General features: G+C 46.5%; 2 protein-coding genes across 6 annotated transcripts; both read right to left on the reverse strand.

The window, feature by feature from the left end:
• Positions 1-3,557: 3,557 nt before the first annotated feature.
• On the reverse strand, positions 3,558-16,519 carry susd2 (sushi domain containing 2). 2 transcript variants are annotated; one of them, XM_049004687.1, is made up of 15 exons: positions 15,620-16,519; positions 13,982-14,180; positions 13,735-13,886; positions 13,227-13,394; positions 12,809-12,983; positions 12,092-12,293; positions 11,905-11,990; positions 11,331-11,599; positions 10,504-10,647; positions 10,220-10,378; positions 9,384-9,635; positions 7,853-8,131; positions 7,125-7,301; positions 6,453-6,549; positions 3,558-4,394 (listed from the first exon to the last, which is right to left on the reverse strand). In XM_049004687.1, exons 1-15 carry the CDS (start codon positions 15,696-15,698, stop codon positions 4,361-4,363), a joined length of 2,472 nt encoding a protein of 823 aa, XP_048860644.1. In that variant the 5' UTR covers positions 15,699-16,519; the 3' UTR covers positions 3,558-4,360. The 2 variants fall into 2 exon arrangements, with proteins under 2 accessions (XP_048860644.1, XP_048860645.1); XM_049004688.1 differs by lacking the exon at positions 9,384-9,635.
• A 26,287-nt stretch (positions 16,520-42,806) lies between these two features.
• LOC125727763 (polypeptide N-acetylgalactosaminyltransferase 9-like) lies at positions 42,807-83,589 on the reverse strand. 4 transcript variants are annotated; one of them, XM_049004675.1, is made up of 12 exons: positions 82,613-82,732; positions 71,616-71,703; positions 71,054-71,237; positions 68,341-68,507; positions 66,775-66,949; positions 63,751-63,948; positions 62,304-62,421; positions 46,618-46,803; positions 45,560-45,697; positions 44,265-44,360; positions 43,871-44,038; positions 42,807-43,611 (listed from the first exon to the last, which is right to left on the reverse strand). In XM_049004675.1, the coding sequence occupies exons 3-12, from the start codon at positions 71,221-71,223 to the stop codon at positions 43,465-43,467; spliced, it is 1,563 nt and encodes a 520-aa protein (XP_048860632.1). In that variant the 5' UTR covers positions 71,224-71,237; positions 71,616-71,703; positions 82,613-82,732; the 3' UTR covers positions 42,807-43,464. The 4 variants fall into 4 exon arrangements, with proteins under 4 accessions (XP_048860632.1, XP_048860631.1, XP_048860630.1 ...); XM_049004674.1 differs by having other exon boundaries at positions 71,557-71,703; XM_049004673.1 differs by lacking the exon at positions 82,613-82,732 and adding an exon at positions 82,387-82,498.
• Between the last annotated feature and the right edge of the window lie 19,946 nt (positions 83,590-103,535).

Raw genomic sequence — 103,535 nt, forward strand, 5'->3', positions numbered from 1 at the left:
GCCCTCCAGTGGGCTGTTAAGGGAATATTATGTTCTGTCTATTACTCTGTTTTGCTTTATTGTTATATGCGTTTGCTCTGTTCTTAAAATGACATTAGAACGTTTTTACAGCATTCAGACCAGAATCAGTGCAATCGCACTCTGCTATGGTGCGATTTGTATGAAAGGACCCTCAATATCCCCTGAAACTTGTCATTTGGAAAATAGGTATAGTAATATCGTTAAGTAGTCCTAGTGATATTGTTAAACACGCTCCGGCAAATCGACACTTCAGAGCCTGGATAATGTTTGGGGTAATAAGCACTGTAATTTTATCTTTAACAAGGGAAAGATCACTGGCCAGGCTTGCTGGGGGGCAGAGTAACACAGCACCAGAGATGTAGTGCGCCTTTCACACATCAGAGTGCGCCTCCTCCATTAGCAGGTCTTGTTATGAAGCCACAATGACAGAGATACCTAATGATCTCTGCCAGATCTGACCATGGAAAATAAAAACAATTATTAGGCCAAATCTTGCTCATGGACCTCAACCCAAACACATAGTTTGTTTTTTAATGTTGCTTTTCGCTTCCTAGACATTTGGCTCTGACGAGATGAATTATCGAAGCCCTGACGAGATGTTTGGGTGCCCGCATCCTGCCGCTTTCCCGGCCGTTAAATGGCACAATGACTGCCAAGTGACCGGGCTACACAGGAAGCCTAGCAACTAATGGCAACGAGTTCAAAGAAATTATGCCTGATTAGTGATAGTAGGAACAAAGTCCACTAAGATCTGAAGGGTTTACGGTTTGAGGTACACATCTTCGATCTCAGCCATTATTTAGGAGCGTTTAACAGCTTTTAGCCACCCAGGGATTTTCGGAAGGCTGCTGCCCCCCTTGATTGAGGATTTTGAATTATTATTGGATTATGCAAGGATTACAAAGAGGCTCCCCTGGATTATCAAACGACGCAATCAAAGAAAATGATTGGCCCAACTTCTAATAGCACATTTAAGGCAACATGAGTCTTTGCCATAACTTGTAGTGTTGCCTTGTTTATTTTTTTACTTTTATTAAGTTTTTGTACACGTCATACGCCAGTGGTTTTGAGACATAAACCTGAATATTGTTGGCTTAGGTATAGGGGTGGGTCCCCATTTTGGACTGTGATGGTAAAAACATCCAACGGTATAAATGCATTAAACCGTTTTGAATTTTATGTTGGCGAAATAAACTAACGAATTCTTTTCTTACCTTCAGCATCCACAGTGAAGGATAACGTATCCTGATTTTGGAAGTCTGTCAAGAATTTTTCAGGACCAGCTGATAAGGACTACAAGTAAATTTACAAATTTTACAAATTTACAGTCGGTCACTGACGCTTAGTCATAAAGTGTCGATGTCATAGACAACAGGCACACAAAGTGTCAAAAAAAAACACTGAACAAATGAAGTACAGCAGCTGAAGGGTCTGCTAGACTGGATGGCGCCAGTGCCCTCCATCGCCAGTGCCCTCCATCACCAGTGCCCATTGCCAGTGCCTTCCATCGCCAGTGCCCTCCATCGCCAGTGCCCTCCATCGCCAGTGTCCTTCCCAGGAAGGCCCATCATACTGATTGTTAACCCCCCCCCCCCCCCCCCCCCCCACAAAATGGCTCTCACATCCAAAAAAACATGACACTGCATCCACTGGGTCTCAGAACCACCAGGGCAGAGAGCATCCCAGCCAAGATGTTACATGGTTACACGTCATGCGGAATTAGTTTGACATTCCTCCATGTGGTGAGTGGTCCCATTCCGCCAGCCTGTCACCGAAGTAGAACGCTTTTCCCCAGACGCAGAGCTTGGCCTCCTGCCACAGGAAGACGTCAGCTCTTCCAAAAAACTGCATAGTGACTCATGGCTGCAAAACACACCACCATATGTGCCCCTATGCACTCATTGCGCTACCAGAGCAGTGAACAAGCGTTTCCTGGCATTCTCAGAAGGGATATGGGACACAGGCAGGGAAGAGGGGATGTGAGGCATCGGCTGGTGTCCCTGAAATAGCTCGGAATGCACAGTGAAATCACACAGCACACAGGCCCTTTCTGCAGTCACTGGCCGCTCTCTGGGTACAGATGTACGACAAAAAAAAACAAAAAAAAAAGACTGCGTAGATTCGCCACACGAGTCACGTCTGCACTGCACCCCCAACACACGTCAGCCGGGCCCGGTAACCCAGTCTTACCTGTTTGACATCCTCTACCTGAACATGCCTTTCACAGCATTCAGGTGCAGGAGCTAATTTGAAACATCAAACAACCCCGACTAGAGGTTGGAGAAAACCTTGACTACGAGCTGCAAATTTCGGAAACTGTATTCAGGTTTAAAAAAGAACTCTGCGTAAAGCCGTTCCATGAGCCACATTAATCCACTCACTATAAAGAGATAGAAGCGATTCTGATGGAAATTCCCCAAAGAGAATGCAGGCCATTGCCAAACACAGAACACCAACGAGTGTTTGAGAAGAATTACTGTAATTGCAGTTAAAGCGACAAGCGAGGGGAGGGTGGGGGGGGGTGGCTATGAGATAAGCACACGTAAACATTACAGCTACGAACAAGTGTCGGCAACGAGCTGGAAACTGTTCTTTCATCCTGCAGCGATGAAGCAGAAATGCACATGTGTGCCTCCCCATCTCGGATAAAACCTGGGGAGATTACAACTGTTAATATCCCAAGCAGGGAGGCAGCCACAAGAAAGGGCCCAGGAGGCCAGCCAGGGCAGGCTCCTTGGGGGGCCGCCACTGTGATCTCCAGCGTGCGTGGAGCTCAGGGCCCATGGCATGCTCGGGGGGGGGGGGGGGGGGGGGGTGGGGCCTTCACTAAGCTTGGCTTTGAAGACACATTTCAGAAGCTCCAGAGAGAGGCACCCTCTGTCAGGACTGGCAAGGAGATGTTCCTCCAAAGAGCTCATCCAGCATGGAATCTCGCCTACTTAGATGTGGTTTCTAACTCTGAAACCAGATACCAATGCAGCCCCTGCTTGTGTTATATCTGTTCGGAGTCTGGAATGGGGATCCAGGTCCAGCCCAGGTCTTTCACACACATTACATTACTGAGTTAGATTGTCAAACTAGAAACAGAAATCTGAATCCGAAATGGAACCCAGCCTGTATTATATCTGCTTTTTGGTTCCAGTTTAAAATGCCGTGAGCACACTCCCAATCACGCCGTAAATGCAGCCGTATAATTCAGTAACGCCATCGATGCACAACACTTTCGATAAAAGCGTACGCCAAGTCAAACAGCATGAACTGCAGACTTGCTCCACTGCAAAACTTCAAAAGCTCCGTCCCTCTGTGACCCGCAGCTCCAGGGAGGAGGTCTGCTTCCAGCACTAACCCTTAGCAGACCCAGATTACAAGTTTTCCCTCTTACCTCCACAAACGCACAAGCAGCTCCACTCCAAAGTTATCTGATCGGGCCGCATGGCAGCATGCGGCCCTAATCTGACACTTTCTCTCATAGATCGGTGTTCCCAAGAATCAGAGATTATATGCTAACTAACTGTGTCCTAGTCAGACATATAATGTTGCAGTTTTTCAGGGCATCCTTTATGATTTTTCATTTTTTCTTCTAATTTTCACATCATATTACAGCTTCAGGACATATGACAGGATAAGACAGGAACAGGGAGGGGTGGAGGGGGGGGAGAATATTGTCCGTCACACCCAGAATATGTCCCAATAGATTTGGTGCTGTCCATGAGTCAAAGGCAAATCCCCGTTTTTGCATAAACCTTGCATGCAAATCCCTTATTACATAAATGATCGGGGGAGTTCCCCGCAGCCCCATATGCGAGCTTGTGGCAGAAGATGGGTTTACATTAGGAACAGTAACGGACCATGACTTCATTTAGCTACAGGATGAAATTTGAAAAGCAGCCAGCAATCAGGGATGCCGCAGCCCTGTGAAGTAGCTGGTATTACCCCGGTATGTACTGACAGAGCGACAGTCCACTCATGCAGATCCCATGTCCAATCGTCCCGGTACCGCCAAAGGAAATGTGCTGTTGAAGAATCAGCCCGAGCCACCACGGGATTGGTTGAGCGCTGCTGGTGTAGTGGCATCATGCAAGGTTCCTCTTCATACGACCTGTGGTTGATTCCTGGGCCGTGCGCATCTTTTTTTTTGCTCGATCTTGGAGCGGACTGGCTTTTCATTTCACTCTGTTGAACCTGCATGAAAGTGCGTGTGACTAAAAACTCTTGAATCTCTTGAACCTTGAATCTCTTGAGTGTCGTCCTGGTGGAAAGTAGATGGAGTAAACCAGACGTCACGAATTTGTGGATGACCAGAACTAGAAGAAGCAGTCGCTCATGGTGCTCCCGTCACTCAGATGTCGTTACCCTCCATCTCAGGTGGCTTTCTGAAAGGGAATTTGGAATATTGTGATGGCGAGTACAGGTGAGAGCCATAGGCTGAGGAGAGATTGCTAAAAGGTGACATTGGGAATAGTGAGCATTAGGCCCTGTCTTCAACCCCCCCAGCACCCTGCCTCCACAGACATGCTGGCCATGTGCTACGATCTGCGACCTGGCAAGGAAAGGAAAAATAAAGGTCTTGAGGGCCTAAAAGCTTCTTTGGTGAGAAACTGAGGCAGCCACTATTGGTCTGCTGATGGTCAGCCTGAAAAGCGAGTGTGTGTACACTCTGTGGTACAGAGAGCTGGAAAGTTCAGGTCCATTAAAGTACAAATCCAGACCAAGGTTTTGCTTCAACTAACCAGCTGAGTACTCTGTGACTCTGACTCTATACTCAACTGGTTGGTCTGGATTTGTACTTTCTGGATCTGTAGTTTCCACCTCAGGTGTAGCAAACTTAGTATTTGTGTGTGTATCTGTTGAGCCCCCACTGCCCCCAAACATGTGACCCATGTAAGAAGCACGCCGCCGACACCTTCCTTCCCCGGGAAGATTAAAGACGAGCTGTCTGAAGGCCACTGGGCCCCAGGGTCCTGGGCAGTGTGGTTGGCCGCAAGAGAGCGATGGAGAAGCTCATTTGAAGTTTACTGAGCTCTTCAAGCTCTCCGTGCCTTTAAGCGATGATATGCATTCCAGTGATGGGGTGGGGGGGGGCTGCGGCTTGTAGAAGAATGCTCAGGTGGGACAAAGCCCCTGAAGGTTTAAACAGTGTGCTGTTCTTCAGACGGTGGTTTGGCTATGTTCTAGCATGTTCTGTAAGAGATTGGACTAGCGGACCCAATTTTTCAAAGTTTCTGTGTGATGGGTATGGATTTCCACGTCCTACTGCAAGGATACCTTCACAATACTGGGAAATGATGGGAAAGACCAGACACAGACTCTCCCTTACTCCATTATCCTCTCTCTTTCTCTTCACATACATATTTGTCTTCATGTTTGTGGGGACTGTCCCTTCATTTCTATGAAAAAAACTCTAATCCCAAGAATGACACCCTTAACCCCTACCCAGCCCTAACCTTAACCATAAATAACCATACAAAGCACAAGACTTTTGGCATTTGACCTTTTTTTCTGTGATTGCATTCATAGATTTTTTAAATGGAGATTATCCAAATGGGGACCTGAAAAATGTCTCCAAAATTAAGGAAGTTTTAGGTTTTACTTTAGGGACATTTTGGTCCCCAAATGTGATTTATGAACCCCCCCCCTCAAGACAGTGTGCAGCATTCTTAACACAGGATGCAGGCCTACAGTGCTGCCCACTGCACCAGCATGCTCCTCCTGACAGTGTGCAGCATTCTTAACACAGGATGCAGGCCTACAGTGCTGCCCACTGCACCAGCATGCTACTCATGACAGCGTGAAGCATTCTTAACACAGGATGCAGGCCTACAGTGCTGCCCACTGCACCAGCATGCTCCTCCTGACAGTGTGCAGCATTCTTTACACAGGATGCAGGCCTACAGTGCTGCCCACTGCACCAGCATGCTCCTCCTGACAGTGTGCAGCATTCTTTACACAGGATGCAGGCCTACAGTGCTGCCCACTGCACCAGTATGCTCCTCATGACAGTGAACAGCATTCTTAACACAAGGCCACAGTGCTGCCCACTGCACCAGCATGCTCCTCCTGACAGTGTGCAGCATTCTTTACACAGAATGCAGGCCTACAGTGCTGCCCACTGCACCAGCATGCTCCTCCTGACAGTGTGCAGCATTCTTTACACAGAATGCAGGCCTACAGTGCTGCCCACTGCACCAGCATGCTACTCATAACAGTGTGCAGCATTCTTTACACAGCCATGTGCCTTTTGTCTCTCTGGTATGTGTTTTCAGTTTTTTCTAAGTGTGTCCCCCCAACACAGCAAATCCTACATGCACGTAAATGGCGGTCTCTATAAATGGTTCAATACCTTTGTATTCAAGTACCCTTATTTCAAAGGTAAAAATGGATCCTAAAAATCCAAATAAAGGTGAGATCTGTGCAAATCAGAGGCTCTATACCTCTGCTGCTTTTTGCTGTGGCTCACAATTGTTGCAATCAAGGTGACCAGCGCAATGGACCCAATCACACTGCCCAGCACAATTCCCAGGACGTTATCTGAAAAAACAAAGGGAATCTTAGGATGCCAACAGGTATGCAGTTTACCAGCCAAAGAGACATTCCTCATACCTACTGGCTTGGCTGGTGCAATTCTTATTCTGATCACTAGGGGGAACCAAGCCACAAAATGCGACGATATAAATTTATAATGGCATACCCCCATTTCATACCCCCATTTCATCCAAGAAAAATACTGATCCTTTTTTTAAAATTAACTTGACTGATTTATACATCAGGACCCTGCTTACTGATGAACAAAGCTATAGTGTTACAAAAAAATGGATCCATTTCCTTCAAGTATTTACCTACTGAATAAAAACAGCACAGCAACTGTCTGGGAAATTTCTGCAGCTGTTGGAATATTTATGGAAACATTTTTGTAAAATGTCGAGTACATGAAGTTTGATAATACGAAAGTAGCAATATTCGACCAAATGGATGATTTATTTATTTTTTTTGCAGAGATTCTGTGGGTTCACATGCTGTCGGGGAACAGAAGTGGAAGAGTCTGATAGCATACAGTACAGTGCAGAGGTGGAGAGAGAGAAGTGTGATGTCATCGGCCGACGTACCCTGGACACAGTGAGTGGGGTCACCTGACCACTGGCCATCTGCTTGGCAGGTACGTTTCGGTGACCCCGAGAGGATGTAGCCAGTATCACAGGAAAACGTGATCGTCGCCCCCTGGAGGTACCGTGTCCCTGCCTTTATGCCGTTGCTGGGAGGGGCCAGCCACCCACAGGACACCACTGACAAGCAGGACAGAGAGGCTCTCCTTACGGACAAGACTTTAAACTTCACTGAAACTCCCAGGTAAGCCATTCACATCAATGTGCGCTGAATGTCTGTCACAGCATCTCTAGCTTTGAGTCAGGTTGGGTGGGACACGGGGAGAGAAAACCAGCTGAAATCGGAACAGAGCCTGATCCTAAACTGAATTAAACTCCATCATTATAACACCTCAGTGCCATCTTTGCCACAGAAAAGTCCCACGCTATCGTTTTGTTCTTACTGCACATATAATTTCATTTTGCCCTACATGTTTAGTCTGTATTTCATCCACCTTGTTCATCTTTAATTATCTGAATTAAGTTCTTATATTATCCTTCAAGTAGCAGTTGTATTTTTCAATAAACAAAAGACAATTTGCCCAAGATAAACGGTCCTTGTTATCTTAATAAAATGTGCTTAGTTACAACGGCTAGAACACTTCAAGATGGCATCTCCAGGAGTAACCACTCCTGGTCAGAAAGTCAGTCACCCCCGACATGAGCACCAGGCACGGTGCAGAGCCCCCTACCTGGCCTCAAATCTTCCACGACTGACACGTGTGCCAGGAAGGCCTCGCGTGTGGCGTTGCCCATGTCCAGGCTGCGGGCTGCCAGCGTGTCGAAGCGGCACAGCGGGAAACCCTCGCCAGAACACAGCGCGCTCATCTCCGCGTACAACGGGTCGCTGGGATCCTCAGGCACCGAGAAGGCGGGCACAAAGTCCGGATTGTGCTTAGGCGCAAAGTAGTAGGTGTCCAGCAAAAAGGGCGAGTCGTAGGTGAACAGGGACGTCTCATTCTCAATTTGCCCTAGAAGATAAAGGCCCCATCAGACCACTATTCTGACAGCATAAACTGGGAAAGAGACAGAAATGGAGTCATTATAAAGTCACAAACTCTGATGACTCTTCCATGCTTACTCATACAACACTAAAAATTGAAAATTGCCCCTGTTATTCCACTACCATCAACAAACATAGAATTTTACCACATTATATTTCAGCATATGAGACTAAATCCCAAAATCCATGGTACAGCTAACTCCTAATATGCACTGGAACATGGTATCCCAGTTTTGACGGTAATTGGCGTAGAGCCTGGCAGCTTCTCTCGGTAAAGGGCGAATAGCACCCTGAGGTATGTATTTTCTCCACAATGTACTTTGCTCAAGCTGCACCTCGATCACACATGATCACGTGCCCAACGAGTGAGCAAAAACACGAAGGAAACGATGAGCAGTTAGAGCACCACCTTAGCTGGGTGGCGCTGTCGCCCTGGTAATGCCATCAGCTACGGAGGGCAAGCCCTTCGATTCCCGCCCAGCCCTTCTTTGGCACTGCTGAACGCCAGAGTCTTGGCAGGTAAAGTCCAGGTAATTTTACAGGCCTGCAGCCATAAACCCGTCTGCTCTGTGCCCGTGACGGCGATGATCGCTGCTGTTCGCGGGCAAGAAACTTCCACCCTTTGTTATCTCGTCCCTGCCGACCTTCGAGGGCAATTCGCAATGTGATGGAAGCTATTACGATTATTGAGATTATGAGATCTTCCCGACAGAGCTCACGTTTTTGGTCACACACTAAAGGAAAAGTTAATCCCGCGGGCATCCCATCTAAGGCTCAATGTCTCATATGAAACTTTTCTCCCACTAATGAAAATGGATCAATTGATATTCGAAGCCGCAAACTAATCTGAGGGTTTGAGTTACACGAGGCAACAGCTGCACTGTCCTCACGCAAAGTATTCGCCCTAACCGGCTCCAGTGCAATAAAATAAAGTGTAAACAGGAACGCATATAATTGCCATATAAGCAACTAAAACTGTCAAAGTGAAAAATGTGAATTGACCAACCTAAAGGCAGCTGCCACAGTTTTGACACTGACATGAGGGGCTATAACTGGCACGAATTACTCTAAACACCCAGCTCTCCCCCCCCCCCCTCACACATGGATCCCTCAACGTCTGCAGGGTCACATCATAGTAAATGATATCTGGTTCGCATTTACGCCGGTTCAGTACCAGATAAGGGATGGAAATATGGGTCGTAGTAAAAAGTCTCGCTCACAGCCAGCCCCAAAGAAGAAGAGGACCTCCGGACTGTTCTGCTCCGGTGGGAGGACCTGCCCGTCACTGGAGACCAGGTCGTCCGCGGGGTCGCCGTTCATCCGACCCAGCAGGCCGAGCGTGTCGCCGGAGAACTCCTCGGGAAGCAGTACAGTGACGGCCAGGGCCCCCCCACGGCCCCGCGCCTCCACCCCCGCGCCAGACGGGAACATAACGGTAATGTTCTGCGGGATCGGCGAAAACACAAACACACCTGTAGGGGGGAAGGGAGGCAAAGGAAGACAAAATAGTGTCATAATGCCACCACAACGTTAAAGCCTCAAGACACCACAACTCGAATAGTACATCTCCATTTAATAAAAGGCCCCACCCACCTCTTGGTTCTCCTGGACTATGGAGGCTCGGTGTTCCAGGCTGCGTTAATCATCACCACCATCATTACATTATAACCTGCTCTCCATAAAATGAATAACTTTCGCCTATCAGTTGTTCTTGGGAAACAAACTTTCAATGCTTAGATTATACGATATTAACAAAGGCTACCCCGAGATTCTTCAAATGGCTAAGGAGCCATTAATGGGAGATATCGCATCATAATCTCTGGTGTCCGTCAGCAGACTGTAGAATTTATCATAATTTTCCATACGATATTTCCCAGACGGTGATCAAAATACACACCAGCCAGGAGTGTAAAGGATAATTAAAGGAGAACAGAACTTAAGTCCCAGAAACGTCCGGTGCCAGGTCATGTGATGCTGAGTGTTGAGGAAGCCAACTGGGTCCATATGGGAAGCCCATGAGTGATGATGAGTCAAGGACTAGAGGGTGAAGCCCAACCTGACAGGTCCATCCAGCTCTGCTCGGCAAAGGAGAGGACCTGCTGGTTCCTCAGCAGCTGCAGGTGATCCCGCTGGCTGGCCAGACGCACCTCAATGATGTCAGAGGTCTTCTCCTGCATGGACACTGCAGACAACCTGGCCGCCTTTGCTAGGGTGCCTGAAAGATCCATTCAGGTTAGCCATTCATGTGTGGGTATGGCCATGAGGGTCAGCATCTACCCTCTTATGCTCTACGAGAAGGAAAGCAGGAGATAGGGCAGCACTGTTTTTTAGGATTCTCACCATTCTCCATCTTCACCCTCTCCGTCCGCCCTTGAATGGTCAAGCCTTTGCTGGCTGCCTGCACAAGGTAGTACTCCCCCTGCCCGTTGAAGGTATAGCTGATGCCGTCAAATGTTACAAAGTGGGGGTCGCCAAACACCACACCTGAGAAGAGCCAACCCCCACTGAACACACGAAGCAGATGCACGTTGACTATACAGAGCTAACGTCAAAACACTTCGACTGGTGAATGGTGCCACACTCCTGTTGTAAGCAATACATATGTAAGAATTTGTTAGTTATCAAAAATACCCTAAATAGCGCATTAAGTGAGCTACAAACAGAAACTATTTTCTCAGCTGTTTTCTTGATTGCTCTCCTTATTGGTGTACATGGTGCATCTCAGAGGAAACCGTCACAGAAGAAAAATGTCTATCAGGCAGAAAACCGACAGACCGGCTGGGTGATTTACCATGGAATTAAATTAGCAGCCGGCTTCGTACATATTCTCACTTGTTCGTCACTTGTTTTCTTACTGACAAAAACGATTAACTTGTGGCGGGGGGGGGGGGGGTGGGTGAGGGTTTTGGTTTAATCAAGAAAAATGGATAGCTGAACAGCTCTCTCAGCAGCTATGCAAGGAAGCTTTATTGTGAAGACCAGACCGCGCAGACAGACGACACAAAGGGTAACGATTTCACTGCTCTGGGGCTTCCCGGCAGGTCAAGGTATCTGTAACCCATCCTGACAATTAGATGGTTAACCAGGTAACGTGACGATAAGATGCCAAAAGCAGCTCAGAGATGTAATCTGAGATGGGAAGGAGGAAGAGTCTCTGGAAGACCCACCTGCTTTGGGAGCCTGGTAGGTCCTGCAGTCGCTTGATGGCCGGTGTTTAAAGTAGTACTGGCAGTTGTCAGACCACAGGCAGCAGTAGTAGAAGCTGAGCACGTCGTACAGCCAGTGAGATGCCCCGGGCACCCTTGGAGGGCGCCTGTAGGGGGGCGACCCCCAGTCATGCCCCCGGTCAGGGGTGCTGCCCCCGATGGAGTCCGCCGTCAGCACCTGGGAGCCTGTAGCATCGTAGCAGCATTGCTGTCCTGCAGCGTACTTAGGGCTGCCGGTGGGCAGGAACAGACGGTCAGTCTCATGCTGAGTGACATCATTTACGGCATCCCTGATTGGTTTAAGGCTTGCAGCCTAATCTGTCACATGACACAGGCCAAGATCACCGGATGTAGTGGGAGGAGGGAAAACTAGAGAATTATCGAATGATAAAACGCGATCCCAAAAATGACGTATTACAAAAGCAGTTCCATTTAACATATTTCTATGCATATTTACATTTGTAAGTTTAAGCCAATCGTTTCATGGCTATCGTCTCTCCGCTACCGCAGTTATGTTGGCTTGTATGGCTCGCACCTGGCTTGTATGGCTCGCACGCAGTGGACGCTGCCGGGGTGGTACGTGCACACGCTGCCCTTCTCTATGTCACAGCCATAGTCCGTCTGAGGAAACAACGAAGTCGTGTCACTCTGCATGCTCACATCTCCCTTGGCGTCTCGTTAGCGCTTAGCTAAGGAGCGTTAGTGTCGGCAGCCCAACTCACATGGAAGCGGCCGGTGTCTGCGCGCGCCTGGGCCAGAGTGCAGGGGCAGTCGAGCGTCTCATTAAGGAAGCTGGGCAGCCGGCTCTCCAGCATGTCCCAGGCCAGGCACTTTGCCGTGGCCCAGGCGACAGAGTCCCGCCGGAAGGCATCGCCTAGGTGCCAGGCCAGGGCGTGGTCCTCGCTCCAGACGGCATGAACATTCCTATAATGCAATGCCCACCACAGTGAGAGCTTGGGCAGCCATCAGCACATTGCCATGCAAAGGGGTTCCCAAGGACCTCTTGCTGAGATCAGCATGATGACAGTGGGCTAACTCTATATTAACTCCGCCTCCATTGGCTGTGGAAATGAGATTTTCGGGGTAGAAAGCTCAGAGCAAAAAATGGTTCAGAAAGATAACCAATCAGATTGTAGAGGAGGTGGGTCCAAGCAACTATACGATGCAGGACAAACCAATCAGATGTCTTGGTCCTGCCTCCTCTAGTTGCTTGGACCCACCTCCTCTACAATCTAATTGGTTTTCTCTCTGAACCGATTTTTTGTTCTGCCCTCAGAACATTTTTGTGCAAGTAAACCTCCCACGAGCAGATAGAAAATGACAGATCATTCATTAGCATTATTATACTGAAGTATTTCATGGTTATGTTATTCTCCACCCCACATACACTGTTCACGGTGCGGTTATGTGATTGGCAGAGCCTAATGTGTCCCCCTTACCTTGTCCCATCAGAGTATGAGCCAGCGCTGACCCGCACCACTCCAAGCTCCCATTCAGAGAAAGGACTCTCAGCAGGCTCTGGAACAAAGCTGAAGCTACCATTGTTGGGCAGCCCCTTCCCCAGAGAATATAAGTACTTCCATTCGGAGGCCCAGGAATCCGAGTAGGGCTCCCCTGGTGGTGGCGGCAAGACATGACATCATACACCCGGCCAAGTCCCCACTTACAGATACCATTTAACAATTAAGGTCATTGTCTATTTGTTGGATGTTCTTAAAAAGTTCAAATCAACTCGTGATGGTGAAAGTGATCCCACAACCGCTTCCCATTTTCTAGGTTAAGCAGTGACATATGTGCCTATGTGGCCCGAAGATTTGTCTGAGAGGATCCAACCCAACGTCTCTGCAGCGAACCTACCCATCTCCCGGTAGGCCCAGAGTTCTACATTGACCGTGCTTGCTCTGATCTGCGAGGGCTTCCATGACAGGCTGAGGTTGCCCCCGACGCCTACCGTGCCATAATATTGCCACTGTGTAGCATTGCCCAGAGCCACCTTGAACTCCGCCTCCAGTTTCCCAGAATGCACTGCAAGAGGAAAAAAAAATAGCTGAGCTCAAAGCAATGACGACAGCTTAAATGGGTTCGCAAATGACAGAAATTGTCAGTTTAGGGGTTTAACTTTCAGGAATAATAGGGTTCAATAACACCCAGTTATTGAAAAAAGAACACAGATTCAGTTTAATTTTTATCATTTGTGAGTTGTGTGATCAGAAGGTTGCTGGTTTAAATCCCATGGTGAGCAGGGCGATTTCACAGTTGGGCCCTTGAGCAAGGCCCTTAACCCCCAAATGTGTTGCTTTGGAAATTAATGTCTGCTAAATAAACAGATTGTAATGGAAAACCACACTATTACATTCTTTAGTACCTGATAACCACATCCCTATCCTGTTGAACGTCACACCGTTGTCCATGGATATTTCAAAAGGAACAAACCCAGTCTCATATAGTAAGGGGGAGATACAGTGAGCCCTGCCTTCAACGTCCACATAGCCTGCAGTGTAGACATCGCTGTTGAACCTGCCGGCGACACACAATGTTTTCTCACTTTTGGCACCCAAGTTGCAAGCAGACTTTGCAGCCTAGTTTTATTTTGCCATTGCATCTGTCCGTACCTGCATTTAACAGTGGAGTCCAATGGAAACGTCGCATTGAGGACTACAAAGTCCGTCCCACCGAACATTGTCCCTGAGTACGGAGACACCTCCAGGCAGAACTGCCGGTAATCTCTGCAGCAGGTCCCAAGAGACAAGCACGTAGCGTGACAGGAACACGCCTGCAGCTGTTGTCCACACTGTCCTTCACACGTTAACGCTGCAGGAGGGATGAACAGTGTACCATGCCCGTATGGGGAAGAATTAAAAAGTTGAACGAAGTACTAAACAAGATACAACGAATAATACAGAGTCACAGTGTAGCAGGTAAATTACTAGTTATTAGTACATACTAAATTTAAGGTCCAATACGACTACACACCACATTTAAGGTTTGACACTAGTACACACTACATTTAAGGTCTGACACTAGTACACACTACATTTAAGGTTGGTGTTTCACTAAACAGAAAGGAAAACAGCTGATAATTATCCATCTGCAGTCTGATGTTAGACCCTCAACCCGTCATGACTGAGGACAGAGGAAATGGAGCAGCCCAGCTACTACTCAGGCTCATCCAACCAAACTGAGTAGCCAGGCTTGGTGGGGAACCAAAGGGCCCTTGCGGAGTTCGCATTAAGGTATCTGGGTAATTCCAAAGGACAGAAAATCTACATGAAGGCTTTTCCAACAAGACCAGATTCAATTTTTTGTTCTAAACACCAGATGTTATGCTTGGCACGCTCGGAGCACAGTGCATAATCCAGGGATCCGCGGAATGAACCATGAGAACAGCAGAGTCATGGTAGAGCAATGGCAGGAAAAGTGTAAATGTGGCTAACTTCAAAAACGGCTCAAGGTGTGTTCGGCGCTAGAGTGTCAAAGCCACGAGGGATCTGTTAGGACTGAGGAAGGGTTATGGAAAAATCAGGGTCAAGAATCCTGGACAAAAAAAAGACCTTGGTTAGTACATGTTAAGAAGCCTCCCATCACCAATGATGGACTGGTTTTTTAGAAAAAAAACATGAAAAACAAGGCATTAGATACACACCGGATGTATATTGACTTCGACCCAATGAAAAGTGGGCCGTGTCAGAGGAGTCAGATCTAGGCTGCAAAGTTGCTTTTCAGCAGAAAGCCAACCAGAAGAACATGTATGGAGTACTTTAAGTTGGTGGTGCTGAGCCAGCAGAAGCTGACCCCAGGAAGGCTTGTGGCCATAATTATTGACCAATTCAGGCATTCCACAATGGCGCAGGAGGTAGTGCTATTGTTCGGCAACCGGAGGGTTGCAGGTTCGAGCCTTGGTTCCTCCTGACCCCATCAAGGTATCCTTGAGCCAGACACTGAACCCCAAATTGCTCTCGGTGTGCAGGTTGACACCTTGCATGGCAGCCTCTGCCATCGGTGTGTGAATGGGTGAATGTGAGGCATGAAATGTAAAGCGCTTTGAGTACTCGTAAGAGTAGAAATGCGCTATATAAATGCAGTTCATTTACCATACAGTACACACACAGTACAGGATGCCCTAGGACGGATGAGAATGCCTTTGCAAAGCACTGTCACCTACCGTACTGAGAAACGGCATATGGTCCTTAAATAAGCAATGGATGCCAGTTGGTTCTGTAGGCCTTCCCTGATACCTGTTAGCTGCTCACCTGTCACCGTGCAGAGGCACGTCACCAATGAGATCAAGGCTCCCAGAGAGGGACGCTCCATCCAGCCGGCATTCCTCATGGTCTCTCTGCGATTCCGTCTTTATTCCAGGGAATGGTTTTGAAATAAGCAGCTGTATTTCCCCATAAAAGAGATCTGTTTTCTATTGGGCAGCACAGAATGGCAGAACCAAAGCCACAGAGAGCTTATTCACTGTGCTGTTGTGGGTTTTTTATGAGCGCTGTTTACACAACGGTACCAAAGGTCACCATGACAGCACATTCCCGAACACGTGTCCCCTCCTCTAACATGAGCTGATCTGTCCTTTAAACAATAGCAATAAACAGTTAGAAACGTCCAGCAGCTGGCATAGTCCTAATGCAGTGAAATATTATATGTCCAAAAAAAAGAACCATGTGCTCATACTTCTAAGGACCACTAGGTGGCGGCCAAAGAATGTTTAGTAATAACAGAACCCGTCAGCACACAAACTGCTACTTCCCTGGTGCAAATTTGACAAGTTTATTTTAAATGGTTTGAAATGAGCTCTGTGAAAATAAACATCTGGATTTGACTGGAAGCTTTCCCTCTGGTCCAGGTAGCACTGCCACGGGGGGCACCGCAAACCTAACCCTAACCCTAACCCTAAACTAACCCTAACCCTAACTCCCAGCTGTCTACACAGTGACCAAAACAGAACATCACATGGACCCTAACTGACCAGCATTTCTGGTTTCTCAGTGCACAGGCTGTGGGGGCACAGAACTGCCAGTTGGGGGGCTGAGCACATGCAAAATGCCCTAAGGCACCATCATCATTTCACATGCCTTCTGAAGGGCAGTTTTTACATGTACAGCTACTGTCATAGCAGCCAAGCTAACTGAGCTTGATGACACACCCCCCCCCCCCACCCCGTACCTCCTCCAGGTAGACCTCGGCAGAGCACCTCCACTGGGATCATAAGTGGAATGATAGCATAGAGGAATGACACAGGCGCCCAGCTGTTATACTATGTATACAGGAACCTTGGGACCCAGCAATGTCAATTACTTTCTGCCATTTGATTGGGTGTCAACGCCTCCCTGTAAAAGCTACGATATACAGTATATTTCAAAGATGAGGCTCTGATAAGCCTGAGGTGCATTCCAGCATTGGTAAAAAGAGAAGATGAAACATCAGTTTAAGCACACACACACACACACACACACACACATATTCTATAAGCACTTTTACTGGCAAAGGAGAGAGGTTGTATTTTCGATGCATAGCCCTGCTGGTATCACAGTAGCTATAAGACAGATCCAATCTGCTCAGAGCTTTTAGCCGGAGTGATATTTTTAAAAAAATCAATAGAATATAAAGGACTGTGCAATAAAGCTCCTTAATTCACTGTATACGTCGAAAAGGGCTCTAAGAGGAACACGACCGAGGCTGACTGATTGACGACGCTCCTGAGAGCGATGCGGGTAATTGAGCTTCCAACTTTTAGCGCTCCTTAACATTCCATGCATGGTTAAGCTTTCCCTTTTTTTTCCCCCGCCACATTTTCACTGTGATAATTGCTGCCTTTTACATAGACGTCAGGATCACCAGCGAGCGAGGGCTAATTTTTGTGGGTAATTTTGCTTATTATGACGCAAGTAAAGCACAGGAGTACTGCGATGGCCGTCTCCACCTTCATGAAGGGAGGCCCAGCTCAGACTGATGCTGACATTACAGTGGCGTCACGGCGACGGTGGGCTTTTGCACTGCAAACACTGCGAAGCACAAGGACGTTAGCAGAATGTCTCAGATTTATTACCTTGCCCTTTAAAGCAGGTTATCGCAGCTGTAGCCGATGTTTAGAGCACTGCAATAACCTGCTGCGATATGTTGTTATAAACAGTTTATGAGATTATGGTTATACCACTTTATACTATCACACTGTCTATAGATACATCATATAATCTACACTTCAAGGATATTGGATCTAGAACACAATTACCCAAACAAGGTGGTTTTTAAAATGCGTGGGCATCTTCTAACCACATTTAACCCGAGGAAAACACCCAAACACATCACCTCTGTTACCTGTACCTCAGTTTACTAATTTAACACGTCTTATTGAAACACACAAGGGACCCAGAGGAAGACAGGTGATAAGCACATGTTCAGCATTCCTGCATTGCAAGAAAAAAAAATCAATAGTAATAAGGCACAATTAATAATGGAAATAATTATTCTAAATTATAGAAGGCAGGGTGCCAACAGGTTCAAACCACAGGATAGTTAGTTATGTTAAAAGTTAACACCGTGCTAGCAACCAGGGCTATATTCATGGTGACCAAATGGACGGTAAAACACAAGGAACAAATAAAAATGTTAAAACATCATAATCATAAAAATCGTTATGAACACGCAAAACAATCTAAAAAAGATGTTTAAGATTAGATTAAGATAAAAAAAAAGTCTAAAAAGGACTGTGTCTTGCTTTTACCACAAACCTCAGTTAAAGAGCCCAGAAAATAATGTCGAAAGCAGGTAATTTACAGACAATACAATAAAACATGCTTAACAGTCAAAGGAACGTTACAAAGCAGGACATACAGATGGATCTTTGCCCAATATGACATCTCGCATAAATGACCTGGTTCCACCGGCTTTCGAAACTGACTGCTGCACCAAGCATAACTGGTGCAATTCCATAGGCTTTGTTATTACTGCAATTACACCACCAGATAATAAGCTTGTACTTTTATTCTGTGGCCAGCTTTTGATTTACCATGGCTGAGGGTCACCTTAAAACCTGCGCAGCGTAATTATCTGAAACCTTGCCCAAACACAAGCTACTTCTGAGAGATTCCACCATGTTACAACCAGTTGTAGATGTGATCTACCCACTGGGACACCGGGCCCTCAGGATCTGTACCTCTGAGAAACCAGTCTAGACCTTCTAAAGCTCACTGGTTTATGGCAGCCAAGCTCTTCACATAGCGCTGAAGTTCAATTGATGATTCATCTCCAAAGGCTCTCTTAAACCACTGGAAATTCCTAAGTATAGTCGTAATTACACCATAAGCAACAGGAGAAATGGGGATTTGAAACCTTCACCTGCACATAACCGGGGATTATCCTGTCCTGTCAATCATCAGTGGGTTACTTCATTGGTCCCCACTGGGCCAAACTATGCAGCGATTAACAAGACACGGTAATCTCATCCCCGGTGGCCCTTTCCATAGTCTGGTTTCTCCATCCATGTTCAGTCAACAGCTGTGTGACTATGGCTGTCATTATCTGTAAGACCTCAATACAAGCACCAAGGTCAAAGAACAGCACGTCCTTCCGGCGTCAACCTCCACAGACAGAACTGGGGCGAGATTCAAACCCACAAAACTAAGCCTCAGTTCACCTAAAAGATTTAAACTTATTCATTCACCAGCTCGTTCAGTGGCACTTCCTATTTGCATAAACCAGATCGGAAACACTTGTGTTCTGACATGTCAAAAAAAGTCCATTATTTATGATAAATCATGCTAAGGAGTAAGCTAAATACCACCAATAAGTCATGTGAGAGAACATTTCTTAATGATAGTCTAAGTGTCTACCTTAACTACTCATTCTTTTTTTAAAAAAGCAAACCAAACAGTTCATTATCTAGTCATCTAAAGAGCAAACTGTAACAAACCTTGTGCAGCTGTGAGTACACGACTATGCCACCTGGGGAATTTCACCCCTGGAAATATTACTCTAAATGAAGAGCACACAGGTTCGTTTACTGAATGGAGCTGGAGACGTGTTTGTGTACAATTAATTTATTGAAGAGATGAAACAAAGAGGCAAAACAAGCCCTGTAGCATCAACAACCCAACAAAAATAAAAACACTAGCATCCAACCTTTGGCCACTGGCTGACAAAACCCAGCAAGAAATAGTTGTCTGGTGAGGTTGATCAAGAGGGGGAATGGAGTCCGTCAAATCAAGGCAGCCATTGGTATACAACAAAATAAAAAGTAAAGACAATACACCAATCTAGCTAAGAATCTGCAAGATACTGCATTGAAATCTCTGAAAAGGAAAAACCATCGATGAGTAACAGAATACACGCCGTTACTCTATAGCAGTCTCAAACAGAAAGAGAGGGCGGCCCAAACAAATGTTAATAAGCCACAAGCCTAAGGAATGAAGCAGCTCCAGAAAGCAGGAAAACAGGCAGTGATCCTTAGCGCGTTCCAGGGCTCCCAGCTCATCGCCAATATGCGCCACCTAGGAATAGGAGCTTCAAGCCACAGTTGTTGGGCGACGTTGAAATCTACCAAAAACAAGCCAAAATAGACGGCAGGCTCAAATTATTTTATGTTGCCTGCAACAAAACAAACAATAAATCACTCAAAAACAAGAAAAAAGCAATTTGGTTTAAAGAGGAGTCTGGCATACTTGCTTGAATAGGCATACACTGAAACAGACGACCAGTTGAAACCATAATCCTGGCAACAACCATAACTAGAATTAAAACACCTTAACAACTACCTATGGCCCAGCTACCGGAGTAACTTACAATCATACCTGAATCTGCAACGCAATCACACACGCAGAGCACACTTGTTCTCACTCCCAAAATACTGCAATATAAAATGTTAGTTAGCCATTAAAACCCAGAGGATTAACAAAACTAACAAAACAGCAAAACCTACCACCAAGGCACACAATAAGTGTGAAACACAACCAGCGTGACACCATACCAAGCCAAGCCAAGCCACCGCAATCCAGAAGGGGCGTTACCAGATCGGGAAACGCCAAAGACGGCACCACACAATCGGTGTTTTGTCCGCTTGCCTTTTTATAACCGCAAAGTGTATAAAATACACGCCCTTACCAGAAATAATCAACAAGTCCTACCCCAAAATTCCACACTGTTACAATCGGTCAAAATAATTTTAAATAATGAAAATGTTGCATTTCTAAAATTCAGTTGCAGCACATATAGGCTATATACTTCACCAGTAGATGGTGTGTTTCAGTCATGACCAAGGTGCGGCTCTCTCGTTCATTGTCTCACTCGCTTACTCGTTCACTCCTTCGGGTCTCTCGTTCAGAACTAAAAATTAAGGGACTCTCAGCCATTCGTTCGCTGTAGGCATATATACGTAGAGTTCCAGGTTTAGTTTCCAGCAAATCATATGCTCGCGTACAGCACTGCCTTACATGTCTCATTTGCCATATTCGAGGAGGGAAGCAGCATCCTGTAAGGGACTCGTTCCCCGTAAACGAATCGTTCGCGAATGTCACACCATTATAGAAGAGCTATGGCTACAAATGGAAGTCCCATCGCCATCGGCTTTTCGAGACAGCGAATATACGAAGCGAAATAGGGCAAGCTCACAAATACCACAAAGCTTGTGTGTAAAAACAACGCCGACCAAGGGAGCAAACACTTTCAACTTAGAATAGCATTTGAAAAAATTAAAGAGCGACAGGTAAGCAAATGTGATACATAACTATCAGAATTTTCCCTTAAATATAAGTCTAAGAGTGTGATTTATTTTGTGACAGAACTTTTTTACAACTGCAATTTCAGAGGAAAAATTAATGGGAATGATAGCGTGCCTGTTTAATCTGGTGTTATATTTTTATGTATTCTTTCATGTAAGGTAAGTGTAACATGCAATACATCTGTGCAAAAATTGTCTATTACTTGAAAATGTGTTCAGTATAGTGCAGACCTCTACCAAGGATGTGTGCTCCTGGTTATTAAGTGATATCTTGCAAATTTGAAGAACTGTAAAAGAAAAAACATAAACTCAAGTATGGGGGACAATATTGGATAGCATGTAAGCTTTAATAACACCCCAACTTTGATCTAATTATTTACAATAATCCAGTTATCAGTGTTATACATGTATTAAAATATGTTAAATGTCTGTATAGCTTAGCAGCTGCAACTGAATAATTTTAGTTTTCTTAAAACATGTTCAGTATAGCTCTGCACCTGAGACAAAATTGACTGATATTGACAAAATCCATCCATCCATCCATCCGTCCATCCATTCATCCATCCATCCATCCATCCATCCATCTGTTTTCCAAACCGCTTATCCTTCTGGGTCGCGGGGGGTCCGGAGCCTATCCTGGAAGCTATGGGCACGAGGCAGGGAACAACCTAGGATGGGGGGGCAGCCCATCACAGGGCACACTCAAACACCATTCACTCAATTGACAAAATATGTTATTTAATTAATTTAAAAATAATAATTTTTAGATTAATGTTGTTTGTACCTTGGGAAACAAAACTGCAGCAGGGCCCCCCCCTTTTCCTCCCCAGTGTCCCTATCGGCCTCTTTATTCATACATCGAGTATAAACAAACAGCATGCAATGTGGCACTACCATACAGCATGTCTCCACAAAACAGACCACGGGTTCTCCTGCAGCCAACGGAAAACCAGTTTGCCAAAAATAAAAAGTAATTTGTGTCCTCTGATGCCAAATCACAAGACTGACCTGCCCCACTCCCCTCATGAAACTGTTGTTATGCAATTAACATAACATCAGCAAAAGCAAATGAGCATCACACAGGCTCCATTTGTCAAGTGTGAGGGTGTCAGTAAGCAATCAGCAAGCATCGTTAAATAAAGTAATTTGAAATCAGCACGGCGTGTTGTTAATGCACGGGGGGGTGAATAAAAGGGCCTCACAACAAAGAGCAGCGTTTCATGAAAAGACGCCCTCGTGCCCCACGTTTTGGGCACGTGTGACTTGTGCATTTTACCTTTAGTGAGAGACGTGAGAAGGCGGAATATAAAAACATTAAGAAGGAAATGTGTGTGTCGTACCTCAAAATGGCACTGAAGTAGCGTTTAGCTAGTTCTGCTTGTGCATTAAGCATAAGCCTGGAACCTGGCTCACTCATTCTTCTCTTGTGCTTATCAGCTGTGCTTATCCCTTTCTATCAAGGGCTTTCAATACTTGTCAAAGCCATTTTTACACAGCTGGGCGTTTTACCGAAGCCGTTTATGTTAAGTAGCTCCCTTTGGCTACAGCAGCAGGACTCGGGCTTTGCGGATACGAATTGACAGAGTTCCCATGTGCATAAGCCTGATCCCTGCCCTTGCAAGCTTCCCAACTGCCTAATCTTACTTCTTTATTTATGCCCTGCTGGCTTTAAGTATATTACTGTGCCTGAATTATATTATATCACCTCGTGTCAGCTTTCAAATTACACTAAGATTTCCTTAAACGAGTCCCATCTGACCCCCACTCCCAAACCACTGACACAGGGCTCTCTGAGTTTGGGAGCCACTTAATTGTAGTCTCCTCTATCAATGCGTTCAGGAGTGTCAGCTTGCTATATCATATAATACAACCCCTTATACATTTCTGAATAATTATGTAGAAAGGCTGAAAAATAGCTTTTGCTTCTGTAGGGAAGAATATACGTCATTTGTGGAATAAAATGTTAAAGGCAGTAAATCTTCCCAGTGGCATTACATGACACGGCTCGCCTAAGCGAGGAAAATTTTATCAGAACATACAAGCCCCTCAACTGACCCTTGATGATCAGCGTTACCTACAGAGGGAATCACACCTGCCCGGGTTGCCGAGAAAGTCACAGTAATTTTCTGCCTGAGTGTGCATGATGCATTATGGGTAACAGGATATTGGGCTTTTATGGAATAGTCTTGCAAACAGAGCTAAAACCCAAGCAGCATTCAGATGGAGGTTTCCTTAAAGGGGCGGCATCCCACAAGAGTAAAGGGCACCCTTTTTGTAGCACTGACTGACACATCTGAGATCAGCAAAGACATTTGTCTGTGACACAAAGCCTTTTGTGTAAGTTGCAGGGCCAGGAAGAGAGCCATCCACAGTGCTTACCACTAATGCCCTACCGCTGAGCAGAAATGTCACCCTGCACTGATTAAGAAGATGGTCTATTGGCACATTGGGCACAAACGCCGTTTACAAAATGAGAGAATGACAATATTAAAATACGCCGCCTCTAAAGGGAGGGACGTAGATGGTAAGATGGCTACAAAATACCCATTTCTAGGAGCACTTCGTGGAAGTCCTCCAATGACAAGGACAAACTGGAGGAACTGGCCAGCAAAAAGCAAACGTCCTTTCAAACGGGGAGTGGCACCCTGGGCTTGTTGCCCTCACTGCTAGTCTGGCTTAGTCCCCTCAATTTACAGCTTTAAGGGAGGAATCATTTTCATGAAACACCCAAACCAGTCGAGCTCAGCTCGAGTTACCATAACAGCTGCAGATTTGATTCTAACATTATTTTACCTGAAGTTTCACTGCTAAGATCGGAACATGGATTGCCAATGGCAGAAGGTTGCGGACCCCTGGCTCGGGTAGAGTAAGACCGGAGACAAAAGACCAAGACACAAGCACCTTCTGCTGCAGTTCTATGCTGACTAGCCAGTAGCTGCCAGGTGTTGTTTTACGAGAGTACCATGTGCGGAGTTTAACGTTCTTTCATTTCCCCCTTCCTCCCTTGCATCTGCTGGAAGCTAACGAGGGAGCAGCTGGACACAGCAGATTAACGACCGGCGCTCTGATGACAAACGGAGATAGACTGTCACGCGGCCTCTTGGGTGAAACCACTAAAGTCACACCGAGGGGATGAGGACTGGCAGTAGAAGGCAGAGGAGGGGTGCCGGTGTGACAGGTTCTCATCAGGGAGCTGTTTAACAGGTGAGACAGGGACAGAGCGCAGAGCTCGGAGCTGTAAGAGAGCTGAATGCCATTCAGGGAGAACAAAAATACCATCATCTAAACCTTTCCTCAGCCACTACGCTGTTGAAATCACAGACTCAGCTGAGAGTCCGCTAGAAAGGCAAGCGCTGCCCCTTACCCAGCAAGACCCTCGCCACTCTAATCATTGATATATACTGGAGATGCTGGCTGCCCGCTAATTGCAGAAGGCGTAAGAGGTCTTCTAGTGTCAGAGATGCTTGTCAGAATGGATTCCCTAGATCTCAAAGATGCTAATTGGTCTCATAGCAGGCTTCCTCTTGTATGGCAAAGAGAGAGAAACTGGAGAGTGTGCATAAGTGCACAAAGCAATGTGTTCACTGTGATTAAAATCACAAAGCCCACATACTACCTGTTTTCCAATGCCCCACAAGAAGCTTGCAGCCTGCCTGAATGAGCCAGAAAGTTCTAAGATAGTGTTTCTCAATTTGGTCCTTAGGAACCCTCGTATGGTTCAGTTTCTCAGCTCCCTGCGAGACAGTCCACATTTTTGCTCCCTCTCAGCTCCCAGCACAGTAAAAACATGGACAGTTTGAGAAACTTTGCACTAAGAAATTAAATAAAGACACAGAGAGGAAGAACCCTGAAAGCTACCCTGCCATCCAGGAGCAAAAATGTGGACCGTCTGACAGGGAGCTGGGAGGGAGCAAAAAAATGTGGCCCGTCTGGCAGGGGGAGGTTGAGAAACACTGCTGTAGATTCCCCTCAGATCAAGGATTCCTATGATGCCCCTAAGGCAGGGATTTCTGTTACACTGGCTTTAGCACACAGAACAGAGTAAAGCCTAAATTCATTTTTGGTGGGGGATCAGCATTCGGTCTGTCTTTTGTTTTCACAAGGGCAGCTACAAAGTGTTGACGTGTGAAGCAAAGTCAGTGGTAGCGGGAAGGAGGTGAGGTGGTCAAAAGGACGGAATGAAAAGTCTTTGAGAGAACCAAAGGAACCTTGGACGTTTTCTACAAATATTCTGAATCAGGAACCAAAGCTGGCAGTCTGATTTTTGATATTTCTATACAATGTAAGTGTTGGATTTTTCTCAATAGTTACTTTAAAAATTTTAAAAGTTCCTACAAGCACTACCAAATGTCAAGCTTCTAAGAGGAGTAGAGGTCCCATTTCCATCAAAAAGAAACTCATGTCCTAGCTACCAGTAAACAAGGTTTCTTTTGGATTCTCCCCATAATCCTTTTCAAACTCATCTTGTACAGAGGGCTGAAGGACACATACAATCAATAATTACACTGAACCTCGGTTGTGCATGACTTTTGTCGTCCATCAGTTGAGGTTTTGTGTAAAGCACTTAGACCTATTTTTCCAACCCTCATGAAGTCCATTAAGTGAGTTTTATGGCTATATATATATATATATATATATATATTTTTTTTGGACAGCCAGTGGTTCAGCACTAACGCTAAAAGCTTCTGTCGGACAGCTGTGGCGATGTGAGTCAGAAGCGGGTGTGCCACTTCCCCGCAAACCCTCTCGAATGGAAGGAAAGCAAAGCGAATATGTGGCCGGCCGCCATTCGCCGCTACTTACCTGCTGAGGCTGCGTCTCATCCTGACATATAAATATTAAACGCTTTTTCAGTTTACCTGCTAGGTTTGGAGATGAGCCATCAGTCAGCTTGAGATGGCTCCTCTGCCGGGTCACATTTTTGCTGCCTCTAATCTCCCTGCCAGACAGTCCATGTTTTTGCTCCTACCGGGAGCTGGGAGGGAGCAAAAAAACATGGATTTTATGTGGGTCCCTGAGGACCAGACTAGGAAACACTTCCATATTGTCTTCCATATGAAGTAAATATATTTACCAGAAATCACACACATTTTTCTGTCCATTTAGGTCTTAAACCTGTCTATGTATGTCAGCTACTGTCTAATGGTTCACCAGGAAAAGGCCAAGTTCATGACGAAGTGGGATCCTGGGAAAGGAGGCGGGGACTGTACTACGATTGAAAGGGGGAGGAGGAAAGCTATTATACAGAAATATGGGCAAACAACAAGGGTAAACAAAGAGATCAATACAACTTGCAATATGGGGTCCTGGCTCACTGTAGGAGGATACACACCCTGGTAATAAGTTAACTTACTCTAATCCATGGAGTGAGCTGATTCACCCCCCGTGGGACAGATGGTGCCCTCCCCTTGCCCACCATTAAGCCCCCTGAACTCCAGGATTCTCTGTGGGTTGGCGCCGCCTACAGAGCTCAATGCAGGTGGCGAGCCTTGATTAGCATCCATCTCACTTAGCACAGAGACAGCTGGCATCCCTGGACAGAAACTTCCCGCATCGCTCTCATATTCCAGCTGTAATCTCCCCTCTGTGGCCGCAGACTGCTAATCTCTCTCCTCTGGCTTAAAAAAGGCAGGGCGTCACGCTTCAGTAAATCATCGTGGAGCAATGCCGTACTTTCAGGCCCCGTCGGGTTAACTTGGGCTCGTGTTTTCTGTCTGGGGCTCCTGGTTTCGTTGTTTTTGCACGCATTGCATCACTCTCCGCTTATTTGAAAAAATTGCAAAAAAGAAATCGAAGCACAAAAGTTATTCCACTTATCAATAATGAATAGAAACATCGAAAGACAAATATTTAAATACTTGAATGAGATTTGTTAGTTTTACAACTAGCCTTTGATTTATTGTTTACCTATGGGAGGTACTCACTGGGTGTATTTATAATTTTAATTACATTTGGATCATTAACTTGACTGCGTTTCTGCATCGTGTTCGAACTAGAAACAAACGTGTTCAGGAAACGTTCCGATGATTTTTGTTTTTTTTTTTAAAGAAACTGTCCCTCTTGAGATTCGGTCCCATTTCATCTTTCATTTAGAAATCTGTTATATTTGCATGAGTCGTGCAAACATTTCTTGTTCAATTGCAGTTCAATTCCCGTTTACACACAGGAGGTCCCTGTGCCATCATCCCACCCTCCCTGTTTCTCATTTATATTAAGCCTTTGTGTGCTTACCCCCCCCCACCCCCACCCCCAGGCATGCCTCCATAAAGCTGCTCCCCCATCTGCCTTTGTGGATCATTCCACCACTCAGAATATGGTCACATGCGCAGGTCCGTACCCGCATAGGAGACATTACCCTTTATACAAAAGGGAAAGTAAAATGAAATGAAGCCTTTATGTTCCGCTGTGATTGTAGCCATTGTCATCCTGCCTTGATCGATTCTTGTTTACAGGGGCAGCCCCTGAGTAATGGTGTCTTGCCTTTGACGTAGAAAAATCCACTGCTGCCCCCCCCCCCCCCCCATCCGGGCTAGCGTGTGATTCGTGAATATGCATTAAAACACCTCGCACTCTTAGAATTATGGTACCATGTACCTGGTTTCTGCACTGCATCCATTTCACTTCTAACAACTGAAACCAGTCACGGAAGGTATAAATAGATCTCAACTCAACAGTTCCACAAGTCCACAGCATCACACATGGACATCAGAAATGGACAACAGAGGTGACCAGGCAAGCCAATCAAAGATAATGCTCCCTTGTCTTATAAAAGCAAGACGTACTGCCAAAAACTCAAAAAATATACTGAAGTTAGCAATGAAATTCACCATTTAGTACACTGGGTAATATTAGTGGGAGTTTAAAAGCTTTCTTGAAACAATCTCTGCATTTCTACCAGCAGGAGAATTAATTATCCAACCGAATGAACAAAAACAGACTGGAAAAGAACTAATTTTAGCCAATAAATGGTGTTATAAAGGTAATAGCTGTAGACACGGAGTCAGAGGCACGTAGACATCACTAGCCAATGCCTCTCAAACAGTGTTCTGCTTCCAGACTTCTGCTCCACAGGTCCAAGGAGTAATTAGTTTTGGAAATCAATTTATTTATGAACAATGCAACCTGTGAAAATAATTAGAGTTTTTAATTTTTCCTTCCTCAATTTCATTAGCCTTCTCTCCTTCTTCAAATGACAATTGGTTGGATATCAGGATGAAAATTCAGGTGACATGACATAAAACCTCTGTTGCTATGAGAGGTTGAGTATTAGTCTTTGTATTCGCTGGCTGTTAGACTGCAAGTCCCTGCCCAGGATCTATGTTTGCGGGGTTTATTCATTTCTCATATGCTCCCCTTGAGTTTCCAACCATGACCAGGCTAATGACATGCAGCTTACATGCCTAAAGTTGTGTGTACCTGTGTATCCAATGATGGACCGGCATCTCACCCAGAATGCACCGTCCCTGCAGGCAGACAGACTACAGACTGAGCAGGACCTTGCACTGAATAAACAGTTATGAAAAAGTTGATGACTGGATTAGTATTCTGACGGAGCAATGCACCAGTGATGTCTGGCCTCCTGCCAAATGCAAATGAAATTAGTGTTGTCCTCTGGGAAGAACCGCTCATATCTCACAGCTGTACTGTATGGCTGTTGCTGTTAACTACAGAATGACACTACTTCAGAATTCTATTGCCCGATACGGCAGCCTTCCGTTTTTGTGCAAGAGTCCGTACAAAGCTACCGATTCTGAATGGCTCTTTTTTTTCTGAGAAACTTTCTCTCTCTGTGGAATCTCTATTTGTCTCCGCTAAAGCCCACATCCTCTATTCATGAAATAGGGCCTTGCAAGCAAGCAAAATAGTGGCACGAGTAAGGCATTTACTTTCCCTATGATGGTCAAACAGTAAAATGGTAATTAGCAGTTTTTTTGTTCATCTTTTAAGGAACAACACCAGTTTCCAAAATACCCATAGTACCATTTTACCCTGTCATTGCATTCCCATTTAGCATTCAGAAACATGAACATTCTTTTACCTACAAAGGTTACATACCTTACTGAGTGTCACACCAGCAGGCCCTCTACTCAGGGCCAGATTCAGAAACCTCTCTGTCACACATCCATCCTGAAAACACCATAGTCTTGTACAGGTGTCTGGCAAGGGCTGATCACTGCGGTCTAACAGATGCACACACGCCATACCTTGGTGCGATTTTGCCTCAGCTGCCCAATATCTTCGCATGGTTTTGGTAACGGTATATTATAGGTTGAAGGCGGTGACAGCGGTGGAGTCCAATTAACCCTAGCTGTTAGCAGCTTTATTGATTTCGAAAAAGAGAAATAAATCTAACAGAATAAAATAAACACAGGAAGAGGCCATGGGGCCTGTATCACTATGCTGGATTTCTTGCTTAGCCAGATAACTTGTCAGATTTTAAGGTACCTCAGTTTTAATGGACTTTATCTGCATTGACTTTATCTATCTTGCTCCGGCTACCTTAAATCCGAGATGTTATCCAAAGCAAGAAATCCTGCTTTGTGATGCAGGTCCCTGGGCCATTGTAGGAGTTTTACTTACACAAAAATGTTCCAAAGGCAGAAGGAAAAATGATTGGTTCAGAGAGATAACCAGTCAGATTGTAGAGGAGGTGGGTCCAAGCAACTAGAGGAAGCGGGACCAAGAGATCTGATTGGTTGGCCTTCTGCCCTCAGAATTTACATTTCTAGGTACTGTAAATCATCCATGCATGCCCTAGACAGGATTTAACAAACTGACCGAGCATGAGCAGCAAAAAGCCTCAGAGAACATGGTGTGACCATGAAGTGAATTTCCTGTATCAGGGTTGCCTATAAGCACAGCCTGTGACAAACATGAGGTAAAGAAGGGCTGTTAAAAGCAGGTCACCCACTCAAGAGGCACAGCTGTCAGCTGTCTGGTCCACAAGCTTGTTGCGAGAGCTCACCTCACAGGAGAACCAGAGGTTACACACCATACACTGTGTCCAGAGAACATTTCACCTGACAAGGCCGTCTTCATAGAGAGCTCTCGCTATCCCCAATGTCCCCTAGCCACTGTTTCCTGTCAGCACATGTAAGAGGGTTACAAACTGCTGCACAGTGGAAATCCGTCAAGATGGGAACTGGGAGGCCCAAGGTGACGAATCAGACACGAGCATTCACGCCGCCCTTTGTGGCTACTAGTGTGACAAACTGGCCCCCAGTGAACACAAGGAACATTATCAAACGCATCCTGTACAAGATAATGTGTCATGCATCTTTATAATGTATAGGAATTAGTTTGTGTCCAGAGAAGACCGATGTATCTCAGCTGGAATGACTGCAACTGGCGTGTCCAGCATGTAGATTATCTGCTTGATCTTCTCTTGAAGTTCATACGGAAGCCAAGGAGCTACCAGATTACCCCAGTCTACTGTAAAACATGCTTCCCAAATACTTTAATGGATTCAAAACATCAGCAGCTCTTGGAATGATAACAAAGCTTGAGTTGATTTTTATAGCAATATCACACAATGCCTGATACTTAAAGTGTGCCATCTCTCCATTTTCCTTCCATTTTCTGCACTCACTCTTTGCATCTCATTACTCAAAAAAAGAGCAACATATTCAGACCTTTCACCCAGCTCTCAGTCAGAAAATCCCAGCTCTTTTCATAATGGGAAAGAAAAATTCACGAAGATCCCGTCGACAAATCATTCAGCTTCCGGAAAGCACCCCACAGACGCAGCTGTATTTCAGTAGATCTGACCTTTGTAGTCAGAGTCACACATTACCAAAGTGCTCAAAGGATGTTTGCGACTTCCCAGGAACAGAAAGCTAATTCATTTGAAGTGCGGAGGAAATTAAACCAGTTCAAGTAACATGAAGACAGGAGAGATTATGCAACAATAATAAACATGGGAAGGCTAGTTTTCTACAGAAGGTCAGGAACAGGAAGACGGCTCATCTCTGTCACACAGCCATCAAAAACTAACCGCTTCAACTTCACTATTTAGGCTTCAAGGAGTCCAGCAGCTGTGGTGTCACAAATTGGAGAGACGCTTACTTTATTGGCAGAAGTCCTAAGACAGGATGTCCCTCCTTTTGTTCTCTACAAGCAAACAAAACTATGAAAACTGCATAAAAAAACTTCCAGGTCCAGAGTTTTGCTGTGTGATGAAAGGCTGTTAAAATAGCACATGATAACACCTGGAGTTAGAGGGAATTTCAAAGCGGGCGCAAGCTCGACACGTAAAGTGGCTTTGATATCCCCATAAACGTCTCGATGCCTAGATCTGACGCTGCTTTGAAGGGGGGGGGGGGGATCAATATTATCCACCGTGGCCTGCCCGCCTTGATGCCAGGACAATTCTCACGGGAAGCTGCATCTGAAGTAAATTACCAAGCGTCTGAATCCCATCCTGCACCTGTGAATTACCCTCCTCCTGGGTCACTGCAGGCCTGCGAAAGAATATTTCTACAGATTCACTCAACAGATTAATTGGCCCTGAAGATGTAAGCACACTGTGCCATTTATCAGTTCTTTCACGTGGAAACAGAATATAAGAACCACTGGAAAGAAAGAAAAAACTATTATAAATGAATTGTAGTGGCACCCGACTATTTATATTCTAGAACATCCAATCAGGGACAGGAGTGCTGTCACACGGACGCTGGGAAGGACTGGCTGCTGTAGCCTTGAATGGATGCTCCAGTTGCCCCTCTCCATGAAATCTGCATGGAGGCGTCAAACACAGTATGGTTGTTTTAAATGAAAGCGTTGCCCTGAGCAACAGCAAATAAGCAACAGCATTGTGTGTTTACGCTGCCATTACAGGTAAAAGGCTCGTTCCAATCCAAGCGGTCAGCGTAGGACCATTTTATTTGCCCGCAAATGTGGCAGCATCTTCAGAAAGACCAAGTGCATATGCACAATCACTCATATTAATCAGCAAATGCTTACTGAAGTATAAAAATAATCACAGGCTTTCCTGTTCAACCCCGTCCCAAGAAATTACCCCCGCATTACATTTTTCCACTAAATTAAATTTTTCATCTTATCTGTCAGAAGTCATTACACCTCTTGAAATCACAATGAAGGCTCACATACGGCAAAATGAATCATGCAAAACATTCAAATGAAGCAGTTCTGGGCGAGCACAGGCGGTAGTCTATCAGTAAATTAATGTCATCCATCCAGGGACAGGAATAACTGAATGCAGGATTTACTTGTGTCCCCCCCCCACACACACACATACACACCAACGCTGGACACCTGAGGACTATAATGTTTGCAATTCAAGGAACTGTAATAAGCTGGACAGCTGGTACCGGCACAAGCTGTCAGAGAGCGATAAAATTTTTCCTCACTTCGATTTTTTTTCCCCCAAGCATTACTTACGCCCGGCAATAGGAGAAACTGTCATCTGCCATTTGAAAAGGACACACACAAAAACACATACATTTTAAATACAAACAAACAAGTATTTAAGCCTCTTTTGTTTAGCTGTGCTATCCGTTTCACCACAAACTGTTAAACGCATTTTAAAGATCTGCTGTGCCTGGTTTTTGTGTATTTTATTCAAACAGTATTTCTGAAAATGTGTGCATTTTGTTATATTTAAACAGTATTTTGTCACGAACAAAAATATTTTTAAAATATTACCTCGCAATGCACAGGTAATGGACACAGATGAAATATTTAAGTTATATAAGTCCTCAGGTAATGTAGTCAGACCATCAAAGTGAAATCCACAAGACATTTATTTCATTTGACTGGTGAGACAAATTCTACAGGAAAAATAAGCAAAACTCTTGAAGCAAGCAAACATCAAACAAAAGATGCAGCCTCAGTTTTGGCGTTAGCGAGGTTCGGCGCAGATGATAAATGGTGTTGCTCTGTCGTCCTGACAGGCAAGAGAAACAGCAGCACGTTGAGATTCACTTCTCTCCCAACTTTCTCTCACATCTAAAAAGGAGATGGGCCAAGCCCTGGAGATCCTACTTTAAACACTTTCTCCACTCTTCACCAACTTCTGTGACACACCAAGCATGCTTTCCACAATTCTGCTTGAATTTAGGTGTTAACTTAGTCCAAGGGTCACCAGGTGCAACCAGCAAAGAACCTCAGAGCATGTTAGTCATCACCCGAGGTTTTTGAAACTTGAATTTGTCAGCGATGGTTATGATGAGCTGCTGCATTTGACTGAGCCAGGATTAAATTGTGTATTCAATTAAGCAACCAACAACTCAGGCATATCAAATCCAACATGCTGATATAATGGAATTGCTGTGCTCAGATTCTTGCCAGATGTTACCATTAATACGACAGAGTTTACTCCCTCACCGCTCGATCGAGGTGAATCATGCAAGTAAACCCCCAGAAAATATGACCAAAGACTCGCTCTGTTCCCCACTGGCTTCTCTCCCAAGAGGTTGCATAACTATATGATGACTGAACAGCCAACGTTTACAATCTCGTTACACATGAGGGCTCATTAGCTTACTCATGACCACACGTTTACAGGCCACACGTGGTCACCTAAAGTGTAATTTGTTCATGTCTTTAATAGCCAATTGTACACGTGGGATTTTCTGGAGTCCCCTATGAAGTCTCTGCCACACAAAGATGACCATTTCTCAGGAAATATTTCTGAAAATAATAAAAGATTATTCCTTATGTAACACATATAAATAAATCTCTGCAATCCCTCACCATATTTCATTTCTGCTCCCAGTCTCTCGGGACATCTTGGAAAGTGATGACTACAATTTGCTAACTGCTGTAACTTCGCTGCTGACAGATCGCTGATTTCACATATTCCCTCTTTTTAACCCAACAGAAATTATAAATGGAAAAAAAACAGCATTAGACGACTTAGATCTCAAGCATTTCGGCAAAGATATAAGGTTCTCTGTTTTGAGTTTCTATCAGGATGGTGTTCTGCAGGCTTTGATTCGACGGGGGAGACAGGCGGATGCTGTGCACGCTGCTGTTTGTCCCCAAACACATTTACGCTATATGGGTTTATGTCACCACTGCCGGGCCAAGGCAGGCAGACGGGCCCAGACGTTCCATCTCAATCCGGCACACCTGCCGCCCTCCCCTCCTTTCTCTCCCACAATGTGCCAAAGGAACAGAGGAGGGGGGGGAAATATCATTCATGCAGCACGTGGCAAAGAGAATATCAGCACAGCCACTCTTAAGTACAGTTATATCCATAATTTCACTCAATTATTTAAGATCGCTGAATCGCAGGCAGTGGGTATACATGCAAATCACAGCCTCATACAGGGGCGCATAATGGCAGAGCTCACTTCATTGCGTTTTTACTGTAATGCCTTCCTGTAGTTTACATGCCACAGCCACACCTCCCTCGACAAACCCTGTGAAGACGGAAAAAAACAGAAATCAACATAAGTAAAGATTTCGTTCTTTTTTTTTGTTTTGTTTCGCTATTGAAATCTAAGAAATCTTTTTTTTTCCACAGTTCTTCCTTGCACTCAAAGCACACTGATGCACAGCATCTCCTTGTGATATTTTTAAAGCCTTTAAGGCAGAGAACATAACAAGTTACCTTGGATGAATTCCTTCTGGGGAATACAGAGCTCAGGAAGGACGATGGGGGTTTACGAGAGGTACATGCTAATGTTTCTCATTGACCAAAAGAACAAAGGTGTATTTCTATTGCTATAATAAGAATTAAACTGATTAATAGTATATTATATAGATATACTTAAATGACTTTGAAATCAGAGCATATTGTTCCTGGAATACTGGTAAATCTACTACTTTATCCAGCTTCAAGCTGTTTATTTGACACATTTCTTTTGCAAACACAAACCAGCAGCTCGGTTCCTATGACTGGTCTTGTAGTAAGGGGCTGAATTAACTGGCTGACCCACTGGGGATCACGCCGGCGACCTAATCAGAGGCCCGGCCCAGCAGATTCAATCAAGATTCTTGTTCTCGGTCCGCTGCCTGGGGTTAGCCTGAGCGTGTCCTTGGAAATGGCGAAGCCTATTTATTTAATGTTGCAAAAACTGCATTTTTTTTTTCCTGGGGAAAAAGATCTCGACTAAAGCGCAGCCCACAGCCTGGTAAATCGAGATGTTTTGCATAGTTCTGTGCTCAGGGCTTGATTAACAATACGCCAGTGACTTGGCCTCTCTCCCTCATTATTCACAGCGTTTACAGCGTTTGTTCGTGTTAATAAGCCCCTTCCGCACGCCGCGCGCTGCTTGCTAATCAAGGCTGTGATAAACTGCGGCTTCGTGGGCGATCCGTCAGCGCCGCTTAAGCAGAGCCGTCACCGGAACGCGACTCTGCGGGGCAGGTGACGCCGGGTCTGCTCTCACTTCCGAGTCACCTTCAGAGCTGCTCCAGTTGTCATCTGGAAAGGTTGCCGTTGCTCTCTTTAACTTCATAAATCAACATTTTAATGGCGGGTTAAGTATCTTGGCTCAAAGCTACAGCCGCAGCAACCCCGCGAGAGCATTCAACCTGAAACTTTTTGGACACCATCCTTTAACCACCTACGAGTAGCAGCTCAGACGGAAGGTTTGACTAGCAAGTCAGATGTTTTACCCAAAACCCCCACCCACCCTCTCAGTAGCTGGAACCCAAGAAGGTATTGAGGCGCGGAGGTAGTCAGCTGGGGGGTCAAGCAGTGGACCTGAGCTGCACACATTAGGGTGGCTGAGAGCTGGCCCCCGACCGCCCCCAACCCCCCCAGCCACTACTCCACAGTCTGCTGTGTTCTGATAAGACCTCCAGACCTGAAAGCTTTCATCGCCCCTGCTTTCCAAAACACCTCCAGCCAGCAAATTTCATAGATATACAGATTTCTCCCAGTTCAGGGACTGTTTGATCTGTGCTGCTTGTAAGCAGCCATTCCACGGAGGGCGAATCCCATCTAGCATGCCTTTTTTGCCCTGGGGTCAAGCTACACAAGCCACACTGATGCCAAGACGGAGGCCAAACGCTGAGGATTGCAAAGCCTGCAGCCCCTGCAGGGTAAATCGCCTGGTCGCAAAACAGGTCTCGCTCCATTTCAAGGGAAATCGGCTTGAAGCTTAAGGTGTTCTGCTGAAGAGCACATTTATTTGCACGCCTTCAGTAAACATGATGTTCTGCTATTCGTTCACTGTTAGCTTATTGTTTTATACAATTTGGAGCAGTTATGCACTCTGGCTTTCTATACATTAGCCTAATTAATTAGGCAGGCAAATGCATCAAGCGCTGCCTGCACTCCCGCCATGATCAGGCAGTTATTTTGCAGCCGTTTTTTCCACCCCTATATCTTACAGATCACTGTCTTCCCAGCACTGTACAATCCCTTTGATCGGCCACTGGGGCTGACATCACTACATTTATACAGTTCAACAGCTCAAACTGCTCGGCCCAGTGGACGTGGCGTTGCTTAGTGTCAGATCAAGTAATGTGTTCTGGCTCTCCGCCTCCCTCCTTTACAGCTTGCCCAGAATGATCGATGCACAATCCTGGACAGCTGAATGACTCCTACAATTGCAGGGAGAACAGACACACTCTGCCATCAACAGGAGGTTAAACTCAATAAAAAAATAAAAAAAAAACACACCTGCTGTTCAATGTCAAGAAAGATTTGGTCAAAGCGATCAGCAAAAGCCCAGTCTGTCTTCTGGACTCACCCTCAACAGGCAGCGCGGCACCGGGCCGGTTCAGCGCACATTTTATACGAATTTTCTTGTTTTTCCTGAGCATGTTTTTTTAGAAACACGGCCAACACACACCACAGTCACACACTCTGTCAAGAAACCTCACACTGACAACAACTGTTGTTTTTGGGCCGGGTAACGGGTGTAAGAAGTGGTGAGAAGAAGATTTAGGCATATTAAGATGACGACTTGGAAAGAAAGGGGTTATATTTAATTAATTTCAGATTTTCTTTCTGCATAAAGAAATATTTTCCAACCTTTCTGGCAATTGATGATGAGATGCATTACTTTTGCATCTAAAACAGCATTGAAAAAACCCCTAAATGCTACAGTATAGAATTATGACTGGCCAAAAATGACAATAAACCACATTAAAACGTATTACATTTCCGTGCAAATTAAAGTGACAATGGCACAGGCCTAAATGTTTCTCTGTGATTCGTATTACAATTGTCTCAAAACTGGCAACGGGCAGAACACAAACGTTTGAAATGCTACTGTCGTGGGTTAGTTCGAATGGCAAAGATATCACACATACCTCGGCTTCTGGTTATTTGCTCAGTTAAAACATATAATAAATTTCTTTAAGATATGCGTGTGGTTTTGGTTTTGAACTCACCTCATCTCGAATGAGACATCACGCTGTATATTGTAGCTGCACTGTCATAAAAAGAACCAATTTGTACCTTTGAGGGTACAATTACTCATCACTGGGGCTCTATCCTGATTGGTCTACCAGGTGAACCCTAAAGGTAAAAGTACCTTTTAAGGTATAGAAATGGACTCTGAGGAACAGTTTTGTACCATTGGGGGTACATTAATGATGTTTGTACCTTGGGGAACAAAACTGTACCCTTTTTTCTGACAGTGTGGAAAGACATTGAAACAGAATTTCCTAAAACTCTTCTAACCGGAGCATAAACATTCTGTAGGGTGTACGTCTTTTGGCATGGTTTGTTCAACCCATTATAGATACCGACAGACCTGTGAGATTCCTGGGGTCCAGCAAAGCACCGTAGGTCATTTTGTCTGACATGTCTGGCCCTCCTACATCATTGGATCCTTTCGCCACAGTCGTAGTTAGGATTTAATACCAAGGACCTACTGTTTCCCCAAACACAAAGATTCTAGTGTTTGGTGACCATTAAATTCACAGTTTTAGATTGCCCAGTGGGCATGTTGTTTGATTCCTGTAATTACACGGTCGACTCGGTTAAGGAAACGGCACGTAATTTTCACCAGCATGTTCAAGAAAAACGACGGGGAGGATAGTGGTAGCACCCATGTTAGTTACATTTATGAGACCATACTAATTTACCTTTTTTAAATGGGCCAGCAAAGAAAATGTAAGTGTACTAACTGCATTCTGCGTAAGTCCCTAGACATGCATGCCAAACTCTCCTGGTATGCAGTGGACAATCCACATGCGCCCAGGCACTGTGCAGCCCGTCACATGAGACTACTGCGGTTCTTATCCGCAGCTTGCACAAGCCAGTAATAGCGCAGCCTTAATGTGTGGGTGCCGTTGGCAGTGAAAATGCCATCGAGCTGCCAGTTGTTGTTAGCATTCTTGTCTAATATAACCATAAAGTTGGCTGCATATTTATACCTAACATATGTCTCGTGTTATACACGCCATGACGCTTCAGCAATCCAAGCGTCACTCATCAGTTCTAATATAAACAGAAAATCTGTGACATTATTTTATTTCCTAGGCACTGGATTTTATAGGAGTATAATTCCTCATCATAATTTCACAGCTGGGAGTTTTTATTTATGTAAATTAGCCAACGTACTCCTGCGAACCATCTAGCCACACGGTCGCACGCTGAGTTGTACTACACCACCTGTTGGTCGACATCATGCTATTGCCTCATCGCTCTTTCCCTCATTGTGATGTGGTGTTTAATCTGTTTTCCCCATAAACTGACTTTAATTATACGACATCATTTGTAAATGGAACAGACACACTCCCAGGGAACCCTCGGGACCGCTAACCAACTTAAATATTCAATTAGCCAATTGAATAACAGCAAAGCTCCCGCACAGGGGCTTGGCCAATCAGATCCAACAGGCATAAGAGCACTTAGTAAATGGTCTCAGCGTGGGAGTCGGTGTACATAACAAAGCCCTGGATTTGCGACTGAATAACATTACAGATCTGAATCCCTTGCGGAAGGACTACTCGTAGGCAAAGATCCTTAACCAGAGACGCATCAGTAAATAGCACGAGCAGAGAATACTTTGGAAGTTATACTGGATTAAATAAACAAATCGATAAATATAGAGAATAGGCATATCTGTACTGCCAGCCTGTGGGAAGATGGAAAGAGGAGAAGCCACTGTCACAAATAACAAGCCATGAGGCACTGTCCCATATAGCTAATATTTATTTGGCTTTTTAAAATCGGTTTCGTATTCCAAGAATAGTATTATATTCTGTAGAATAATATAACTGCTATCCGTCTTCATCCTTATCAGCTTTTCCCAAGCAGTGGCGATCCTTCATCCTAAGTCTCAAATTCGGCTATAATTCCGTTCTGCTTAATGTGTCTTTTATCAGTCTTCTCCCTCCAGCCGGCCGTTTCCGTGAACTGAGGCTCCACTGAGTCAGAGGATGACCGGCCTTGGAGCTCATGCCCGTCTGGATACCAAGAGGCACCAAACGCAAGCTGAGCTGGGCTGGGCTGAGCTGAGCTGGGCTGGGCTAAGCTGAGCTGAGCTGAGCTGAGCTGGGCTTGCTCGTGTTTCTCAGTTGCTCCTGGGTCCAGGCTCAGCTTTGGGCCCCTGGGTGGGGGGGGGGGGCACTCCCTGTCACAGCAGGACACCCAGGCTCCCAAATCAGGCTTGTCATTACTGCCATGACCGTTGGCTGTGTGGCGTTCAGTCGGCCCCCACTCACAGCCCCACCTCCCATTCTAAGGGACCGCAGCCCATTTTAGGATTGACATTAAAATATGAAGAATGCATGAAATATTTACATATAATTTCTGGGATTTGTTTTCTTTAAAACTCTTTTTAAAATATATTTTAATCATGTTTTTCCAGTGTAACATCAGATTTTCATGGTTAATTGCAGCATTTGCTTGGAATCTTTTTATCTTAAAACATGAACAGATGAACTGGAAAAATAAAAAATGATTTGTGTCTCTGTCTGTGTTCTATTGATGGTACATGCAGGTGTAGTGAAAGCTACAACAAAGGGACCTTATTGTTAATGGTGTGGTTGTTTTCATGCTGCATTAGTCACCATACAGTGTTTTCATTGTAACAGAAATAACAAATATTTATATGGATATAAATATTGCCCCTGTCAAGGCAGCAGTGAGGGGTGATTTGGGGGACGGGTATCATTTTGCATACGTCACAGAGATGATGCCGATGGCTGAGCTCGTGAAACACTGCGCTCCCTGAGTATCGGCCCCTTAGGATCCTCTGCAGTGAGTGCAGGCTGTACACCCGGGGACTCATAAGAGTTCGTCTCTGAGCTGCCTTCGCTCTTCCCGGTTCATCTATCGTGACTCGTTGAGGGACGTCTTGTCTGGCTAATAGAACAGCATAATAGAGCATGAAAGCAGCAAGACCCTGGAAGAGCCCTCTAGTGTCTCTGCTATGTAACCCCCAGTGTGTAACCCCCCAGTGTGTAACTCCCCAGTGTGTAACTCTGAAAGGCTAAATAAATATTCAAACAGACAAACAAACAAACAGACATATGATGATAGATACATACATACATACATACATACATACATACAAAAATACATACATACATAGATAATATATTGGCTAAGCAATGAAATGTTTATGATGATTTACCCCCTGCTTATCACTGCCTTATGAGAAGTTTTATCCTCAGATGAATTTCAATCACATTATGTGGCTGTAGCTTCATAGCAAGAAATGCAATTTTTAATGAAGTTTCGTAAAGAATATCTGCTGGATGTTGGATTGGGTTCTGAGGTGCCGCCTGAATTTTCAGTGCCGATGATAATGTAATAGGGTTCCAGCAAGTGGAAAATAGCTTTTTGATCACATGACAGGACTCATCCTATTCATTTGCTTTGGTTCTGTGCAAATGCCTTAGATATGAGCTCTAAATCATGAGATAGATGACAAAACAGGAATCTATGAGGCATCGATTGACCAGTGTTTATTACTGTATCCCTGTAAGATATTACTTTAGCCTTCCTAGCCTTTTCTACCCTGGAGAAATGGTTTCTTAATATTTATTAGGGATAATAAAGACTCAATTTCCTCATTTTCAGACAGGCAGGCTAATGAGTGGAAGTTTTCACATCAGACACAACTATCTGAGAGCAAAAAGGTGCTTGTTTGTCTAAACAGACTTTGCGTTGGTCTCACACAGCACCACATTTTTTCCTCGGTGTTTTAACAAAAACAGATTTTCTGAAAACAGAAAACCTAGAATAGAAAGCAAGGGTCGATCTGTCTCCCAGCTTCCATGAAGAATGATGTCCACCAAGAATCACACCACTTGGTATTTTTTTTCCCCAAAGAAAGAGGTTTTAAAATGGATTGAAATGGAAAACGCAGCTTTCGCGGCCGGCCATTGAGCCCCTTTGAGGAGCGTCGTCTTTCTTCCTGGAGAGTACGTACCCATCCCGAGCTGTTTGTTTTCCCCACAGCCTTGGTTCCCTTTCTCGGCAGCTCTCTCAGGACCCCCACCCCCCCCCCCCCCCCCCCCGCCCACCCAACGTTGCTCAACCACAGGCATGCGACCACGTTCTCTTCCTACAGCCGCGAACCGTCGGAGGCCGACAGCAGTAGCACTGTTGTTAATGTTCTTCACGCCAACAAGTTAAAAAAATGAAGTGTATCAGAACAGCTCTCATTACATCCGGACTGCCTGCTGGTGGTAGCTGGCAAAATCCATCTGTATCTCAGAGTCACCTCCCTCTACTTTCCATCCCTGTCACATGACACAGAACACCAGCCCTGCTGCCTCCGTCCTCGAGTGGCCCAGAATATTGCAGGTTTTGCACCCAGAATTCCAGGAGCGGAGACTCACTCTAACCGTGTAGTGAGTAACACCGCCGATGATTCATTAGCTACGGTTGAGCTAAAACCGTTGTGACCTCCCGGCTTTTCCACGTCAACAGATATTTCTGATTCGGGTATGAAATAACCTGGCGGACTGCAGTAAACATCAATTTCCCCTACGACTGAACAGGGCCGTGCTGCTGCTGCCCATTCCATTTCCTGTTCTGTTTCGAGAAACACTGTGGAGAAGTGACTAAACAACCAGTGGTAAATATCTCAGCGGTAGAGCGAGGTGGGTGGAGGAAGTGTGGGTCTCAGCAGGCCGGAAACAAGGCCGGTAGGAAGATCCTTCAGGTGGGAGCGGTGGTCACGCATTATACGCTCGCTGACGGAGGTGTGGCCTGCTGACTGTTCATCCGACAGGCCAAGCAAAGCGGGAGCCAGGGGACGGATTAAAATAGAACAGAAATAAACAAACAAGCCGGACGCACGGCTGTCAGGCCCCATGAACCCGTGGGTGGACAGCAGCAGGGACAAAGAAGCTCGTAAGCTGTATAAACAGGGATTGCTGGAGCACCAAATAGCTGCACTAGACTGGGCAGTGCTCCCCCTTGACGGGACCACCTCATGTGGCGTTTAGGTGTCCGTCTTCGAACCCAGCACCGCTGGAGAGCAAAATATTCTGGAAATACATAGACAATGTAAGTTTGCACCTCACTATCATTGCCATTTGATGCGTTGTTACAGCTCACTTAAAATAATGGTAGATTTATCCAAAATAATAATACAAAGCACAAGCCCCCCCCTTTTGAGGCTGCAGGTCATTCTGAAGAAGGGCAAAAGGCTCCTTTGTGACCAAACAGGCAGCACGCACCCTGATTTCAATATAACTCAGCTGAAATAATGAAATCAATCAGTTGATCAATAAATTCTGGGGAAAATAATCAGGGAATTAATAATAGCTCGAAGTAATGAGGAAATGTCATGATGTTCCCAATTTTGGAAGTCACAGAGTGATACGGCCACTTGCTTATAGTAACATGGAGGGTGCTCGGCTAAAAATATTTTATTTTGACGATCACAGTTTTTTTTTTTTTCAGATTTCAGCCTATTTTGGACAACTTATGCATCACTACTGTGTCAGAATTTCAAACTGTCTTCAGTAATTCCAGGGCATGCTTGTGTTGTTCGGAGTTCTAAGCCCGATGAAACAAATCAAAACGGCAACAGGCACATTAAAAGAAACCAGCTGCGTATGAGTCTGAGTTCAAACGAAAGTAGACAAAGGTGTTTCGCTTCCCTTCGCAAGGATTCAGAGATTCGGGCGCCATGGCATCCATTCACACAGTCACGTAACTGATGTGCATTCACAGTCTATAGACTCATAAACCTCTCAACGTAGGCGAAGGTCTCAGAAAATAACACGGAGGTCTGTCTTTAGTCCAGAAGAAGCTGCCTGAGTTTCTGAACAGAGCAGGTTCTCCAGAGGATGGCCTTTTAGGGAATGTGCATCTGAGACGCTGTTGTCCTTGGATTCATTAAGAACCTCTCCGGTCTGGTTGAATTGTTCAAGGTTCAGTGTAGAATGCAAAATGCAAGGGGACGCCCCCAGGGGCATCACTGCATTGGGGGGGGGGGTCAAGCTGGCTCCCTTCATCTCACAAAGATGTCTCCTTGGTGCCCTCTAGTGTCGGGGGTGCCTAATCCAGTTCCGTATTGTCCACTTCTGTCCCGAGCATCTCTGGACCACCAACCTCAGGCCGAAGTTGGCTTCCTTGGACATCTCTACTTCCAGGCAGCGGCCCGTGTCCCGGCTAATGATGGGCCCGTTCTGTGCAAAGGAATTTAAAAGTCACACCACTGCTCAAATATCACTTGAATGACAGTTTTGAGCACAGTCACCACATAATGCCTTAAGCCCCAGGAGTGAGCAGGCAATCAATAGTGCATGGTTCCTGTACACCCAATGACCTTGACTTTCAAGGTCAGTGACAAAAGTGAAGCAATTACACACCACATGGGTCAAACACAGGTGGATGTAACTGGGCAGTAATACAGCTGCCGGGATTTCCATGTGACCTGGGTCTCACCTGTGTGAAGTCCCAAAACCTCTGGGACGGTCGTGTGACGTTGTCACACCGCTTTAACAAAGGCGTCCGGCCGCGGCCCTCATCCACGAGGCACTTGGTGTCCGGGAGGAAAGTGGTGGATCCCAGAGGACCCAGCTGCAGGAGACCCTGGGTGGAGTAGCGGGCAAGCTGGATATGTGGACATGTGAGCAAATGGTTAGGGGGCACACCACACATTGGGCATTCAACAATGACCTTCGTGCCTTTACATATTCACTACTCTCCTTGGACAGCATGCCGTCTCTGCTTGGACAATGTTACTCTGCTTGGACAGCGTGCTATCTCTGATGAAATAGTGCTACTCTGCTTGGACATTAATGACGTTGGGTAGGGTGTTCAACAGGAAAGCCCTTACCTGGGAGGACATGCCATGGCAAGGATAAAGGATAGCCTTGTTGTCATCTTCAGACCCTTGGTCCAGGCAATACCCACTGGCCTTGCTGTTACGCACCTAAGAAACCAAACAAAAATAATAACTAACTAGACAGTTACACAGATTTATAGATAAGTGGACAGAGTTGCAATTATATATATATATATATATATATATATATATATATATATATATATATATATTTGTATACAAGACTAGGAAAATGACCGTAATGGAAGACATATGAAACTGAGAGTTCAGAGCATATACAGTACAGTGGGGGTTTTCAGAGATATCAGTGCAATTAGAGAACACTAATGTATAACTAATTTATTCTGAAATGTAAGGCTCTGACGCTGTCAGAAGAACACTGTTGGCAGAAGGCTATTCCACACCTTGTTGTTTACTTGACGGGATTAAACAGGAATATCCATTAGGAAAAAAATGGCCAACTTAACCATACTGAGGAAAATCACACCAGTTCTTAAGCTTACTTTTTAATAATTCCCAAAGAAATATTACAGGATTGAAAATCACAATTTCTCTGTTTGGAAAGTGAGCACTTTTGTCCTGGTGTTATTCCCAGAGAAACATAAGATGGATGAAAGCCACATGCCTTCTCCATACCACCTCTTGTCAGAGAGTCAGACAAGAACACAGCAGGTTCCTTGTTCTAGAAACTACTGCGAGCAACCGATCTGCAGCATTTTCGTGTATCATTGCTCTTCTCTACAGCGTTTGTAGTCACTACTATACATGAGGAGGGGGAAAAAAACTCGCTTTGTAATTTGTCATCGTTGAGTGGTTGTCAGACTTGATTTAAGCCAGGGAAACGACATTTACATAACAAAAGAGAGAAGGAAAACTTAAAATGCAATCAGTCGTCTGCTTCTGTGCCTAGTCGGTGAAATTGATGTCAGTGGTTCTCCGCGCTGCTGCGCATTCTGGCTGTAAATTATAATCAAACGCTAATATTTTAAATTGTCCGAGTGATGCAATTTAAATGGAAAACGGAGGCGCACACTAGGGGGCTCGGGGGGGGAGTTGCATTTCTGGTGTGATTTAACCAGCCATTTATAGTGCTGTGGTTTAATCATGTTTGTGCCTTTTTCGCCTTTGTTTTGCAATCATATTACATTTTCTGCTGGAAATACGGCAGCAGAGAGCAGGGTTTCATCAGTGCATAAAAGGCCAATGGCGTTTTATTGCTTCTTTTTCCTTGGGCCAAAATTTTGCCTAATTCATCGTTCATGGTTTAGCAGCACCGGGAGACTCACCTCGCCGTAGGTGATGGTGTCATTGTAGATACGCATCTCAGGATAGACGTGCTCCAGATACCAGCGGAAACTCCGACAGCGGAGCTTCTTCCGCAGGGCCGCCCGGTCCGACACGTCGCCGAAATCGACTCCGGGGCTCTGCCGAGTTAAACGCACCACTCGCTTTTTTACGATCAGATAGGTAAAAAGGGCTATTTGACCTTATTTGTACAGATCCTTCTCTTAAAATGTGCTAATAGCTCAATTTCATACCGTTTAACTTTCCTCTAATAAGGCTCAGTGTTTTGCCAGGATACAACCATTCCATTAACAACCTATCAATACCAATGAAACAGCGGGGTGACAAACTCTGGTCTGCTTGCTTGAGTGAGATTTTTAATTTGAGGCAAGTCTGCACACTATACGTATGTAACAGTTTTATTACCTTGTAAATAATCTGCAAGGTTTTGCAAACTACCCCAATGCTTTTGATGTAGCTACAGTAATTTAAGTTTATAATGGAATAATATAGAGTTGCTCTAAGTTCCTTGCTTGAGCGTGAGAGTCTGACAACGTGAATGTCGCCAGATGTGTTAGTTAGCAACTCTGAAACAGTACGCTTTCTCTTCAAACATACTAGTCTTTCACAAACTCTGGAGAGTTCTAGAATTAAAATGAGGGTACAATCTGAAGGCTCCCACATAAACAGGACATAAATAGTCACGCATAAAGATCATTATTCAAACTTGATAAACACTGTTCATGTACAGAATTGTAGTCTCTTCTAAATCCTAAAACAATAAATCCTTGCTCCATTACTCTTTAAAAATAACCCAAAATCCAATTAAGCTAATGTTTCCCTTCTGATACACAGAAGTTCTGGCCATCTGAGTAGTTTTGTACAGAGGCATGCATTATCCTCACTATGAGGAGCTGTCAGTGTGTTCATGACTTCCTATAAAGCTGCTAAGCTACTGTATTCTACAGCTTCTAACCCATGTCTCATAGGATAAAAGTGAAACCGTTAATCGTGATGGTATGGGGGGGTGAGGAAGGTCAGTCTGCTGTGTGTCACTTACATTGATGGGGATGTTCCAGGCCATGTAGACGTGGGTCTTGAACTCATCCATCCAGACCTCCGCGGCCCGCAGGGCGTTCCGCTTGGCATAGTAGTCAATGTCATTGTTGTAGGGCTTCTTGGTACGCTCGATGTGCGCCACCCGGGCGCAAGGCAACACCTCCATGCTGCCCCCACACTGCCACACCTGCAAGACACAACCTGCACATGACTAACCTGAGACATCACAGGGAATATTTGTTCATGTACCAAACGTGTTTCTTAATGGCTTAGATTTTAGATTTTAATGACAAGATTTAAACATATGATTTGCACAAGCTTGTTTTAGAACAGTCCATAATTTTGTAGTATTTGGTGATATTCGTGGATGGATGAATGATGGATGGATGGATGGATGGATGGATGGATGGATGAATGGATGGATGGATGATGGATGGATGCACGATGGATGGATGCATGATGGATGAATGATGGATGGATGGATGCATGATGGATGAATGATGGATGGATGGATGGATGATGGATGGATGGATGGCCCTTCCATGACCCAGTACCTCTTTAGTTTCTTTAGTTGCCACCCAACACTAACCCCAAGTCTGCTGCTCTCCTGTTTACACCCAGCGCTTTGGTTAAATGCTTCTCCACACCTGTGATCAAATAAAGTCCCCAGGCTTTACTTCCTCCCATCCTTGTGTCTGTTCACCATCCCCCTGGGGATAAATCTTACAGTGGGTTTAATTAAAAAATAAAAAATAATAAAGTAAGATAAGAAAGCTCAGGCCACGTGATTCATGCATCTCTGGACGGCCCCCAGCTCTGACTCAGAGCCAGGCCGGATTTTAAACTAAATTTACAGACACATGAAATCTCCAGAGTGTACACAGCTAATCTGCATTTTTAATTGGTCTGTTTTCACACGAAGGGGTATGGTAAGAGGAAAGTACATACTCAATCATCAAGGGAATCTGCCTCTTAATGAACCACGTTGACTAAAAATATACAGTAAATGCACAATTTAATATTCCACTATTGAAAAGCAGCAAATAACCCATTCTGTCCCTGGCTTTAACTGAACAAACAGCCAGCAAATGCACTCATATATGGGTCCCATTAGAGACGCAGGACATTCTACCAACCGCCAGAATCATTTAAGGCCACCTGGCACGTGTGTGAACTCATGGGAGCTTTACTTACACAATGTTCTGAAGGCAGAACGAAAAATGATTGGTTCAGAACAGGGGAGTTTTTAGCTGCTGAAAAGATCAGGGGCTACGTCAAGTTTACCATGGGCTTCACTTTTTTTTAAGAAAGATTGGCATAGGGGCTGAAATACTCGGGGAAATAGCCTCGAGTGATCGGACCTAATGACGCCCATAACTCAAAGAGACAACCAATCAAATTGTAGAGGAGGTGGGACCAAGCAACTGGATGAGATGGGAAAAAGACATCTGATTGGCTGGTCCTGTCTCTTCTAGTTGCTTGGATTTCTAGTTGCTGCCTCCTCTACCATCTCATTGGTTGTCAGCAGAGTTGATTGTAAAAACACTTAGAGTAAGGAGCTCAGTTAACGCCTGTGAGTCCAGGCTAGCATTTGATTAGCAGCCTCACCTAGGGGCTTGGGTCCTAGTTTCACAGGAAAAACTCCCCCAAGATACCCCAAGTGATACTGGGTCTACTTAAGTCCATGGTTTGCTCTTATGTCAGTTGCATACGGATATGGTAATCCTAAACTCTAAGGTCAGACTAATCAAAGGTCAGACTAACAAAATGGAAAGTCTTAGATACTGGTTTAATCACAGCTGATCAATGGTCAGGGACAACTTTATTTATGCCACGTTCCCGCGAGGATAGCATCAGCATCAACAACAACGGTAATCAAAAGAGCATTTATCTGTATGCCAAATTACTGCAAGCCGAGGTTCTATTAAATTAAAAATTCATACATTTAAATACACGGGAGACACGGCAATGCAATAAAAACGCTGCCCCCTGGGTCTTCCGGGAGCAGCATGCCAAATTAGAAACTTCATTACCCCACTAATACATTTTGATCAGATGTTTTTCTTATGGTTTATAATGTCGCTGCGCCGTGACGCACAGGCAGCACCGTGCCTTAAAGTCGCTCATTCCGGGAGCCGAAGAGCAGTGGGATTCTTCCGGCCCGGCCAGGCCGGCTCGCCATGACTAATTGCGCTTGGTCCGAGCAGACGAGAGCTTAAATTAGAACGACGGGATGAGCCGCAGTCTGATTCTCAGGCGAGGCGAATGGTGACAGCAGCAGAATGTGAGATTTACACAAAGCGCCCGTTTGTCTGTGTCTCGGGTGCCGGCTGCCTGACTCGCAGTATGACTCCAGAATCATGTTCTTATCTGATCCCCAGGTGGAATCGCATGTGGAGATGCAATCTCTCAGCATTTAAAACGGGAGCTGTATCAGCGGCTCTCCGACTGCTCGCCCCTTCCTTCTTTGCCTGCTTTGTCCACCGTTTGGGTTCCGAGGAGGCCAGATTGTCCTCAAGATGACTGATTTCCTTGGTCACCTTCAAACATCCCCCATTTATCTATTACGGAAACGCAGGTTTCCTTCAGTATGCTACAGACACAACACTTGTTTGACTGGGTTCAGTCCCACGGGGAAGGTTCAGTGTTAAACCAGAGCTCTTGGAATCAGCCCCCCCCTTGTTAAGAGTCTCTCCTTCCTCTCCCCGTCTGGCCTGCGGCTGTCGTGTCCCAGTAATGGCTGACTGGTTGCCTTTGTGACGGCTGTCTTGTTGTTCACCTTGAACGCATCCCTCCCACGGCTACGGCTTTCAGGGACAGACAGACGCTATAAACACCGGTGTGGATTTAGGCTGTCCACGCGGCAGAGAACAATGCAGAAGACAACCGGTTTTAAACACGACTATCTGTAGTAAAAGTAAATGTGAAAAAAGAAAATTGAACGAAGGTGGAAAGTTTCAGAATTTCCGTGACCTTTCCTAGAAATGGCAGAGAGGAGCGCGACTGTGACTCGACGGAACAATGGATGGCAGAGGGTCAGTGACCACGGCTGACTGCCACTCCATCGAGCTCCGTCTGATGGTCTGACAGGATTCCTCATGAGATGGTGAATGAGAGGAAGCCAGAGGCTGGGAGTTCGAGCAAACTGAATTTTATTAGACGGAGCTCTGGAGAGGCAGAGAACCCGCTAGACAGTGAGTATTCTCTGAAGAGTCTGAAATTCAGCCTCCTCCATAATACAACTGAAGGAGGAAGGGGGACGATGTCATCCATTATCATTAGAGTGGGAATTGTTACAGGAATCTGGAACATGAGGGAAAACCTGCTTCTAGCCCATGAAGAGTGATAAAGTACTCCACTCCAGACACCCTCATCATGTGCAACTCGTATCCTTAACGAGACACTCAGACATTCAGATCAGCTGGCTGTTGGCCCTGTCAGAGGTCAGGGGAAAACCCAGCATCCTACAGTCATCACCCAAGCTCTGGGCCAACCATTCTATGAAGGAAGAGGACCTTCAGAATGGAAGGACATTCCCATGGAAACCTCATCAGCCAACCAGAGAGAGCCTCCAAACACAGACAACTCATTAAAGTATTGAAGCGTAGCCCACACCTTGGGTACACAAGGGAACACGTTTTAACAGCTCTAGTAGCACCTAACAACTGTAAAGCAATTTCATGGCTCTTTAGGTCTGGTTATCCACAGATATCATCGCTGTTATAATGTTTACACTGTTGCTGCCAACATCTTAATAAGCTCTGAATGGTTTGCTACAAATTAATGATCTAGATGCTTCATGTATTATAGGTTATAAGCTTCTTCAGTTGTACTTTTAATTATTTAATCAGAAACATGTGGATCATTAACATCAACTAATGCACTGCAGTTGAGCACCTGAAACAACAGGATAAATATTCACCACAGAATGAATGATTCATTTAATCATTTGCCAATTAAACTATTACATGGCATAAGTGAGTGACAGTATTGATTATAGTTGTACTTTTGTTTTGTGCCGTTATCTTACAGGCCAGTCAAGTTTCTCATCTGAATAAACAAATCCAGAGTCATAAATATCAGAACTGAAAGGTTCATTGTGCTTAATTAAGCAATTAATTCCCTTAAAACGGTAGTGGATTCATCTATATGTACCCACTTTACCTAGGTATAACCGCCCTGTTTTCCCACAAAACCTGCATATCCACGTACAGCCAATTTCCCCGTTATTTAACCATTGGTTCATCTTCGCATCTTAACTGTCCCCAGCGCACAGAAGATATAACTTCGCATTTAATATACTGACAGCGGGCGTAATGTGCGGTGATCGCCGGGATTAATCTCATAAACGCCGGCTGATCTCTCAGATAAGGCGTCCGCCCGGGACGGGACGGGACGCACTGAGCGACTGCTGCGGTAATTCCCGTGGAAAAGATGTAAATGCGATCAGCTAAGGTTAACGAGACGAGGAGAGTCTCCTTACCCTGCCTGTCACACGCAATGTGCTTCATCGGGGCTGGTGCTGAACCATTAATATAACAAATGATACTCCTGTAATGCTGTCGGCAATTCCAGTATCCCACTGTGATAACACGGTGTGAATCTGGGTGCAAAATCTTATCTATCAGCCTATCTTAATGTATTTCATTCAAGATTACGGTACTCTGTTGTTTTCTTCTTATTATTGCTTAATGAATGGAACAGAAAGCGTGGATATTTCCTTCACGTCGTGACGACTATGCAACAACTGACACCAAAACAAGATTTAATAAAGCCACAGCGTCCTTAACATCTTAAAGCGAGAGACCATCTCGTTGCTTAACATAACGGATTCAGCTGCCAGTTTAATAAAATGTATGGCAGAGAATTGACATTTCATGTATAAGGCAGCGAGAGGACTGCGCGAGGAGACTCTCCTAAGCTCATGTATATTGTCCTAAAAAAACGAATAGGTTATATTGCAATGAACAAAAAATAGGCATGAAAAAAGTAGATTGCTCTACATTGATAGGAAGTTTTCTAAAGTGCCCAAAGAAAATATTTTTAAAAACTCATCACTATTTTCTAGATATTTCTTCCAGCAATATTGGGCACGGAGTCAAAACTGGGACATTTCTGCTTCTTGTTCAAATATCAGAAGGGTGGATATAGTCCTTTCGGATGCCAGCGGAACATATGTCTGTATGCTCTGCCAGCTGGGAATTCATTCAAACTTTGCCCGTTTCACAGGACACGCGTAAGCAATGCCTTTTGGCTGAAATGCGGACATTCTCCTCCTCCTCCCATAAGGCACGGTGCAGACCGGCCACCTTCAGAAGGACGTCTGAAAGTCCGTCAAGCCTGCTGTCTGTATCATTCAGTAAATCCATGAAATTAATCTGCCCGGAAGCTGTTGGCATTCTGGAATACGGCACATTAGGCTAAAGAGACAGTGCTGTGTGTGCAAGCGAGTGTCTGTCTGGTGACTTCCAGTGTCCAGCTGGCTGCACAGTGCGTGGGATCGATAGTGCAGTTCAGGCCTTAAGTATTTTAACAGAGACACTTAATACATAGTTTTGACTTTGTAAACCATTAAAATGGATTTGAAATGACGGAATCGACATGTGCTTAAATTGCAAACTGTCTGCTTTAAGGCTCTGGACAGCAATATTTGGTGAACTGTGCAGGATGTATGCATATTTTAATACATAGCCCCCCCCCCCCCACAAACAGACAAAACTTTTGAAGAGCCCAAAAGTATTTGGACAAATTAATATTACCTCAAAGAAAATTGTCATATTTAATACTTGGTTGCAAATCCTTTGCAGTCAGTGACTGGCTGAAGTGTGGAACCCCAGACCCCCTGAATTCCCTCCCCAGTGACGCTCTGTCAGGACTATACTGCCGCCGTCTTCGGTTCCGGCGCATTCCGGCAGCCTTTTGCCTTTAGTCCTGTCTTCAGTGTGTCTTCCAGCCTTGTAATGACACTCCTCTGCTCCTCATGCTGAGTGACAACAGCAGCAGGTGTAAAATAAAAACACTCCACTTAGAACGATCTCCACACCTTCATCAGCTTGATTGTGTAAGAACTGATGAAGCAACAACACACACCTGGCCAAGGAGCAGCTCAAATGGGGGGGGGGGGGGGAGGCTATGTATTAAAACGGATATAATTCCTGAACAGTTCACCAAATATGGTTTTCTGAATAAAGCTGACAGGACGCATGTTAAGCACATACTGAGTGCTTCATTTCAGATTCACTGCGGTGGCGAAAGAAGTCACAATTATTTTCAAAATATTTGGAGTGCACTCTACATGTACACAACTTGGTGTGGCTTTCGTAAGCTTGGGATCTCATTATATTTTTATATTTCATATAACTATTTTTATTTATAGAAAAAGGCTATAATTATTTTGGTTTTGTAAAAAATGAAAATGAATCAATTACAAAAATTAATTTTTGACCCCACAACCCTGCTCAGGAGAAGTGGTTTTAAATGGATGGATGGATAAAACATTCAATCTTCTAGTCTAAGTTGCCGCTTTAAACATGCTGTATAACCCTTGGTTGTGATTCGATTCCCTTTTAATCCATCTGTCTCTTGTCCCCCATCTCCTTAATCCGTTCATCTTTCTGTGCGACCCTCAGCTAGGCTGACCGTCTCTTCTGCTCTTCACACACGTGCCTCTGCAGAAGTTTTCTACCCACAAACCAGATGTTTACTTTACCTGTCAAATAATACCGACGAGGCCTGAAAGGAGAATAATCCACTCTTGGCAGTCGGTGACCTTTTGTTTGTTCCCAGACATGTCTTGAGGCGTCCTGGCAATGCACCACCCCACGACCCTGACCAGGGCTTACGGATGAGCGCACCCTCCATCACTCAGCGCGCTGGCGGTTTAAAAGCATTCTCCTGTGGTCGCTCACCTCTCCCAAACACATGCTGTTAATCATCCCACCGGCGCGTTTGTCCGCGATCCAAGGCGCGCTGAAATTTCCGAGACCATTTCTGCTTGGCTCGGCTTTTTCTTTGTCCACAAACGTTTGAAGTTGGGGGATTTTCAGCAAAGATTCTGTCACCTGTTTCCTTGGCCGACTTTGAAAAGAAGCCAAATGTAATTAAATTTACAGAAAGTCATTCTATTTAATCTGCCTTCCCCACTAAAAAGGGGCTTGCAGGAATCAGGAGAATAATACAGGGCCTGTTAGTGTAAATCATCACACCCTGTCCTGCAATTAGCTTCTTCCTAGCATGCTCCAGAAGGCCATATGATCTTTCTCTCCAGCACTAAGATCTCAAAACAACACGATCCAGGCGTGGCCTCGATTTATTGACTTGTTCATCCATGTGTCGAGCCATTTTGCCAGGCAGAAGTGATGCGTCCTGCACCCAGAAGGTTTACCCTCGGTATCTCCTTGCTCTGATCACCACCGGGCTTTGACGGCAAATTCCAGACGCCTCTGCCAAGTAGATATTTATAAAATCATTCGGCATTTAAAGACAGTGACAACAAGAGTCCAGACTCTTCAGATATAAGTGGATACTCAAGGTCAGCGTGCATATCTGGGAGATGCTGTGGCGATGTTTACACCTTCCGGGAAAGCCTTTCCAATTAGCCGATTATTACTGCCAATCAGCATCTAAGACTCCCTTCATCCTGTTGTTTGGTCCTCACGCTGGATAAGCTTGCAGGATTACAGCGTCGACAGGCTCCCCCTGTCTTTCGACATCCCACCTGCTCTGAGTTAATGCCGGCTGATCCCCAGTTTAGCGGGAGGCTGCCGATAAAACGTCTCTCGAAGTTCCAGAGACTCGAGCCTTAACCCACTGAGGAGATAAAAAGAACGATAGGAATGTGTCCTAAATTACAGACGTAACTTCCAAAGTCAGAGAAATGGTAACCCAAAAGTGGCAAAACAGCTCTGATGTGCCTTGGCAGAGATCCTACATGCCTCCGCAATCCGGAGCGATGTCCCTATTCCACGAGAACCGGCACTTACTGTTGTGTTGACACTAGGGTGACCACCTGATCGATGTCAGGACGGACACTAAGAGGTACGACAGGGTTTGCAAAATCATTTCAACCATTTCTATTAAAAGGACCCGGATTTCACTTAAGCGCTGAGTTCTTGTTATGTGCTGATCGGTCAGTCTCCGATAATCATGCACGTGTCACTAATGTTGATGTGAAATGGCTGAATGAGTCTTGCAATCAAGGAAACAAACCAGTAAAAGTACAAGATGAACCAAACAATATAGCCTCTAATCTCTGAGTAGAGGAGCCTTTCAGTTTTAAGGTAGCTTGTAAAACCTGAAATAGCTTGTAGTGCCCCTCCTGACGTGGATTAGATGGTTACCCTCAGTGACACTGGTGGAATGTGATGTGGGTGGAGGCTCTGTTCCCCTACAATCCCAATGACTGTGACGTATCACTGACCGCGTTCTCATGCCCGTTAACCCATTTGGCGGCCTCCTGTGCACTACAGGTGGGGCACATTTTCTTCTGGAAGATTCCATTCCCATCAGGTTAAAGATTCTTCACCACAGTGTGGACTTTATTACTCATAATATCTTTGTGTGTATGGGCGTCCCCCTCACCCTCTATGAAGCTGAGTGGAACTAAAGCATGCTGGGAAAACGTGCTTGACACCGTAACTGGGCTGCCAGAGTGAAAGGCAGGCATTTAAGCCTGTAGGCCTGCTTCAGTCTGTACCACACACGTCTGCCAGATGACTCATCGGACCACATGACTTTAGTTCACGTCCCGTTTGACCTCTGTCTGTTTCCTTCCTAGCACTTTGCACATGAAAGTGTATTTTAAAATATAATAAGGAATTTATGTATAGGTATCTGACCATGATACTCCTGTGTGTTCAGTATACTGCCCTTGGCGGAACTTCAATGAATTGATTCCGAGCTGCTAGTCAGATCAGCTTATCTGGGACGGACATCAAAGCGTAAAGCTTCTCACTTTTGTCCTCAGCTGCCCAAAGACGATGGGATCTTTTCCCCAGACTTCCACACTATCGTCAGATGGCTACTGCTGGTTGAGAAGCATCTATCTGAGCAGTATTCTGCACTGGAGCTCTTACTACACCTGCCCCGGCAACCTCCTACCTCCCAAAGTAACCAGGAACTCTGCTGCTAAACATGTCAGCAAAATAAATACGGTCAATCGGTCATGACCCTAAGCATCTCGGGAAGCAAATTACTTAAGTAACCTGCGTGGAAGCACTTGTTCTAAATATTTCAATTGCCTGTATATATTAACCTTAACTTCAATATTTTACATCTGTATTACATATCTTGTGCATTAAGCAGGTATACAGAGATGAATTATGTAAGTATAAAATATAAGCTAATACATGCATTATACATGTACAGCAGCTTGTTATAGTAAAACCAAAAAAAAAACCTGGAATTGTTTAATCTTTGTATTTATTTAAAAATGAATGCATAGCTTATAAATGTAAACTTGTTAATTAGTTAATGACAAAACTCTCAGCCTTTCTGAAGGTCACTAAAGCCGCATGAACTGTCAGATTGTAAATAGTCAGCTTCGGGATTCGCGAATTCACAGATCTTACATGTACAGATGCTCCTCTACTTATGAACTTTCAACTTACGAAGTTTCTGACAAACGAACAAAGAGAACTGTAAGTCCAAATTGTGTTCTTTGGGCTCCCATTTTCAATTTCAATTTTTTCTTTCTGTGTGTCAATTCCACCTAGTTCGACTTCTGGCCGCTATTCCCACCGCGCAGCAGCGTAGCGCGCGTACTCCCAGCGGCGTAGCGCGCGTACTCCCAGCGGCGTAGCGCACGTACTCCCAGCGGCGTAGTGTGCGTACTCCCAGCATCCCAGTTATTTGTACTTGCATATACTCTTAAAATGATGTTGAATAACGACTTACGCACATTTCAAGTTATGAACGGCCATTGGGGAAGTAACTTGTTCGTAAGTAGAGGAACATCTGTACATGTTTCCTTTAGGTATTTAATTGAATTGTACCTTGGTTACGTATATGGCTTTTGTCAATAAGTTTACAGTCTAGTTCGTTTACTCATTTTACCTTACTGTGACTGCAAAAGAAAACGGCAGCCAATGCCGTGTTCTATGAATTAGTAGGGGTAGCATTAGCATACTGTACTATAAATGTGCTAGTGTGACAAATATCCATTATGCGACACTGTACTTCATTAAACATTTATTTTTTTTAAGATAATGTATTAAGCTAACTTTTAAATGAAATTAAAGTGTTTTGGGAGCATGACTGGGGTCATATTTAGGGTTTAAACTATATTGTTTCTATAGTTAAAACCCTAAATATGACCCCAGTCATGTAAATGCATATCACCATTTTTAGTGACTACTAAACATCCACAAATCCTCCTCATTCATGACAGGTTCTGGAACCTAACCTCGCGAATGTCCGAGGTCTGACTGTAATGCAAATACTGTTCTCCCAGTCTGTGTCTGACCCCCCCTTGCAGTTTCCCCACTTCCCCGCCCTGTATATGCAGCTCTCTCTTGTGCCACGCTTCAGTGAGTGACCCCCATAGCTCACGTCACGTGAGCTTAAATCCTCCCTAAATCGAACATCTCAGATCTCACCAGAGCATTACAAAAGGAAACACTCAAACATGGGGGATTATTAAAAAGGGTGGGGGGATGCAGCCACTCACAGCCTCCTTGTGTTTATGGGGCCTGCGTCTCACTGGGGTGTGCTGTTATTTTTATTATCCCCAGTGCGCTATGCTTACAGACAGCAGAATAAATAACTGGATGAAAAAGGCTTTTGTTGCTTTATTCTGACACAACAAAGTTCCCGGGCCACAGAAACTGCAGATCATTAAGAATTTAAAAAGGACCACGACTGAAGGAGGGCAGGGAAACGTCGGAAGAGAGCGTTGCCGGCAAACTGCAGTTCTTTTTGTCCCGACTGTGCGAGACCTACCAGGCAGCCATGTTGCCTGTTTGACGCAGCGGGGAGGCAGCATGGCTAAGGAGCTGAGCTCAGTCGACACTCAGTTCACAATGACTGCTGGGAAAAGCCGGAAAGGTCAAGCGTAAACATGAGATCGGGATCACAGGGACACCTGCAAGAGGTCAAAGGTCAGGGGAGCGGATGGACATGCTCAGTAGCCTTACAGCTCCTCCCTAATAGCGACCACAGGGCCTCATTCCTGCAGATAAGGATCTCGACCTTACGGGACTCTTTCTGATTGGCCGACCCCTGGGGGCCCACTGCAGGACCACGTGCCGCAGGCAATGGTGAATCAGAGAACTGCCACGCATTTCAGCAGAAGAACAACAGCGATGTTCCCCAATCAAAGCCAGTTAGAGGAATTCCGACTAATACAGAGAAGAACAAATGGTGATCAGAACATCAGCATAACAGAAATATGTCACTGTTTGGTTTATATAAATTCATAAAATCTCATTAAGATAATGAGGGAAATGTAGAATTTTTTTTAATGATGAACATTAGAGTCCCTAAGTGTTGGCTAGCGTTATATGCAAACTAGCTAAATATAAATTCGAATATTATAGATAAAATGGGGGGGTAATTGTTCACCACCAACAGAAACCAAAGATGTTTAAACTACCATAAAATGACATCAGCACTGTAAATGAAGGGACTTAACTTTCTTATCGAGATGAGGCTTTATCAGTCTCTGTCACGGGAACGTACCGGCCGACCAAACCATCGTATGATGACACCAAAGCACAACGTTCATCTGCTCACCGGGCCAGTGCGATTCACGGTCAGACACGGATCTGGAGCAAAGAAATGTGGCTCGTGGCTCCCAGTTAAAAAAAAAACAGCCAAAGTTGTGTGTGGAGAATGGGGGGGGGGGGGGAGGGTCACTTTGAAATCGAACACCGAGCCAAATCTCAGAGAACCATCCGACCCGCGGGCGATCTGGAGAAGATAGCAGCACTGGACCCTACCAGTAACCGAGGGGGGAAAAAATCTTTGATGTTTTCTAAGCTCTATTGCCAGACAGTTTCATCAATTCTGACCAGAGCTGAAGCCCCTGACAGAGATGGACCAACATATAAGTGTGATCAGTGCCGAAATGTGTGGCTGTTTTTTCTCGCTGCAGAAGTGCACTGAGCGTTTAAACGTGTGACATTGTTACACACGTCTCATTAAACTGCTTTAGAAGGCGTACATCAAAACAATGAATTGCTCCAAAAATGATTTAATTATACCCTCACTGATGTTGCTCCAACAATTTGCTTCCGGATGAGAAAAACATATTTCTAGTCAGTCACATGTTCATCATGAACCAGTGCTCCTGCCCCCCCCCCAACCCCCCCCGGGCAGAATGTCTACATTCCAACCCTAACCTTTACCGGCTTATATGGTCCTTAATAGGCTAATAATGAATGTGTCTGGTTGAAAGCAGTGTGGGTTGGAATTAAAAAATTCTTGGGGGGCAGGAATGGGATTGCGATCTACTATTATAAACAGTGAATATGGCACGGCTCAGTCCGTCCTCTCAGGGACACCCAGGCCGCAGGAAAGATTTCGGTCATTGCTGGAGTCTCCGGAAGTCTCTACGGACCACCTCGCGGCACAGCCACCAAAGCGGGACAGCCTTATTTCTGAAGGTGACTCCGACTGCAGTACAACCCTCAGGGAGATGGGGGCCCAGGCTGGCAGGTCACGTTTTATTTTTTTAGATTTACGGCACTGAGCCGGCCTCGCCGCAGTGCCTGTCTCACACCACCGTGCATGCGGTGGTGCTAATGCACCCATTTTAATCAACGGGCTCCCCGACAGCAATGGGTAATGTTTCATTGGGATGATTCAGACTATTATGGGTATGCACCAGCTTGTACTGGCTGCCCTGGGGTGGAGGAGGGGGTCTTATTACAAAATGCTCTGGAATGCCACTGTTCCCCTCAGAAGAGCATCTCTCATCTGCAGCCAAAACCATGAGCTTGTTTGCTTTTATAAAAGCCTTGTGAGCACACCTATAAAGTATCATTCAATTTTAGTGTTCTGTCTTACGGCAATCCCTTGACAATACCGTTACCTCTAAAATATTCCTCATTCTGTGGATCCTTCATAAGCCCCTAAAAAATACATACCACTAAAGTGAACTATTTTAGGTTGTAGCGCCCCCTGTTGGTGCATTCTGTTGGTGTTGCTTATGACCTTGAACTTTGACCCCATGCTGCTGGGCAGAATTCAGTACAAATTTGCAGTATAGAATGCTTCTTTGAGAATGAGAAGCACGTTCACAGTGTGGACCCCTATCCATATATCCCTAATATATGTATAAATGCCATATGCTATCTTCCCCTTCTTTATGATGTCTCATATTGTGTAGTATGCATCATAACTGAAAGTGTGTTTCTTTGATTCCCTTCCCTGCAAGTCTAGGCACAGCTCTCATACAAGGAGGAATCCTTCTGTAAAATTGTTTTGGGGCAATATTATAATCTTGTCGTGTTTCTTGCAATGCAGAGAATTTAATTTGAAATACAATTGCTTTCATCCTATTTATTTACATTCATTTTTTTCTGCATTTCTCCGTATTTGTGACCTCGCTTGTATTATTCTGTCTGTACTTCCCTGCATTACGATGTTCCTTTTTTTTTGGTGCTGGTGTAGCTACAATCCATTAGTTTACGTTATTTTAGCGGCTAAGCTGGAATGTCTCTCCCTGACAAAATTCCATGCACCCGCCGCCCACCCCTCCGTGATCGCAGGTCCTGAGCCGCTTTCTGCAGTCACACCCATGGGGGGTGGAGCGTGCTGTGACCTTTCACCTTCACCCACCCAGGGCTCACCGAAGCAAGCAGACACAGCCAGAGATATTATTTAACGGAAGTATAATAATTAAAAAAAAAAAAAAAAAAACTATTTGAAACTTTGCCATTTCTGGCAGTTACTCAAAGCCCATTTTTACCAGCAGGAGGCTCTGGGTATTATTCTGGAACAGGTTTAATCTAAACCTGTCCTGGGGTACCAAGCCTAAAGCCTGTGATTTAAGTGAGTATTACTATTCAAGGTTATGGATTTTCACCTATCTCTAAGCAATACATTTATAATGCGGCAGAGCTGGACTTTTCCCAGAATATCTCCTTCAAGCTGACAGTCACAAATAAAAATTTATTTTAAATCTTTTTAAAAAACGGATTGCGTATTGAGTATTATTGCATGCATCTATTATTCGATTTAGAATATCGTTCCTTGACAGATATTCCTGAGAACTGAAATTGGTCGTATAATCCTGAGACTCTGAGAGGACCACCCAAGATCAAAAGGGTGCTCCTCATTCCATTCACCTCAGGGTTAATGTTAATTAACTCATCTTGGATCGGGAGCAAGATACAAAACCCATGGGGGAGATGAATCAGATTTTATTGACTTGACAGATTGTTACAAATTATTGGCTGAAATATAAAATTTTATATTTATACCATGTTATTATCATTAGCTTAAATAAATTGAAATACATAGGGCTGCAGTGGTTAGCAGTCTGGCCTCACACACGACGTGTGTGGAGTTTGTATGTTTCCCCCATGTCGTCGTGGGGTCTCCTCTGGACACTCCAATTTCAACCCACAGCCCAAAAACATGCTGAAGGTAATTGAAGCTAATCAGAGGTGTGCGTGTGTGTGTGAGTGAATGGTATGTGAGTGAATGGTGTGTGAGTGAATGGTGTGTGAGTGAATGCTGTGAGTGAATGGTGTGTGAGTGAATGCTGTGAGTGAATGGTGTGTGAGTGAATGGTGTGAGTGAATGGTGTGAGTGAATGGTGTGTGAGTGAATGCTGTGAGTGAATGATGTGAGTGAATGGTGTGAGTGAATGGTGTGTGAGTGAATGGTGTGTGAGTGAATGATGTGTGAGTGAATGGTGTGTGAGTGAATGGTGTGTGAGTGAATGGTGTGTGAGTGAATGATGTGTGCGAATGATGTGTGAGTGAATGGTGTGAGTGAATGGTGTGTGAGTGAATGGTGTGTGCGTGAATGATGTGTGAGTGAATGGTGTAAGTGAATGGTGTGTGAGTGAATGGTGTGAGTGAATGGTGTGAGTGAATGGTGTGTGAGTGAATGATGTGAGTGAATGGTGTGTGAGTGAATGGTGTGTGAGTGAATGATGTGAGTGATTGGTGTGTGAGTGTGTCCTGCGATGGGCTGGTGCCCCATCCTGGGTTATTCCCTGCCTTGCGCCATACATTCACATATCTTATCCCATTCTGCCACCTGACGGACATGAGCTGCAAATCTCATGCTTGTCATGCACCCGCCACCCCCCCCCCCCCCCCCCCGACCCCCTGCTCAGCAAATTTTGCCATAGGGGTTCACCCCTGCGGTGTCCACAGATTTTTTATCGCACATTTCACTGTTTCCACAGCAGCTATGGTGACAAGCATGTAAATCATCGAAAAATGTTACTTTGAGAGGAACCTCTCTGGAAATGCTGACAAGTTTATGTTTTGTCTCAGTCGGTTAGATCTCTCTTTATAGGTTTTGTTCCTCTTTGAAATTTGACCACAGTGGATCTCACGACGCCTTCAAATCCCCCCCCCCCCCGTTATATTTGGACTCTCAAGCCAACAATCAGCAAAACACAGACCTTCCGTCAGAAGACGCCATTATGAAATATGAACAAGGCTTAGAGCCAGATTGGGCCCCTGCTCGACTCCAGGGCCCTGAGAAGAAGAAGGCCCAGCTACCTACCCTCATTCCCAGCTCAATGTTCTCTCCTCCGTAGACCTCCATGCCTGGGTCAAGAAGCCCAATCTCCTCAAAGTACTCTCTGTCGACCACGAAGGAGCAGCCGATCATGGCTGGAGTCCTAGTCACAAAACACAAAACAGTCACAAAAATATTAGCAGGAACAACAATGACACATTGTGCTCAACAGGCTTCAACTGTAAGTGGCGTCTTAGTTAAGCAATGGGTAAACTTTTGAGTAAAACACAAATCTGTCTTTTGTTCTACTACATGCCAGCTGACGATTCTGGCGCACAATGACCATGGTGAGATATGTGCGAAAAAGACAAAGCTTTTGTGTGTCTGTCATTCTGGTTTCAATATCGAACAAATCTCCCATTACAGCTATTTTTTTTTTTGTGGGAGGCTCCATGGAAACAGCCGTCGGATCCACAAATATGTCCTGCGGGGAATATCTCTCACTCAGATTTCCCAACACATTCTCCTTCTATCTTTGGTGTCTCCTTGCTGAAGGCCATACCTCTTACACCTCAAAGATGTGCCGTTGCCTTTTTGGCTTTCTCTTACGCATATTGCCCACAATGCCTTGCAAGACCCACCCACCGCCCCCCCCCCCCACCGGCCACAAGCAAGCTTAGGTACATCCTGCAGCAACTGGAAGCCAGCTCCCAGGACATGATGTCATCCGCTTCCGCCGCTGACAGAAGTCACAAAGCGAGCGGGGGAGCGCGTCTCCTGCAGGAACGATTCCAAAATGTCACCCAGACTGCCCGCTATCGTTTAAAACGCCCAAATGAAAAGGATGAAAATGTAACATTTAAAAAAGAGCAGGAGGGCTTCTTTCAAATGTCAAAGGGAGTAATCGGGTAAGAAATTCTGAATCGATTTCACGGCTCTTTCTACATTCGCCCTGTGAGCCCATTATATGTGAAGCAACTGTGTATAAATCTCTCCCTGGTCCATTTATTACCAAGACGGCACATTCCTGGCTATAATGAAGACTGAAATAAGCAATTAGCCGAACATATGTGCCTCTGTCGTCATCTAACATAAAGATCAAGCGGCAGCGGTGCGTGTGCGGCCTTTAGAAGCGCCCGGCCATCCGCGCTACCACGATGAAACAGCACTCAGCGGGACAGCGCGAGCGACCGGCATTCCAATAGCAAGGGATTGATTTATCATAGCTAGTGCATAATTCATGTTCAAGATGGGGCCGCATTTTGAAAGCAAAGTCGAGATGCTAGAGCGCTGATGAAGAGTTACTCCCACCTCCGACAGACTCTCCCGTTCAGAACTGCACGTCAGGCTCCATCCGAGATTAAATGCATTGCAGTGTTTATTATATAAGTCGGTCCAGCTTGCATAATTTAAAAACACACGACCAGAGACTTCAATCCCTCCTGGGTTTCCCTACATGGCAAAATGATCATCCGCAGTGGTGGCTGCCTACCTGATGGGGGCGCTCTCGTCACCCTTGTCCAGCCAAGCCTGCGGAGGGCTGATGTACATGCACCAGAGGCCCCAGCTGTAGCCATGCGCGGCGTTGGCGTACTGCTGCACCTCAAAGGTGTTGTATTTGATGTTGTCAATGGCAGGGAGGATGATGCGTGTGCGATCCTCCTTCACTCTGGTCAGGATTGGCTCCACCCTGATTGGGGACACAAGCCAATCATCAGCTATCTCATATCCAGGGCAAAATAAAATAAAGCTCATCATCCCAGTCCCTGCCCCCGACCCCCCCCCCAGCGACCCTGTACTGGATAAGAGATTTAAAGATGCAAGTTTGGATGGAATAAATAAATGAGAAGAGCAAGGCGCTGTGAGTACTCTTGGTTAATTGGGAGCCAAGCGGATGCTGGGTAGCACGCTCCATGCCCTCCTCGGCCCAGTTAACTTAATTAGGCCTGCAAACAGGACGGATGCAAGTCAAGCCTCATGCAGAATTTACAAATTACTCTTCAGTTAAATGCAACAATGCACACAAACACGACTAAGACTTCAGCTCGCTGACACACCGTCACTGGTGTCCAGGACAGAACGAGAGAGAGAGAGAAGTTCTTCATTCATTCCTGGAGTCTTTCTCAATGAAGCAAAATCCCAATGAACTGAAATGACAATGAAATGACGATGAAATGCAATGAGCTGAAATTAAGATGAAAATGAATTGGATTGAAGGTTATTCCGGTCTCTCATTAAGCTGGGGTTGAATCCTGCTCAGACTGCATCAAGGGGGTTTTGAGACACCCGCAGCTGTTAGCTGGAACTTTACTGGATTAAAGTGTGTAGGAGAACAACTGGAGTTCAGGAAGAACTGGAGACTAAATTTAGAAACCCTCCAGTTTCTGAACCGCATCACTCCACCCTACTGCATTGTTCACTCTCACTGGTAGGCCTGAGGATCAGAGTCCTCTGGCCTCAAGCCTAATTCACAGGTCCGAGACAAGGGACAAATGGTGTCAGATGGTGTAAGAGATTTGGGCTACCGATCAGGCCTGGGTATCTCCATGGAAACCACACTCCGGCACTCAAACCCACATCTGTTCTTCCTCACCTGAGCAACTTGAGGAAATATTGAACTGTAAATGTAAAGCTAATAGATTCAAATAGTAAGACACTGGGGCCCAATGGACGAGATCACTATCCAAAGGACTCCAATCGTCCCTCCTTCCCTCCAGCGAGTTCGTGCTGCGGAGTTGACGGAGGAATTGGGCCGCTCTGCATCAGGGAGTCTGACTCACATCATGAGGAGGCAAAGACAACCTGCAAATGACGTGCTGAGATCCAGCGAGGACGCCTGACAGGTTCCCTTCCGCCCCCTTGTCCCGTTTTAGGACTTTATAGACTTTATTCTTTTTACTTGCCGGAAAAGGCCAACATGTCGTATCTACGGAAGAACGACATCTTTCTCTAATAAATGGTGGTCAGCCGATCAGTGCCCCCCAGAGGTCTTCTGGCAGAAACGGTGCATTCCTGGCACCTCACATCATGTGACAAAACAAATAGCTGACTGTTCTCTAAATCTTTGTACCCAGTGGAAATACACTCTGATTTTATGTTCTGTGATTTTACCACCATCCTTTCCTTCTGGTTATTTGAGAATGCTTTTAGATTAAGCTTCCCACATTAGCCTGTGAGGACAAGCTCAGCTTCAGGGCACGGACGTGTCTCGGTGTGCACGCACCCTCGGCTTGAGAGCATGAATTATAGGCTGGCTTGAGAGAGCGAATTTAGCTTAAACGCGAACATGACCGGCTTCAGGGTTGTGGGCAATGATTTAACATGAAAGCAAAGATTCAACCCCCCCAGTTCGATCTGCAAGGCATCTTGGGATGGAAATACAGATGGAGAGAATGGGAAACATATTCTTCTTTACTTCTGTTTTTTAAAACTAAGGGGCAGATGGAAAAACAGACGAGGCAGCAACCGAGGCAGACGCCATGCTTGCGAGTCCACGATCTGGGAGCGGACGTCTTATCACACCCATGTCTGCGTGCAACAGGCTCACACACTGAAGGGGTACGGGGGGAGCGGAGTTGACCGCGGCGTATCAATGGTGACACGCCTGAAACTAATTAGCTGTTTGAATAGGCCTTTCTTTAATCATCCCCGGGAAAAAAATACATGCTGTCCAATAACAGCCTGCGCTCTCTGATAAGGCTGATATCTTCACACAAAACACGTGTGTTAAACAGCCATCGTTATTATTCACAAGGACAGAGACAGGATTAAGTGTCCCAAAATGTTTACGGGACGCAGGAAAGTCAGCTGGACGCAGGTAAGTCATACCCCCTTGCAACACCCCTCCCACATTCACTTATTTACCATGTACAGCAAGAAATGTTTTTTTGGGAGGGAGGGCTTGCAGTGTCCCAGATCAGCAGTGAGAAAGAACTGGCATTAAAAAGCAAAATGCTTCTAAATGTTTATTAATAATACATTATTGATCCACGTTGGGGAATTCTATTTTCATCTACCCCATCTTGCTCTCCATGATGCGGACACACATGTAGGTGAGAGCAAGCCTGGCAGTGAAGGACAGCCACTTGCAGAGGCACCCACAGAGCTGGGGGTTAAGGGCCCACAGGCGTGACTTTTCTGCCGAGGTTGGGCTTCAAGCGGCACCCTTTGGCTCACAGGCATAGAGGCTCAGCACCGAGCCCATAAGTTCCACTGCAGCCTTTTCCTAAAAATCAGTTTAATTAGATTAAAACAATGTTTATTAGCCCAGACTCCCCCCCCCCCCCACGAGGTCAAAGGTTATAGTTGTAAATATAATCAGGAGTGTAGGTGGATAATTGGGAACTAGCTGGGGATGGAGGTGGGCCTGGGGTGGGGGAGGGGGGGGTGAGGACTGTGTTGGAACAGGGGCAGGTCAGGGTGCTTTGACTCTGAATGTCAGTCCAGAAAGCGGCTGAGTAGATGGGAGCTTTGGGTGCATCACGACGCAACACCCCCACCCCACCCCCACTCTCACCAGCCAACGTTGAACTCCACGTGAGCATCAAAGAAGCCAACGACCGGCGCAGTGGCAGCCCGCCAGCCCAGGATCCGGGCCCGGATCAGCCCCTCTCGCTTGCCGTTCCGCACGACCTTCACCAGCCCTGGGTACCGCTTGTTCACATACTGATCCAGGTTCAGCTTGAGCTCCACTGCAGTAGGATGGGGGGGGGACACATCACAGAAGCAGTTAGCGAAGAAAATGGCAAGATAACGTAGATGACAGGCAGCATAGGTGACGTGGACTGGTGTGGGAATCGAGGTCTCAGCAATATTACTTGGGAGGGAAGGCAGAAAATATCGTCTGGCTCCGTCTCCAAAGGTGATCCTGACAACTGGGGAAATGATGGATGGATGAATGAATGGACACATTGGCTGAGGGAGCTGATTGGTTAATCCATCGTGGCACTGAGGACGTTCTCAGTCACACCGATTGAAAGGGACAGCTCTCTGCTCTCTCTCCTCCTCGCAGCACTGGGCGGGCGAGGCGGGGTGGGGGGGTGGACGCAACCAGGTTTGAGTAATGAAAATGGCCCCGGGGGATGGATTGGGTAAGGCAGCATGGGTAAGGCGGCGGTGCGGCCAAAATGAAAGGAATGTTTGAGCCGGCTGAGAGGAATGGACACAGAGCAGTAAGTATGGAAGACAAAGAACTGGTTTGCCTCTGAGTGCCTCACTTTGCTCAGTCCCCAAGAGGAGATCAGGGAATGCTTCAAGCAGCCAGCTGCGTTATTGCTTCGATTTTGATACGGCAGCTTCTGAGTCGGCCTCTAGGTCGACCCAAATCAGCCACGACTGATTGCTGGCCGGAGCTCCATGTCATGCCTCGATTCGCCTGCCTCCCCGGTCGCTACAGTTGGCTGTCGACCAGCTGCTGCTTGCCAGCCTCTTCACACCTACGCATATGGAAGGCCGGACACCTGAGGTCCACGACAACCCGCAAGGTTGTCGCGACAGAGACGTCCGGAAGCATGGACAGAGGGCGTCCGGAAAGCTGGACCGAGGTCAGACACCTTGGCCAAAGCTGATTCTTTCCGTGTGCTTTCTCCGCAGAAACCTGCGCACCCATTTTACCAGTCTAACAAAGGAAATTGAACACATACCAATGTGTTAAATTTAAATCCCATGATCAGGGATATTCTGGGAGATAAAAGAGACTCAGTTCCCAGGGGATGAGCTTAGTCTGGCACCTTGCTGGAGGTGTCATCTCTGCTCTCCTGGAAATTAATGGTCCCACTGCCCCGGCTAATAATTGCAAGGTGGGACTGGGGTTGGTGGGGGTTGTGGCAATCCTTTGTGGCACAGAAAAACTTTTATTCGGTTTTAGAATCAGGCACAGCGGGCCTGAAAGAGAGGTGAGAACTAGCTGTATGATCCGAAAGACCAAAAGAGACCCCTGTAGTTTCAATCACGTTTTATGAGAACCTTCCTATAGACCTCTGGACCTGCATCATGGCTGGTTCCTCTTCACTGATGCCAAAAGGGCTTGGCATGGATGACAGACACACACACAAAGACAAACATGGGTGAGCGTAGGCCTTACCGCTGTCACTGTTGTCGTCCACCAGGATGATTTCCTTCAACAGGTGGGCAGGGGTGCGGTTGACCACACTGTGGACCGACCGCAAGATGACCGAGAGGGCCTCATTCACAAAGATGAACACCACGGAGATCTGCGGAAGGGCATCTGGGTAGACCATCTGCTTGCAGCTGCAGGGAGGCCAGCACATGGGTTCCTGCTGAGTTGTTACCCTCTCAGGAGGCGCCCCCCCCCCTCCCCCCCCCCCACATCAGGTTCAGTTTGATTGGCAGGTGAGTTTCAGCTCCCATCGAGAACCTTTTGTCGTCTTGCTTTTTGCTTCCTTTTTGAAAGCCACAGGTGTAGGATGGCTAAACATTTATCTCATGCGGCGCGATTCCCAGAGGGTGATCCGGCTCGCAGAACCTTCATTGCTGAGGACCCGAGCGGCTGGACCAGGCCAGAGGGACATCCACATAACACCAGGCTGCGGCAGATGGATGGCTATTTCTGGAGAGTGGGACTGGACCGCATGTCGGCCTGGGGGGTTACGAACCGGGATCCCGAGGTGTTTAGTCATGTGGCGGACGTGGCGACGCGCTGTACCAGTGCATGCTCCCTAATCTGGCCTGACCTGATAAACCATTTAAATATCCTCATTTAACCACAATTTCAGAATATTTCTTTTGCGAGGCCTGTTTTGTTGACCACCACTTGTCTGTCCTTTGTTTCTGTGAGGGCTGGATAGGTAGGACAGCTGAATACCTCCAGGTTAATCCATAAAACCGGAAGTGTGATCATCGACTTACATTCCCACATCTCAAAGCTGGGCCACAAATATCTACAAATCTCATCTCCATAACAACTGCTATTAATTAGTCCACCCATCTGAACTTTTTGGAAGGACTGTGCAAATCTATCGAGTTATTTGTAAGCAAAAGAGATTCTTGTCTGGAGCTCTCTGGCTTCTTCCGTTTATTATTGTGTTGCTGTGCTTTATTATCTGTTTCCAAAGCTGATATAAAACGCCACAGAGTTACGGCTTTCTTTGAAGGTCTTTGTGACTTGGACGTATCGCCCTATTAATCTAAAATCAGCCCGTTCCTTCTCGTCGCCTTTACTCGTCCATAAAAATCCCGTTTTCGTCCACCACGAGCAGTCAGGAAGCTGTCCTTTCATGCTGTGATTAAAGACGTCGCTGATAAATGACTGCAAGAGATCGTCGTGAAGCCCGGTCTCAGGGGCCTGTGGACTTCAGTAGTTTTTATTAAAATTATACATTTTTTGACTGAACCCATTGTTTGACTACTGAGACCAATTGCCATGCTACATTTTAATCCGTTAGCTAACTGTTAGCCAGAGAAGTTTACACAACTAACAAGCTGGCTAGTTGTGAATGATTGGCTAATTCAGTGGTTCTCAAAGTTGGTCCTCGGGCCCCACTGCCCTGCTTGGTTTCCTGCCATCCCTGCCCCACACACAAGTCCCAGCTGTCTTTCAGCTTCTGATTGACTGAACACACCTGATCCATGTAATCAGCAGTGTGTGGGGCAGGGATAGCTGGGAAACAAGCAGGGCAGTGGGGCCTGAGGACAGAGTCTGAGAAAAACTGGGCTAATTTAACGGTACTTTCACCATATTGAAGGGCCTCGTATTTCAGGCTCTACAGGAGTCCCTTACAGGTTACACGCACACCGGCAAAGCCAGTACTAATTTGTTTTAATTTTGCCATTGGTGTGACACGTTGAATTGGACCCAGAAGTTATTCTATTTTCCTTCTACACATAAGCTGGATTTAAACAGCAACCACATTGATTTCAGTTTAACTGTTAATTGTTAGAGGATAAATTGGTGGCTCATGGGTCTCCGCTTGTTAAATACTTAATTTGAACAATTTTCTTGGTTAAATAAAGGTAAGAGGTTTCTAGGGAGCACTGTGGTCCCGCACCTTCGGGTCTGTGGCTGCAAACGCCCCCCCCCTCCCCATCACCCCTGTCAGTGTGCACGTTCCCCATCTGTGACACTCTGCTTTCCTACAGCCATCAACTGGTGTCCCTGACCTGCCTATAATGTCCATATATGTGCCCTGTGACAGACTGGCACCCAGTCCAGGGTGTACCCAGGCCATGTGCCCTGTGACAGACTGGTACCCAGTCCAGGGTATACCTAGGCCATGTGCCCTGTGACAGACTGGCACCCAGTCCAGGGTGTACCTAGGCCATGTGCCCTGTGACAGACTGGTACCCAGTCCAGGGTGTACCTAGGCCATGTGCCCTGTGACAGACTGGCACCCAGTCCAGGGTGTACCTAGGCCATGTGCCCTGTGACAGACTGGCACCCAGTCCAGGGTGTACCTAGGCCATGTGCCCTGTGACAGACTGGCACCCAGTCCAGGGTGTACCTAGGCCATGTGCCCTGTGACAGACTGGCACCCAGTCCAGGGTGTACCTAGGCCACGTGCCCTGTGACAGACTGGCACCCAGTCCAGGGTGTACCTAGGCCATGTGCCCTGTACTACTTTGGACTGGCTCCAGATCTCCTCGCAATCCTGTCCTGGATAATCACTGGAGGATGTTTACCTGAGTTGTTCAGCTCGTCACCCATTCCCTGTGCTTTGTGCATTCCTGTTTTTTAAATAAGCCACACATTTTTGAGTGTGTTCTCTTGTTAATCTTGCTTTTCATGTTATGCTGTAGCAGCCTGCCAGCCCCCCCCCCCCCCCCCCCCTTACACTCACCGTTTGGGCCTGTAGTCTGGGATGACCCTGTCCAATGAGATGCGGTCGCTCAGCTGGGCGTTGTACCCGTACTCCTCATACTTCCCGCCCTCCGCCTCATGGGCGTGGTCACGGAGGCTGGCGGCCACGCCCCCCTGTCCCAGCCCCCCAGGACCCTCCACCAGTCCCATCGGTTTGGCGAGACCTGTAGAAACACAAAGGCGGTGAGTCTCAGGGGGGCTCAGCTCGCCAGTCGTCGGACGGCTCCTTCTGTGGTGGACTTTAAACTGCCCAAGAAGATACAGAGAACAGATGATCAAATGAGCGGATAAAGGGGAAGCCTTTCTTGGCCTCTGCGAAGCCGGCCGTCCTGCCCCCACAGTCAGGAACCGTGAGGCTCAACTGGATCCCAGCTAAAATCGCTACACTCACATAACGCTACTGCTAGCGCCATCTACGGCTCCAAACCGCTTCGGGCTTATTATAACTGAACCGCCGCAGCCCAATCTGAAAGGATCACCGACCCCAGGAGGCGAGCGGGTGGGGGGGCCGTTTAAGGTCAAGGAGTTTTCTCATCCCGCACCGCTGAGGTCACCTCCTGCTGGGAGAATGAAGGCTTCAGGTCTGCTGTCAGATTTCCACCTCAAACGAGCTGATGTTTTTGTCTCTGCCTGTCAGATAGGAGACACACAGCATCTCGTCATGAAAAAAAGCAACATGTCATGCCACCCTGACTCACTGGCCACCCCGCTGTTAGACGAGGGGGGCGCGCTACCTAATTACCATATTACCATTAATATAAGCCCATGCTGCTGGCTATCCCTCCCTTAACTTCTCTTCTCCACCCGGCAGTCCCCCTGTCTTGCACCCGTGTGCCCGCTCTTATATCGCCCTTTGGCTGAGAATTCTTCATTGGCATAATACCAGCAGGAAAACTGATATCTCAGACAAAGAAACGAGGACCATGGCCAAAAAAGAGAGATTTTTCCTTCCTGTTCACTTAGAAATATACTTTTTCTTGTCCTCAGAAATATTCTGGCCCCAGACGGAGGGGAAGGAGGGCAACGCAATAACCGTGTAGCAGGGGCCCATAATCCAACAAGCCTGGGAAATATCACCGTTTGCTGAAGTCGGCTTATGGGGATCGCCGAGGCAATCTGTCACCTCCAGAGAAGACAGACCGGAGAGTGGGAACAGCATCCATTTACACCAGCATTTGGGTCAGAACCGGCCCCCTGTATCCCTCCTTTACACTGACACCAGCATTTGGGTCAGAACCGGCCCCCTGTATCCCTCCTTTACACTGACACCAGCATCTGGGTCAGAACCGGCCCCCTGTATCCCTCCTTTACACTGACACCAGCATGCGGATCAGAACCAGCCCCCTGTATCCCTCCTTTACACTGACACCAGCATGCGGATCAGAACCAGCCCCCTGTATCCCTCCTTTACACTGACACTGGTGTTGGAATTGGATCTCACCTCATGTTACAAGCACTACTGCTATATCATTAAAATCTTAAGGGTTTTTAAAACGGCTTTTCAAAGCAGGACATGGAAAAGGCCCCATCTTCATTTTATGAATATAGACTGGCAGAATAACTGTTGGTACATCTTACCATTTTGTTAACAAACAGTTCAATTACACAACCTGACATATTTCACAAAATTCTATATTTCATTACGCTTTGAAAATTCACTCTTTCTATCCCTGTGTGTCAGTAAAAACAACAGTAGCATTTCAAGGACGAACCGGAAGGGTAATTATGAGGGTACGATGGGAAAATTAGCACGCCGCCATGTCTCCGTGGTTAAGACACAGCTGGGCTCTCAGGATTCCCAATTAAAATCCATATGTGAGTAAGAAAGAAGGCAGCAAGCGAGTCCTCACGCAGAAGAGCGCGACACAACAAGCCAACAGCCAATCGGCAGCCATCTTGGGTGGGCATGTGTGTGCGGACACTGTGTTTACGTGTGACCTGGCACTTGCCAGGGGGATTCCACAGGGATGTTTTAACGAGCTTTCAGCTCCCTGGCCCGTCTGGACATCACAGACGAGGAGCAGCGCTAGAGCCAGACATGGGCAATGTTGTAAATTTGAGAGATATGTCAGCTCATGATGCTTCCAGGTATAAAGCGCCATCGTGCTGTGAAATCCACTCCCCAGAAAAACACATAAAACAATAACGTCCACAGTCTTTGTGTCCATGAAACACAAACGTCACACCAGCACACTGGACACTACAGAACCAGCGGAAGAGAACACTGGACACTGGACGCTACAGAACCAGCTCAATGGACACGGAACATTATTGAACCAGCTCACTGGCCACTACAGCACCAGCATGCTGGACACTACAGAACCAGTATGCTGCAATAAATCATCCCCTCCTCGATCACACTGACTGCGATTTTAAGTCGCCACGCTGAAAATTCACCTCAAGGCTGAAGAGCTGCATCCCAAACTGAAGAGGGGCAGACGACCTAGAATCTGGAAATTCGACGAAGCTGTCCAGCCTGGGCCCCCGTGGTGCTATCCTGTGGGGCACGCTGGTGGGGGCGGCAGTGGGGCCCTGACTAATCTGAGAGCGGCTTTATGAGAGGGGCTGGCCTGCCTCAGCCCACCTTGTGATGCAACGGCGCTGTAACCCAAAGCCGGGCAGGGGGAACGCGGCCGTCGCCAGGCAGAGGGAACGCGGCCGTCGCCAGGCAGGGGAACGCGGCCGTCGCCAGGCAGAGGGAACGCGGCCGTCGCCAGGCAGAGGGAACGCGGCCATCGCCAGGCAGGGGAACGCGGACGTCGCCAGGCAGGGGAACGCGGCCGTCGCCAGGCAGAGGGAACGCGGCCGTCGCCAGGCAGGGGAACGCGGACGTCGCCAGGCAGGGGAACGCGGACGTCGCCAGGCAGGGGGAACGCGGCCGTCGCCAGGCAGGGGGAACGCGGCCGTCGCCAGGCAGGGGGAACGCGGCCGTCGCCAGGCAGGGGAACGCGGCCGTCGCCAGGCAGAGGGAACGCGGCCGTCGCCAGGCAGAGGAACGCGGACGTCGCCAGGCAGGGGAACGCGGACGTCGCCAGGCAGAGGGAACGCGGCCGTCGCCAGGCAGGGGGAACGCGGCCGTCGCCAGGCAGAGGGAACGCGGCCGTCGCCAGGCAGGGGAACGCGGCCGTCGCCAGGCAGAGGGAACGCGGACGTCGGCAGGCAGAGGAACGCGGACGTCGCCAGGCAGGGGAACGCGGACGTCGCCAGGCAGGGGGAACGCGGCCGTCGCCAGGCAGGGGGAACGCGGCCGTCGCCAGGCAGGGGGAACGCGGCCGTCGCCAGGCAGGGGGAACGCGGACGTCGCCAGGCAGGGGAACGCGGCCGTCGCCAGGCAGAGGGAACGCGGCCGTCGCCAGGCAGGGGAACGCGGACGTCGCCAGGCAGAGGGAACGCGGCCGTCGCCAGGCAGGGGGAACGCGGCCGTCGCCAGGCAGAGGGAACGCGGCCGTCGCCAGGCAGGGGAACGCGGCCGTCGCCAGGCAGAGGGAACGCGGACGTCGCCAGGCAGGGGAACGCGGACGTCGCCAGGCAGGGGAACGCGGACGTCGCCAGGCAGGGGGAACGCGGCCGTCGCCAGGCAGGGGGAACGCGGCCGTCGCCAGGCAGGGGGAACGCGGCCGTCGCCAGGCAGGGGGAACGCGGACGTCGCCAGGCAGGGGAACGCGGCCGTCGCCAGGCAGAGGGAACGCGGCCGTCGCCAGGCAGGGGAACGCGGACGTCGCCAGGCAGGGGAACGCGGACGTCGCCAGGCAGGGGAACGCGGACGTCGCCAGGCAGGGGGAACGCGGACGTCGCCAGGCAGAGGGAACGCGGCCGTCGCCAGGCAGAGGGAACGCGGCCGTCGCCAGGCAGAGGGAACGCGGCCGTCGCCAGGCAGAGGGAACGCGGCCGTCGCCAGGCAGGGGAACGCGGACGTCGCCAGGCAGGGGAACGCGGACGTCGCCAGGCAGGGGAACGCGGACGTCGCCAGGCAGGGGAACGCGGACGTCGCCAGGCAGGGGGAACGCGGCCGTCGCCAGGCAGGGGAACGCGGACGTCGCCAGGCAGGGGAACGCGGACGTCGCCAGGCAGGGGGAACGCGGCCGTCGCCAGGCAGGGGGAACGCGGCCGTCGCCAGGCAAAGGGAACGCGGCCGTCGCCAGGCAGGGGAACGCGGACGTCGCCAGGCAGGGGAACGCGGACGTCGCCAGGCAGGGGAACGCGGACGTCGCCAGGCAGGGGGAACGCGGCCGTCGCCAGGCAGGGTGAACGCGGCCGTCGCCAGGCAGAGGGAACGCGGGCGTCGCCAGGCAGGGGAACGCGGCCGTCGCCAGGCAGGGGAACGCGGCCATCGCCAGGCAGGGGGAACGCGGCCGTCGCCAGGCAGAGGGAACGCGGCCGTCGCCAGGCAGGGGAACGCGGCCGTCGCCAGGCAGAGGGAACGCGGACGTCGCCAGGCAGGGGGAACGCGGCCGTAGCGAGGCAGGGGAACGCGGACGTCGCCAGGCAGGGGAACGCGGCCGTCGCCAGGCAGGGGAACGCGGCCGTCGCCAGGCAGGGGAACGCGGGCGTCGCCAGGCAGAGGGAACGCGGGCGTCGCCAGGCAGAGGGAACGTGGACGTCGCCACGCAGAGGGAACGCGGCCATCGCCAGGCAGGGGGAACGCGGCCGTCGCCAGGCAGAGGGAACGCGGCCGTCGCCAGGCAGGGGAACGCGGCCGTCGCCAGGCAGAGGGAACGCGGACGTCGCCAGGCAGGGGGAACGCGGCCGTAGCGAGGCAGGGGAACGCGGACGTCGCCAGGCAGGGGAACGCGGCCGTCGCCAGGCAGGGGAACGCGGCCGTCGCCAGGCAGGGGAACGCGGGCGTCGCCAGGCAGAGGGAACGCGGGCGTCGCCAGGCAGAGGGAACGTGGACGTCGCCACGCAGAGGGAACGCGGCTGTCGCCAGGCAGGGGAACGTGGCCGTCGCCAGGCAGGGGAACGTGGCCGTCGCCAGGCAGAGGGAATGTGGAAACACGCGGATAAACCTGATCACCGCAGTTACACCGTGCCTAAAATACCCATCATCCACCAGGAAGCACAAAGCAGCAACGTCTAGCCTCACAACCTCTACACAAACTGGGGGAAATGGGAAACGAGAGAACTTCAAACCAGACCTTCTTCATTCTTCTTTTATTCAAGGGGTCAGACAAAAAATGCCTGAGCTCTGAGCATCAACTTCCTCTGGTCAGTAACCAGTTTGTCTGCCTCAGACCACCGGAAACACACAGCTGGGCCTCTGGAAGGACGAGCGAGACAGTAAACATATTGTAAGTGGCAGGCCGGCCTGTCAAGCCCTAACTGTACAGGATTCAGTCCTACATCCTTAGGTTGGATATCCCAGGCAGCCACTGATGGTTATTATTCTGACTGAACCCCCAAGTTCCCCATTACACGCCTCTTATTTACACAAGTTCACACTGGTCTGGAAATGGAGGGGGAGAGGCGGCGATAATATACAGTATATCATCTGTTAGGGAAACTGGAAAATGACCAAGAATGACCTGCGATTATTGTCTTCCAAACCAGAACCCAACTGGCTGACCCAGAACCCCACCGAGATGTCGGTGGGAAAGACCAGTCCAAACGGTGGTTCTGTTTCACAGCCCTGTCCAGGTTCATCTGAATGGTTCATCTGTCCTGAGATCATTAAGAATTTAGAGCGTCGACCATTTTGAAATCAAACAAAATACACAAAAAAAAGAAAAGAATCTCAAAACCAAAAACACCAACAATAAATATAGAAAATCAGCCAGACTGTAGTAATAAGCAAGTAGGCATGTGAAATATTCAGAAATATTAACAAATAACTGACAGCTGTAGCAAGGACTTTCCCCCTTGCAGATCAACTTGTGGCAGCCTACATTAAAGGCCCGAATGGCATAAATAATACATAATGAAAGGTTCTTCTCCTGAGGACAGAATGCAGACGTGTGTAAGACTGAGCCCATCTTCAGTCTCGCCAGCTTTTCAGCGCACCAGCCATCAATGATTCAATCGGCTTATAAAAACAGCAGAAAGTGATGGTGGGTCATGAACGCATGGACGGGGGAGGGGCGACTTATTAAAGGTGCAGTGGATACGTGGCCGGGGAGGGGGGAAGGGGGGTGCCATGTCCTCGCTAAGAGACCATAAACCCCCAGGGGTACTGCCATGTCAGATGGGTCAGCCAATTATGGTAGTGGGAATGGGGGGGACATTACAGGGAACTGAGACATTTATTCCTCATTTCCACCAACATGGAGCCAGAGCTGGTGCTGATGCCAGTACTGGTTCTCGCTTGGTGCCTTTTGAGAACCTGCCAGTGTTTCCACCGGCTTTAGAAACGAAAAGAAGGATGTAGGAGAAAATGAGAGTAAAGTATAGATCCATATGAATTCTGTTTTTTTGGATGTTAATTTTTTATAAGCTGCCCAACTGAAAAAATCAGAGTATGACTCCTTGCACTCCGTGTCTATTGCCTGTATCCACTTTTCTACCCTTAAAGGCTGTATTTCTCCCAGATTTCTTTGCTAGTTTGTCACTCGCTGTTTTACCGCTGTCCTTTTACGGATTGCATAAATAAGTCTACTAAAAACTGAACTTTGCTGTCTGCCTCATGATCTCTTCACCACTTGAGCATCACAATATTTTATTTATTCAGCTTGCAACATGTTCATAATTTATTATTAAATTTGACCAGCGGATCGATCTTTCGTTTTCCACAGAATGAAAAAAATGATGTAACGTTGTTCCCCTAATAAGCGCTGGCAGGTTTCACTGCTAGCTCTGCCGATATTAGACAAAAGCATATCAGAAGATTTTTCGGGTTTGTGGAAGGTTTGGACGTGATAGTCCCTCCCACTTTCGCTGACGTTACGGTGACCAGCTTGGCACAGGCATTATTTTCCAAAGTCACAGCACCTTCCACCTTCACCTGCCATCGGCTCCCTCAGATGATACTACTGGCTGCTGATCCAAGCGCCATGACAGAGACTGCAGCCTGTGTTCAGAATAATCTAACACCACCACACTCTTGGTCCTGAACACTGCATCCATAGGCAAACAGACAATCGTAAGCATCATAACATCCATTCTGCTAGCTCACATGCCCCAATCCCAACTCTGCCTTCACCATATACACAACGTGCTCAACCCAGCTGTTAGAGAAATATGTACTTTTTTTTTATTGTCATTTTGCTAGATGCCATTTCTTAGAAATAACACCCTGCAGCAGCTTGATCTTAATTTAGCAATAACACGTCTTAAGAACTGTCGCTTGAATATTTCCACCCCATACATGGTGATAAACAATGTTGAATGTTATTTGCATATCCTGTTTGTATACCTCAAAAAAAGATACCGCGAGGGGAGTTCCTCTTTCGAAGTTGGCTGTGTCAGGCTGAGAGGCTGACACCTCAAGGTCAAGACCGGACTGTTGTTGGAAGTGTTGTTCTGTGTTCTGTGACTAGTTGGTTTCCAGCGTATCTTTAGAAGAAGATAACCCTAACATCTACCCTTGTTCGATACCACGGAGGGCGACAGGTGATTACCCAAATCTCGCCAATTAAGACAATTAAGAGGAGTCTCTGTCGACAGATATGAAGCCTTTCATTTGCTTTGGGGGAATAAATGACTTGGCAATTAGGAAAACATGATTAGTGATCCCCGCTCTGACAGCTTCACCACCCACCCTGGACTCTGCTGTTGGACCCTCACGCTGGGTAATTAACTTGTTTTTCTCTTATAAAAACACCCAACCCTACAAGAGCTGAACTGTAAGCTGCGTGCGTCACACTGCTTAGCAACAAAACGACCAGTACGTTAATGATTTTAACCGTAGCTCGCTTGCTCAGCCCCACATACAGACACGGCTTTTGGACAGAGCAACTCATCGATGGCCATTCCCACAGAGCGATCACTGGGAGTGGGGTGAGCACTGCGCAGTAACTCCTGCTGTGTGCTCAAATCATACGGCAGGCCTCTTCCATCGCCACATCCATGGCCAACATTAAGGGCTGAAAGAGGACCTACTGAATTACTCAGCAGAGCTCCTGGCTCAAAGGACCAACGTAGATATGCAGAGCAGCACAGAGTACCCTGCGTAGATATATTCCATTACACATTAACCTTCCAAAGCTGATATGCTGCAGCATAGAGCACCCTGCCTAAATATGTTCAATTATATGCAATAGTTATGTTTTAGCATAAAGAACCTCATGTTGACAGATCACATCACAGACAAAATACTAGCACAGACATGTTTCAGTATAAAGCACCCGGCATAGTTACATTCCATCACAGATAAGTTCCTAAGATAGATATTTTTGAGCATAGAGCACTCAACATAGACACATTCCATCACAGATAAGGTCCCAGCATAGACAGATGTGTTTCACAAAACAGTGTCTAGCACAGACACAACCTAGAAATTCAGAATGCGACAGAGCACAGTTCCAGACGAGCTCAATTCCAGCTTAGAAATTTTGAATGAATTAGTTAAAGCCATTCTGTGGTGCTGCCTGCTTGTTCATCTTCCTGTTCGGAATGCATTGACCTACAAGTGTCACTAAGCGTGGTTATGTCCCCCGGAGCTGTGGGTACTCATGTACTCATGTACTGTGTCCATTGTGTGTGATTATATAAAGCAGAAAGGTCCCCAGCCCTCTGAAATATATATGAAAGCAGCTTGTGTCCGGTGACCCCAAAGTGACCACTGGCACAGTTCAGATCCACCCAGATCTGCACCATCCAGCCTCTCGCATCCATCCCCTTGCCCCCCCCCCCCCCTCCAAGATGTCAAAGGGTATTTCATTTATAGGGCTTAATTAATTTAGACAAGGCAGCCTGAAGGGCAGAAGCTCTCAGAGGACAATGCAGCAAGCCCCCTTTTCACAGGATTGAGAGCAGTAGTGGAATGTGTCCCTAACCCCCCCCTCCCTCGGCAGGGTAATCAGCCCATCCTGTCACTGGACACGTCGATCGGGAGTCTGTCCCATGAAGCACGGGGCAGAAAGCGAGGTGTTGTCACGGTGACATCATTCCAAAGGCCCAAATTCACCTGAACATTGCATTTTAGATGGTGACATGACACCGGGAAGCCCTTGTGGACACTTGCCAGGATCCCATTCGAACCCACAACCAGCACACAGCCTCCACACCGCCCCCTACAGGGGGATATTAAACTGATTTCCAGCAATCGAAGGCATGAGAGATGGAAGCATTAAGTGAGGCCCTGGTGTTCACAGGACAAAACGTCATCACATCTCTTCTGCATTACAGATTGCACGGCCTGCCAGAATCAGCCAATGGGCTATAGCAGCGTTTCCCAATCCGGTCCTCAGGGACCCACAGCCGGTCCGTGTTTTTGCTCCCTCCATAATCCCTGCCAGACAGTCCACATTCTTCTCAGGTGACTAAGAAAACTTTTCTGATTTTAAAATATTTCCAGAATCAGTGTTGGGTTTAGCCGCTCTTGGTGTTGTACCTTAAAGCAGTGTTTCTCAACCTGGTCCTTGGGGACCCCCAGATGGTCCGGGTTCTTGCTCCCTCCCAGCCAGACAGTCCATATATGGCGGTTTTCTACAGGCACACAGGAACCAGGCCGTACCCAACCCACACTGCGAAGAGACACTAGTTACGCCACCAACAATAATGTAAAACCAAAAAGACGCTTATTTGCTGTTCACTTGCCGTACATTACGATTTACTATGGCCTAATTTCCCCCAGCATGTCTGTGAGAATTGCTGTGTTATGTTAGCATTAAACGCTAGCAGAATTAGCATTCAATTGTGTAACTTTGCATTATGAATCCCTTTCATTTTTTAAGTAGGAGGTTGGAAAGTTCCAAGTTCTGGGAAAGCAGCAATACATTGTGATGTGTGATACTACTAATAATTAATAGTATATAAAATCTGCCCTTTTTTTCCTTCAGATACTCCATACATATCGACTCAGATCACTGGTATCTCCAGGCATTTCGACCAATCAGCTGCTGGTGATGTAACCAACCCTGCTGGTAAGTAGGGCCATGTCAGTACAGTTACGGATTGGGTACGGTTTGCATAATTTACAATATAAAATCATCTCTTCGCGGTATGGTTCGGGTGCGATTCGGTTCTTGATCCCAGTGGAAAAGCCCCGGTTTTTGCTCCCAGCTGGGAGGGAGCAAAATTGTGGACTCTCTAGAGGTCCCCGTGGACCGGATTGGGAAACACGGGGCTATCGAATCAGAGCTGTACTGGACAGGGCTTCTGCATTCTATAGAGTGAAAATACAGCAACAAGAATTTCAGTCTCAAACAGCTGAACCCAGGATCAGCTCCCATTCGTTTAGAGAGAAATAAAATCAATTAACTCACAAATGATTACTCACCGCTGCTCCTAACAGTAAGAGAGGTTACTGACTCCTCGCTGCCATTCATAAATAAGAGCTTTCCCTCGGAAATGCATTATTAATGGAATCAGGACAGCTGACGTACCAGCCAGTCTTCGTACCTGTTCGTGCTTCATGCTTGTGGATAGGACAGAAAAGTTTGTCCTGGGGTGTATCGCTGTGTTTCCTCTCCTGGGACTAGATCACAGTGCTGAATGCCGCTGTCCTGACATGCCAGAGGCGAGCGCGATACACACGTCTCACATTTGAAGGGGGTGTTAGCAGCCGCAGTCGGAGTCGCTCAGCCACCCGGCAAACACAGCGGAGAAAGAGTCTCGACTCCCAGGGTCACAGTCGGCCAGCGACCCCACACGAAGATTTCGGCAAACAGTCGGAAGCAATCCGCTCTCTGCTGAACTGTCCACTTGGGCCGGTGTGTAGCTCAGCAGGGCAAAGGATCTGTGCCTAAGTCTAGTTGGTTATGGGTTCAAGACCCACGGCTGGAATCATACTAGTGCTCTGTATATCATACACAGCTCATCAGAAAGCCCCTTAATCCAAATCGCTCTACAGACACTGTCGTACCCTGCGACCTCAGATCCTGGGTTGTACGTCACTTCCTACAGAAGTGTACACTAAATAAATAAATATAAATACTAAATGTACTCTGTCCTGCTGATATTACCTTCCTGAACTTTTCTTGAGTTTCATTAAGCTTTCGGATATGAAGGAATCAACCTTTTTTTTTCGTTTACAGATGGAAAACACGCACTGTTTCAGAGAAATAAAATCAAAATGAACTACAGCAGTTCTGGTGGGCTGGTTTACCTGCAGTACTGATTTTCACATAGATTGCCTGAGCTGTGAGGTTTCCGTGTTGCCATAAAAGAATTAAAGTGAAATTCTGACATAAATACGTCTCTTATGCACGCCCACGTTACCTGCAAGTGAAATATCAGCCCCATTGCGGTGTGGGACCAAAAAGGAGGCCAACAGTATTAATAATCCAGGACCACTTTGGCAGCTTGACGAAGAACAAAGGAGCTGTGCGTTAGAAAGCAAAACAACTGAAATAATCATAATAATAATAATAATAATAATAACAATAATAATAAACCAAATAAAGTAAAAAGAACATGATGGTAAACGCGCGTAAATATTAATTACCGTTTAACTGATTGTACACCACATCTTCTAGGTGCTCCAGTCTTTGAAGTATAGCCTGCTTGTCGACCAGGTTGGTGACTTTGCCATTCCTGCCGCGAAGTCTTTGCTCCGCGCTCCTTCCGAACTGAACCAGCTCCTCCGAGCGGTCCTGGATCCTGCAGTACACCGAGAACAATATGATCCCCACGAAGACGAAGATGTTGACGGTCAGCAAAGTTTTTATTCTCCGTGCCACAGCCATGAGACCGGGAAGGTCATTCAAATGCGTGGCGCGGTGCCCATGGAGGGAGCGAGCCGGGGACGAGAGACAGACGCGTTAAAAGCCTGACATCAGCTCTTTGGTTTCGGCGATATGTCCTTTCGGATATCCGCCTTGAGCCGTCCGCGGTGATGGTGTGATGCTGCCTTCCACGCAGACTATGGATAAACTGGATGGTGAAGAACAACTCGGAGGTTGCAGGTCATGGTGGATTAAAGCATGATCAGCCCAGAGCACTCTGCCACACCATTATCTATATACTGCACGGTTTCGCTTTTTTGCTCCTGTTTATGAGAAATACCGAGGCTTTCAATCTGCACCCCTGGAGAACCGGGCACAGATCAGGAAGCTGCTTACTCTAAACCTAAGAAGACTAGACGCTTTTCTTCATCTGCGCGTTTCTTCAAATTACTGCCAAACATCAGATCTTCGACAAAACCATTTATAATTGCCAACTCCGCACAATCGCCGCACGGTCAGCTGTGCCAAGCCATCTCTCCGCTCCTTTCGCCATGCAATAACAAGAATAACAATAATGACACTAATGAAGCACCATGTACGGAATCATTTCGGCTGATTATTTACTGGTATTGTTGCTCGCAAGCGGGGCTGCAGCATGACAAAGAAAGTAGCAGTCTTTGTGTCGCTGGAGTTGAATCGGGTTTCCTATCCGGACGGTGCCGATGCCCACTGATGTCTCCGCACGGCGGATCCTCTCTATAGGCTTCCCGCTCCTCCCTCCCTCGCTCCCCTCTCCCGTCTGCCTTCCCCTTCTCTCCCGGTTCTGCCCCCTCCCAAACTCACCCTCCCCTCCCGGAGAAAGCATCGCTCGGCAGTGACGCCGGAGGAAGCACGTTCATAAATATGCATGATTATAAATGTGTGCATAAATATGCATTGAGGAAAAGAGGCTATAGACGATTTCAGGTGGAACGCAAGCTCTTGCCTCGGTGTTACAACCGTCTAGTCGCCGCTGATTTAATTAACAGTAAGAGATTAGTAACCCACGTTTTGCCCCCGTAGAAATTGTGAAACTGTTTGTTTGAAGCTGAAACAGGGCACAGTCCTCTATTCTCTCTGGTTGTGGGTGTCTGTTAGATCTACTTATCAAATATGATTTTAAATATTTGGTGCAGCGGAGAGGAATGTCATTCAACAAAGTAATTAAAGACGTTTAATTTGCACTCCATAAAGCTATTCTTCACTGTGAATTGACCAGGCACAAATTAAAATGTACATCAAGGGATGCCCCCTGTCATACTAATTTAATTGAAGCTTTGTAATTCATTGTTTTAAAAATGACATGTATTTATGGAATTGCAGGGCACGCCTTCTTAACACGGTTGTCGACATGGGGTGAGCTGTGAATGGTGTGAGTGCCATAGGACAAGCGGGAATGGAAGAGGGATCGATTAATACAATTATACATAGCTTACATATTGGATATCGCTTCGTCCTGCATATTTGTATTCTATTATCAGCCTATGTGCTTTGATTTGAATGCTTACCAATCTCTACGTGCATGGCATGATTGCACTCAAAATGCGAAACGCTTTTTATTTCGCGAAAAAGAAAAATAATTTTAGGAAACGTTACCTCTCACAGCTGCCGCTGTAGATCGCTCTTTTATAAAACACTTTTTTACTACAAAGACGGAAGGAGCACTTAAGAACTGGAGAGGGCCAGGAGAGCCATCGGTACTTGAAAAGACCGTTATTAGGGTCTATCTACTAGTTCCTGGTTCCTTTCCGCAGAAACGAAATTGGCAGGAGACAATTTTTTGGCCCCAGGTATATCTTCTTTCCAACGCTTACATAAGTTCTAGTATATCTTTCTATTTATTTCTGAGGTATAAAGGTGTGCACCTCATTTTGTATGATAATTGAAAATAAACCATGCAGTTTCTATTGAGTGGAACTCGGTGGTGTCCACTGTGGGGAATAATGACTTCTTAGCTCTCTGAAAACCCTTACGCATGGTGACTGAAGCTATTTTACACCATGCCAGAGAAGAACATTTGCAGAAGCAATTTGGGTCGTGTGCCCTCGTCATCGATCCATCTGCCACCTTCAGCATAAGTGTTTGATGGGACCCTGGGTTCAGTGAACCCAAACTGCAGCTTTTCATTAATCAAAACAGGGCGTGTTGTTACTTGTTGTGGTATTTCCCCACGGGCCTATCCCTGTGAGAGTGTAGATCAGGTGCTGTTATTGTTCTCATAAGACACTTGTGTAACATAGCAAATAAGTAATGTGTCCTTAAATTCCTCTCCCAGCTGCGTATCCAGTACAGGTTCGAGATTATACTGGAGCCAGTCCCCGGATACACAGAGGAACTTCTTGGACGGGATGTCGGTCTATCACAGGGCACAAAGCTGGGGGACTCCCTGGACAGGATGTCGGTCCATCACAGGGCACAAAGCTGGGGGACTCCCTGGACAGGATGTCGGTCCATCACAGGGGACAAAGCTGGCGGACTCCCTGGACAGGATGTCGGTCCATCACAGGGCACAAAGCTGGGGGACTCCCTGGACAGGATGTCGGTCCATCACAGGGCACAAAGCTGGGGGACTCCCTGGACAGGATGTCGGTCCATCACAGGGGACAAAGCTGGCGGACTCCCTGGACAGGATGTCGGTCCATCACAGGGCACAAAGCTGGGGGACTCCCTGGACGGCATGTCGGTCCATCACAGGGCACAAAGCTGGGGTACTCCCTGGACAGGATGTCGGTCCATCCGAGGGCACAAAGCTGGGGGACTCCCTGGACAGGATGTCGGTCCATCACAGGGCACAAAGCTGGGGGTCTCCCTGAACAGGATGTCGGTCCATCACAGGGCACAAAGCTGGGGGACTCCCTGGACAGGATGTCGGTCCATCACAGGGCACAAAGCTGGGGGTCTCCCTGGACAGGATGTCGGTCCATCACAGGGCACAAAGCTGGGGGACTCCCTGGACAGGATGTCGGTCCATCACAGGGCACAAAGCTGGGGGTCTCCCTGAACAGGATGTCGGTCCATCACAGGGCACAAAGCTGGGGGACTCCCTGGACAGGATGTCGGTCCATCACAGGGCACAAAGCTGGGGGTCTCCCTGGACAGGATGTCGGTCCATCACAGGGCACAAAGCTGGGGGACTCCCTGGACAGGATGTCGGTCCATCACAGGGCACAAAGCTGGGGGTCTCCCTGAACAGGATGTCGGTCCATCACAGGGCACAAAGCTGGGGGACTCCCTGGACAGGATGTCGGTCCATCACAGGGCACAAAGCTGGGGGTCTCCCTGGACAGGATGTCGGTCCATCACAGGGCACAAAGCTGGGGGACTCCCTGGACAGGATGTCGGTCCATCACAGGGCACAAAGCTGGGGGTCTCCCTGAACAGGATGTCGGTCCATCACAGGGCACAAAGCTGGGGGACTCCCTGGACAGGATGTCGGTCCATCACAGGGCACAAAGCTGGGGGTCTCCCTGGACAGGATGTCGGTCCATCACAGGGCACACACGATACAGAGACACGAGTCACTTAGCTGCAGGTAAAAATCAGAGCATCTAAAGGAAAGCCACACGTTACCACGCACAGAGGACAGGATTCGAACCCTCAACCCTGGGGGCGTGGAGGGGACATTGTTTCTTGCTGAGCCAAAATGCCACCCATGTCCTTATGTCCAAATAGCAAAAATCCCTGCTCTTTTGCATATACCAAAAAATAATAATAAAAGGTTGTCACCACCCAGTCAGTTGAAGGTGTGACTGCTTTCCAAGCTTCCATGACTCACTATAATCACCGGACACCAAAAGCATAATTGACTGGTCATGCCCATAAATCTAGGCCCTAGGAGACAATCTGAGACACATTTGATTAAAATCACCCAAAATTGTTATAATTGTTCTCCCTCCGGTGGAGGTGTTCCCTGTTCCTCTTGCCTGTGATGTATCTTCTGTCTCCTGCGTTTTAGGCCACACCCACGCTGGAGTGATGCAACTGTCCCAGCAGGCTTTTGGCAGGAAGGTGTCATTCTTCTAAAGCCATTAATGATTAAATAAAAACAGGCACAGAGAGGCGAAGAGCCACTTAATGAGATAATTTTATGGCAGGCGGCAGAAGCGGGAGGAGTAACGGCGATGTGACGAGAGTGATTCCGCGGCCCTTCTGAGTGTGAAAGCCAGGAGCAGCTGTGCTGCTCTTTGCACTCGTGCCGTATTCCGATTCAGCCAGCGTTCCCAGCCTGGGTGCTTCATGTTGCTTTGCGTCCGCTAAACACGCACTTTGATTGCATTCGAAGGTTTTCCTTTCCTTAAGGTAGTATTTCTCAAACCAGTCCTTGGGGACCCCCTGACACTCCATGTTTTTGCTCCCGTCCAGCTGGGAGCAAAAACTGGAGCTTTCCTGCTGGGACCAAGAACCAGGGAAAGCTCTTATTTATGAATGGCAGCGAGGAGTTAGTAACCTCTCTTACTGTTAGGAGCAGTGGTGAGTAATCATTTGTGAGTTAATTGATTTTATTTCTCTCTAAACGAATGGGGGCTGATCCTGGGTTCAGCTGTTTGAGACTGAAATTCTTGTTGCTGTATTTTCTCTCTATAGAATGCAGAAGCCCTGTCCAGTACAGCTCTGATTCGACAGCCCCGTGTTTCCCAATCTGGTCCACGGGGACCTCTAGACAGTCCACAATTTTGCTCCCTCCCAGCTGGGAGCAAAAACTGGGGCTTTTCCACTGGGATCAAGAACCGAATCGCACCCGAACCATACCGCGAAGAGATGATTTTATATTGTAAATTATGCAAACCGTACCCAAGCCATAACTGTACTGACATGGCCCTACTTACCAGCAGGGTTGGTTACATCACCAGCAGCTGATTGGTCGAAATGCCTGGAGATACCAGTGATCTGAGTCAATATGTATGGAGTATCTGAAGGAAAAAAGGGCAGATTCTATATACTATTAATTATTAGTAGTATCACACATCACGATGTATTGATGCTTTCCCAGAACTTAGAACTTTCCAATCTCTACAAGTGAATGCTAATCCTGCTAGCGTTTGATGCTAACATAACACAGCACTGTGTGCCTGTAGAAAACCGCCATATGTGGACTGTCCGGCTGCGACCTGGGAGGGGGCAAGAACCCGGACCATCTAGGGATCCCCAAGGACCAGGTTGAGAAACACTGCTTTAAGGTACAACACCAAGAGCGGCTAAACCCAACACTGATTCTGGAAATATTTCAAAATCAGAAAAGTTTTTTTAGTGACCTGACAAAAGTTGCTTGTGCGTTCTTAAATGAAGGATTAACACAGTACAACAGTAGGATGTCAATGTTTTGGTGACAGTCCTTAATCACCAGGCCCCCTACTGTTCATAAGCAGCGATAACAGCAGCGTGCCTCTGCTAAACATAATGGTTTAATGAGCCTAAGCTTTCATTAATAAGATGTTGAGATAATTTAGTCCCGTGTTCTTTGTCCTCGTCTGCCAGCTCCTCTCCCAGCACCACGTCCCCTGCGTGCCTCTCTCTGAATCCCAGTCACATCCCCCAATTGATTAACTGACCTAAGGATGTAAAACTGGCAAATTAGATTATACCCAGCTTCCCAGGACATGAAGATCAATGTCACCCATTGCACTCGTCCGTTCTCCTCTGAGAATGAAAGAGCGGCCACAGTGATTAGGAATATGAAGCGTATTCCGTCTTTCAAGGCCAAAGCGGGTCAGCTATCGTCTCCTGTCATGCTGAGTAAATCAGAGCCTCGGGCTTCTCTTTTGTGTTGCCACCGTGGTCATTAATATTATTTTGCTGCGTATGGATTTTGCATTGTTGGAGCAGGGAAGGATTCCAAATAGTTTCTCCGGGTTGGTTTTAAGAAAGAAAGAAAGAAAATAAAATGAGAAGCATAATGAGAAAAGCTTGGTTTTTGGTTTGCCGGGAAAGGGCTGGAAAAACTGGGTCCAGATGACGTCCCTATGATCCCTTATCACGTCAAGCTTCTTCAGTATCTCTCGTTCGCTCCATAAACACCAACATGTGGATACAAACACCACATTATTTCAGACAAACAAACACATGTACCGTGTTTACAGAGCGCATAGATACACACGGCATGTTTCACTATACACACGCTGACCTCCCCATCCCCGCCGTGCTGTTTACCTATGACAAAACCCACCACCCCCAACCCCCACACACACGCACATACAAAATGAGGACCATGTCCTTCGAATCATGTTCTTCAGCCCCCGACGACCTCAGTAATATTCCACACAACCATCCACCCACCCACAGAGAGGATTTTTACCAGGGGAAGTTTCCCTGCTGTTCATATTCCACTGTCCGACTCATATTTCGGAACGATTCGTTGTCTTCACAGTTCCTATTATTATGATACACACTAATGATCAATACTTCTATCGACTGGTCTCAGAGCTGGGCCTATGGGTGTGGTAGATACTGACTGAAAGGAAGCCATATTTGACTGTCTGATTTAGACAACGTGATCCTACATCTATAATTGCCCTGGATTTGCCATTTAATCCGTAAAAAAAAAAAAAAGGCTGTTAAAATCATATTTGTGACTAGAGGAAGGGTTATGGATAAATCGTCAACTGGGCAAAAGGGGATAACCAATCATATTATAGAGGAGGTGGGTCCAAACAACTAGAGGAGGCAGGAACAACAAATCAGATGTCTTGGCCCCATTTCCTCTAGTTGCTTGGACTGTGACCGTAGCTTATGCAGCCAGACTTCTCCTTGTCATTGGTGACCTTCAGCTGCCCTCATTCCAAGAACATCACATGCCAGTCATCTCTTAAAGGGATAGTAGTTAAATTGCTTGTTTGATATAAAGACCATAATGTATGGTAACACTTAACTTAAAACAGTCATATGTGATGCATTATAGATACCTTCATAATGCATTATAAGGCAGTCAAAGTATCATAGACAAGGATAAAACTGTAAAAAAGGCATAACACATAATAGCCATGTTTATTATGCATTATGAATGCTCTATGAAGCTCTGATCTGTAATGCACTATAAATACCTTCATAATGAATTATAATGGCTTATACTGATCATTATAAGGCATTATGAAGGTATCTATCCTGCATTATGATGGATTTTTTTGGTATGTTTCCATAAAAATTGTAACTCTTGGACTTCAAAAGTTACACCCTGTACTGGATAGATAGTCAGGGAAGATGCAGCACATCAACATAAGTGGCTGATCTTTGGCTGACAGGGAAATACACACCCCGCGCCTTTGTCTTACTTGCTGGGACCGGAATAGCCAGGCTTGCTAATGTTAGCATTTTTCCGTAGCTATTGGCTAAGGGCAGAAAGTTTATCAGAAGGCAGACAGCAGTGACAGGCCCCTTCCAGCGCAGACAATATCACAGCTTTCACATCAGCACATTTTTCTGGGATGTTTATGGGAAAGAGGTTATGACACTGGTAATGGACTCTGGACAGGAGCCATGCTGGTTCATAAAAGAGCCGTCTGTAATATTTTATGGTTGTCCAGCGTGGTGAGACGTGGTGCTGCTGTAACAATGATGACCGTACGGGGAGTATTTCCTCTTCCAAGGGTGGATACGTGGGTAGCATTAGGCATCACTGCGATCGGCGAATGGTAGAGCCAGGTTCTACACGGGTCAGGCCACACGTTGCTCCAGCCTATCCCGAAACAGGACGAGCCTCGTCCACTGAGCTGCATTTTCCCGTGACAAGTTTCGAAGGAACTCAACACGCAGAAATCCAAAACCGCAGAGAGGGGGAGGTTCAGGTGGCCCTGGAACAAAAAGGGGGACCTCTGAGATTTCAGAGTGTCTGATCATTGGTCCCTTTCTCACAATGGCACCCAATTTGCACTCGGTGACGGACAGAGCGGAAACCCAGGGCCAGACCAGCTGATTAATGCAGACTTGTGATGGATTCGTTTAATCCGGACAGATTCAATTGTTTCTTTGAAAATGAACAGAGAACCGTCATTTCGGACGGCGTTGTCTGGAACAAAAGCCTTTTTATCGCTCTTTGACAGCCAGAGAGGATGGGACCCCCGCATCAGTCCAGTAACTCACAATCGTAGCAGGACATTCTCCCCCAAAAACAACAGCAGTCTGCATTCTGCAGGAAACACAGAGGACAGAGGAGGGTCACTATGCTGCTTACGCTGCGGCCGTGCTCTGGAGGCGTGGCCAAAGACATGCAGCTATCGGCTGGCCCACATTCCACACGCCCGCACCCCTGCGTGGCCCCCGTGCATTTGGTCCTTGCCGCTTCAACTTAATGCGACAACAGCCAGGTTCACAGGCTTGCATGACACCGCAAGCGGCTTGTTTTTGAAAATCCCTCGCCTCGCATTTAATCTGCGAAATCGCATCTGATAAACGCGCGGCAGCTCCAGCCCGCGGCCCAGGAAGGCGTCCTGTCCGCGGCCGTCGTGCCTGCTCTCATTTTCTCACTCGCTTATCCACTTCTTTATCCTGCAGGATGAGAGCGAGCTTCCCTGTGTGGCTCCTGCATTTTCACATTTGAGGTCTTCAACAAAAGAACGAGCCCTGGTACAGCGGTCGATAGCTTCTCTGAAAACACACACGTGGGGGGGGGGGTAAACACCTCCCCCGGCAAAATAATTAGCCCCAAAATAGAAATGAGATCATTACGAAAACAGAGGTTAAAAACAGAACACACTAACACACAAAAAACACTCCCAAGCGTAGATATTCAGCATCCCCCAGTCATGCTGCCTGTTTTTAATGGGGGGGGGGGACCAAACACAACTGTACAATTAACAACTGCCACAGACTCATGGAAAATTACTGCATTTTCCAGAATAATAATATAATTTGTACCCTAATAATGTAAAGCTACAAAAAGCAAAGAATTTAAACACCAAATGTGCAGCAAATTAATAAGAAATAAGTGTTTATTACATTTTCAGAAGCATACTCTTCCCACAACGTGACACAATGACCTCTAAACATTTGTGCCGGTTGGTGCCTACGTCTGCTTTGCGAGTGTGTGTGTGTGTGTTCTGTGTGTGTTTCATATGTAAAGGGAGTAAAAGATTGCCAAAGGCAAAGCTGAGCGATTATGTAAATTTGGCGGATTGATTCCTCTAAAGTCAAGGGCAGTTTTCAGCTTCTGGGATCAGTACTGTCAGCTCGCGCCTTTAAAGGGAGCGATCACGTTCACAAACACCCGGAGGCCTTCAAAGCTGGACAAGAAAAAGAAAAACAACTGGACTTGTTAATGATTTTACCTTAAGTGCTTCCCTTTTCCTCAGAAAATGTAAAACGGGTATGTTTGCTTGTTTGTTACCTGCCACTCTGCATGCTAATTTGCTGGTAGTAAAATAAGACTTTTCAGAAAGGCTTCTGCATCCAGGCCACATTGCCCATGATGCTACAGTATATAGTTCTGTTCAGACACAAAATATGTTTGCTTAACTTTACCTGTTTATACAGATCTCCAAAGCACAATGTTTTCTGGGACTTGAGCTTTAAATCTCGCTCCTTAATCATTACGCTACTAGCTGACCTCACCTGTGTTAGTGGCTGTAGTAAATGGTAAATCGACTGCATTTATATAGCGCTTTTCTACTCCTACGAGTACTGAAAGCGCTTTACATTTCATGCCTCACATTCACCCATTCACACACCGGGAGCAATTAGGGGTTCAGTGTCTTGCTCAAGGACACTTTGATGGGGTCAAGAGGAACCAGGGCTTGAACCTGCAACCCTCCAGTGGCCAAACGATAGCACTACCTCCTGAGCCACCATCTTCCCCCAGTAGTGGGGGTGCAATCCCGTCTTCTATATTTTACCAGTGCACTAAAAACCACACAGTCAATATATTTAAAGATAATATATTTATGGACTAAATAATATAGGTAAATATATTTAAAGACTAAAACCAAGCATAACATAAATCCCGCAGTAAAATGAACAATGGCAGGCAGACAAGACGGGTGGGTGTGTGATTGCGGCCCATGAACACGTGGAGTCCAGATGACATCCCAGCACTGTCGTCATGACAAGCTCCATTAGTATCTGTCACATGCCTTGTAAACGTTACCATGTGGGTACGAACACCATCCGTCCAGAAAGACACATGTACTCTTTTTACAGAGCACACAGACACACACTGTGCTGCCTCACACACTTGCTCCCCACACCTGCACTGACTGCTTTTCATATATACACACACACACATACACAGGTTTGTAATTATATCCTTGTGGGGACTCTCCATTCATTATCCGGGGAAAACTCTTATCCCAACATGACGACCTTAACCCCTACCTTGCCCTAACCTTACCCATAAGTAACCAAACAAAATACGAGACTTGTGCCAATTTTCGTTTTTTGATTGCATTCATGGATCTTTGTGGGGATCTGAGAAATAATCCCAGTAAAGTCAAAATTTGGTCCCACAATGTAATATAAACACACACAAAGTGAGGACCATGTCCTTCACCTCACACTTAAAGCTGAACTCGTCAGTAGATTTGATTGCACAACGCTGGACAGCACCTCTTCCCAATTAGCATGATGAATGGACACTTTGATCAATAAGGAACACGAATCAATGCACACCCCCCCCCATTCCAACTTTGGAGATACTTGGCAGTGGGTGGGGGTTTCTGTGAGCTGCTGTGTGTGTTTCATACATAGGTCAGGGTAGCAGGCCACAGACCAGCTCAGGAAAGGGGATGTCCCCCCTCCCTAAACTGAGGGGGAACGACCGCCCTTCACAGATCTACCACTGTAATCACACTTCTGCGAGATTAAAATTTCAAGCCATAAAAGATTCATCATGTTTAAAGAGCAGGGCCCAACACACCAGGGCCTCACACAGACACTGCTGTTGCTATGGAGACACCTCATACGGCACTGTCAGGAACAGGGGTCTCGGCCGCTTCTTCACCAGCGCGTTCCCAGGCTCGTTATGCCGCCTGGAGGAGCCTAAAGGGGGCGTCCATTCCGGAAGTCTGGGGCACCGAGGTTCATAACCAGTCTTGGGAGAACAGACTCATTAGATGAGTGCAGATCTGATCTTCTTGGGATTGAAGCCCACAATAATCCAGCGATAAGGTGACATGGCTAACTGTTGCAGCACCATCTGCTACTTCATAGAAGGCGGGACACCTCCTTTCACATCTAAACGAGACCTTAAGAAACAGCCTGAGAAATGTCAGGACAAGAGAGGACCGTCTTGGGGAAGTCAATTTTTCTGGAAAAGTGAAGTGACTAGAAGATGCCCAGGGTTAGGGTTAGGGTTAGGGTTAGGGTTAGGGTTAGCCCTGGCCCCTGACCGGTCCTACTGGGTGCCTCATGTTAGGGGCTCAGTGCGTCCTGCGTCAATAACCCAACTGGACATTAAGTGCTAGCGACCCATGGTGCCTTTTTAAGGAGCTTCCTGTAAGCTGGCCAATCAGCTCTGCCGCACAGCCCAATACCACATTGAGATACAGTGTAGTGCCTGGGTTAGCCGGGGAGGGTTCGCGTTTTTCCTTAATATCTTATTGATGTGGCGAAGGATTCTGACACTGGCTATATATGCAGGGCTGATCAGAAACACTCATGATGGAAAAAACAGTCTAGATTCAAAGGTGAAGGTGGTAAGCAAAGTCCAGGACACTCAGCTGACATCTGCCCTTTCTATCAAAATGTTCATTAGAGTGCCACCAGGCCTGATACCTACTGTGTATCAGTGCAATTATTTAACTGGATTTCACATAGTGCAATTTGGTCCTATTAACTACAGCCCGGAAGCACCTCTTCAGTCTCATTGCTGTGTGTATCGGGCCTTGCTTAGCTACACTACCCAGAGTGCTTTAGTAGCCTTTTAGCCTTATTAAGCAGTGTCCCCACCTCTTTAGTCCCATTACCCACAGTGCATCAGTGCTTAATTAGTTATCATTAGTCCTATTACCCAGAGTGCATCAGCATATTTTTTTTCTTTATATAAATTTCATTAGCAAATTTTCAGTCTTTTTTTCTTATTGTGGGATCAGCACATAATTAATCCCATTAGCCAAAGCACATCAGCGTGTCATAACTTGTTACCCAGAATGCATCACTTTGGCCCAACTGTGGAAGAAAAGTGAGTTTAATCATCATAAATCACAGGCTATCATGATCATGGGCTGTCAGCAGACTGCCAGGCATCCCTCGACTGAAGCGTGTGAGATAAACACCTGCAGTGGGACTCCGCAACCTCCTAGTTTCTGTCTCTTCCAACAACTCTAGCTGCTTAATCTGGGACCAGAAGTTCTATGACATGCAGTAGGAAGCCACAGGCGCCTGGGTTTGAGTAGAGACATAAAAGCTCAAACAAGAGGTGGAAAAGGCCCAAACCAACTTCAAAACCCACAGAAACACGCTCAGAAGGTTCAGCCGTAGCGACCAGGAAAAGGGAGCCTCTCAGGGGGACGCTGGAGGAACTCAAGAAACCCCAAAGATCTGAAAATGCGTGTGGAGATGCAGGTGCAGAGGCTGTGTCAGCCGGAAGAGGGCCGAGTAGCTGCTCCCTGAACATGCTAATAAGGGTCATGATAATCTGATTACCTAATCTGACTTTTCAGTCTGAAATGGGGAATTTAAGATTGAAACTTCTGATGATTCTGGGTTGAAGGAAACATTTTAATTCAGCTGCTTAAATCTGAAGAGTAAGTATTCTGCTGTGTATTCTGGGCCGTATTTCTTCCTGAAAAAATGTGCTGTTTTTCCAAACTTGTGGTTTTTGAAGACTAACACATGAAATCCATCTACTCAACATACAAAGACACCCCAAGCATGTATATAAAAAGCTTATTATATTACAGTACATTTGCAACTCTAATGTACACAGATGGGTGCTGATCTTTTGCTATAATGTGTTCATGAATATGCCGACTATATTAAATTCACTCTGCTGCTTAGCGGCTTATACACCCAAAATACCCAATGATCCACTCGTTTGACATTAAAAATTCTCCAGGATATTAACTTCAGTCAGAGATTCGCTAAGCAGGTAACTTCGATGGGCTAAGCCGGAATGCGCTTTTATATGTGTATGTCTCCCCCTGCTGCCAGGACATGGTTGCTTCACCTACGTACGATAACACTGGATCACAAATTTTATAAGACTGGGGGGTGTAATGCTTCACTATACCAACTTTTTCATAAGCAGGTGTCACCTTAGTGTGGTCAGGAAATGATTAAACACTGACACATACACAATAAAACTCATTTGTCAAGTTAGGATGTGTCATAACTTTTAAAAACGAGCATGCTTTCTCGTTTTTTATGTGCAATTTTGCATCGTTGAGACAGATCCCGAGGTGGAGGCTCAGCGAGTGAAGCTGCACGCGCTTCTGTTCCTATGTGCTCTTACCACACACCTACACAATAACACAACCCAAGACATAAAAGCTGCATGTCAGCGGGCTTTTAAAATATTCTAAGTCTTATTTTAAAGTCTTTAAAAGAAACAAAATGGACCTCCTTTGTCTGTTTCATTATATTGGAACAGCGGGAGGAGCAAGTCGCACGCTCATCAGCAAACTCACCACGTGACCACTTCTTTCCAAATAATGGGCGAAATTATGGAGATTAGGCAGCGTCAAGTGGTCCCTTGATTGGAACAAGTTCCAGTTTTGCATTAAAGTGCTCATTGAATGGCCCATTCTGCCTCTTTAGATGGTGATCGCTGAGAAGCACAGCCGTCAAACGGAATTGGCCAATCTGCCACCGGGTTTGAAGCGAAATTCACTCAGGGACCCCTGCTGCATGAAACCAAAGCAGCCAGCATAACTGCAGACACTAGAAAATAGAGAGAAGAGCCGTCTCTGCGAAATCACGTCATAACACCGGCTTAAAGCCCATTATCTCCGATGGAGTATCGCGCTGAACGTGTCAAGTGGGGCCTCTTAATGAATTTACGTTACATCAGTGAAGAACACTAATGGGCTTATTTGTAAAGTATGCAGCACAAACGCAACCGTCCCTGACCCCAGACAGCGGGCAGCTTTATAAACCCAAACATAAAGGTTGCGAATGAGAGGTTTACGGTTGATTTAATTACACGTTTGATCTATATTCCCAGTACTTATACTGATTACCCTTAAAATCATTTGATAGGATGAAAGGTAATATGTCCAGTATATAGGCCTGCTTGTAATTTTATTTACCTTTTTATTCAGGCATGGTCTGACAATATCGATGCGACACATGATAGAGAACATGCCAATAAGCGTCATAATAATCTGATTACCTAATCTGAGTTTTCAGTCTGAAATAGATGGCAGTAAGGATGCGTCCAATAGTCATTTTACACAGAAAGGGAGGGAGTGAGCGCATGTATAAGAATGGATGAAGGTGAAATCACTTGCCAGTGTTGATTTTGACAAAACAAATGATCATCACGTTTGCTCGCATACCTGAAAGTCAGATTACATTACATGTACATGCATATACCAGATGTTACAAAAATATTAACAGGTTAAAATAGGATTTAACATCCGAGATTTATCTTAAAACTGTCAGATTCTACAAGGAAAAAGACAGCGTGGGTTTATTTGAAGCTGGATTTTACGGTTTTGTTTGCAGGGGCACCGTCGGTGACATGCCGCACGCCACGAAGAAGCAGCATTTGCTGACATTTAAAGGTCTTGTTCGGGATCCCGATCCCTGCCATTTTACTTTCTCACTCGCCCTGCTGCTGGTGTGAGGGCTTTAATGGGAGCGCCATTCTCCTGCAACAATGGCACTTCGAGGAGTGATCTGTGCATTTTACATTTTCCACTCTCAGTAGCACTCAGCCCTTTCGAATCATTGAAATTACGAGCAGTGTATTTCGCTGAAACGATCAGTAAAACAGATATCAACATCTAAAGTACAATACAGCGTTCTGCATTTATCGAAACCTCCTTTATGTCTAACCTAGCGACGGACGAAGTGTGGGCGAGTTAGCAAATCGAGAACCTGCTGAACAACATCCTCCCTGATTACATCTTTCACTATAAGTGGATCGACATATTTGAAGTATGTTAGTGCTGACTGTTAACCAGTACTGGACGCTGGCTTTGATATCTTATGTGCCATTTTCAAGTTTCAAGATGACTGCAGATTCCTCGGAAAGCTCGTTAGATTAGCCGCTCGGAGACGCGCTGTAGGAGCCACCGTCTCCACTGGGTGGCGCTGAGTATCCGCGGTTCTTATTACCTCTCCATTTAATTGTCTCCCGTCACGAAATAGCTTGTGTAACTAATGAGCACTTACCAAGATGTCATCGTGTTCCTGGGACGTGTCTTTCGCACTTGTTTAAGCCGCCTTGTTATTTACAAGGGTAACTGCGTAAAGGCGTTTGCGCGAAACCTGTTCTTTTAACGCCTACGCAGGTAAACGACCAGGCTTTCTTAGGATGGCGCAAAAGAAAATGCCACCAAGTCTTTTTTTCTGACTGTGCTATAAGGGTCAGATGACGTTTAACATTTAGCGCCCTTAGGATCATTTCATCTGCAATCAGAGATCGTGACAGCTGCGGTTTATATCTTAATTATCGCGACAGCGTTTGATGGCGCTCATCACGTGTCGTGTGTCCGTCTGAATTTGTGAGCCAGCATGGCCAACAGAAGCCTGGGAGAAGGAACATCTGCCACTCAAGGGAGCGATATCTCTGGGCTAGTTCCTAGGGGGATGTGGAGATAGAAGCTGGGGGACGGTGGGTGCAGCCATCATAAGCATATGGCCATCAACAGAGCGAGCCTCAACTAGGCTGGAGGAAGGGGGAAGACTGACAGCAGGAGTCAAGGCAAGATGAGTCACACCCAGTCTAAACCTCGGAGCATTTATACAGCTCCTCCTTAATGGAACCCGACCAGATACACATTCCTATTATGAATAAACCTCCTTTACACTAGATCACCTGTGGAACTGGGGAACAAAATCTGTCCAAGGGAGGGGAAAACATGAATGTGAGTTGGCACCAGTGTTTGGCTTGGGTTTGGTCTAATGTGCTGTAAACCAATAAACAGCAAGGATCTCATTTCCTCAGGCTAGGTTTAGCCCATTGAAATAATGTTTGCCTCCCTGAACCAGGCAAACAAGTTTAGAAATGCAGTCCTTTAAATATCAGGAGGTTCGGCACTCGGAAGGTGTTACACTGGAGGAACAGCAGGGGGAAAGCGACAGAAATTACCTATGGTTATTTTCTTCCGGTGATTCAGGGCTGTCACTCTTAGCACTGTCAATCTTAATCTCGCTGCTGGGCTTGACTTCAGGCCTGCTGTATCTCCTTCATGCTTAATTAACTTCTGTTGTGTGGAGATGAAAGGCTGTTTTGTATCAGGGCAATTTTCCGATTATCTCGCACGCTCATCAAAGAGTGAGCTGATGTAACGAGGGGGAGCGGGAGTCGATCCCCACGCCGGCACCGGCTGTAGTGATGCCTCCGATGATGGTGTCCTGCTCGGCTTTGGGCTACTGTGGATGCTGGAGTTTCTCAAGAGTATCGTGGGTTGTGTACAGGTTAAAAGGTGGTGTAATGTTTTAGGCTGCCCATTTGTAACCTAGTGGTTTTTGGTTCTAGTCCCAAAACGGGCCCTGTTTCTGTACTAAGTTCTTAAGTTCATTGACATAGTCAGTTATAAAATTGGATTTTTAAAAGCTGATTATTTAAATTTCAGGCAAAATGCCAAATTCAGATTCGGGGGCAGTGTGTCAGATCGCCCTGGTGTTGAAACATACCCTAGTGTGAAATTCTGCTTTCTAATTACGTTGTTTTAACCCACCAAATGCACCTGCACAATTGTCCCCCACGCCAACTGTATCTTGCCTGTTTCAACCACACACTATTCCATTCCATAATTCACAGTCCATAAAAGGTGGAGATGGACCAGATATCCATAGTCTGCTGCTTTGATATTAATCACCCGAGACCGGCCCATCCGTCTTCCTCAATTATGACCGCGTAATGGAATTAAGCTTGGCTCCCGTGAGGGATTCCGGTGCGTCCCACCACAGCCGCACACGCGTCTGCTGCGTCTTGTTTGTCTGGACGCATTTCGGGTCCTCGGCGTACAGGCTGGCCCTCGCTTCGCCCATCCGCTAATAAATGACCTGGCGGAAAATCCAATTGCTGCTCACTAAGGGATTTAAAATGTAGTTTAGCCCGCTTAGCCTTTAGCATTCATATGGATAACAATCCATCAAGGGGGAGCTGCAAGTCAATAGGCCCGTATGTGCATCTAGTTAGAGGTTACACAGAGGCCTTGTGGGTAATGTACTGAAAAGAAATGACCGTCCGCATGGTTCTCTCCTGCTCCCAGCACTCGCAGCTTGATGTCCATTTTTCTGATTAGCGATATACAAAAAAATGCTATTTTCCCATTGGGCAAAATGAACACAGTTAAAAAAATTGTTCGCCACGCTTTATATATCTTCTGTAAGTATAATATTAATGATTCAATATATGGAAATACTTTTATATTAGTATTGAATTACCTACTGTTTTTAAATGTGAAGTAATTGTACATAATTTTGCTCTCAGTAAGGCTGCCCCCCCCGTCCATTTTATATTTTGTGGTAGCATTTCATTGCCTGCTTGAACCCAAAGATGAAAGTAACCCTATTTTATTAAGAGGGCTGGGGCCACTTTGTGTTTGCTGAGAGCTGGTGTTGAGTGTGGCTTTCCTACTGGGCAGAGCCGCTGTCACTCAGGATCAGGGCCGCCGAGAGAAAATCCGGGCCCCGGTACGAAGGAGGTGTGTGGGCCCTTATGCAAAATTCTACACACATGTATGTGTGCATATTATTATTGATTTCTAACAATCGTAGGTTACATTGATACATTTAGATAAGTATGTATAGGTATAGATGTAATAATAAAGTAATATATTTATAATAGTAAAAGATAATATTTTTATATATTTTTATTTATAATAGCATTTATTGTCTGTTGAAGAAATGTGCTTTCCTGGCGAAACTCTGAGTTACATAATCAAAATTAATCTGTTTTGCTAGATCAGACTCAATACTGAGTCTTGCCAAATCTACTAGTCGCGCTTCGACATAGTGGATCTTAGAAATTTTTTTACCAGCTTCAGCTTGCTGAATGAGCGCTCTGCAGTGGCAGGAAGTGTCAGCAGAATATGCAGACTGACGCATATATTTGGAAAGAGGGAGTCCTTCCAGTTTGTACTTTTTCACGCAATTTAGCAGCTCCAGTGAGCTCAGTTGGTTTTCTACCAAATTTGATCAATGGACCGCTGGCAGATGACTTATCTCCATTACAAGATCTTCACTGATATCAGCAGGATATTGATCTGCCAGTGATTCTGATTTTCCTTTCAGCTCATCTACAGGAATTGTTAGGTGCTTCCAGAGGAAGCTAATTATAATACGTATTGTTCTAACGAACTCTTGTCTAGCACGCGTAGCGACGAATGAAAAGCGTATGTACATTTCGTTATGAATTGCCACTCTGCCTGTCTGCGTATTCCTGTACGTGGCAGTATGTTTTATGATTTACTAGTGTATTGCTTAAATGTTACGTATATGTTAATTATGAATTATAATATTGTTCTATAATATTGTCTAGCACACGTAGTGTTTGCTGAAAACTGTATGCTTTGTTATGCATAAGCTGCATAGTACACTACAGGTAGGATGTACTTATTGAATTTTTACTCCATTTTTATTTATATACAGTACAGGTATATATATATATGTTATAATTACAGTGATATATTGTTGTTATTAATAATTTAGAATAGAAAAATGCTTATTTCAACGTAAAAAGTAGTCAGAAACCCATAAAAAAAAACGATCACTGTAAAACCGCAGATTTCCGCGACAGAAAATTACGTATGTTCCACAGGAAAAGCTGCGATACAGTGGGGACGCAGTAGCTGAAGCGCAGTGTAGTTGGGGATCACTGTAGCTTCAGAGGCCCCGGAGCGATGTACCGGCTGCACCCCCCTCTCCTTGGGCCTGCTCGGGATGATAGCCTATTACTATGCACCTTCCCAGAGAGGGGGGGCCCAAAGAGGAGCTGGGGCCCCATGGATACACTATGGAATGAGCCGGCCAGCCTTAAAGTAAACAAACTGTTGCACAGCACCAGCCCTCGACCCGTGAGATTCGAACATTACTCTAAATAAGAGGGACTCGACACCAGACCGGAGCGGTGTGGCCTGAATTTGGGGCTTCCCCTCTTTTGATACAGTTTGACCCAGACAACAGCCAGGCAACCTCTGGACTGCAGCAAACGGGCAGGTTGTCTGCTTAGTGACACCCCCAGGCAGCCAGAAATAGCTCCGAACTGGAGCAGGAGAACCAACTAGTTCATTAAATAATAAAAATCTTTTGTCTGGGGTGAAACTATCACACTATTATGGTCTGAGTAACACAACAGTGACAAAATAATTGTAGATCATTAATGCTATCATTGTCTCTCTCTTGTCAAATCAATTTCTTAAATGGATAGGCATTTAGAATCGCTGTCCAACGCAATCCATCAGGTTGACTGACTTGAATAGGAGCCACTGTCTCCAGATAACAGATTTCTGTCACACTGTAATCGCCCTGCTGTTTGCCAACAGTAGACTGGCTCGTCTGGTATGCTTGGCAGCGGCCCAGTCCTGCGAGGAGTGCCAGCAACAGGGTCAGAGGTCAAGAGCGGAGCTTTGAAAGCAGCTCCCGCCATAGGAAGGTCTTTCTGAGATGTCGAGGGGGTTGGGGATTTGTGGTTAAAAAACCTGGACTTGAGACCCCATACTGTTAGGGCCTGAAATTCCTCAGCGGAAATAGCTTGGGTCTGTTAAAAAAAAAAAATGAACCAGCTCAGTCAAAGCACACTTTTAAGAAATAACGAGGTTGTCATGGTGGGGCGTGCTGCAGGTGGAAAAAGAATGTGACGAGCTACTCGTGACTCCGAGCCAGAGGGTTTTATTAACGAAATGGAGCACAATGGGGAAGGCAGGAAATAAAAGGATCAAAACAAACAGGGAAAAATAATAGCAAAAATAGTGATAACACAACCAAGGAAACAAATCCAACCAAACTAATTACAAGAAACCAAAATGAAACAAGGTCAGGAAACAAGGCAACACCAGGAGCAAGAACAGGCAAGGGAACCAAGGAACTAACACAGGAAAATAGCACAATGACATACTGGGGAAAAGAACAAGGGCAGGCACTTAAATACACTGACTAAACTGATAGCGAGAAGGCAGGTGTGGAACAGACAACTGACCAATCACTGGGGTGCGGGACAGCAAGCAACAGGCATCAACAATCACTAGGCACAGGAAACCGGACGACGGGTGGAACTAATAACAAACTAAATCATAAAACCGAAAGACTAGAAGACAGAATCCAACCAGTAGGAATATAACAAAGACAAGTACTACATAATCACAAAAGGTACAAAGCAAAATCCGAAACGGAACACAAGCCACAAGCTAGGAACAATTAACGCGAAACCAAAACATAAACAGGACCCAGGTGGAACAGAGTAAACCAATAAGCACTAATGACAGGAGACTGGTCAAACCAATCTCAAACCCACAACCAGCCGGTACTCAGGCTTTGAGCCACACACTCAATCCACTGAGCTATGCGGCAGTCTGGCGGGCAAGCAAAACACACTAGGGGCTTAAGGGGCAAGTGGCAGGGAGGAGT

This window comes from Brienomyrus brachyistius, unplaced genomic scaffold, assembly GCF_023856365.1.
Source record: "Brienomyrus brachyistius isolate T26 unplaced genomic scaffold, BBRACH_0.4 scaffold117, whole genome shotgun sequence".
Classification (NCBI taxonomy): domain Eukaryota; kingdom Metazoa; phylum Chordata; class Actinopteri; order Osteoglossiformes; family Mormyridae; genus Brienomyrus; species Brienomyrus brachyistius.

Excerpts from the sequence above, each read along its gene's own strand:
- susd2 (XM_049004687.1), bottom strand. The coding sequence starts at position 15,698 with ATGAGGAATGCCGGCTGGATGGAGCGTCCCTCTCTGGGAGCCTTGATC. Across the intron at positions 12,984-13,226 it reads CTGGGCCTACCGGGAGATGG|GGGAGCCCTACTCGGATTCC; the intron begins GTAGGTTCGCTG and ends CGCCACCACCAG. Across the intron at positions 7,302-7,852 it reads CGTGGAAGATTTGAGGCCAG|TGGTGTCCTGTGGGTGGCTG; the intron begins GTAGGGGGCTCT and ends CCTGCTTGTCAG.
- LOC125727763 (XM_049004672.1), bottom strand. The coding sequence starts at position 82,853 with ATGGCTGTGGCACGGAGAATAAAAACTTTGCTGACCGTCAACATCTTC. Across the intron at positions 62,422-63,750 it reads GACGAGAGCGCCCCCATCAG|GACTCCAGCCATGATCGGCT; the intron begins GTAGGCAGCCAC and ends TTTTGTGACTAG. Across the intron at positions 44,361-45,559 it reads ACACCATCACCTACGGCGAG|GTGCGTAACAGCAAGGCCAG; the intron begins GTGAGTCTCCCG and ends TTGGTTTCTTAG.